This window comes from Neoarius graeffei, chromosome 27 (genome assembly GCF_027579695.1).
Source record: "Neoarius graeffei isolate fNeoGra1 chromosome 27, fNeoGra1.pri, whole genome shotgun sequence".
In the NCBI taxonomy this organism is placed as follows: Eukaryota; Metazoa; Chordata; class Actinopteri; order Siluriformes; family Ariidae; genus Neoarius; species Neoarius graeffei.
The window spans coordinates 46,830,729-46,974,907 of record NC_083595.1 but is presented as its reverse complement, the minus strand read 5'-3'; the positions used below and the strand labels follow the sequence as shown (position 1 = coordinate 46,974,907).

At 42.1% G+C, this 144,179-nt stretch overlaps 1 protein-coding gene across 5 annotated transcripts; it reads right to left on the bottom strand.

The window, feature by feature from the left end:
• Positions 1-44,058: 44,058 nt before the first annotated feature.
• Positions 44,059-142,162, bottom strand: chd9 (chromodomain helicase DNA binding protein 9). 5 transcript variants are annotated; one of them, XM_060911410.1, is made up of 38 exons: positions 141,550-142,162; positions 134,431-134,843; positions 107,965-108,073; positions 99,371-99,517; positions 94,662-94,730; positions 94,456-94,511; positions 93,969-94,086; positions 90,261-90,347; positions 86,620-86,757; positions 86,316-86,437; positions 77,871-78,114; positions 76,735-76,911; positions 76,497-76,640; positions 76,161-76,416; positions 74,007-74,217; positions 72,334-72,529; positions 71,796-71,969; positions 69,985-70,170; positions 68,680-68,790; positions 66,893-67,089; positions 64,960-65,159; positions 64,709-64,868; positions 63,152-63,241; positions 61,715-61,818; positions 61,503-61,620; positions 61,310-61,367; positions 61,166-61,214; positions 59,443-59,695; positions 59,086-59,291; positions 50,967-51,833; positions 50,639-50,802; positions 50,298-50,531; positions 49,817-49,994; positions 49,595-49,734; positions 49,194-49,406; positions 48,268-48,405; positions 48,048-48,152; positions 44,059-47,791 (listed from the first exon to the last, which is right to left on the bottom strand). In XM_060911410.1, exons 1-38 carry the CDS (start codon positions 141,577-141,579, stop codon positions 46,997-46,999), a joined length of 7,257 nt encoding a protein of 2,418 aa, XP_060767393.1. In that variant the 5' UTR covers positions 141,580-142,162; the 3' UTR covers positions 44,059-46,996. The 5 variants fall into 5 exon arrangements, with proteins under 5 accessions (XP_060767393.1, XP_060767394.1, XP_060767396.1 ...); XM_060911411.1 differs by having other exon boundaries at positions 49,817-49,991; XM_060911413.1 differs by having other exon boundaries at positions 50,352-50,531.
• Between the last annotated feature and the right edge of the window lie 2,017 nt (positions 142,163-144,179).

Below are 144,179 nucleotides of genomic sequence, written 5' to 3'. Positions count from 1 at the left end.
CTACAGGGTGTCTGAAGAGTCAGGAACCAATTACAACATATGCTCTACATGTTCACCCATACGCCACATGCATGTTCTCAGCTGCTGTATCCCGTTTTCATGGATTTTGCTCAACATATTCGGATCGAAATATCTGCTCAACAAGTTCCCATGGGTTCCTGACTTATCTGACATCCTCAATTTTTCATGAAAAACACATCTTAATTTAGGCAGGCGTTGCAGTACTGAGGCAATAAATCAGAGATCAGAGTTAACAAAGGTCATATTTAGTTTTAGCTTTATTTATAACTTGAGTCGAGTTTCGATCCTGAACCCACAGCAGGTGCAGCTCTGAAATCTTGGACAGGCTGGACATCGTGCTGAGTCTCACAAAAGGTCCTGCACATTTCTGATTCAATACTATGTATTGAAGAATATAAAAGAAGAAAAAGTTAACTGAAGACATCTTTATTTCAAATAAAATTCTAACAAGATAGCAGAATATAGAAATAAGTTTAAAAATCAGTTGCATCTGGTGTGTTTTAGTATTGCTTATGATTATGAAATTATGGAATAACCTAAAAAGAAAAAAACGATTTCCTGGTGTCTTGGAATAGACGCCCGGTGGCATGTGGTTTGTTGTCCAAACGTTCTCAGCCTAATACAGGCCTCAAATGCGACAGTTACTCAGTTAAATGATTAATAATCAAATAAAGATCCACTTCTGCTTTGCAAATTACATGCTGACGCCAGTGACAGATGGTGGTTTTTAAAATAGTGGCAGCACAGCTGTCTGTTACTGAAGTTTTATCTGTTTTATCTTTTAGCCTGGCCTGCAGTCTTTCCTCAGAAGTAAAGGCTCGGTCCCACAATACCAATAACTATAACGATAACTATAAATAAATCGGGGGCGGCACGGTGGTGTAGTGGTTAGCGCTGTCGCCTCACAGCAAGAAGGTCCTGGGTTCGAGCCCCGGGGCCGGCGAGGGCCTTTCTGTGTGGAGTTTGCATGTTCTCCCCGTGTCCGCGTGGGTTTCCTCCGGGTGCTCCGGTTTCCCCCACAGTCCAAAGACATGCAGGTTAGGTTAACTGGTGACTCTAAATTGACCGTAGGTGTGAATGTGAGTGTGAATGGTTGTCTGTGTCTATGTGTCTGCCCTGTGATGACCTGGCGACTTGTCCAGGGTGTACCCCGCCTTTCGCCCGTAGTCAGCTGGGATAGGCTCCAGCTTGCCTGCGACCCTGTAGAAGGATAAAGCGGCTAGAGATAATGAGATGAGATGAGATAAATAAATCGGTCCCCTGCAGTTTATGTGGTCGGTGCTCAGACCAGACCGATAACGATACCTATAGCCCAGGCCTGGGTTTATCCGTATCGCTGAGATTGCTTCTGGAGCCATTTTTCCAGACCTGGACCTGATCCGATAAAACATCCGACCAATCAGGGAATTGTTTACATGTGACGTCATCTGAGCACATCCTATTTTCGTTGGGCATCTTTGCACATCCTTGCTGCATCATGAAATCACGGAATACAGAGTCACAGAAAATAATGAATACAATACAAAACACAGATCTTTTATTCACAGACGTAATTTTCCGTGAAATATCAATAATAAATGAATAAAGTAAACATATAAATGCAGGTAATATATTTTAATTATGAACTTCAGCGGGCGGCACGGTGGTGTAGTGGTTAGCGCTGTCGCCTCACAGCAAGAAGGTCCGGGTTCGAGCCCCGTGGCCGGCGAGGGCCTTTCTGTGCGGAGTTTGCATGTTCTCCCCGTGTCCGCGTGGGTTTCCTCCGGGTGCTCCGGTTTCCCCCACAGTCCAAAGACATGCAGGTTAGGTTAACTGGTGACTCTAAATTGACCGTAGGTGTGAATGTGAGTGTGAATGGTTGTCTGTGTCTATGTGTCAGCCCTGTGATGACCTGGCGACTTGTCCAGGGTGTACCCCGCCTTTCGCCCATAGTCAGCTGGGATAGGCTCCAGCTTGCCTGCAACCCTGTAGAACAGGATAAAGCGGCTACAGATAATGAGATGAGATGAGATCTAATATGCATGCAATAATTATTATTACTGATATTGAGTTTGGTGGCATGGCAATGCAGTCTCTAGTACGCACTGTCACCTCACAGCAAGAAGGTTCTAGGTTCGAATCTGCCGATCAGCTGTGGCCTTTCTATGTAGAGTCTACATGTTTTCCCCGTGGTTATGTGGGTCTCCTCAGGGTGCTTTGGTTTCCTCCCACAGTCCAAAGACATGCAGATTGGGTACACTAAATTGTCCATAGGTGTGAATGTGAGATTGATGTCAATGGACTGGTATTGAGTTTGATTATGTATACACAGACACACACAACCGGCCACTATATTAGGTATACTCATCCACCTGCAGCAGTTTTATGCAGTTCTCCAATCAGCCGATCCCTTGACAGCAGCACAATCCATAAAATCACGCAAATACAAATCAAGAGCTTCAGTTCATGTTCACAATGTTCAAACATCAGAACGGGAAAAATTCTGATCTCAAAGTGTGACTTTCTTTCACTGTGGCATGGGTGGTATTTTGAGCCAGATGGAATGGACTGGTTTGAGTATTTCAGAAACTGCTGATCTTCTGGGGTTTTCACACACAACAGTCTCTGGAGTTTACATAGACAGACTGGTGCAAGAAACAAAAAACATTAAGTTGCGTGAGCGACATTTCTGTGGATGGAAACAAACGCCTTGTTGATAAGACAGGTCAGAGGAAAATGGCCAGATTGGTTCAAACTGTTTCTGCCAGGAAGGATATAGTAACTCATAGCAACTCTTTACAACCATGGTGAGCAAAAAAGCATCTCAGCATGCAACAGCAGAAAACCACATTGGGTTCTGCTCCTGCAGCCAAGAACAGGGATCTTAGCATCAAGAACGAGTTCCTATTAAAGTGGCCAGTCAGTGTATAATCTCATCTCATCTCATTATCTCTAGCCGCTTTATCCTTCTACAGACTCGCAGGCAAGCTGGAGCCTATCCCAGCTGACTACGGGCGAAAGGCGGGGTACACCCTGGACAAGTCGCCAGGTCATCACAGGGCTGACACATAGACACAGACAACCATTCACACTCACATTCACACCTACGGTCAATTTAGAGTCACCAGTTAACCTAACCTGCATGTCTTTGGACTGTGGGGGAAACCGGAGCACCCGGAGGAAACCCACGCAGACACGGGGAGAACATGCAAACTCCACACAGAAAGGCCCTTGCCGGCCCCGGGGCTCGAACCCAGGACCTTCTTGCTGTGAGGCGACAGCGCTAACCACTACACCACCGTGCCGCCCCTCAGTGTATAATATTGGTGTTAAAGTATTTTCCACTTGCTCACATGACCAGACGTGAGTTTGATATAGTACAGATATGGCCGAGATGAAACTGATAAATAAGTAAGCTGGATTTTGTATCGGCTGAATAAGGAAATAAAGGCTCAAGCAGCAGATATGGGGGGAGGGCGAGGGGGTAAATACTACGCTGTTGTGAATTAGGAGTGTGAATAAATTCCATTTGGTGTTCATGGTGCTTCTGGTGCATGGTGCATGAAATTGTATGAAAACGCACCGAGACAACATCCTGTGTTAATCTAATAGCATGCACAAGACACAATTAACCACATTCAGATTTCCAATCATGTGTTTTTTTAATATATAAATGTGAAAAATGTGATCTCTATCATAGTCTGATGTATAGGTGCCAATATTAATGCCATCACTTCGAGGATATTATCACAAATTTGCAAGATATGACACTGTTTTCACAAAGTGCTTCTTATCCAGAATGGCCTCTGGTGCTTCTCTAAAGCTTTTGGCGACAGCAGACCATTTAATGGGTTTTTGAGCTGTCAATCCACAGGGGTCAACACTTGACTCAAGCTAGCAGCTATTTCAGCGTACAGCTTCTCTCTTTCTCTCTCTCTCTCTCTCTCTTTGATGTAGTGTTAGACAGGAATAATGCCTTTTCGTATGAACGTGTGTGCGAGAGGCAGATGTTGCGCGTTTCTCCTGCAGCTATCAGCCTGTAGGGAAATCTGAGAAACTACACACTATAAAATTAAAGTGCTACTATTTCCGAGAGAGAAGGGATTGATAAAAGATGGAGAAAAGCACCATTTTGTCTCTCGGTTTTAGTACTTCACATCTGGACTCATTTTCATAAACACTGGGAATGTACTTATAATGGATCAGCATTGCTGCCGTTCCTACTCTGGTGCACTGTTTTGTTGAAATGGTATGAACTCAAACAGTAAAACAGCGAGATGTTTTTTGGTTGATGATGTTAAATGAGTTGAAATATGCATTAATGCTAGTAAGCAGCAGATGTCTAGACACTTACGGCTCGCGTTAAAGGCAGTGAAGGTACAGCAAGGAATAAGAACGATTGCCTGATACGATAAAACTCATCGAAGAAAACAAAAACACTACATAAAACAAAATGGACACAAATACTGTAACACGTTCACCATCATGTGCACCAGGAAATAGATTGACTGTACATTTTACTGATGCTTAATTATTATGAACTCAGATCAAATCCAACTCCGTTCTCTTAATTTGCTTAAAATAATAATAAAACTGCTACGAATTTCGTATGATCATCCTGTATTTATACGCCATTTCACTTTGTCACGGCTCCTGCGATCATGTATTAAAACAACATGTTTTAAAGCTTAACCTGAATTAAAAAAATAAACTGTCCTGTCAAAAGCACACAGGCAGAATAAAGCTTCTTTAGCTCTCTAATTAGCCTTTTATGCCTTTGTATTAGCATAATAATGATATGTAATTATGTGTGCAGGCTGTGAGAGCAGTGCGTTGCCTGTTCAATCGCTTCAGCTCGGTATGCGTTTGCACTGCTTTAATACATCTAATACTAGAAAAACAAAATAGATTAAACTCTACCTGGTAAATGATTACCATTTATGCAAATATGTGCTCTTTTAAAACTACTGTTACTTGTGTTGACATAACTGACAAGCTTTACTCTTCTAAATAGGATTAATTTATATCTAATTAATACCACGGTAATCCTCCCTACCATTATGGATCATAATCACAGTGAAGAAATAAGAGTCTATTGAAATACAGTGCTTTACATAAGTATTCACCCTCCCTGTCAATTTGACTTTCCCACAATGTGTAGTGTTACAATCTGGAACTGAAATTAATTTAACTGGAATTTTAGACAATCTAGCATACTGGTGGTGTTTATCCTCAGGACACTGGGACAGACAGTAACCTGAGCTCTGGACGGAACCAGGGATTCAGGAACTACGAGACGCCACCATTCTTCCATCATTTTGTTATATTTTTCCATAATTCCAGAACAACTGACGTAAGAGTTAAAGTCCATGTTCTTTTACCTACAGTACATACATGTCAACCTTTGGTCAATCAGACCTGTATAACCAACCTCCAAAATCCGTATTTCCCTTATAAAATCCGTATAAGATGCAAATTAAAATAATTTACCTAAAATTTGAATGATAATTAACAATGATATATCCAAGTTACTTTTTATTCAATATTAATAACAATAAACCTTCAGAATGAATACAAAGCGCCAATGTTCGACAAAAACACAAAGTGTCACTCTAATGTTCTGAATTGTACTCCATGACAGCTTTTTTAGCAGTCTGCACCAATACCTCACGAGGCTGCATGTCACAGCAAGTGTCTGTGTTGATCTTGCCGGAGTGCCCATTCAGAATCTTTTCAGTCGCTAGTGAAAGTCGCTCAGGTGGAAATACGCGTTTCAAACAAAATGTTACTTCCCGGTTGGCGGGTGTGGCGTGTACAAGGTGTGGGTGGAGCACAGAAGACGGCAGGACAGAGATCAGGATGACAACTGGGTTTTATTGCCAAACTTTTCAGTCTAACACACAGAATTCAGTCTAAGGCTACGTTTACATTACGTCGAATCAGCGGATCATCAGATTAACGTTCTTAAAACGATTCGCGTTGACACTAAAACCGTTAGCCGTGCACACAGCAACACCAATACGCGGATACGCTCGGCTCCGCAGGCATCCTGCGCTCCAAATCACTCCGCCCTGAACAGCGAGTGCCCTCTGGAGGGTGCGCACTCCGGCCCTGCGCAGCTCACAGAGCGCGCGAGTGAAGTGAACAAGCCACGATTCGGGACTGAGCCGCTGTGTGTGAGATCCCAGCGCAGATCACTTATTACTTGCAAGTGGAAGGATGGCAAGCCTAAAGACAATCATAACTACACAATGGGCAGTATTTGCATCAGTATTTGCAGTATTTTCATACTTTTATACTCTTTAATGAAAGGTGATACAAGGCGGAAGTCCGCGCCGTTTTTCAGCAGTCGCGTCACATGACCAACGCCAGCGAATCAGGAAGGTGGATGTCACAGTGACGTTGTCCAATGAGACGCCAGCTAGAGCTCAGCACAGCGTATTCGCGTATTCTCAATGTTTACACAGCACCGGAGCTGATACGATCTGGATTGAATACGTGGACGCTGGCGGATTCCCGTTTCCCCGCTTTTTCAGGGGGGTTAATGTAAACGGACAGTGCGTCCGCGAAGAAAACGAGACAGATACGGTCTAGTGTAAACGTAGCCTAAGAGGCTGACGCGCACACACAGACTGTCGTCTCCTCTGGATCATCACTCCCCTCTGCTCTCACTTTCCCTCCTTAAATAGTGCGCGGTTTACTGGGGAGAACACACACAAAACATAGGTTAATCACACTCAGGTGAAGCGATTCTGCCACGTACCTTCCCTGACTCCGCCCTCCTGTCATAGACCGGCGCTTGACCACGCCCCCGCTGCCACATACCCCCACCGCCCGACTCAGGCCGGGCGCCCGTCCGGCCCGCAGCCGACTCCCCCCCCCCTTGACGGGAGAGGAAGTCCGCCACGACCATCTGCGCCCCCGGCCTGTGGACCACCTTGAAGTTGAAAGGTTGGAGCGCTAGATACCAACGGGTGATCCGCGCGTTGGCATCCTTCATGCGGTGGAGCCACTGGAGGGGCACGTGGTCCGAACAGAGGGTGAAAGAGCGCCCCAGCAGGTAGTAACGGAGGGCGAGGACCGCCCACTTGATCACCAGACACTCTTTCTCGATGGTGCTGTAGCGCCCCTCGCGCACCGACAGCTTTCGGCTGATGTATAGTACTGGGCGATCCTCTCCCCCCACCTGCTGGGACAAAACGGCCCCCAGCCCTCTGTCCGACGCATCCGTCTGTAACAAAAAAGGGAGAGAGAAGTCAGGGGAGTGCAAAAGTGGCCCCCCACACAGTGCAGCCTTTACCTCAGAGAAAGCCCGCTGGCACTGCTCCGTCCACTGGACCGGATCTGGCGCCCCCTTTTTAGTGAGGTCAGTCAGCGGGCTGGTGACGTCCGAATAATTAGGTATAAACCTACGATAATAGCCAGCCAGCCCCAGGAACTGTCTCACCCCCTTTTTGGTCTTGGGCCTCGGGCAGGCCGCAATCGCTGCTGTCTTATTAATTTGGGGACGCACCTGCCCGTTACCCAAGTGGAAGCCCAGATACCGTACTTCCACCCGCCCAATCGCACACTTCTTCGGGTTGGCGGTGAGCCCCGCCCGCCTCAGCGACCTAAGGACGGCCCTCAGGTGTTGCAGGTGCCGCTGCCAGTCATTACTATAAATGATGATATCATCCAAGTAAGCGGCCGCATAGGTGGCGTGGGGCCGGAGGACCCGGTCCATCAGCCGCTGAAACGTAGCGGGCGCCCCAAACAGCCCAAACGGAAGTGTGACGAACTGGTGTAAGCCGAACGGTGTGGAAGAGGCCGTTTTTTCCCGGGATAATGGAGTCAAGGGGATCTGCCAATATCCCTTCGTCAAATCCAGTGTCGAGTAAAAGCGAGCCGTGCCTAGTCGATCGAGCAGCTCATCAATACGAGGCATTGGGTACGCGTCGAATTTAGACACCGCATTGACTTTTCTATAGTCCACACAGAACCGGACCGAGCCATCGGCCTTGGGAACCAAGACCACCGGGCTGCTCCAGTCACTGTGGGACTCCTCGACGATGCCCATTTCGAGCATGGCCTGAAGTTCTTCCCGAACCACCTTTTTTTTGTGTTCGGGTAATCTATAAGGACGGCTACGCACTACCACCCCCGGGGGCGTCTCTATGTGGTGTTCTATGAGGTTGGTGCGACCGGGCAGGGGCGAGAACACATCCGAAAACTCGGCCTGCAACTGGGCGACCTCCGTGAGTTGGGTCGGGGAGAGGTGGTCTCCACAGGGGACCGGAGAGGTGCGAGATGCCAATGACCCTTTTTGAACCTCCGGCCCCAGCTCCGCCTTCTCCGGAACTACCGACACCAACGCCACGGGGACCTCCTCATTCCAGAGCTTCAGCAGATTGAGGTGGTAGATCTGTAGCGCCCCCTCCCTGTCCGTTCGCCTAACCTCATAGTCGACGTCCCCGACTCGCCGTGTGACCTCAAAGGGCCCTTGCCACTTGGCGATTAATTTGGAGCTCGACGTGGGCAACAGGACGAGTACCTTATCTCCCGGAGTGAACTCTCTAAGGCGCGTGCCCTTGTTGTACAGGCGGGTTTGGCGTTCCTGGGCCTGCCGCAAATTCTCCTGAGTTAAGTGGGTGAGTGTGTGGAGTTTTGCGCGCAGATCCATAACGTATTGAATTTCATTTTTGCTTTGCGAAGGTCCCTCCTCCCAATTTTCCCGCAGTACATCTAAGATGCCGCGCGGCTTACGCCCATACAATAATTCAAACGGGGAGAACCCCGTGGAGGCTTGGGGGACCTCTCGCACTGCAAACAACAAGGGTTCGAGCCACTTATCCCAGTTACGTGCGTCCTCACTTACGAATTTTTTGATAATATTCTTGAGGGTGCGGTTGAACCGTTCGACTAAACCGTCCGTATGTGGGTGATACACGCTGGTGCGGATCGGCTTAATACCCAGTAGCCCATACAGTTCGGCCAGTGTTCGTGACATAAACGAGGTGCCTTGGTCCGTCAGAATCTCTTTCGGGATTCCGACCCGGGAGATGACGTGGAAGAGGGCCTCTGCAATACTACGTGCGGAGATATTGCGAAGAGGCACCGCTTCCGGGTATCACGTTGCATAGTCCACCTGAACCAATATAAAGCGGTACCCTCGTGTTGACCGATCTAATGGCCCGACGAGATCCATCCCAATTCTTTCATACGGGGTCTCGATTAATGGTAGGGGGCGCAAGGGCGCTTTTGGAATGGCCGCTGGATTTACTAACTGGCATTCGCGGCACGCCGCACACCACTTACGGACGTCGCCGCGAATCCCCGGCCAATAGAATCGGGCCATTATCCGGGCGAGTGTTTTATCCTGCCCGAGGTGTCCTGCCATGGGATTAAAGTGGGCCGCCTGGAATACCAATTCCCGGCGGCTCTTTGGAATTAACAACTGGGTGACACGCTCCTTCGTCTGAGTGTCCTGCGTCACTCGGTATAACCTATCCTTTAAAATGGAAAAATAGGGGAAGGTCGGGGTGGCATTCGGCTGGAGCGTTTGACCATCGATTACTCTCACTTGGTCAAACGCGTGTCGCAGAGTTTCGTCTCGCGATTGTTCCAGTGGGAAATCCGCGAGGGATTCCCCAATAGAAAGAGGAGGGGCCGGGGGCTCCTCACTCTGTCCCGGAGATGATGTAGACGGCTCTGCGACCGCAGCTCCAGCCAAAACGACACCGGGCCCCCCCCCCGTTAACTGGCAGGACCCACTCTTTACTAGGTGTGCCATCAACCCCCGAAATCCCAGCCAATCAGTCCCCAAGATCAAAGAGTGGGTAAGGCGAGGATTAACCGCCGCCTTCACTATAGATTTTTCCCCTCTGAAATATATGTGGACCGACACCAACAGGTAGCAGTGAACATCCCCGTGCACACACACAACACCTTCACCCCTTGTGCTCCCCCCAATGCCTCGTCTTGCACCAGGCTTTGGCGGATCGAGGTCTGGTTGCACCCTGAATCCACCAACACCTGATATGTCGCCCCTTGTACACTTACCGGTATGCGATACGCTCCGGCCTGATCGAGGGCAGCCTCTGGCGCGTCGGGGATCCGCACCACCGTCCCCACCTCCATCGCGGCACACTGTTGCTGCAGGTGGCCCGGTTCCCCGCAGCGCCAGCAAACCGGCCCGGGCCTCCCCTCTGCAGCTGTGGATTGAGGGTCACTCACCTGAGGGGGGGGGAGAGACAGACGCAGAAGGGAGAAACGGGAGGGCACCACGGGTGCGGCGGGCCGGCTGGGGTGGAGCCGGCCCCTGCCTCCGAGGTGGGGGAATGGGGCGAGGACGGGACACAGGAGGAGGGGGGAGAGAGAGAGAAGAGGGAGAGAGAGAAGAGGAGAGAGAAGATGACGTCCTCCGTTGTCCTGCTGCCGGGACAGCCGCCAGATGATCCTCCGCCAGTCCTACGGCCTGATCCAGCGACACCGGGTGGTGGCACTGGACCCACTCCGCGGTTCCGGCGGGTAGGCGGGCGATGAACTGTTCCAGCGCCACCTGGTCGATGATCCCCTCGGCGTCGCGATCTTCGGCCCTCAGCCACCGCCAGCAGGCGTCCCGGAGCTGCTGGCCGAACGCGAACGGGCTGCCGACTTCCTCCATTCGTAGCGCGCGGAAGCGCTGGCGCTGCTGCTCCGGTGTGCGCCCCACGCGCTGGAGGACAGCCCGGCGAAGATCGGCGTAGGCCAGCCGGTGGTCGGCGGGGAGCTGTAGTGCGGCTAACTGCGCCTCTCCCGTCAGGAGGGGGAGGAGGCGCGCCGCGCGCTGCTCCATCGGCCACCCCGAGGCTTCGGCGACCTGTTCGAATAACGCGATGAACGCCTCGGGGTCGTCCTGCGGGCCCATCTTAGTCAAGGTGATGGGAGATGGGCCCGCGGCCGGGGCGCTGGTGGATCCCGCCGACGCGAGGAGGCGCCGGAACGCCTCTCGGTCTTCCTGTTGAGCTAGCACCAGGGCTTCGAAGCGGCGCTCCTGCTCCTTCCGGAGCGTGACGAGTGCCTGGTGCTGGCTCTGCTGAGCCGTGGCGAGGGCGTGGACCAAGTCCGCGAACGGGGAGGATTCCATGGGGCTGCAGGACAGGTGCTCCACCTTTCCCGGGTTTCAGCACCACTGTGGCGTGTACAAGGTGTGGGTGGAGCACAGAAGACGGCAGGACAGAGATCAGGATGACAACTGGGTTTTATTGCCAAACTTTTCAGTCTAACACACAGAATTCAGTCTAAGAGGCTGACGCGCACACACAGACTGTCATCTCCTCTGGATCATCACTCCCCTCTGCTCTCACTTTCCCTCCTTAAATAGGGCACGGTTTACTGGGGAGAACACACACAAAACATAGGTTAATCACACTCAGGTGAAGCGATTCTGCCACTTACCTTCCCTGACTCCGCCCTCCTGTCACAGACCGGCGCTTGACCACGCCCCCGCTGCCACAGCGGGATTCTCACAATGCAGTGTGCGCATGATCAAAAGTGGAACGAAGTCTCGCTACCACAAGATAACGCGCGATTTCATAAGACTCTTTACTGGCTGTTTGTGCTGTCTGTGGTGTACAGTACGTTTGTAAATGAATGTTATGCGCTCTTTTATCGTCGTGGGAATTGATTATAGCTGAAAATAAATATTGAAGTTTTTTAAAGAATCCGTATAACTTTACTACGTTTATTGAATCAAATCCGTATAAAATACGGACATTCCGTATAGGTTGACATGTATGACAGTATCAACTATCTCAGACTTTTCTTCCACTTAAGATTTTTAATTTTCACTCAAGTCTAGAAATCTAAACTGTAATTGCTGTGATCACACACTGAGTCCTTTATGTACACTCACTGGCCACTATATTAGGAACACCCATCCACCTGCAGCGGTTTGATGCAGTTCTCTAATCCAGGGGTTCCCAAACTTTTCCATGCCAAGGCCCCCCAAACAGCATTAGCTTCTGGCCGGGGAGCCCCTTTGCAAACCCACAGACAATGCTACAAAATATGTAAAGAAACATCAACTTTTAGAATGTTTTCTCTTACTTTTATTCAATAGTCAATAATTGTTACATTTGTTTAGCGTAAGAATATTATTAACTAACATGTTTTCAACACAAATATTTTCGCACTGAACAATAAACTGTATAACCTCCTGTAGTACCTGATTCAACTCGTTATCCATCCTTTTTGCGACCAGTGCCTCGCGATGGAGCATGCAGTGTGTGGCCACTACATGCGGGGCCTTCTGCTTAATGAGAGCGGTCACTCCACTGATCTTCCCGGTCATTGCCGCGGCTCTGTCCGAACACACCCCCACACAACGGGTCCAGTCCAATCCGTTAGACTCGATGTAATCGTCCAAAACTTGAAAAATGTCTTTCCCAGTAGTTCTTCTTTCAAGTGCTTTACAAAATAGTATTTCCTCCACAAATCTTTCCTGTGAAATAAATCTGATGTACACAAGCAGTTGGGCCTCATTAGATAAATTTGTGCTCTCATCCAGCTGAAGTGCGAAGTATTCGCTGGCTCGCACCTGCTCCAACAGCTGAGCAGATACGTCTTGAGCCATGTCACCAATCCGTCGGCTCACGGTGTTATCAGAGAGTGGGACAGCATCGTTTTTTTTGGCAGCATCCTCACCAAGCAATTCTCGGACAATATCTTTGGTGGCTGGTAAAATCAAATCTTTTCCAATTGAGTGAGGTTTTTTAGCACGAGCAATGTGGTACGAGGCTAAAAATGATGCCTTCAGGGCCCGCTCGGGGACAGTAGCTTGCTGGGTGAATGCAGCAGATTGCCTGACCAAATGCTCTTCTTTGCGTCTGAAGAAATCTACTGTTTTTTCGGCATCTGTCGGATGTTTTTGTACCAAGTGACGCTGAAGTTTCCAAGGTTTTAAGCACTCGTTTGACAGGGTCTCCAGACAGAGGACACATTTCGGGCAATCATGGCCATTTTTCTGTATGGCTGTAAAGCCATACTTAATGTATGCTGCCTCATATTTTCAGATTTTAGTTGGCTAGGACTTCTTAGTTTTTTTCGCAGCAGTGTCCTCCACAGCAGGGCGTGTTGGTTTGTTCCTTCGGTCTCTTCATCAAAAAACCTGTCCATTTTGCGCTAGCAATACGCTAGCTTGAGGAGCAAAGCAGCTTGATAAATGGCGCAAACCGCAACGTCACAGGCAATCGGAGAGATGAGCATGGCAAACAACGTTTCGATATGATGTATTATTATTAATAATTATATTTTATAATAATGATTAAAAAACTAATTACAATATATTTAATAATAATTATTTTAGGGGCGGCACGGTGGTGTAGTGGTTAGCGCTGTTGCCTCACAGCAAGAAGGTCTGGGTTCGTGTGTGTGGGTTTCCTCGGTGTGGGTTTCCTCGGGTGCTCCGGTTTCCACCACAGTCCAAAGACATGCAGGTTAGGTTAACTGGTGACTCTAAATTGACCATAGGTGTGAATGTGAGTGTGAATGGTTGTCTGTGTCTATGTGTCAGCCCTGTGATGACCTGGCGACTTGTCCAGGGTGTACCCCGCCTTTCGCCCGTAGTCAGCTGGGATAGGCTCCAGCTCGCCTGCGACCCTGTAGAACAGGATAAAGCGGCTAGAGATAATGAGATGAGATGAATAATTATTTTTAAAAAGTATATATTTTTTCTGCAATTCTTTTATCATCCCTCCAACTTTCTGAGGCCCCCCTAGCGCCCCCTGGTGGCCCCCCAGGGGACCGCAGCCCCCACTTTGAAAACCACTGCTCTAATCAGCCGTTCCCTTGACAGCAGTACAATGCGTCAGATCATGCAGATACAAATCAAGAGCTTCAGTTAATCTTCACAATGTTCAAACATCAGAATGGGAAAAATTGTGATCTCAAAGTCTGACTTTCTTTCACCGTGGCATGGGTGTTGGTTTGAGCCAGATGGACTGGTTTGAGTATTTCAGAAACTGCTGATCTCCTGGGGTTTTCACACATAACAGTCTCTAGAGTTTACACAGAATGGTGCGAAAAACAACAAGAAGACAGAGTCAGCTATATCCCCCCCCCAACTATATACCAAGTTTCAACATATTATTTGTCACATTTTTCAAGTTCTGCTGCAGGAAATCAACCCTACCTCTTTACACTGACCTCAGCAGCCCATGGCATAAACCCACCAGACCTTTGGTCCAGGTGAGCTAAAAATTTACATTTCTCACATTTCTTAGTATCAAAAGGCACATATACATTACTTAATCAACACATATACCAACTTTCAAGGCCATACCACTCATAGTTTTCAAGTCCTGCTCCGGAAACAAGAACCTACCCCAAGACTAACATGAGAGACTAAGTCTGAAATTGTTTCCATGGAAACATGAAAAATTAAAATTTCTCAAATTTCTTAGTGTGAAAAGGCACATCTACATCACCTTGTTACAATATATACCAAGTTTCAAATCCATATCATGAATAGTTTTGAATATACTGTATGCTCCGTAAACGAAGAAATTCTGGCAAACCGTCCGGCGCCTCAGGAGGGGGAAGCAGTACTCTGCCAACACTGTTTACAGTGCGGGTGGGGAGCTGTTGACCTCGACTGGGGACATTGTCGGGCGGTGGAAGGAATACTTTGAGGATCTCCTCAATCCCACCGCCATGTCTTCCACTGAGGAGACTGAGGCTGATGACTCAGAGGTGGACTCGTCCATTACCCAAGCCGAAGTCACTGAGGTGGTTTGCAAGCTCCTCGGTGGCAAGGCACCGGGGGTGGATGAGATCCGCCCTGAGTATCTCAAGTCTCTGGATGTTGTGGGGCTGTCTTGGTTGACACGCCTCTGCAACATCGCGTGGCGGTCGGGGACAGTGCCTCTGGAGTGGCAGACTGGGGTGGTGGTCCCTCTTTTTAAGAAAGGGGACCGGAGAGTGTGCTCCAATTATAGGGGAATCACACTTCTCAGCCTCCCAGGGAAAGTTTACTCCAGGGTACTGGAGAGGAGAATTCGACCGATAGTCGAACCTCGGATCCAGGAGGAACAATGCGGTTTTCGTCCTGGTCGCGGAACACTGGACCAGCTCTATACCCTTCATAGGGTGCTCGAGGGTTCATGGGAGTTTGCCCAACCAGTCCACATGTGCTTTGTGGATCTGGAGAAGGCATTCGACCGTGTCCCCCGTGGTATTCTGTGGGGGGTGCTTCGGGAGTATGGGGTTCGGGGCTCTTTGCTAAGGGCTGTCCGGTCCCTGTACGAACGGAGCAGGAGTCTGGTTCGCATTGCCGGCAGTAAGTCAGACCTGTTCCCAGTGCATGTTGGACTCCGTCAGGGCTGCCCTTTGTCACCGGTTCTGTTCATAATTTTTATGGACAGAATTTCTAGGCGCAGCCAGGGGCCGGAAGGAATCCTGTTTGGGAACCACAGGATTTCATCTCTGCTTTTTGCGGATGATGTTGTCCTGTTGGCTTCTTCAAACCAGGACCTTCAGCATGCACTGGGGCGGTTTGCAGTCGAGTGTGAAGCGGCTGGGATGAGAATCAGCACCTCCAAGTCCGAGGCCATGGTTCTCGACCGGAAAAGGGTGGCTTGCCCTCTCCAGGTTGGTGGAGAAGTCCTGCCTCAAGTGGAGGAGTTTAAGTATCTCGGGATCTTGTTCACGAGTGAGGGAAGGATGGAGCGTGAGATCGACAGGCGGATCGGTGCAGCCTCCGCAGTGATGCGGTCGCTTTACCGGTCCGTCGTGGTGAAGAAGGAGCTGAGCCAAAAGGCGAAGCTCTCAATTTACCGGTCGATCTACGTTCCGACTCTCACCTATGGTCATGAGCTTTGGGTAATGACAGAAAGAACAAGATCGCGGATACAAGCGGCTGAAATGAGTTTCCTTCGCAGGGTGGCTGGGCGCTCCCTTAGAGATAGGGTGAGAAGCACAGTCACTCGGGAGGAGCTCGGAGTAGAGCCGCTGCTCCTCCACATCGAGAGGAACCAGCTGAGGTGGCTCGGGCATCTTTTTCGGATGCCTCCTGGACGCCTCCCTGGGGAGGTGTTCCAGGCATGTCCCCCCGGGAGGAGGCCCCGGGGAAGACCCAGGACACGCTGGAGGGACTATGTCTCTCGGCTGGCCTGGGAACGCCTCGGTGTTCTTCCCGAGGAGCTGGCCGAGGTGTCTGGGGAAAGGGAAGTTTGGGCTTCCATGCTTAGACTGCTGCCTCCGCGACCCGGTCCTGGATAAGCGGAAGAAGACGAGACGAGACGAGACGAGGCTCCGTAAACGAACACTGCTCTTAAGAACCAAGTCAAAATCTATTTTTTATGTAAAAATTTGGGGCGGCATGGTGGTGTAGTGGTTAGCGCTGTCGCCTCACAGCAAGAAGGTCCTGGGTTCGAGCCCCGTGGCTGGCGAGGGCCTTTCTGTGTGGAGTTTGCATGTTGTCCGCGTGGGTTTCCTCCGGGTGCACCGGTTTCCCCCACAGTCCAAAGACATGCAGGTTAGGTTAACTGGTGACTCTAAATTGACCGTAGGTGTGAATGTGAGTGTGAATGGTTGTCTGTGTCTATGTGTCAGCCCTGTGATGACCTGGCGACTTGTCCAGGGTGTACCCCGCCTTTCGCCCGTAGTCAGCTGGGATAGGCTCCAGCTTGCCTGCGACCCTGTAGAAGGATAAAGCGGCTAGAGATAATGAGATGAGATGAGACTTTTAAAAAAAAATCCACAATAGCAAAAGGCATCAGTTCACATGTTGCTTGATATGTATACAAAGTTTCATGAAGATATCTTCAGTAGTTTTAAAGATATGGCCCGGAAACAAAAACGTGACCAGACAGATGGATGGAACCCGTTTCTAAATGGGTATGTTTCCAAAAAACATTGAGTGAGTGAGTGAGTGAGTGAGTGACAGTTCTGTGGGTGGAAACAAATGCCTTGTTGAAAAGAGAGGTCAGAGGAAAATGGATAGATTGGTTCGAGTGTTTTTGCCAGGAAGGAAATAGTAACTCAAAGCAACTCTTTACAACCGTGGTGAGCAGAAAAGCATCTCAGCATGCAACAGCAGAACAACACATTGGGTTCCACTCCTGCAGCCAAGAACAGGGATCTTAGAATCAAGAACAAGTTCCTCTTAAAGTGGCCAGTCAGTGTATTTATTTGTAAAGTTCTATATTTCGTATGTGATTATGTGTTTGTAAATGCACTTGTATAAATGCACGTATGTCGAAAAACAAAATGGAAGAAAAACATTTGTTTAAAATACAGCACAGCACTACACACTGAAATATGCATCACATTTAACTTGATAGTTTGCATCAAAACAGCTAGCTACTAGCATGGAAGCTGATTTGAGCTATAATTCAAGCTAACGTTTGAGTGATTTCTTTAGTTTCTTGGTTCTTTAGCGAAAGATGGTTAATTTGCCATCAGTAACCATATATGTGTGATTTGAGAGTGCCTTGTTAATTAATGAGTTTGTCCTTTTGTCAAATTTCACACCACACAGGAAGGACATTTACAATCGAGTCAACGCCTGTAGTTATAGTAGAACATTTTCTGAATGTTACGGTTGTGGGAACTTTTGGTTCAAATAACATTTAATCTGAAGTATTCTGGGAATGTTTTGATAACGTTTTGAAACATTCCTACAACTTTATTGCAACGTTGCCGTGTACAAGTAGTCGCTTAGGACCTCTGAGCTGGCATGTAGTAATAATACATCCATAAGGAACAGAGAGCTTGATATGGTTGAGGGGCGAGTAGGAGGCTGTGTAAGGCTTCTAAAGTTTCAAGAACAGCCGTGGATACGGGAAACCTAACACTAAGATTTTCACAATATTAGTTTTTGCCTAACAGGGAAATTTGCATGAGCAGCACTATACTGTACACTGTAACTCCACCACTACGAACCCTTTTACTATGAACTTTCGCATATAATGAAATATATCCCCTGCCTTTAGTGACAATGAGTCGGAGTCCATGGACGGTGTAGTGGTTAGCACTGTCGCCTCACAGCAAGAAGGTCCGGGTTCGAGCCCTGTGGCCGGCGAGGGCCTTTCTGTGCGGAGTTTGCATGTTCTCCCCGTGTCCGCGTGGGTTTCCTCCGGGTGCTCCGGTTTCCCCCACAGTCCAAAGACATGCAGGTTAGGTTAACTGGTGACTCTAAATTGAGCGTAGGTGTGAATGTGAGTGTGAATGGTTGTCTGTGTCTATGTGTCAGCCCTGTGATGACCTGGCGACTTGTCCAGGGTGTACCCCGCCTTTCGCCCGTAGTCAGCTGGGATAGGCTCCAGCTTGCCTGCGACCCTGTAGAACAGGATAAAGCAGCTACAGATAATGAGATGAGATGAGATGAGTCGGAGTCTTCAAAAAATAATCACTGATCCATGCGTTCCTCTTCCCACCAGAGACAAACAATAAGTAATCAAGTCTGCAGTCAAGTTAACAATTTGTTTTAACGCTATAAAACAAAGGCTTAACGAGCCTCACTTAGGTGTCGATCACTAACAATTATCGACTTCAAAAAATCCCTTAAAGGACTTTATTTTATGAGTTAAAAACAGTTTTACTCGAGTCCTTACTCCGTAAACATTGTTGTCATGGCTACTCGTAAATGTAAGATACTCTCCATCGAAGACAAACTTCATATCCTGGAGCGTCTAAAGTGTGGTGAGAAAGCAACGGATTTGTCTAAAGAATACAGTATCCTGAAAATTTCAATTTCAACTTTTAATGTAAAAGAGAAAAGAGCTCTGAGACTTTGTCCATAACTGCAATCAGCATGATGGGCTGAAAAGAAAGAAGACATAGCAAGCAAATGACAGAGAGTGTGACTTATTTCCTTTACTTCATAAATATGTAAGCAGGACTTTCCCCAGAAAAAAATATCAGAGCGGTGCTACTGATATGGAGCCCAGCCTGTAAGGGCTGGCCTGGCCCGGAGGGCCCCGAAGGCTGCTGGGGGGTCCGGGGGCATGCTCTCCTGGAAAATTTTGAAATTAAAGACTTCAAATGGTGCATCCTGTTGGCATCTAGGGCTGATTTAGGCACAATTCAACATGATTAAATTTGCTGTTTTTTACCTTGTCAAATATGCAAAGGGAAAAATTTATGGGGCAAAATTAGATTTGAAATGAAAGCACTTCATAGCACGCCTCTTCATTTTCCAATTCCAGGATGCCAGGAACAGAATCGAGGTCAAATCATGAAACAGCACCATCTAGTGACCAGCACCTAGAACGTGGTTTTATGTATGGTTGTGAATGGCAGTCAGTGCACGCAATAAAACCCTTTTTCACTTCTGGGTTGAGTACCAGGAAAGTCTAGACCTATATATTACATTATCTTCCTGTTTCTAGAGTTATTACTCATTTTCAGAGGGGAATAGGAGATATTTAGGTGCAGAAAGTACTCTGCATTGTTCAATTTATGGTACTGATTTTTTTTGTATACGTGTGTGTGTGGGCGCAAGTGACAGCGCGGCGCTGATGTCGCACAGCGCAGCGGAGCACCGCATCTCCACGCTTCGGGGAAAGCCCTGGTAAGTGAATTAAGCATAAATATTAATTAAACACAGTTGGTCTTGTTTTATGTGTGACGCCCTGGCTCAACCGTGCCGTCCGGCGTTACGCCACTGCCTCCCACACTCTATGCTCCCACAGTAATACTAACTGCAGGCTGTGTTTTGATTTTGCTGTGTTCTTTGCATAGCCTGCAGGCGGAGTTGGAGCCTGCAGTCTGGGCGTAACCAGGAGGCGGAGTCCAGGGTATTTAGCTGGGGTTCTGTCACCTGGGAGGTGGCTCTCTCATTTCCAGCCCTGGCCTGACAGCGAGAGGCTGGTAGCTTGCTCTTCCAGCGGGTGTGGCTGGCGGCCTGCTTGTTGTGTCTTTACTTGCTTGGTTCACTATAGTTTGTAAATGTTGTAAAATAAATGCGCACATGTGTATATATACCACTAACAGCGTATGTCTCCTTATATGTGGTGGCTACCTTGAGCCAGGTGGCCCTCACATATGTAAGAGTGAGTGTTTGGTCTGACAAGTGCGTCCATTTCAGTATTATGAACTTTTCAGTATCATGGACTATTTGGATATCCCACAAGGAGCTTGTTATAGCGGTGTTGCAGTGTAATTTAGCTTTGTATACATTTGTTAGAACCTGCTGATTAAGTTACCAAACAGTTTGATAACCTTCTCGATAAGCTAGACTGATCACAAAAAAATCATTATTTTTTTCACCAAATTTTTTTTTCATAAAAATCAGGAAAACAACGTGATCGTTAATGATCATTGGACTCATCTGCTATTTCACATTGGGCTTTATTCAACCAGTCTGTAAAATTCTACGCTTTATTCAACCAGTCTGTAAAATTCTACCTAATCAGCACACAGTGAATATAAAAACAAAAAGAAAATCAGATCACACAACAGGGCGGCACGGTGGTGTAGTGGTTAGCGCTTTCGCCTCACAGCAAGAAGGTCCTGGGTTCAAGCCCCGTGGCCGGCGAGGGCCTTTCTGTGTGGAGTTTGCATGTTCTCCCCGTGTCTGCGTGGGTTTCCTCCGGGTGCTCCGGTTTCCCCCACAGTCCAAAGACATGCAGGTTAGGTTAACTGGTGACTCTAAATTGACCGTAGGTGTGAATGTGAGTGTGAATGGTTGTCTGTGTCTATGTGTCAGCCCTGTGATGACCTGGCGACTTGTCCAGGGTGTACCCCGCCTTTCACCCGTAGTCAGCTGGGATAGGCTCCAGCTTGCCTGCGACCCTGTAGAAGGATAAAGCGGCTAGAGATAATGAGATGAGATGAGATCACACAACAACACAGACACGCATCAAGGTCAGTGCTGATGTCATGACTAATCCCCGGTCATTTTGTTTGAAATGAGAAAACAACTGAGGCTGCAAACAAAGAAAGCACAGATACAAATACGTGTAAATATGCAGATCTTCCTTTCAAAGTGTTTTATCCAGTCACTAATGTACTAGAGCACTTTAGGAGTATATTACACCTGCTAAACAGAGCACAAACTGATGATGGAGTGATCTGCAGATAAAAAGAGACAGAGAGAGAGAGAGCAACAAAATGCCAGGTTTTGCTCTGGGCCTGATTTTTATGGTTGTCATGGCTCAGCTCTTCAGTAGTTCTAGTTGATAACAAGCTGTCATCCTATACTAGCATCATTTCCCAGCATGCCTTACGCACCTCATTACAGCTGTACCAGCTTTCCTTCATGGCACATCGAGACCAATAAGCTTAATGATACTGTAGCCCTGGACTACGCTAATCCAGCTAATAGCAGGTCAGGTTTCATTAGCTTGAGGCTGGGATGTGAGGATGTGTTCAACCTGCTGCTATTTAAAGCTCTTTCTTTCATCGTTACTTGAGGTTTTTTTTTAAGAGAGGGCAGTAAATTATCAGCATAATAGAGCAGAGGAAAATTCAAACCTGACTTGATATCCTTCATAATCTGATTGCGTGTGTTCTTTCATCTCAGTATAATAGAATGAACAGAGATATTTATGATTGGCCTCTAATGGATTTTTTTCCCCTGCTTGCTCTTTATGAGATGAGAAAAACGTCCTCGTTGCACATCCTCTCATGTCAGTGTCGCCGCTTGCATGTCAAAACAGGCTCTTCATACAGTGCAGATCTCTGGCCCGGGAGATATTTTAGCGTAATTGCAGCTAATGTACTGGCCGAGCACTTGATTCCTTTTAGAAGAGACCATTAATGTTGTTCCCCTCCATCAGGAGAGTAAATACGGAAAAGCTTTAATGACTGTACAAAGTGTTCTTTCTGCATGTCTGTGATAGCAGCACAGAGCTACAGTTAACTCTGGTGAGCACGCACACACACACACACACACACACATTCATTAATTTATTTAAAATTGGCCATGCTCTGTTAGGGCAAATTGTAAATTAACCTAATCTCGTCTATTAATATTAAATACTGAAGTTAAAAAAAAATGGTGGCACAAGGGCAAATACAGACGCAATTTAACATCACATCACACACACCTTTCCTACCCATATATATATATATATACACACACACACACAGAGCGGTGCTTCATAATTTTCTATATTTCTGCATAAATATGACCTAAAACATCATCAGATTTTCACACAAGTCCTAAAAGTAGATAAAGAGAACCCAGTTAAACAAATGAGACAAAAATATTATACTTGGTCATTTATTTATTGAGGAAAATGATCCAATATTACATATCTGTGAGTGGCAAAAGTAAGTGTGTTTTCAGTATCTGGTGTGACCCCCTTGTGCAGCAATAACTGCAACTAAACGTTTGTGGTAACTGTTGATCAGTCCTGCACACCGGCTTGGAGGAATTTTAGCCCGTTCCTCCGTACAGAACAGCTTCAACTCTGGGATGTTGGTGGGTTTCCTCACATGAACTGCTCGCTTCAGGTCCTTCCACAACATTTCGATTGGATTAAGGTCAGGACTTTGACTTGGCCATTCCAAAACATTAACTTTATTCTTCTTTAACCATTCTTTGGTAGAACGACTTGTGTGCTTAGGGTTGTTGTCTTGCTGCATGACCCACCTTCTCTTGAGATTCAGTTCATGGACAGATGTCCTGACATTTTCCTTTAGAATTCGCTGGTATAATTCAGAATTCATTGTTCCATCAATGATGGCAAGCCGTCCTGGCCCAAATACAGCAAAACAGGCCCAAACCATGATACTACCACCACCATGTTTCACAGATGGGATAAGGTTCTTATGCTGGAATGCAGTGTTTTCCTTTCTCCAAACATAACGCTTCTCATTTAAACCAAAAAGTTCTATTTTGATCTCATCCGTCCACAAAACATTTTTCCAATAGCCTTCTGGCTTGTCCACCTGATCTTTAGCAAACTGCAGATGAGCAGCAATGTTCTTTTTGGAGAGCAGTGGCTTTCTCCTTGCAACCCTGCCATGCACACCATTGTTGTTCAGTGTTCTCCTGATGATGGACTCATGAACATTAACATTATCCAATGTGAAAAAGGCCTTCATTTGCTTAGAAGTTACCCTGGGGTCCTTTGTGACCTCGCTGACTATTACACGCTTTGCTCTTGGAGTGATCTTTGTTGGTCGGCCACTCCTGGGGAGGGTAACAATGGTCTTGAATTTCCTCCATTTGTACACAATCTGTCTGACTGTGGATTGGTGGAGTCCAAACTCTTTAGAGATGGTTTTGTAACCTTTTCCAGCCTGATGAGCATCAACAACGCTTTTTCTGAGCTCCTCAGGAATCTCCTTTGTTCGTGCCATGATACACTTCCACAAACATGTGTTGTGAAGATCAGACTTTGATAGATCCCTGTTCTTTAAATAAAACAGGGTGCCCACTCACACCTGATTGTCATCCCATTGATTGAAAACACCTGACTCTAATTTCACCTTCAAATTAACTGCTAATCCTAGAGGTTCACATACTTTTGCCACTCACATATATGTAATATTGGATCATTTTCCTCAATAAATAAATGACCAAGTATAATATTTTTGTCTCATTTGTTTAACTGGGTTCTCTTTAGCTACTTTTAGGACTTGTGTGAAAATCTGATCATGTTTTAGGTCATATTTATGCAGAAATGTAGAAAATTATAAAGGGTTCACAAACTTTCAAGCACCACTGTATGTGATGTGTATATATATATTTTTTTATTTATGTTAATTAGAATGCTTCAGTTTTGTTTAAAAAAAAAAATCCTCATGGGGACCTCACAGTAACCTCCTAACACACACACACACACCATTTTATAATTTTATCATTCTTCTCCAGTCTCTGCTGCAGGACAAACTGTAATTTAACCTGTTCCTGTCTGGAGTGTTTTGTTTTGTTTTTCCTCACATGAATAATTAAATCCCAGATTATTACAGATAAAACAACAAACATGTTGGCACAAGAGCAAATACAGATGTGACCATCATGACACACACACACACACACACACACACACAGCCTTTTTCATAACATCTCTTATCAAAATGTGGTATTTTGCCCAATCCACATTTACAAAAGGCAGAGATGATATATATTTTTTTCTAAGGTCAGACTAACACGATGTCTTGAATGAATGACATTTAGAATACGTTTCGCCATTTTTCTCCATTTGCTCTGAAAAGACTTCTGCCAGGCTGCTCTCGGGCAAAACAAATCTGCGAGATGAATAGCTGCACCTGCTCTCTTTTGCTCCACCAGCTTTCACATGATTACACAGCAGCTGCCAGAGAAACCGCATTCACTCACACTCACCTTGAGATGCACACACACGCACTCACTCTCTCTCACACACACAGAAAGACATAGAGAGACATACACAAGATTAGCACACATCATGCGTGTACACAATACACAGACAAGGTGAGAAAGAACACAGGACAAGCGCATGGTATGCCGTGTTTTATTCACTTACACATGTAGATTATAGACACATTGATGGTCATGTGGGCACACACACACGCAGAGTTAATAATGTGGGTTATGTAAGAACCACATATGTTTCTCAAGGCTCAACACAGCACAGAAGGCGTTGATTAATCTTCTATCACAGCAGATTTATAATAATAAGCTCAATATTTTTATTACTGTTTCTATAGTAACATATATGTCACATGGAATTGTATCGTGGACACAGCCTTTAATCTTATACTGATCGTTAAAAATGATATTGTTGCGATTTAATATAATCATTGATGTGGTGAAGTTTTCTTTAAGGAGACGTTTATTTCACGTTTATAGAAGGAGTCTCTGGTGTCAGTGGTTTGTAACAAGTTTTCTGCCACTGGAAAGTTTTCAGGACAGACAAGTTTATACTGTCTGGTTTCTTAGTAACAGAGAGAGAGCTGGTGAGGGAATGACTGTTTTCTCATAAGTGATAACAGGATGTTTTCATTAAATGCAACTATAAACAGATAAAAAAGTATGCAATGTCCTTCTTTACGAAATAAAAAATTGTAATCATTGGCAAACTGGTGTGATGTAGGAGGAATAAAACACTTTAGGATGTCTACATTAACAGCTACTCTAACAAGAGTTTTATTCCTTACATAATTACACACGGGCGGCACGGTGGTGTAGTGGTTAACGCTGTCGCGTCACAGCAAGAAGGTTCGGGTTCGAGCCACACCTCCGGGTGCTCCGGTTTCCCCCACGGTCCAAAGACATGCAGGTTAGGTTAACTGGTGACTCTAAATTGACCGTAGGTGTGAATGTGAATGGTTGTCTGTGTCTATGTGTCAGCCCTGCGATGACCTTGTCCAGGGTGTACCCCGCCTTTCGCCCGTAGTCAGCTGGGATAGGCTCCAGCTTGCCTGCGACCCTGTAGAACAGGATAAAGCGGCTAGAGATAATGAGATAATTACACACATCACACCTTGCCTTCTTTAATGACATGCGGGGGAAGACACCTGGTGACACACACATTTATCTCATCTCATCTCATTACCTGTAGCCGCTTTATCCTGTTCTACAGGGTCGCAGGCGAGCTGGAGCCTATCCCAGCTGACTACGGGCGAAAGGCGGGGTACACCCTGGACAAGTCGCCAGGTCATCACAGGGCTGACACATAGACACAGACAACCATTCACACTCACATTCACACCTACGGTCAATTTAGAGTCACCAGTTAACCTAACCTGCATGTCTTTGGACTGTGGGGGAAACCAGAGCACCCGGAGGAAACCCACACGAACATGGGGAGAACATGCAAACTCCACACAGAAAGGCCCTCGCCGGCCCCGGGGCTCGAACCCAGGACCTTCTTGCTGTGAGGCGACAGCGCTAACCACTACACCACCGTGCCGCCACATATTTATCATGTATTATAAAGTATCATGTATTACAACCCCAATTCCTAAAAAGGTTGGGATACTGTGGAAAACGTAAATAAAAACAGAATGCGATGATGCACAAATCATGGAAACCCTATATTTCACTGAAAATAGTACAAAGACAATATATGAAATGTTGAAACTGAGAATTTTTTTTTAATACATGCTCATTTTGAATTTGACGCCAACAAAACATTTTTTAAAAAGTTGGGACAGGGGCGTATTTACCACTGTGTTGCATCACCTCTACTTTTAACAACACTCTGTAAACGTTTGGGAACTGAGGAGACCAATTGCTGTAGTTTTGAAAGAGAAATGTTGTCCTTTTCTTGCCTGATATACAATTTCAGTTTTGCTCAACAGTTCGGGGTCTCCTTTGTCATATTTTGCGTTTCATAATGCACCAAATGTTTTCAATGGGAGACAGGTCTGGACTGCAGGCAGGCCAGTTTAGCATCTGGACTCTTTTACTACATCTGGTTTGGCATTGTGTTGCTGAAATAATCAAGGTCTTCCCTGTTAAAGATGTCATCTGGATGGCAGCATATTGCTCTGAAACGTGTATATATCATTCAGCATTAATGATGCCTTCCCAGATCTACAAGCTACCTACCCATGTCACGTGCACTAATGCCCCCTCATACCATCACAGATGCCGGCTTTTGAACTGTGCACTGATAACAAGCCGGATGGTCCCTCTCCTCTTTAGCCTGGAGGACGTGATGTCCATGATTTTTAAAAAGAATTTCTACTTTTGATTTGTCAGACCTCGGGACAGTTTTCCACTTCGCCTCAGTCCATTGTAAAAGAGCTCGGGCCCAGAGAAGGTGGCGGTGTTTCTGGATATTGTTTATATCTGGTTTTAACTTGCATTTGTGGATGCTCTAATTAACTGCTTTCACAGACGATGGTTTTCTGAAGTGTTCCTGAGCCCATACAGTGATTTCCACAACAGACACATCTGCTTTTAATGCAGTGTCACCTGAGGACCTGAAGATCACAGGTATCTAATGTCAGTTTTCAGCCTTGTCTCTTGCATACAGAGATTTCTCCAGATTCTCTGAATCTTTTAATGATATTATGTACCACAGATGATGTGATCCCCAAAGTCTTTTCAATTTTAGACTGAAGAATGTTATTCTTAAATTGTTGCACTGTTTGCCCATGCTGTCTTTCACAAAGCAGTGAACCCTTCCCCGTTTTTACTTCTCAGAGCCTCCGCCTCTCTGGGATGCTCTTTTTATATCCAATTATGTTACTGACCTGTTATCAAGGAAACTAATTGCCCCGTTCCAACTTTTTTTGAAACATGTTGCTGGCACTAAATTCAAAGTGAACATTGTGATGTATTATTCAAAAAAACAATAGATTTTCTTAGCTTTATAACATCTGATGGGTTGTTTTTATACTACTTTCAATGAAATATAAGGTCCCCATTATATTTGCAAATCATCGCATTCTGTTTTTTTTTTTTTTTTACATTTTACACAGCATCCCAACTCTTTTGGAGTTGGGTTTGTACTTTAGTACAGTAAAGTATCACAAGTACCTTTAGTAAGGTTTTCCTTTAAAGTAAGATGCTTGTCTTTTACAGACTAAATTTCAAAACAGATTAATTCTATAATCTACATATATCTATTTTTTTCTTTGGAATTCATAAAATAACTTTGTTGTTTTGGCATCAGATAGCTTCATGCATTTGAGTAAAAATATAAAGTACAACTGCTGATGCCAAAGAAAAACAGCTAAAAAAAACTTCCTGAATGATCTCATGTATTTATTTGTAAATCTGTATACTTCATGTGTGATTGGTGATTCAACCTCACTTGTTTTTGTTGTAAAACACTACACTTGTACATTCACAAAGAATGCAAAGGTTTTTTGGATATATTTTTTTTAAATAAACCGACATTATTAATCAAGATCCATCACAACAAATATCTATCTATCTATCTATCTATCTATCTATCTATCTATCTATACGGCATTTTTAACGAGGTAGTTTGGATCAAGACTGCTAGCTATTAGCATGGGAATTCATTCGAGTTCTAATGCTAGCTAATATTTGAGAGATTGGCTTTAGTTCTTTGGTTTTGGGGGGGGGTTTGGCAAAAGAAGGTGAGGAATTTGCTATTTTAATGTTAGTAACTAAAAGCGTATGATTTGAGAGAAGATACGTTTACCTTTTGGGATTCCATCTTGTATCCCTTTCATACTTTGAGGAAAATTGAGTTTTGTCATTTAAGATGGGTCAAGAATATGAAACTGTACTTCAGCTTTTACCACAATGCACATTTATGAGTTTGTTGTGTACTTAGAGAGAGAGAGAGAGAGAGAGAGAGAGAGAGAGAGAGAATAAAATAAAAATCTGTGTAAAAAAGTTAATATACAGCTTGATGGTGATTAGGGTCATGGCTGTAATTATCGAGCAGGACAAAGAAAACTAAACTGTGCCTTCCATCAGATATAATTTTACACTCAGCCCCTGAAGAAGTGCCTCAGGGGAATAAGATGATGAAAAACCCTCTTCTTCTCTAAAGAAAGCACCTCTAATAGTTTCCAGACTATCTCTGGCTCTGCTTAAAATCCTCTCTTCTTGCCCTGTGAAGCAGATCTAACCAGCAGTGGACCGAAGCTCATCACACAGAGCCAGACTTCACTTCCACACCGTCATATCAGGCTGCTACAACCCCATCCTCCAGGACATCTATTAAAGCTGATGTCACTCAGCACCGTTGAAGGAGATGTCAGTCAGCGGCCTCGCTGCGATTCCATCCCATCAGAAAGCCATCCATTCTGTAGCCATTAATGCATCAGTCTCATTCCAGCTAAACACAAGTGCGGAGATAATGAGCCTTTTGTGCCTGCATATTAATTAACTGATAATGAGATAATAAAGCATGCGCGTCTGCAGCAGGTGTGTGTTCTGATCAATCACCAGAGAAAGTGTACGTTCATTCCTAATGAAATTAAAAAGCTATTTATCACCTTTTTTTGGTGAAAAATGATTCACATTTATCTTATCAAACACAGCTAGCTTCCATTTGTATAACTTTTTTCAAGTAATTTCCCACTTTTGTGTGTGTGTGAGAGAGAGAGAGAAAGAGAGAGAGAGAGATGGAGCTGTGCAGAATTGGTTGTTTCATTCAAACTTGATCCTGTCTCTGCTAATAAACCTAAACCATGAAATTCAACCAGATTTATTGCTCTGAAGAGGGAAGTTAGTTTGTGGGACGATGGCGAAGCAATGTTGCCCCCTGCTGGTGGCTTGGTTAGTAAAACAAGATCTTTGGAGACACCTAGTGGACACCAGAAGTAGTGCAAGCTTTTATTATTATTTATAAATTATGACCATTTAATCAAAACCTTGTTTCATCAAAATTCATGTCAGTGATTCATAATGTATGAAATGATTTCCAAGCAGTGACCTGACAATAAAAATATGCTGATAATATTGTTTCATTCTTACAGAATTAATAACAGCTGAATTCTTGTGTTCAGTGAAAAAAAAAAAAAAAAGCCTGAATTTTACATCTCTTTCTTTGACAAGTCAGTTCTTTATTTTGGCTAATGGAGATGCTCGGTCTAGAACATCAAGAAATTTCATTTATTACAAGATATTTACGGTCACATTTTGTTTTTTGTTTTTTTTAAAGCTTCTTTGCTATTAAAAATCACATCATAAAACTGTCCAAACTGTGCTGGGATACTAATAATGAAAGAGTGAAAATGATATCAGTTCAAAAGTTTGCATCTCCCATCCTAAATATTTTTCCTAATCATGTATACCTAAGCATTTCCCTTTAAAACTTCCTTCTACATCTTTCGTATCCTTTTCTGAGGTTTTAAATTCTCTCAAGGGTAACATTCAGTCACCACATACAGACATCAAACACTGCCTTCTTCACATCAAGTGTGGAGAACGAAAGCGTCGAAACAAAACCTCTTTTCAAGATATATTTGTTGATTTATCAGGATACACTTTCTACCAGGTCATTTTTAACTTCTTCAAATTCTCGCACTCTCTAAAACAGAGGTATGTTTCAATTGTGTTCATTCCAATATTGTAGGGCGTGGGGGGTTTGCAAACTTTTGGACTGGACTGTATCTATGGGTTTTGGTGATCAGAGTGGATCAGGATCTTCTGCAGGTTGTGGAGAACATTATGGAGTCTGCAAGAAACAAAAATATATCATCAGCTATATAAAAGCAAAAAAGTCAAAAACAATATAGCCAAATTCAACTGAACAAAAAATAATAATCTTGCATGTTGATCTGGATCAATTTTCACATCCTGTTAGCTTGAAAGCATTCGCAATGTTTCCTGCATGCTGGTGGTAAATTAACACTAGTTAATTATTCATTCATTCACATTTTCAGTATGTTTTTTTTTTTTTAATCCTAAATCAGGGACATGGTGGAAACCAGAAAACCTGAAGGAAATCCACATGGACACAGAGAACACGTGACACTCCCCACACACAAAAATCCTGAGCTTGCACCATTACATGCAATTAGCAGACACTCTTATCCAGAGCAACGTACAACAGGACCCTGACACACCCCACCCAGGGAGCAGGTGAGGGTTAGGTGCCTTGCTCAAGGGCACTTCATCCATTCCTGCTGGTCCAGGAAATTGAACCAGCAACCTTTTGATCCCAAAGCTGCTTAGGCTTCCCCCATGCTGCTCATGGGGGCACCATTGTGATGCTCAATGTGAAATAATCTTATGTTAAAGGTTCAATTACAAATTGTTTATTAATACACAGTTCACTAATGATAGATAGATAGATAGATAGATAGATAGATAGATAGATAGATAGATAGATAGATAGATAGATAGATATCTTTATGTAATGCACAAGTAGAGTACATCAAAAGTGGTTGGGTGTCCTTTGCCGGTGCACATAAAGATAAATAAAAGATCGATACCAAGACATTAATAATAATAATGGGCGGCACGGTGGTGTAGTGGTTAGCGCTGTCGCCTCACAGCAAGAAGGTCCGGGTTCGAGCCCCGTGTCTGGCGAGGGCCTTTCTGTGCAGAGTTTGCATGTTCTCCCCGTGTCCGCGTGGGTTTCCTCCGGGTGCTCCGGTTTCCCCCACAGTCCAAAGACATGCAGGTTAGGTTAACTGGTGACTCTAAATTGAGCGTAGGTGTGAATGTGAGTGTGAATGGTTGTCTGTGTCTATGTGTCAGCCCTGTGATGACCTGGCGACTTGTCCAGGGTGTACCCCGCCTTTCGCCCGTAGTCAGCTGGGATAGGCTCCAACTTGCCTGCAGAACAGGATAAAGCGGCTACAGATAATGAGATGAGATGAGAATAATAATAATAATAATAATCCAATTAATAATAATTTAATAAAAATTTTATTTAAAATAAAAATTAAACATTGAGAATCTTTGTTAATATATTAGTAAGAATTAAATATGTTAAGTCATTTCAATATTTGACAAATATTTGATAATTTGGCACGGCCTACAATTTTAAGATTAAAAAAAAAAAGAGATACATGTCAAGTCGTTTTGTTCATCCTTCAACTCTATCAGTTATTTTTATAAAACATAACCTTGATGGCCAGATGTTGTGACTGTGCATCAGTGGAAACTTGCATCTTACAGAATTTTTCACACTGTGATCTCCTCTAACCCCTTCAACTCTCAAGGTATTATTCACTGTCTGATTTATCTTCAAGCTTATTACTCAGTAACTTATGAATTATTCAGTAACCCCACTGTTAGAACGAAGGCTTTTTACCAAGGCGTTCTTTTGACAGTTAATGGGTTTCAGTTTCCTGAAAACAGTCAACTTGGAGTCTCTTCTGATCAGGAGACACAGTTTTACCAGATGGACAACCAAAGAACCGTAGAGTGTTCAGACTGTACAGTAATAAGAAAGCTATGCACACTCTTAGAAAATATTCATATACCCGTTTTTTGACTAGCAGGGAGTGGGTTCTTGAACCGGCTCCACTCAGGATTCTTTGAACCTTGGTGCCAATGAGCGAACTGGCCCACATTTTCACCAGTTTTGAATGGCACTGTTGTAATCAATGATGTGTCATGAACGGAGGGCGTGGCACAATTCGCATCAGGAGCAAGATGCTGGTATGCATTGATTACCTGCGAGATTTTGTTCTGTTACTGCAGATATTTATTTTCGGTCCATTTTTTCTGAAGACGTATCCTTTTCCGTTGCGTTCTCCATTGCTGCAGTCTGCTTCCATCCATCCATCCATCATCTGTAGCTGCTTATCCTGTTCTACAGGGTCGCAGGCAAGCTGGATCCTATCCCAACTGACTATGGGTGAGAGGCGGGGTACACCCTGGACAAGTCGCCAGGTCATCGCAGGGCTGACACAGACACAACCATTCACACCTACGGTCAATTTAGAGTCACCAATTATCCTAACCTGCATGTCTTTGGACTGTGGGGGAAACCAGAGCACCCGGAGGAAACCCATGCGGACACAGAAAGGCCCTCGCTGGCCGCTGGGCTTGAACCCAGGACCTTCTTGCTGTGAGGCGACAGCGCTAACCACTACACCACCATGCCGCCGCACTCTGCTTCCTCTCCAAACTAATGACACACCCACTAATGTCATCATGGTTTGCACTGGAAAAAACAGCTATATTTTGGCTCCAGCTGGGAAGTAACTTTCCAGGTTCCTAACCAATTTATTTTTGCTCGGAACGGTTCAAAATATGGTGCACGAATCAGAACAGAACCCATTCCCTGTTGGTTGAACAAGGGGCGTTAGGGTTTCTCAGAGGGTTCTTTGTATGGTTATGGATTCTTAGCTTCCTTAAAAAAAAGGTCTACATTCTAAGGTTAGAATCTGGGTTCTCCCAGAACAACCACCAAAGAACCCTTGAGGTTTTTTGTTTTTTTTAATTCGACTGTACAGTGAAACTAACAGGTTCTAAACAAGTGTTCCTCAAAGACTCTTTAGCATGGCTTATCCTTGGAACACCTTCCAATATTGCAAAACCTTTTTTTTTTTTTTAACACTTTCTTAAATAAGATCATAGTTACAAGACTGGGGGAAATGTGACTTGCTGGCGTTCTCTGGGATTTCTGTATGGATTGTATTCTGTCCCATTTGTAAAGATTGCTTTGGATAACAGTAAGGATGCAGTGATACCAATAGTGGTATCGGGTATCAACCCAATCCTGCTCTCATATACATGTACTCACAAAACATGCCAGGATAAGGCTACTGTAGTGGTAGTGTTTCTGTAGTAATGAACAGACGACGTGAAATGAAAGCGATCTGGACATATTTCAGACCAGACTGCAAAATATCAACAGGAGGAATTACAACAGCATCTTACAGTACAAATAACCTGATTAAAAATAATATTAAAAAATAATCTTAAACATAAAACTTATAATGAGGAGTTTGTCGTGAGGGGCACATCAGCAAACAACGCTGGCGAGACGAGAAAAAAATAGATGAGTGAAAGCAGCTCTTACCACATAAATTGTTCATGACGATCCAGCTGATATTGGTTCATGACAAGGTGGAATTCTGACGCAGTTAATACAATAAAGCTGTACTGAAGTGGAACAAAAACCACTTTAACCTTCTCGATCCATGGTAACTAATGTAGCTAGTCAATGCACTTCATTTAAAATCAACTAGCCAACATTATAAAGAACAGCCCTAGTTGCCTAATGTTCATGCTGAGCATGTGGTGATTCTTGTGGTTGCCATTTAAAGTGATGAAACATAAACGGAGCTAAATAAAATGTTTAACGACGTCTCTGATTAATACCGAAAGCCAATTTACTTCAGACATGCTGTGTAATGGCATCATTTAATTAGCTCTCAAACTAGGTTTATGCCATTAATTATTAAACTTTAAACATTTCTTTCTCTCTCTTAAAACAAACAAACAAACAAAAACCCCACAAAAATGTAAATTCACCTCCTCGTAACTTATCACTGAAGAAGGATTTGACGAAACAAATTAAAATCAAACCGTGCTGTTGCTCTTTCTCCTGTAGAAATGCAGTCGAGATGCGTCCGGTATCAATTTAGACGAGTACTCTCCGGCCACTTTCTTAGGAACACCCATACATCCGCCTGCTCTTTTATGCCGTTCTCTAATCAGCCAATCCACGATGTATAAAATCATGCAGATACAAATCAAAAGCTTCAGTTAATGTTCACAATGTTCAAACATCAGAACGGGAAAAATTGTCATCTCAGAGTGTGACTTTGCGGCATGGGTGTTGGTTTGAGCCAGATGAGTATGGGGTTTGAGTATTTCAGAAACTGCTCCTGATCTGAAAAAATGGTGTGAAAAACAAAAAACATTGAGTGGAGTGAGAGACAGTTCTGTGGGTAGAAACAAATGCCTCGTTGATAAGAGAGGTCAGAGGAAAATGGTTCCTCTGGAAACCATTTTCCAGAAGAACCATCTGAAAATGGAAAATGGATTGGTTCAAGCTTTTTTTTTTGCCAGGAAGGATATATGTAGTAACTCATAGCAACTCTTTTCAACCGTGGTGAGCAGAAAAGCATCTCAGCATGCAACAGAAAACCACATTGGGTTCCAGTCCTGCAGCCAAGAATAGGAATCTTAGACTCAAGAAAAAGTTCCTATTAAAATGTATATACAAAAAGTGCTATCGACGCAGCCCTCGGTAAGACAGATAAATTAATAAAACAATCAACTTGCAGCTCTCAAGTTTGACATTCCATGAGCCATATTTTTCATATTCTGTTAAGATTGTGACTGTATGAGAACCAGTAACATCAGCATAAACTCCATCTGTATTCTGTAAATGATAGCTGAAGAAACGACAATGAAGAACTTTACCTTATAAAAGTAGTGTGCGCAGGATAAACATCATCGTAATCATCAGCTGTCGTCTTTGCTTGTGTCTTCCTTCTCGTCCCCTGCATTCGATTTTGCATCTGCGTTCTCTGGTTCCTTGGAGTCGACTGCCTCAAGAAGATCCTCAATAGTTTCTGTGACCTTTATGACTTCAAGGCCTTTACTCGCGCTACACCCCATGGTGCACTCTGAGAAAAGCTTGTGCGGTCCTGAACAGGGTTGAACGGTGATGAACGGTGGACAAGTCAACAAATCTGGGTGCGTCAGTGCCAGTAAAACGTCTTCAAATTCTTTCAGTCTGATGATGTCTGAAGGTAGGTGGTTTCTGGAGTCCAAGTACTGGACATTATGAGGAAAGTAATGTTACTTCAGCATTGTTTTGGAAAGAGGAGAGACGATTTCTATGACTACAAAATGGTGTTGTGATCTGGTAGTTTGGTCTTTCTGGTTTCCGGTTACGTGGTTTTGTTGACTTGGATTACTGCCACTTTGTCATTCGCTCGCCAAGCAACGCAGGTTGAGATTTACCCATGTCACGCATAGTGACTGTAAAAGTTTGGCTGTCAATCACTCTACGTTTATAGCAACAAAGAGGTAAAATGAGTTTAAAATTCAGTTGCCTTAAGACAGAATCTTAAGATTTAAAAGAGTCAACCTTGTAAATAGGTTATCGTGCATCTTTTGGAACGTTGGGTTGTGCTGTAGCCTTTTTCCTCACAGGGATTAATCTCTAAGGTGTCGAAGTCAAAACACATTATACACACATTGCTCTTGCCCAATATGATAAACATTAAAAAAAAGAAAGTCCCTACAGACATGAATTCCTATGAGGAAAACTGGAAAGTTGGATATCAGAGACTAAAATCACTAAATTCCCTTTCAGTACAGGCTGTCGGAGTTATATAAACATCTCAGAATAATAGATGATGCATTTACCGGCTCCAACAACACTACCAGTATCTATTACATGTGTGGCTACTGTAAAAATGTCTGTACGACCAAAAACACGCATTCACAATTATTCAAAATCAACTCCCAACTAGCTAGTTTACAAAACTGGTTTTATACAAAGCAGTAAAATTACTGTGGAGGGAAAAAAAAACAAGACTGTCAATGATGGCGTAGGTCACTCCGGCCCCGTCTAGCCCAGAAGGAACGATCCAAAGTGGGCCACCTTGTGCAATAAATGTTGTAAGCTATCTACACTATACAGAAGCTATATATAGAAGCGATATCCACCCTAGGAATACCGACCTATTTGCCAGAATCAATCCAAAATGGTGAGGAATTGACCGAGAAGAAGCGATTTTTGTTGAACTGCTTAAGAAATTAAGGCTTAATTAATCCATAATGTCATTAATAATTGTAATTAAGCAAATCTGGGTAGAAGTTCTATGCACCCTTGGTACCCCTACCTTCATGCCAGAAAGAATCAAAATCGGTCAAGAACTGAGGGAGAAGAAGCGATTTGTGTGGAAACTGCTCGTTAGGGATTGATTAATTGCTCCATATCTTCATTATTAATTGCAATTATGCAAATTTGGGTAGAAGCTATATGCACCCCAGGCAGATCTACCTTCTTGCCAAAAAGAATAAAAATCGGTGAAGATTTGAGAGAGAAGCAGCGATTTTCGTAAAATGTGGACGACGGATGACGGACGGACAACACATGATGGCATAAACTCATCACCTGTCAGCCAGATGAGCTAATAAAATAAGGAAGGAATAACATGACCGACTGTGTGGTTATACTAAAATAATCCATGCTGGGGTGGTGTGATACTGACATGAAGTGAAATTTGCCAGTGATTATACATACACTTTCGCAAAATGTTAACGAACACCACGTCATACATTTTAATGGTTTATAGTGATACTTAAAAGGTGACGTATTATACCCCTTTTCCACAAGTTGACCCAGTTCCCTGAGGTCTTATTGAAATATCTGTGATCTGCTTTGGACAAAACACCACAAGGATAAAACACCACAGCTCCCTTCTCAACCCGTCTAAACTGCCCTGTTCAAAATGGCTGATTTGAGGAACGGCCTGTTCCTTTAAATGATAATGAGCCAATGCTCACCCCTCACCAAATCAGGTCACGCTTTTTTCATGAACGTTCATTCGCAAAGGCAGTTCTCAAACCATCAGATAAGGGGGCGGGATCATTCTAATGAGTTCCTTGTGACATAGAAAGGGGAGTCAAATCTGAACAGCTTGTTGAAGCGAGTGTTTTTTTGAAATGGGCAGAACAAAGGAAACTGATTGGGTCGGTCGACTCGAGATACCTAAATGTACAGTTGTGTTCAAAATAATAGCAGTGTGTTTAAAAACGTGAGTAAAGCTCAAAATCCTTATAATAGATTTTATTTCCATGCATTAGGAACAATGCACATTATATTCTACATCAAAACATGAAGAAAAATGTATCAATATTTTAATTACTTTACAGAAAATAAAGAAAAATGAACATTGGGCTGTTCAAAAAAATAGCAGTGTCTGCATTTTTCATTACAAACTCCAAATATTTACTGTATAAACTGAAAAAATCTTAAGGATTTAGTATTCCTGTGAATCACTAAACTAATATTTAGTTGTATAACCACGGTTTCTGAGAACTTCTGGCACCTGTGAACAGGTATTCCAGCCCAGGATGATTTGACAACATTCCACAATTCCTCTGCATTTCTTGGTTTTGCCTCAGAAACAGCATTTTTGATGTCACCCCACAAGTTTTCTATCGGATTAAGGTCCGGGGATTGGGCTGGCCACTCCAGAACTTTCATTTTGTTGGTCTTGAACCCTGATGCTGCTCGCTTACTGGTGTGTTTGGGGTCGTTGTCTTGTTGAAACACCCATTTCAAGGGCATTTCCTCTTCAGCATAAGGCAACATGACGACCTCAAGTATTTTGATATATGCAAACTGATCCATGATCCCTGGTATGCAATAAATGGGCCCAACACCACAGTAAGAGAAACATCCCCATATCATGATGCTTGCACCACCATGCTTCACTGTCTTCAGAGTGTACTGTGGCTTGAATTCAGTGTTTGGGGGTCGTCTGAAAAACTGTCTGCGGCTCTTGGACCCAAAAAGAACAATTTTACTTTCATCAGTCCACAAAATGTTTTTCCATTTCTCTTTAGGCCAGTTGATGTGTTCTTTGGCAAATTGTATCCTCTTCAGCACGCCTTTTTTTTTTTAACAGTGGAACTTTGCGGGAGCTTCTTGCCGATAGGTTAGCTTCACACAGGCATCTTCTAATTGTCACAGTACTCACAGGTAACTTCAGACCGTCTTTGATCACCCTGGAGCTGATCATTGGCCAAGTCTTTGCCATTCTGGCTATTCTTCGATCCATTCGAATGGTAGTCTTCTGTTTTCTTCCACGTCTCTCTGGCTTTGCTGTCCATTTTAAAGCACTGGAGATCATTTTAGCTGAGCAGCCCATCATTTTCTGCACTTCTTTACTGTATACGTTTTACCTCTCCAATCAACATTTTAATCAAAGCACGCTGTTCTTCTGAACAATGTCTGGAACGACCCATGTTTCTCAGGTTCTCAGAGAGAAATGGATGTACAACATGTGCTGGCTTCATCCTTAAATTAGGGCCACCTGACTGACATGTTTTTTCACAGAATGAATGATCTCACTAATTAAACTCCACACTGCTATTATTTTGAACACGTCCCTTTCACTTAATTATTCGATTACACAGACTCGGGAGCATGCATATCATGAATGTTGGGTCTGTTGGTTTTCTATGACTCTACTACACCTACTGGTAAATTATTTCATTCATCTCATTATCTGTAGCCGCTTTATCCTGTTCTACAGGGTCGCAGGCAAGCTGGAGCCTATCCCAGCTGACTACGGGCGAAAGGCGGGGTACACCCTGGACAAGTCGCCAGGTCATCACAGGGCTGACACATAGACACAGACAACCATTCACACTCACATTCACACCTACGGTCAATTTAGAGTCACCAGTTAACCTAACCTGCATGTCTTTGGACTGTGGGGGAAACCGGAGCACCCGGAGGAAACCCACGCGGACACGGGGAGAACATGCAAACTCCGCACAGAAAGGCCCTCGCCGGCCCCGGGGCTCGAACCCAGGACCTTCTTGCTGTGAGGCGACAGCGCTAACCACTACACCACCGTGCCGCCCTGGTAAATTATTTGCCATGTAGTAATATAATTTCCACCAAAAACAGTGATTGATCTGGTTAGTCGTGTTGGACTGCTATTATTTTGAACACAAGTGTATGTATACAAGCACTGAAAAAAAAGAAAGTGTGAGAGCCATAATATGTCCCATTTAATGCTGTAGAACATCAGTGTGAGAGAAGTTAGTTCCTGTTGTCACTTACGTTATAGCAATGATAAACAGTCAGTCCCTGACCAGCCTCTTATTCTTTCCCTCATCACAAACAAACCCCACACAGCTGGTCATTTTATGCAGTAACCAGAAAGCGTAAACTTCTCTGTCCTGAAGATGTTCCTGTGATCAAGCACTGTGACTGGTACAAAGTGCTAAAACTTGAGATTGCTTACATCAATGTTAAGCTCTCTAAAAATAAAAAAATTAAAAATAAATCAGATCACAGATCTGTGCTGGGACGGTTTGCAGCCGAGTGTGAAGTGACTGGGATGAGGATCAGCACCTCCAAGTCCGTGGTCATGGCGCTCAGCTGGAAACGGGTAGAGTGCCTACTCCGGGTCAGGGGGGAGTTGCTACCTAAAGTGGAGGAGTTTAAGTATCTCGGGGTTTTGTTCACAAGTGAGGGTAAGGGGGAGCGAGAGTTGGACAGGTGGATTGGGGCAGCGTCAACAGTGATGCTGATGCTAAACCGGTCTGTGGTGGTAAAGAGAGAGCTGAGCCAAAAGGCAAGGCTCTCAATTTACTGGTCCAACTACATTCCCACTCTCACTTATGGTCACGATCTATGGGTAGTGACCGAAAGAATGAGATCGTGGATACAAGCAGTAGAAATGAGTTTTCTCTGCAGGGTGGCTGGGCTCTCCCTTAGAGACAGGATGAGAAGCTTGGTCATTCGGGAGAGGCTCAGAGTAGAACCGCTACTCCTCCACATCAAAAGGAGTCAGTTGAGGTGGTTCGGGCACCTTGTTAGGATGCCCCCTGGACGCCTTCCAAAGAAGGTTTTCTGGGCATGCCCCACCGGGAGGAGACCCCGAAGCAGACCCAGGACACGCTGGAGAGATTACATCTTTCGGCTGGCCTGGGAACACCTTGGTATTCCCCCGGAAGAGCTGGTGGGGTGGCCGGGGAGAGGGAAGTCTGGGCTGCTCTGCTTAGGCTGCTACCCCTGCGACCTGGATCCAGATGGATGGATAAATCAGATCAGTTATGTTGTTCATTTTAGATCATGTAGAACGTCCACCATACAAGTCCTTGTTTATGAGCTGTTACTATAGAAACATTCATCCATTATCTGTAACCGCTTATCCTGTACAGGGTCGTGGGCAAGCTGGAGCCTATCCCAGCTGACTATGGGCGAGAGACTGGGTACACCCTGGACAAGTTGCCAGATCATCACAGGGCTGACACAGAGAGACAAACAACCATTCACACCTACGGTCAATTTAGAGCCGCCAATTAGCCCAACCTGCATGTCTTTGGACTGTGGGGGAAACTGGAGCACCTGGAGGAAACCCATACAGACACGGGGAGAACATGCAAACTCCACACAGAAAGGCCCTTGCCGGCCACTGGGCTCGAACCCAGAACCTTCTTGCTGTGAGGAGACAGTGCTAACCACTACACCACCGTGCCGCCACTATAGAAGCCATGAAATTAAAATTCAACATGTGGCATAAAATAAAATAATTTAAAATAAGAGTGTCGATGATTCATAATATTTCACATGCATTATTTCACAAATCACTTAGACTTCCTGACTGTGTATGTGACGCACTGAAACATCATCCATATACAGTACGATGGAGCAAACTGACTGCCTGGATACATCAATCAACAACCTGCCATTTTTCAAGCACTTATTATTATAAAAGCAATTATTCCAGTGTTGTATTATTTAATTATCTGTAAAGGTCATTGCCAGGTAATCCATAACCTTAAGAGCCTTGTGAGGTCTCTACTGACGCACTTAAAATGCCACAAAATAAAACTGACATTAACTAAAGCTATTTTTTTTTCATAAAGTGGAAAAATATATTTAAAAAACATGAATAAAATATGAAAAGGTTCTAAATATTTGAGAAAAAAAATTAAAATGGCACCATTTCTATGGACGATCCAGGAGAAGCAAAGAAAAATAAAGTGGAATTGTAGTTTCTATATACTGTAGATATATACAGCTCAGTGTAAAAGTTTGCACACCCTGAGGACAAAAGGAAGACATTGTGTTGAGTTTCACATCAGTCTCATCACCACCACAAACTGATATTTAAATTAAAAAAAAAAGTGGGAAAAAAAATCAAACTTTTGAACTGAGGTCATTTTATCTCCCTCTCCGAGTGGGACAAACACTTGTGCACTGAATTGTATATTGAGGACAAATGCCGAAGGCCGAAAGGTCGAGCTGACAGGAAGAACACCACTTCTGTGACTGAAATACACACAAAACATCTTACAAAGAAGAGCACTGCAGAATCCTAAATAAATTTGCTCCAATGAGGAAAAAAAAGCAGCTTTAGCACAATCAGAAATGCCATGTATGCTAATCCTGCTGTTTTAGGTGTGTGAAAGCTCCACAGGTAAGTACAGCATTTATAATAAATCCACATTTATTTTTTTATCCAAAGCAGCTTATGAATGAAACAGAATGCAATCAAAGCAAGAGTTAGTTTCCACCAACAGACCAAAAACCCCATCCAAATACAGAAAGACGCTCTCACACACACGGGTTATGCTTTGGCTGGTTTTGGCGATTTGTGACATTTCATCCATTTATAAAACTATGAAATCAAATCTATTAAAAACTATAAATACAAAATTACATCATACATATGAATAGCTTTTTAATACTCAAGTCCTGAACAATTATCAATTAAAAAGAAGTGTAAGGGCATTGTGAAAAATATAAATTATAAAAGTAAAATCATAAAATGTAATATGATGTATACTTAAATGTACGGTTAAGATTAATTCTCGTGAGTAAAAACAAAAAAAAACTTGTCCATTAGGATGTGCTACCTGCCCTGAATATCACTGCACAAGTGTGTGTGTGTGTGTGTGTGTGTGTGAGAGAGAGAGAGAGAGATAGATTGTGGTTTATTTTAAAACTAAAATCAGGCACCACGACACATCACTAATCTACATTCTCTATCTGCTCATCTCTGCACAAATTACAACACAATTAACGTAATCAATAGTCACAGTGCGTTACCGTGTAATTGTGTGCACTGTTCCGGGTCTTTCGAATACCGAGTTCTTATTTTACACGCACACACAGGTTTTATGTTAGACTTGTCAAACTAGAAACACTTCACAGACTGTGTTGTGTATTTTGTGTTGTAGGTTGTTGCTCTGAGGCACAATGTTGGGATAACAATTGAACTGACTTGACCACTGCGTCCCTCATGTGGCTGAACAGTGTTACTGCATGTCTAACGGGAAACAAACAAACAAAAGGACACGAAAATAACTGCCATTGTCTAATATTGAAATATCTGTTTTCATTTACATAATTAAGCTAATAATTGCTCTACCAACAAATAATAAGCTTAATCTGGAATAATACCTTGCATTAAACTCTAAAATTATAGCCAAAATTGTTTGCAAGACATGTCTATAACTACTACTAATTATGTAAATACATTTTTTCTAATCCCCAACCTGCAAACAAACAAACAAAAAAAAACCTCATTACACTCAAACATTGTAAACTTTGCAATACTAGTAACATAATTAAGCTAATAATTGCTCTACCAACAAATAATAAAGCAGTCTATAATAATAATAATAATACATTGCATTAAACTCTAAAATTATAGCCAAAATTGTTTGCAAGACATGTCTATAACTACTAATTATTATGTAAATAATTTTTTTTTCTAATCCCCAACCTGCAAACAAAAAACTCGTTACACTCAAACATTGTAAACTTTGCAATACTAGTAGTAATAGCTTTTTCTTTTTTTTTTTTTGGGGGGGGGGGGGGGGGGGGGGGGGGGGAGATAAAATATTTATACAACTAGTCTAAATATTTTTAAACAAACAAACAAACAAACAAACAAACAAACCCTCGTCTTCAATTCCAAGATTGACATTTTGTAATAGAGACTTTTCCCCGTGCCCAACTGCCATTGTCTAATATTGAAATATCTGTTTGCATTTACATAATTAAGCTAATAATTGCTCTACCAACAAATAATAATAAGCTTAATCTGGAATAATACCTTGCATTAAACTCTAAAATTATAGCCAAAATTGTTTGCAAGACATGTCTATAACTACTAATTATGTAAATACATTTTTTTCTAATCCCCAACCTGCAAAAAAAAAAAGTAAACTTTGCAATACTAGTAACATAATTAAGCTAATAATTGCTCTACCAACAAATAAATAATAAAGCAGTCTATAATAATAATACCTTGCATTAAACTCTAAAATTATAGCCAAAATTGTTTGCAAGACATGTCTATAACTACTAATTATTATGTAAATAATTTTTTTTCTAATCCCCAACCTGCAAACAAAAAACTTGTTACACTCAAACATTGTAAACTTTGCAATACTAGTAGTAATAGCTTTTTCTTTTCTTTTTTTTGGGGGGGGGGGAAAAATATTTATACAACTAGTCTAAATATTTTTAAACAAACAAAAACAAACAAAAAAACCCTCATCTTCAATTCCAAGATTTGCTTAGAATTAATTTTATATAATTTTCATAATTTATGATAACTAATGTGATCAACCTAACTCCCACCCTGCAAAATAAACCTTAACAAAACCCAACAGCTTGCCTTAAACTCAGATTATGACTACCATAATTTTAAAGTGATGAAAATTAGGATTTCCCAGGAATGTAATAATATTTGCATTATTAATTTTGCTGGTAAAAATGTTCATATAATTACGCTAATAATAATAATAATAATAATAAAACATGACTATTCCCCGAACCCGAACAAATCAGAAGTCATCCAATTCTATAAAAACCCTGCAGATGTGGCACACTGCCTGTAGCAACGTCTTCAAAGTGAAATAGTGCAGTTAAAGAAACGTTTTGTGTTACGACCCAAGTTGAATATTTTAATTAGATTTCATCTTTCAGCATGAAACTCGAGGAAAACAAAACAAAAAACAACTTAATCCACCTGGGATCATACATAAGAACAAAATGTTAGAAAATAAAAGACAGAGTAACTGACAGACATCATGGATAGTTAGAATACGTTTAATAAAAATAATTAAACCTCAATTTTTTCTCTATAGAGACTTCATAGAAAGTAATTCAATAAATTAGAAATCACTTCTTAAGACATGTAATCTCCACTACATGAAGTGTTTTTGCATCTAACACAAGAGCACAACTTTTGCAAATATTGCAACTGTCCAAAGAACAAAATCCAACAAAACAAGAATGATTTGTAGTAATCGCCTATCAAGAGCATAAAACTACTAAGAAATAAAAACACAGAAAGGCCATTTTCTATTCGTCATTTCAACATCTATGCCTCATAGTTGGGGAAAAAAACAAACAAAAAAACAAACAAAAAAAACCTTTACAGTAGTGTATATGCTTTTTATTCTGCTTGCATGTTGCACATTGGGAAGGAAGTGATACGGTGAGGGTCAGTGGTGCAGGACTGGGGTGGAAAGTAACACCATACACACTGGATGGTAATATCAGATGGATTGACAAGAGACACAAAGAAAAGAAAAACAAAAAGATATACAAATTTTTTAAAATAATAGCCAGCTCTTGGTCTTGGATATATTCACAACTTTTAATTTTTCAAAGTGGGATTTTTTTTTTTTAAGGACGATGTTGAAAACAAAAGTGAAATAAAGGAACGCATTGAAATTTTATTATTATTATTATGTAATTACAACCTGACATAACCAGAGACAGATGATTATGTAAAGTCTGGATGTACAAATAATTTAAAGATTCAATACAGCTAATATTTATTGAAAGGGGATGAGGGGAAAAAAAAAAAGCCTGAAATTGCTATTTTAAGAAGTATGGAAATGTGAATGCTTTTCTACCCTCTTGTCTGAGGAGCAGATTCAGAGGTACAGTGTAAGAGCACTTCTAAAAAAGGGCAGTTAAAAAGTCAGTCAGCACTTGCGGATACACTGATGAGACTCGAAAGTCCGGAAAAAGGATAAAACAGTGATGCCTGGGTTTATTAAACTGTTCAGTTCAAACGTCGTAACTTAAAAACTGAGGTCTCTTCAGGAGTCAAGTGAAAATGTAGTACAACCCTCAAGTTTATTATACTGCTCATTAATATACCATCGTACATAAGTAATTATTCGCAACGAATAAAACTGGCACTGGTAACTCCTTCGTGGAGTTTGATGCTACGAATGTGACGACCTGAAGCCGTTTCCTCACTCAGTCCTGGAGGAAATTCGCACTGCACTTTTAAGTAGCGCACGATTTGTTAATTAATGAGACAAATCTGACGTTCGTGCACCGACCATGACTGGGAATCATGTCTCGGATTAGCGCTGAATAACAACAGAAAGTGGAGATGATCCTTTAAAAACAAACACACACACACACACCTGACCTGATTCTCATTTCTGACATGAACTGCAGTTCAGCATATTTAACACCACCTTACTTTAAATTCTCAAAAACACACACAACTCTAGATTAGAGTTTTCCATGCATGGATGACGAGATGTTTACACACACACACACACACACACCAACATCATTATTATTAGCTTTAAAGACTGCTTTAAATACCTTAACTCGCTTTTTTTTTTCTTTTTTCTTTTTTAAACAATTATACCAATACTTTAAAAGCTCTGGAAGTTCAGACCGAAGGACAAGAATGGAGATTTTATGGAGCCGTTATAAAGGACAGCACAAGCAAGCAGCACATGCCACAATTACCAAGACGATTAATGGATGTACGCGTACACACGCACACAGCATTGTAGGTTTGAGCCCTGTAGCACTACACGAGGCAGCATATACTTGGTTGTTTTTCCATTATTTTTTTTTTTTAAACCCAAAGCCCTTCCAGAAACACTTGATTTCACCAGCGTTATTCCAGTTTATTACGGAATGACATATGGTATGAAAACACACTCGCACACACGACCAGACTTCATTTTCTTCAGGAACGTAGCCTCAGACAATCCTTACACCTACACCTGCCATGTATTAATAATTAGCATTACACCGATACTGATATCATCATGGTCCATTTCAGACTTAACTTGCAAATAAGTATGTATTTGGTTGTATTTTATGGAAAGCGAAAGTTTTTTTTTCCCCCAAAACATGTCAAGTTACCAAAAAGGGTTTGCAGTGAGTACTGAGATACACAAAACAAACAGCATTTCTAATATATTACAAGACAAACACTACTGGTGAAAGGTTGAAATGTGTAAAAAATAAATTTTTTAAAAATAAAAATTCAAGGAAAAATGCAGAAAGCGGCAAGAAGAACGGAGGAAGGATGGAGAGTGGAGTTCGGTGACGGCGGTATCTACAGCTTCAGTGACATTCGTTAGCTGCCTGTGTTATTGCTGAAGTACTGGACTGTCTGAAATTCAGATGTCGTATGATCCTGCAAAAATTATTTACCAAAGAAAACCAAAATAGTCAAGTTCTGTTTCTTCCACACAAAATATATTAATTATACAGCTCGGCATGAGCGATAACGTCCTTGATTTCTTTTCTTTTTTTTAATAAAATTAAATCCCAATATAATTAATACAGTAATGCCAATTTTTTTTTTGATTTCTTGTCTTCTGCAATTGTACATCACTGTGCAATACAATTTCACAAAAAAAAGAAAGAAAAAGAAAGAAAGGGAAAAAAAAATCGAATAAAGTTCCTGGACATGCAAAATGTCTTTTCAAAACAATGGTGTACCTAAACAAACACTGAAATCTCATTTCAGCATCTGTGGAGTCTCGTCATTTCTCCCCCCCTCCCCCCATCTTTTTTACACAACACTTTCATACTCATATTTACACAAAGGAGGAAAAAAAAAAACAGGAAAAAACCCTAAATCATTATGTAAGTGCTCTTATATACGTGTTTGCATGTGTACATTTCTAAGAGATGTAATATAAATATATAATATGTATTTATATTTATTTTTATAATATATATATATATATAAAGGCTCAGTCTTCATCAGTGGAATCAGAATCCTCTGATGACGAAGATGATGAGCTTTCTGCGTCTGAGGAAGAGGACTCAGCCTTCCCCGAGCCCTCTGGACCGCTGAGGTCCTTCTGTTCATCAGGCTCCTCCCCTTCATCCGCTGCGTCCTTCTCCGGTTGGCCTGAGCATTTTTGTGCAGCGTCAGAGGGGGCGGGCTGAGCTGGAGGGGCGGGCTGAGGACTGGTAGATTGTGGCTGATTGGCCACGGGTAAATTAAGGCCTGGGTTGAGAAGCATCCCTGGGTAAAGCATGCTGGAGAGCAGTAAGGGGTTGAGGGCTAACGCTTGGCCTGAGGCTGAAGCACTTGTTGAGCTTGGACTTTCTGTCCTCTCTGTCTGGACCTCCGATGTCTGAGCCGTCGTTTCCCCGCCGCTTTTCTTCCCTGAATCCTCGCCAGAGGCGGCTTCCTGTTTTCCCAGCAGACCGCTCATTCCGAGTAAGTTAGGCAGGCCGGCCATGCCGGAGAGCATCATGGGAAGCATGGCGGCCATGTTGGCAGGGTCAGTCTGGAGGCCCATGAGTCCTGCGGTGAGCTGGAAGCTCTGAAGGCTCTGCAGGGCCTGCAGGCTGTTCAGGTCCAGACCGGAGATGAGCCCGTTGTTTAGAAGAGGGTTGACGCCGAGAGCTGCGCTGGCGTTCGCCGTATTAACCGCTTTGGCCAGAGCATTTTTGGGCCGACGGCCTCGTCTGCTCACCTCCTCCGGTACAATAGGACCCGTGAGGATGCGGTCAAACATGCTCTCCGGGAGGTAGCCCTGGAGACAAAGAAAAAAAAATAAAAATACACTTTTCTACCAAAATGCAGAAAATGAAATTTGCTGAAAAAAGCCATCAAAAAACAATACAGAATAAAATTTCTCACCATCAGTAGAGGAACTAGGTAGACTATAATGACAATTCGAGTCACCTTGACAAACACTAGATAATTATAATTCTTTGCATGAAAGCTGCATACAAAAAGTGTCCCAAAGCTCAGTAGCATAACAGGAAAAACAGTCTACTCATTCTCACCGACTGTTTGACAACATCTGCCCATTCTGGCGGAATTCCATACTCTGGATTTTCCTGGAGGAATCGGCACAAATCCTTCAGAGGAGGAGCAAACGCACCACCAATCTATACACAAAGAAAGCACAGATGCATAAACAGATAAGGGGCGGGGCAGGGGGTGTGATCAGAGGAACCCACACAATTGTGCAGCTGAAAGAGTTACAGAAACACCACGTCTAACCTTGCGAGCATTTCTCCTGTTGATGATTTGGACCCTTTCCTCTCCTGTGAGGCTGTTTACGTCAATCTTGTTAGGATTTCTACAGCGATGCCTCTTCTGCTTCGGTCGTCCGTCCTGAAACTGGACCTTGTTCACCCCCTGCATGCACAAAATAGCCACAAGTTAATATTGTGATGCATGCGCTTTAAATGTTCCTCCTCAACCCATATTCCTACATTTTTCTCCAAAACCTGAGAACATTTAAGACCAAAAAAAAATAAATTGTTACTGTTTCTCAAGTCCGATATCTACACTGCAAAGTAGCTTGCTAATTACGTAATTTTGTTAAAGCTGAAGTAGGTAATCTGTATAAAAATAACTTGTCATATTTGTCTCATGTTCTATTGTCTTAGCAAATAAATATCTCATGCCGTTTGCAAGAATCCATCAAGCCTGAACCAAAACAACCAATCAGGGTCTTAGAGCAGAGAGGGAGAGGAAGGGACCTGGAAGTTGTACTCGTTCAAATTTAAGCTAATTCCACTCTCTTCCAGGCATTTCAATTACATGAAACCTGCGACGGATAACGTCGTAGGCGCCCAAATTAAGGTCAGGAGCCCAAAATATGCTACCAAAAGTATAAAAAAACAAAAAATGTTGATTAAATAAACTTGGCTGCATAAAACCAAATGTCTTGACTTTCTTCTTTAAAAACACTGAAATTAGCATGTATTTCTCGTAATTGACACGAAATCCGCACCATTCCCATGTTGCTCCGGGTTTGTCGAACTAGCCGTAAGCCTCGCGCAGAGCACAAATTCTCCATCGATTTTTGAAAAGGTCACTTAACCTTATACAATCCTCTCTGTAGCTGAAATCTTCTAATATGCAGTATTTAATTCTAACAAAAATATGAGTTTACCCCATAAGCATATTCTGCTCCTTACCGGGATGAAGGCTCCGACGTCTGCCACGAAGCCTGGGTGTTCCTTCAGCCACTGATCTAGATCCTTCCTTCTGGGAGCGTCATCCCCAGCAAGCCGTGTTCCGTCTTTTAGGTTTATGACGGGGACTCTGCTCTCGGTGTCCACAGGCCCAGCGACCTGAGAAGCACCAGGGGTCGAGGCTGGGGTCGCGGCCCCGCTCCAACCTGGAGGAACCTGTACATGGAGGAAATATATGAGCATCCACATCTGGAGACAATCATTTCTAGTGATCAATTTATAGAAGGTAAAAATTATGGCATGATCCTAGCTACCCCATTTCACTTGTTCGACCAAACCAGTTTGAATGTATATGGTACAGATGTGCACATGGTGTTGTCTGGGAATACTGTTGGTCCTCATACCTGATCAGGCATCACAGTAGGTCTGTTCTTGTTCATGAAGAGATGATCCATCCCTTCTACGTTCTTCCTTCTTCCTCTCTTCTTCTTCATCACTGGCTGACCATCAACCATTCCATTCACTCGCATCTGTCCACTCAGGCCTGCACAGGAAGAAAGCAAGCATGATGTAATAACTCATTTTATTATGCCATTCCATGAGTGCGCGTTGTCGTGCTGAGTTACCGTGTGGATAACTGTTCTGCGTTTTGGTGTAGTCAGTCAGGCTGCTATCGGACGCACTCTGCAGTTCCTGTAGCCTCGCCAGATACTGCTGCTGGGCCAGAGGTCCCTCCTCGGCGTCTAGAGGACGCTTCAATGGCAAACCCTGCTTCTGGAAGGTCAGTTTCAGACTGCCTTCCTGCTAAAGATCAAGAAGAGTTAGAAGTCAGTTTTAATGTCAAAAAAAAATTTTTTTTTAATTTATCAGCAGGCCAAGCTCAAACTGCAAACAGAAAAGAAAAAGAAATAAAAATTATGATTCTGAAAATCAAATACAGGGTGAAATCAGAAGGTGCAGCTTAAACTTGCTTTGCAATAGGCACAGAAAATAAATGAATTAATAAATAAATAAAAAGCAGAAGCATGCCTAGCGCTGCAACAGCCACTGCGGCTTGGCATTTTTTTTGGGGGGGGGGAGGAGCTGGGAGAACTTAAAAGAACATACGTCATTTATTTTGACTGAGAACTCCTTTTCTCTGTCTGCATCATGCTTCTTCACCTTTGAACCCTGAGGAGAGGCTGCGGGGTCATCTGCCAAGGTGGCTGCGCTGTCCATGAGCTTAGTGGTGTAAAACGAGGACACTGCAGCACTTCCCTCGTACGCACGCCGAGACCCGGGCCACTTGCCCTTCAATACCGCCTGGCAAATACTGTCCAGTCGGTTTATCATAACACGGTCCTGTAAAGTGAAATTAAAAAATGTGACTGACCAACTGGTTCCGATTCTTATAGTGCTGTTATAAGATAGCCCATAAAAACGGCTCTTTGTAGTGTCTGTGTGCTTACCTTCGGCCAATAGGAAGCAGCGAGCATGTAGCCTCCACCGTGGAACGGGTGGGAGATGTTTGTGATGCCGTTGGTCACGTGACTGTCCTGCATGTCGTCGTGAGTAGTGCTATGAGATGCTATACTGTCCTCGTCAAAACCTTTAACACCAGGCACCACTGCAGCTACACACACATTCATTATAAACACGTGACAAAATGGCAAAAGAATATAAAACACGCATAAAAAGAAGATAAACAGCAGTTTAAAAAAAAGTGCTTCATTTATTGGATTAATCACGACGACGGTACTGTTTGAAAAACGCCACTTCATAGTCTGATAAACTAACCGTTCTTTGGAACCTCTTCACCATCACTCTCTTCAGAAGATGACGACGACGATGACGAAGACGAGGAGCCAGAAGAGCAGGAAGACGACGAAGACGAGGAACTGGACCCTGACCGTGATGAAGACGAAGATGATGATGAGGATCTTGATGACGAGCTGGATGAGGAGCTAGAGGAAGATGCGTCTGAATCGGTGTCTGACCCGGACCTCCTCCTTGCTTCTTTCCGACTTCTTTTGCTTAGTTTTTTCTGCTTTCGGCTCTCGGGGTTGGGCGCGAGCGGCTTCGTTCGGGCGGCCTCCATCTGTCTCTCGTTCCCTGTTTCCTTCTCTTCTTTCAACCCCTCTACTGCAGGCGTCGGAGGCCTGACAGAAGGCCAGCTCTGTGTCCCTGCCTCCTCCTCTCCTTCTAAAAGCAGCTCCTCCTTGGGGGTCACCTCCCGAGGGGTGGAGTTAGTGAGTGGTGAAGGCGGCGCGCCAGGAGTCTGGCTCGGTACTAACGGAGTTGGCGTGCGCGTCTGTCCAAGCAGGAGCACCTGATTTTGGGCTTGGCTTTGTGCCGGCGCACCCTTGTTTTGGCTGTAGTTCCTCTGGGCTGTCATGAAGCTGAGCTCAGGGTCTCGGAGAATGTGGTAGTCTGTCCGGCTCACTCCGTGCTTGGCTGCACCAATTAGCAAGTCGCGGTCATGAGTGCCTGGCTCCCACCACACAGGCAGATCTGAGCCAGGCTGGCACAGTCGCAGGCGCTCAAAGAGCTGAGGGTGGCGCAGAACCTGTTCCCGAACCTGCCGGAGCAGCTCCACTCGGTACAGTGTACGTGAGGCACGCTCTTCTGTGATCGGCTGGATGGACAGAGACGGATCCACAACGTCTGAAAGGACAGAACAGCAGAAAGAGAAATAAGGAAGGAAGAACAAATAATACGTTTACATATAGTTTATTATAAACATTTTGAACAGCATTTTGCACTCTGTTGTTGTCTACGGATCGCCGAGGAGTCTGTGTTCTGCAGGCGGCAGCCACAACATTCCCCCAAGCTACACGGTCTTGTGCTGCTTGATGCATCTCACTTACGCCGCTTTTCCACTACCAACGCGGCTGAGTTGGGCTGAGCCGTGCCGAGTGGGGCTGCTGGAGTTGCATTTCGACTACAACCGCGCTGAACCGTGCTGGCTGGAAGTGGGTGGACACATTGGGTGGAGTTAGCGAAAGTGGGTGGACGTCACGTGATGTCGTTAGGCGGCGCAAACAGTGACATCAGTGACCTTTTAAGCGGTAGTCTCACGACCCGGATAGTAAACAATAAACATGGAGGACATGGAGTCGTTAGTGTTGCTGGTCTTGGTGCTGTGGCTTGTTGTCACCGACAACGCCAACAGATACTGGCAAGAGCGTATAGATGAGGCGAGGCGCATAAGGCTTCAGAAATTCTCGTAATTCTTCTTCTTCCGGGTTTACGGTGTTTACAGATCCCAGCGTGCTCGCGGGGCGTGTGTGGGCATGTGAGGACACTCCTCCTCACCAATCAGTGCACAGGGGAGTGTCTGCTCATGCCCCCAGCCTCACTCGGCTCGGTTTGGCTTGCTTCAGCCCCACTCCAAAACCGTGCGAGTTTTGGGTGCTGAGTAAGGCTGAAGCGAGCCGAGTCGTGCTGCTCTAAGGTAGTCGAAACGCGAGCCGTGTCGGGCTGAAGTGAGCTGAAAAAGGGTAGTGGAAAAGGGCCAAAAGTGTCAAGAGTCAGGGTGCACAATCTTTCCAATATACTCTGGGTAAAGCATTCTCTTCCCACCTCTTGATTGACGACCATGTTCTGGGGGGTCCAACTCAGTGTTTTCCCCAGAAAAAAATTAAAGCCCTAAATTCTGGCGTGATAATACACAGACGACAATCGAGTGCCAATGGTGTGAAAGCAAGCGCCAAAGGCGCGAAGTGAAACTAGGGGGGTCCGGGGGCATGCTCCCCCGGAAAATTTTTTGAAAATAGATGCTCTCAGGTGCATTTTCAGGGTCTCAGAGGTTTTAGATACATGATTATAGGATAGATTTTACCAGTGTTTCAATGATTTCTGACCTAAATAGTATTAATGTAAACACATTTGAAATTTCACCTTAAAAGTTCAACATGCAAGTTAAACTGTTTTGTTACAGATTACTGAGGTCTATGATGGATTGAAAATCTACGGGGATCCCTTAATTATCTATGATCAAGTAGTGTTATAACAAAAATGTGCATGAAAATATGAACAGTGGTTTGCTCCATCTTATGCAATCCAATGAAGAGAATCAATCATCATGACCTCTTGTTGATCCCAAAGGGATCTGAACCTAAGAACTGCCACTGTAAAATAAGTTGCTGTATTACTATAACTGCAATGATTTAGAATGTTTCTGATGCAATTACCGTAATGTATGTAGAACTAAGATGCACTGAAAAGAAAAGTAAGGCAGCTGCATATTATAAAGTTTAAATTTTAGCACTTTATTAAATGGACTAGATTAAGATTAAAACATATTTAAAGGAAAAGAAAACTTAATTTCTACAGTTTAAGTTTGCAGAAAGATTATGTACATAAACACATTTCATGAAGGGAATTTGTTTATAAGTGTCAAATGTAGCATAATTGCGAATAATAACGATAAGCATATTTGGCAGTGCGATGTCGCTGTGAGCCTTTAATGAAAGAATAATCCGGAGCTGCCTTTTGTTAAATGGATCCCAGTGACATCACACTGCCAAAAATGCTTATGATTATTATTTGAAAATGATGCTATATTTGACACATTTGGACAACTTCACTTCGTGAGAGTGTTTATAAGTACATAATCTTTCTGCAAACCCAAACTAATGAATTAAGTTTTCTACTCCTTTAAAGGAACAGTCCACCGTATTTCCATAATGAAATATGCTCTTATCTGAATTGAGACGAGCTGCTCCGTACCTGTCCGAGCTTCGCGCGACCTCCCAGTCAGTCAGACGCAGTCAGACGCGCTGTCACTCCTGTTAGCAATGTAGCTAGGCTCAGTATGGCCAACGGTATTTTTTGGGGCTGTAGTTAGATGCGACCAAACTCTTCCGCGTTTTTCCTGTTTACATAGGTTTATATGACCAGTGACATGAAACAAGTTCAGTTACACAAATTGAAACGTAGCGATTTTCTATGCTATGGAAAGTCGGCACTATAATGACAGGCGTACTAACACCTTCTGCGCGCTTCGGCAGCGCATTGATATCTGAGCTCCATATCAATGCGCTGCCGAAGCGCGCAGAAGGTGTTAGTACGCCTGTCATTATAGTGCCGACTTTCCATAGCATAGAAAATCGCCACGTTTCAATTTGTGTAACTGAACTTGTTTCATATCACTGGTCATATAAACCTATGTAAACAGGAAAAACGCGGAAGAGTTTGGTCGCATCTAACTACAGCCCCAAAAAATACCGTTGGCCATACTGAGCCTAGCTACATTGCTAACAGGAGTGACAGCGCGTCTGACTGACTGGGAGGTCGCGCAAAGCTCGGAGAGGTACGGAGCAGCTCGTCTCAATTCAGATAAGAGCATATTTCATTATGGAAATACGGTGGACTGTTCCTTTAACCTTGCTATTTGGGCTTATTAGAACCTGATTAGAATAAAAACTAAGCATCATCTTTGATAAGATGTACTTTTTGAGAAAAAGTATGTCCACATATGTGGATTCTTGTTCTGAATTTCTAAAAAGTGCTGTCCACGTATGTGACCGCTAGGCCCTAGGAGGTTAAAGCAGATTAATTCTCCTTGGCTTTTGCTTGTCCCAATGTTGGGCAACCCTCTCATAGTCCATCTCGCTGTCATCCATGCTGATGTGGATTAATTTGTCCAGCGAGTCTTCTCCTAGCTTATTAAAATCAGTCGGCTTTGTCCGTCTGGTGGGGGACAACATCGGCAGCCAATGAGATCGCTTAAATTGAATCGGAAAATTCCGGGATTTCTGACGTTTTCTTTTGATGTTTTTATTGGACGGTTTGAATACATGATCTTGACATAGCCAACAGATTAGTTTGTTTGCATCATACCACGCGGACATATTACTTTGACAGAATCAACACAAACATTGGGGAAAAAAAAGACCGCTTGTTTAACACAAATATCAATCAATATGTAAATGGATCTGTTATTTGCTCTCCTATGTATCTAGTTACTTGTGGGTAGGAAATTTAACGTATCGGTATAAATCTAAGCGTATCGGATTTTAACTAAAGCGACTAAGTGTATCGGCAGGCAGAGCAATCGTATCGGGCCCGATACGCTAAAACGCTTTGGGGAAAACCATGCAACTGTCATCAAATCCTCCTTGAACCGGCAAAGTTGGAGGCCTAACCAACAAAGTTGTCTTTCTTTCCCTGCTAGGTACAGTTGTCGCTCATGCACCCTCGCATACAGGTCTTCCTTACTCACGTGGTCTTGCCGTTTGATATTCAACATGATTTGGAAGCACCGTCTTTGAAAGACATTTAGGCTTTCATACAAGTTTGATGTCAGGACCCACGTCTCGCATCCACAGAGTAACATCTTGACACTTTAAACAATTAGACCTTAAACTTGATGTCAGCTACAGACTTCCACAACCTTTAGAGGGCCCAGAAAGGCACCCCAGGCTTTGCTTTTTCACCTCTTTAGATCAGCCAGACTGCTTGATGGATACGAACCAAGGTATCTGAAATCAACAAAGCGCAGTTCCACACCACTGACTTGGAGTTTTGGGTTACGGTGGATATTTTTTGCCAAATACCTCAGTTTTACTTGTACTGATGACTAGGCTAACCTGCTTAGCAGAGATGGCTAGCGAATCTATTTGTTCCTGTGCATCCTTTATGAGGTATCCCTACCTTTAGACATTCATTGACTGGTTATTTAGGCCTATATGTGCACTTTCAAAAGTGTATAATTACTAACCATGTCTGCAGTTTGTCAGTCCTCCTGTATTAGATGTGTTTGTGAGATCCCACTCACTTTCGCTCCCAAAGGAATTTAGACCAATCTTGACCAATCCCACCCACTCACAGACACTCTTGACCAATCCCACCCACTCCTGCAGTGATTATATTTTCCAAATGAACTTTGATGATTCAATTTCCTTACATTACAGCACGTTAAACCTTGGGGTTCTCTTTGACTCCACCCTTACGTTTAAACCCCATTTTAAACTCATTACTAAGAATGCATTCTTTCACCTCCGCAATATTGCACGTCTCCGCCCTCTTCTCTTTGAAACTGATGCCACAATGTTGGTCAATGCGTTTATCTTTTCTCGTCTTGACTATTGCAATTCTCTCTTTTATGGTCTCCCTGCCACATTGCTCAATCGCCTGCAGTACATCCAAAACTCAGCAGCTAGAGTCCTCACACTCACCAAGCGCACCGCTCACATCACTCCTGTTTTACAGCAACTGCCAGTTATCTCGGATTAAATACAAAATCTTGCTTCTAACCTATCAAGCTCTTCATGGTCTCGGCCCTTCCTATCTCTGTGAGCTAATTCATTTGTACTGTCCCTCCGGCTCCCGCGGATCTTTTGTCTCTGGACTTTTGACTGTCCCACGTTTTAAACTGGCATCTATGGGTGGCAGATCATTCAGTGTTGCTGCTCCTCAACTTTGGAATTCATTACCACAATCGCTTCGTGACTCTTCCACTCTCTCTTCCTTCAAAGCGAACCTGAAAACTTTCCTCTTACCTGACAGTACTCTTCCTAGTGTGGGTTTGTTTTTTTTTTTGGTGTGTGTGTAACTCCTGTGTAAAGCGTCCTTGGGTTTGTGAAAGGCGCTATATAAATTGAAATTATTATGAAGCAAATTAGTAATTTAATTATCTTGACCTTCACCAAGATAAAATCATTACTGAATGATAGAGCTGGGCGATAAATCGATTTTATCGATTAATTTGAATTTACAGTTAAGGACGATGTGTTTTTATGAAAATTGGTTTTCTCTCAGTTTTAACCTCCGCCACCGACGCTCCCCTCTGCGCATGTGAGGGATGGATCGGGCACCGACACTATCGCCCTCCTCCTGCGCGCTTGCCATAGAGACACACAAACATGGCAGCGATTGAGGGAAAGCCGCGACTTGTGCCCAAGAAAGGAGTAGCTTCCTCCATGATCTGGAATTGATTCGGTTTTGCGGCGTCAGACGCAGACCAAACAAGTCCTCGTTGTAAGGTGCGTTTGAAAACAGTTGCTTCCAAAGGAAGTAGCACGATGAATTTATTCCAACACCTTAAACAGAAGCCTGCAGCGGAGCGGGAGAAGTGCTGCTCCCAGCGGAATGAAAACAGCCACAGCACGAGCGCACCATCCAAAGTAAAGCAAGCAACCAACCGTCCCTGACACATTTTCGAACTGTGTGCCTTATGATCAGAATGGGGCACGGTGGAAGGCAATCACAGATGCTATCGTGATGGTTACTGCAAAAGACATGGTGCCTATACATACGGTGGAAAAGTCGGGATTTTTTCCCTATTTTGTCAGTTTTATCGAACAGGACATACATGTTATTTACCAGCTGGGAGGTCCGTATCGTGAAATATCGTGACCGAGGTCTTGAAAGAATACTGACCAAGTCAGTACAAGGCCGAGGTCACGGTATTTCACTATACAAACCAACCTTAAGCTGGTAAATAATATATTTATTTTTTTCTTTACCAAATTCTAACAGAAAACGAGAGCGCCCGAAAGGGAAAACCGAGCCGAGACACCATTTTGAATCCTCATTCACGGCTGTAATGCAAATTGCTTCCTCCTCGGTATACAAGTGCACTTCCATGGCAGGAAAAAAAACTACATTTTGCCGCCTATGTAGTCCCCTATTTATACAAAATTGAGACATTCAGGATTCAGCCATGTTTTTGCTCGGCGTTAGCAACAGTTAAAGGTTTTTCGCTTTCTCCTGAAATGTTTTCTTTTATTTCTTCTTCCTCAGGGTAGTAAAACTCACTTTCGCTGTGAAGACTGTCATTATCGCTATCCATGCTGTAAAATTAATGCTATTCTCCTGAGAAATGCTGGCAAAAATTTATAAGATTTTTGATAATCTTATAAACAAATCTTATTTAAAAAAAAAAGATAAAATGTTGACAAAAAATTCTACTATGTTTGTTGCTGTGAACGAGCGAGTTGCCAGAGGTCCGTAACCGGGGTCCGTACCGTAGGATACGGACCCGCTCGCCATCCAATCAGAGCGCAGGATTTGATGGAAACCACACCGCGAAAAAAATTTTTTTTTTTTTTTGAGGGGGCATTTATTTAGTTATTTATTTTTAAGTTTGAAGGTGCATTGCGTCAGTGCCAGTTTGAAACTATGTTGGAGAAAGCTTTCTAAAAGTTACTGTATGTTCTCACTGTTTACACTGGCATGGTCTGCCATCTCATCTACAAGCTTGTTTTTTGGTTTCTGGTTGCACTTTAACCCCAAAGGGGAAATTTAAGTGAAGAAAAACTGAAGGTAAAACTTGTTTTGAACCATTTCTTTGTCATCTGTAGTTTGATTTTTAGTGGGGAGGGGGGAAAAAAAAATCGATTAAAACTGAACATCGGATTTTTTGTGAAAAAAATCGAAGATTTTTTTTTAGGCCATCTCGCCCAGCTCTACTGAATGAACACGATAAATTCATCCCACAGAATTCCAGTCTTGATGCACACCACCACCTTGATCCTGCCTATTAATGGGAAAAGGACAACTGATGACCAAGTATTACTTGTGTAGTTGACAAATCGCGGCAACAGTTTCATGTAAACTTTGCTGGAGTTTTTAAAAACACTGTATATATGAATATATATATGTAGGTGTACATTCAGAGATTATTTATATAATTTGTGCCAACTGCTTCTAGACCTAAATCAGTGTCTGTTTTGGACCACATCATAACTTCTGGCTGGAGATTTTTGGGTGATTCACTGCTGTGCTGAGAATGCACCACCACCCAGATCATATCTGAGCAGCATTGTCCATATGGTACTTCATTAAATGATTTAGACAGGGGCTGACTAATTTTGCATAGCAACAGACGGGCAATAATAAATATATCATCTTATGAACTGGAAACTGTGTATACATGTGGGCCAGACAGATGTGCGTGTTTCAGACTCACCGCCCTCCCTTGGTGGTAGGCGACACACCCGCCTGCACATGGCAGTGAAAGCACAGAGGTATTTGTGGAGACTCTCGTCTGTCTTCTTGTGCAGGCGAGCCATGGCTCTGAATTTGGTCCAGTCGAAGCGGCCCAGTTCGGGATCAAAGACGACGCCGAACGTAGACACCACACGGTAGAAATCTGCCTCTTCTCTCCTGGTCCACCTGTGCAGAAGGAAGAAACAAAGTGCATCAGCAAAAATTGAGTACATCAAACTAGAATATATTCAAATTATTCAGTTTATTTATTTATTTATTTTAAACAGAGTTTTAAAACGCTATTTTGTCGAGTTTGGAAGCATGTAGGGTCTCTCACCTTTGTTGCCGTTCAATCTTGGCAGCCATTTTGGGGTTGATCGCATCAGGAAGCATGGTGGGCAGAGGGCAAAGGTCAGGGGCCATGGTCTGCTGTGTCTGGTGGATCTGCATGATCTGTCTGCTCTTGGTGAAGCGCTGTGATGCAGTGATCAGGCGCCGTAGCCGAGCCGTTAAGGCGGACGAAGACGGCCAGTACGCTCCCGTGACGACTCCCAGAGAACTGCCTCCACCGTCGAGCACAGAGCCGCCCTCTACACACACGGTTAAATATCCTGAATTGAGAAAAGCTCTTGTGATAGTGTTTTAAATGCACAAAATTCTCGTGGTTTTGGACTCGTGTATATTCCTAGACACAATTATTAATCTCCAAAAATCCTACTGGGGTCAAAATAGTTTCTCTAAATCTCTTCTATAAATCAAGTTTTCCAGGATGCACAGAAACCCTGACGGTGTGTTAAAAGGCAGCGGTAGCTTAGTGGTGTACATTCTGCACTCGTGACTCAGAAACTGACGCTACGTTCACACTGCAAGGCTTAATGCTGAATTCCGATTTTTTTGTGAAATCCGATTTTTTTGTGAGGTCGTTCACATTAACAAATATATGCGACTTGTATGTGATCCTCAGTATGAACGAAAAGCGACCTAAAAGTGTTCCGCATGCGCATTGCAGGATACGACGACGTCACACGCAGTGAGCATGGCCAGTGTTTACGGAAGTAAAACCGCCCGGTTGCGGTATGACTCATCCAATCTAGCTTGAATAGCTGCATCCCCCCAAATGGAAATCAGCTCCCTAACCTCTGCGTCCTTCCATTGAGAAGATTCAGAACCTTCACAGCCCGAAGCGTCCCTCGCATTGATGTCATGCACAGGGACGCTGATACGTTTTTTGAACTGGGAGGGACAAAAAACGGGGGGGGGGGGGGGGGGGGGGGGGGACAAAGCTGCCAGCAAACCAACCCCAACCCCGATATGCCTGTCAAACTACTTGTTAGTAACCATAGCAACCAAGCTCGAGCTCGCAACCTGTGCAGTCTGCGCAGCTCAACCAACCGAATATCAGTCTTTGTTTTGTTTTATGTGAGTTGTTGCAACTATGTATACACTGCCGTGCACCTCAATAAACCGAATGGTAATTAGTCTTTTGATTTTTCCGTGAGGTTTGCCTTATGCAAAGAAAGACAGCATAGACGTTTTTTCCTCCCCATAAGTGGGGGGGGACCGAGTGAGGTGAATTTAAATCTGGGTGGGACGAGTCCCACCCTCTATCTGCGCCCGTGATTATGCGCCATGTTGTTGTAACTTTTTTTGAGAGACCCGCTGCCTACTTCAGCGCAGAATAGTGACGTTTGTGGCTTGTTGATGACGTGTAAGTCGGATGAATGCGACCTGGCGGTTCAGACTGAAGTCGCATATGAAATGAGCGGATAGGAATCGGAATTAGGACCACATATCCAAACGGCCTGGGTCGGATTTGAAAAAAATCGGATCTGTGTCGTTCATATTGTCAATAAAAGATCGGATACAGGTCACATATGGGCGAAAAGATCGGATTTGAGTCACTTTAGCCTGCAGTGTGAACGTAGCCTGAGAGTCCAAATACCAAGATGGCCAGAGCACCACTGGTTTGAGAAACACGGTTCTACCGATTGTGTTTTCAAAGTACAACGTAGCAACAAGCAGAAATATGGTGCTGAACTGTAGCACAGACTTTCACGTACCTCCTCCTGTATCCGTTATGACCAGATCACCAGGAGAGGAAGCATCATCCTACAGGAGAAATGCATTATTATTACCATGTAGTTATCCTTCATATCTTTAGCCTGCTGATTACTAGATGTGTGTATTTTCCGCAACTGCCTTACCTCCATATCATCTTTAAGCAGAGTGGGTGCAGGCTTGTATTCTGGATCGTCACCATCCCTGCAGACCCAAAAAAAAAAAAGTCAGATCCTCATTAAATAACAAAGAACTTTTTCCATTATCTTGACCTGAATGGTGTTGTATTGTGTGCATGTATACCCTATGTATGTGTGCGTGCGCACGCATGTGTCTTACCCATCCATAAAGTCGTTTGCTCTCTGTTCGGCAGCAATGGCCTTATCGTCTGGCCGGCCAACTCGCTCTAGGAAGCACAGAGCAGGATCTGCACGAATAGTGTTGTACTTCTCATAACCTGCAAAATTTAGTCAAGGTTAACCTCTCTTACAAAATCAGGAACATACTGTGTGTGTGTGTGTGTGTGTGTGTGTGTGTGCGCGCATCCTCACCATGCTTGTAGACTCCTATCAGCAGACACTTGTCTGCCAGCATGTCCCACCACATAACAGGCAGCTCTGAATGATCTGGCTCAGGAACCCAGATCTGTATTTCACTATAAGAGTAAAGCAAAACAGATGGTTAGGGGCTAAAACTTAAGAGACTTCAGCTAATCTGATGTTCAAATAGCTGCTTGGTCACGTTGGCTGTTGTTACAACAGCGATATAAACCCGCCCGAAAGGTTAGAGAAGCAGCTTTGGGACGAAATGGTCACTGGTTTGATTCCCTGGACCAGCAGGAATGGATGGCTGAAGTGCCCTTGAGCGAGGCACCTAACCCCCAAAGTGCTTCCCAGGCTACTCTGGGTATCTTGTACATCGCTCTGGATAAGAGCATCTGCTAAATGCCATTAAATGTAATGCAACGCTGCAGAATGGAGCTGGCTAAGCTACAGGTTACAGACTTTAAGTCACAGAATGTCCACAAAGACATTCACATGGTATAATAATCTGATTCCCCCCCCAATCAACAACTGAGTTATTAATAAATAAATAAATAAATAAATAAATGGGTGTTTTTCTTTAACCACCAGGACAATTTCTTCACAGAACATAATTTCTGACCTCTTAAAGTGCGTATCACGGGTAAATTCAGGAGCAAGATCAATGCAATTCTCCTATTTTATATTAAACTTTGGTCAAATATCTGTAACATTCTGTATTCTCTACAATTTTTTTTTACCTTGCGCAATACCAGAAAAATTCAGTTGAAATCGAGCCGTTTGAGGCGAATTGGTCCGCCTCGGAAAAACCTTGGCATTTGGATTTCCTGGGAAACATTGATTTTCGTGGCGTCGCGTGCGGGACGCCTCCTTCTGAATCCTACGTCAGCGCTGGTTTGTTTATGAGAAAACGACCTGGTGGTTTTCTGCAAATTTCTTCAACGTTATCGCGTAATTATTAAAATGGTTAACAGATGTATCGTAGGAGGGTGTAGCAACACCAATCATGATGGGATTAGTACTCATCGTTTTCCAAAAGACCGGATAATGAGAACGAAATGGGAGCGCTTGGTCTACACAGGCTGTGCACTGAAACCGTGCAAAGCTCTCGCAGCCTGCTGGCGCTTCCGCAGGTAACGTCACGAATCTGGCTCCAGACTCCCTTGGGATTTTTCCAGACGCGTTTTGTTATTTTATTTTTTTCTGCTGTAGACAGATGGCCTTGTGCAAAATTACCCTTCTGGATGAGTGTGTAAAGGGACATTCATAAAAAAAAAAAAAAAAAAAAAAAAAAAAGAAAATCAAAAATCACAACAGATTGTGTATATGAAAAACAAACAAACAAAACCTCGTGCTTATAGTTTATGTGACATTAAAAGCCTTAACAAAAACTAAGCAAAAGAACTTGCATGTTTTGCATAAACGAGGTGAAAGGTCAAGACTCACCCTGCTTCAACGCCATCCAGCACTTTCTGACACTGAGAACCAATGAGCTCCTGTTTCAGGTAGTACAGCATTCTGACTCTCAACAACACCCTACACAGAGAAGAGAAACGACAAAAGACAGACAGACAGACAGACAGACATGGGGGAAGTGAAGAAAATGAGACACGTCATCAATTTGCCCCTTTCTCTCGCTCTCTCGCACACAAAAGAAAAAGATAATGGACTAAACAAACAACAAAGTCCAATATTATCTGACCATGAAGACCCCCTCCAAATATATGAAACAGATGCCTCTTTACAGAAAAGTAACCACCATACAAGTCTCTGTGCAAGTCGTGTACGATATAAACATGTTAAAATATTAATACAAACCTCTAATTTACCTTGCTACTAGGACTACTGTCATCCACTCAGCTTCCTGTTACTGGTCAAATGGTGTTGACTCATTTTCTATACCAGCAGTTAGTAAGAAACTACTTTAAGAGAAAATGAATCAACACCGTTTGACCAATCGGAATCGATCATACACCATACTCTAATGACTATGAAGCAGAGTCCTGCCTGAATATCAACTGTTTACAAACTTTTAAACACCTATACACAAGTACTGACAAATGTATTCACACACGTACACAAAAACAGCAGAGTCTGACATTAGTGGCATTCCAGCCCTGAGGGAAAACACAGACGTAGGCAGAGCTGGTGTGTGTGTGTCCGGAAATAAACAATAGAGAGCTTTCTACACGTTAACATTCCACAGCCAATGAAGAAAGAGGAGGAAAAAAAAAATCTGTCTCTCTGACGCACACTTTTTTTGTCAACCCTGAAAGCCAGATGGCATCAGAAGCAAAAGCAAAACTATACACTGAAGTTTCGTATCTCATAAAAGATAAACAATGCTTTATTTTAACTGGCGCTATTAAAGGGCGAGTTATTAAAATCATTTAAGCCGTCTGTATTCATGTTTGTAAAGCTACATTTAAACTGTACTTGCACGAAATAAAATTAATTCAAAAGCACATACGAGGTTAGTTTAAGGCACACGCCGTGATGTTCACAAACAAATGCATATAAAATCTATGATTTGTCGTCATACACTTTTTTTTCCTTCAAAAAAAACATACCTCATGACATGCAAAGTTTTAAAAGATTTGCTTGATTATACAAAGTGCTAGTCTTGCCATCATGGTGGCTGCCATGTTTAGATCACTTGGTCCGAAATTCTGCCTTAAACCTTGAAATCTTCACAATATTACATTATTGTCCAGACGTCCACGAGTTATTTATTTTTTCTGTACTGTTATCTTGAGATCAAGACACTTCAGTCACTAGGTGGCAGTATAAAGCTCTAAAACCACATTTCAACTCTCAAACAAAACAGTCTCTGAGTGGATCTGTAATAATCCCCCCCCAAAAAAACACCTGCAGGTTAGGACACAGTTTTCTGACGTGTATATGAACATGAATGCTCTTTATATTCCATAAAATACCCAACGACTGGAATTGTCCAACCCTGTAAAAATCATACACGCTTGCTCAAACTAAAAACACACATACTTGTTGCAGTGATGCTTAAGATGCTTCTTGTATCCGTCATCAGACAGCATGTGCTCCGGGTTGTGCTTCCTGAGCCACTCGGCTTTCTGAATGTCAAAGCCGCTGGACTGGGTCTTCATCTTCTTTCCCTTCCTGCCTCGAGGAACCGGCGTGGAGAGTCCTGAAGAAGTGGAAAATAAAGCATCATGGTGAATCATTACTTGATTTTACTCCATCAGCAATGCTGAGATTCCAGTGTAGAGTTTCGGTACCCAAGTGGTTCTGGAGTTCTTTGGTTCTGCCGTCCTCGGTCGGAGCGATCAGATCCCACATGAAGCTCTTGATCTTGTCATCTCCTCTGTAGTGCACTAAGCAGTAGGCGAGCAGCGCTCTACAGATCCACTCCACGTCTCTCTCGCTCAGCTGCTTCTTAAAGCGGCCGTGCTGCAGGATGTCCCTCCAGCGGCCCCACCTGAACACAGAGCAACACTTGCCACTTTAGGAAGGTTTCGTGCTCAACCTTACCAGCTACAGCATTAAATATTCTCATATACATGTTTTTTTCCCCCCCCCACAGTGCGGTTTTCATCAAATCCTGCGCTCCAATTGGCTGGCGAGCAGGTCCGTATCCTACGGTACGGACCACAGTTACGGACCTCTGGCGACTCGCTCATTCACAACATACATAGTAGCATTTTTTGTCAGCATTTACCTTTTTTCCCCCTAAGATTTATTGATAAGATTATCAAAAATCTTATAAATTTTTGTCAGCATTTCTCAGGAGAATAGCATTAATTTTACAGCATGGATGGTGATAACGACAGTCTTCACAGCGAAAGCAAGTTTTACTACCCTGAGGAAGACGAAATAAAAGAAAACATTTCAGGAGAAAGCTAAAAACCTGTAACTGTTGCCAACGCCGAGCAAAAACATGGCTGAATCCTGAATGACTCAATTTTGTATAAATAGGGGACTACATAGGTGGCAAAATGTAGGGGTTTTTTCCTGCCATGGAAGTGCACTTATATACCGAGGAGGAAGCCATTTGCATTACAGCCGTGAATGAGGATTCAAAATGGCGGCTCTCCTCGGCTCGGTTTTCCCTTTCGGGCGCTCTCGTTTTCTGTTAGAATTTGGTAAAGAAAAAAATAAATATATTATTTACCAGCTTAAGGTCGGTCCGTATGGTGAAATACCGTGACCGAGGTCTTGAATACTGACCTCAGCCCAGAGGGCCTCGCTCAGTACTTTCAAGAGCTCGGTCACAGTATTTCACCGTATGGACCTCCCAGCTGGTAAATCACACACACTCACTGCCCGTCATTCAACAGGTCTTCTAAAAACCTAGCCTGGGCCCACCCATCCTAAGTGTGACGCAATACGAGGGCCTGCTGCGAGCTTAGTCTGGCAAGGCAAGCTATCTCCAGCTCTTCCAAGCTCCCGAAAAATCAGGAGCCAATCAACTTTGAGCATCTCCAACGGCCCTGGGTAGAGGCGTGTTCAAGGCAGTGACGTAGTAGAACTGCGACCGGAAGCCATAGATTGTTTACAGAATCTATGCCGGAAGCGCTTCATTCACTAGAAACATTACGAACATGGAGCAGCGGCAAGCCTTTGACACAGCGGTAGATGCTGTATTGAAAGCATTCAACGGGAAGTTCTCATTGAAAACGGAGCAAAGAGCAGCCCTGGAGGTATTTATCTTCTTCCTGTTACTCAAGCAGTTTCCGTCGCGTCACATACGTCAGAGGAAAGAGTGATGTGATTGGTTTAAGCTTCGTCACAGCCTTTTCTGGCTTCGACCAGTAGCAAACTGAGGCATTTCAGGGAGGCGGGTCAACCACGCCTTTGGGAAACGGTTGGGCTTAATATCTTTGCCAGACCAAATGCTCGCAGAGCTTTGAAGTCGCGTTAGCCAGACTACTAAAAACCAGCTCAATTATAAAGCTCAAAAGTGTCAATGTTTACGCATACCGCTTTAAGACATGACTTTCTGTACTTACATTTCTAATAAAAATACAATAATAATTCCACTAATATTTACTCAGTCATTACGTAAATGCCTTTACGTTTCCTAATAACTATTTTCATAAAGGAGTGTGTTTAATACACGCAAGACATCCACACAACTACTTCTCTTTTCACTCATTCCTGAGTTTTATACCTTCGGAAAGAGACAAATGATAAATGAACAGCAGCACTCACCCATACACTAACAGGTTCTTCTCGACCCTGAAGCACTCGGTGCGCCCGTAGCTGTTGAGGCGGTCATGTGGCCGCCGCAGTTTTGGCTTATCGTCTCCGCTGCTCTCACCTTCTGACAGTTCAGCCAGTTCGTCTTTCGTGGCACTGAACGGCCGAGTCTGTTTCCTTACCCTCGGCGTGTCGATCACGAGGCTGTTCTGTTGGACAGGGAGGAGATAGAAATGAAAAAAGTGAGGTAAAATTTAGAGACGGTACTGCTGTATTACGTGGCATCATTTATTCAGAGAAACTGAACATTGTGCATCTCTGACAAAACAATTCTGTTGTCACTGTGGCTGCTTCATCCGACACAGAAAAGCTGTAAAAACTGTTCGTTTTCGATTAGCTTCAGTATTATTACTTAATACATGAACTTTACATCTTATGCACTGAAGTGTTCAGTTTAAATTCAGAAAAATATCCTGTATAGTCTCAAATTTATTTCTTTTCTTTAAAAATCAGATTGTGATACAACAAATAAGATCAAGCCAGTTTATATAATTTTTTCCCCCTCGTTTCTTTTTTTAATCTATTATCAGGTAATTTTATTTATTTCAGGCATTTAGAAAGAAATGATCGTCTACCAAATTGACGATTTTAAATGAGGAAATGTGTCGAGAAAGGGGATTTGTAATTGTAAAACAGGATGAATAAATAAAAATTTTATTTGAAACATCTAAGCTACAACAGACTAGCCTGGGAAATCCCATGCTGCTTTGCACAATCGTTCCGATCTGAAAAGACGGCATGGAAACTATGGTCTAAAGGCTCGCCTGAGTTAGGGAGCCAATCAGAGAGTGGGGAGGGGTGGAAAGAAGGTGACGCGTACTACTCGACAAACGGAAGCTTGTAGTTTATTTGGGACTGTTTACGGATCACATTTAACATGGCGGCGAGCGATACGAACCAAACTTTCGATCAAGCTTTGTCTTGCACAAACGGCAGTAATCGTTCGGTGCCATTGTTTTCCTATTTTTGTTTTGCCTTCTCTTTCTCTTTCCTTCTCTTCTTCGCTCTAACTACGTCACCGGGTACAACTGCCATGATTGGCCATGGGCTACGTATACGCCAAATGATAGACATTCGCAACGTCCAATAAACGGCCGTTGACAATCGTAAACCACACCTCCCCTACGAGAAATTCAATAGGCGGATTCCAGACCATATTTCACTTGTGATATGCTCTGGTGTTAACCAGACTACCAACAGACTTTATTCTATCCGCATTCACTGGATATGAGCAACGGTATGCTTTGATTGGCTACTAGGAGATCAGCTCATACCATGAGTAGAGAAAAACAAAATGGCGGAACATTTTGCTGAACCAACCGAGGACGAAATAAAAACTCTACTCGAACCCCCCACCACCACCAAAAAAGGCAACAAAATATGGAATAAAAAATATGATGGTAAGAACGTCTTTTTTTTTTTTTCCTTCAAGAATTATTATAGCATTTCACAGTCTGCGACTGTCAATTTGGTTTGTTTACATTCTAAGCAGAAATCTTTTTGGACATTCTGTATAAAAAAAAGCTTTTATTTATTGAATTTGCAAAAAAATAAAAATGCTCCATTTCGCAAAATCCAGTGAATGTGGCTAGAATAAAACAGTTTGTGCCTACGTCCCTCGTTGGCTATCAGCTCATCTACGACTTGATTTGGTGGAATAATTGTGAAACATCCAGCCACTTAATATAAATGTATATTTTTTTTTACCAAGCCCTCCATTTCCCCCAGTTTCCACTCACTCTGCCATTGATTGTGTCCAGATCGATCTCTGCCTTCTTTGCCCATTTATCCCAGAAATTGGGATCGTCCAGAGAAATGTCTGTACGATTCCCAGATGCTACAAAACTGGCCTAGGATGGAAGAGAGAAGCATTTTACATTAGGTATGACAAATTAAAACAAAAACAGTGTTTTGTTTTTCTAAAAAGGCTTACAGAAGATTCTCATCTACAATAGAACAACATTATACAAGATGTTACAGGCGTGAGAAGTTTCTCACTGAATCAGAAATGAGAGTCAGCAACAAGACGGTCACTGTCACTTCTCAAATTAAATCAGGAGCACACACTTCATTTGATTTTTTTCTGAGAAAGAAAACGCAATACTTGTACTCATTGGCTCATACTTCCCGGGTTCATCATTTTTCATGGTTAATATCATCTCCGTGAACTCGGCAAAAGAAAAACTGAAAGCAAATCGCTTTTATTATCTTCCCTCAGATCCTTCCTCTGGCTTAAACAAGTGGCCCGGGTTTCCTAAGTGAACTGAAGTGGGTTGTTTCATGTTCATTCAAAAGAAAACTCCATTTCATTAGTGTTTAAAATGGGTTCATTAGAAACTACTGTGCGGTGGTTTAAAAAGAAACAACTGCTCAACTATAAACGCATAATTATCTTTTCCCCCCATACACGCATCATAACAATAAATATTCATCTCATTAAACAGCTTAAATTTAGTAAATCTCAAGCCCATATTACAAAAACCTAACGACACTCGTGTTTAAAATCACGATTAAATAATACACCATGGTATTTATCATTAGATCACATACATGGAATGTGTTCGAGAGCTAATATTCATGTACATATTCAGTAGGTGTTTCCTTCCTGTCCGTCTTATTATTAGGGTGAGAAACTTGCACCTTCCACCCACCAAATGTCCACGTATCTCACCATCAGCAGGTGGATTTAATGTACTGGCTCTGATTAATAGACTAATAACTTAAAAAAATATATATCAACTCAGGAAAGGATAATAATTACAGAGTAAATTAAAACTCAAAGGCAGATTCTGGGCATCGACCATCTACTGTGGCTCAAAACATAACTTCCCTGCTATGACGACAGTTTTATTGTCTTACTAGGATTACACGTTTTATTTGCAGCAGCTACTCTTTAGATTTATTTGGATTCCAGGAAGAGAAAACCTAGGACACAACATCGGGCTTTACAGACTCTCCATGCATTTAAAACAAATTAAAGGCAAGAAAAATGAAAAAAAAAAAAAAAATGTACACGTGAACACAACCGAAAAAAAAGCGCCAACCTTGGCAAAAGTGGAACCCCGTCCCTCTGACTCAATGGTGATGGTTTTGGTTCTGCGTTGGAGGATCTGATCGATATCTTCCTCACAGAACTTGGCACCCTCGTCTTCCTCGTCCATGAGCGCACCGTATGCGCCGCGCCTCAACAGGTCCTCGATCTCCTTCTTCGAAAGCTGCTGTTGGATCGTCTTGAGATAAGAAAGAAAAACGGAGTCAGAAAATGTGCGTACAAGCCTGAACGTGATATAATAGAGATAAAAGTGGAGCAAAGAAAAAAAAATCCTGAACTTTTGAAAGTTAAACTAAAGGGGTGTTCACACGGCAACTTTTACTCCGGTGTAGCACCGGGGCTGCCCTGGTAGAGCGTTCACACGGTACAAAGTTACACCGGTGTAGCCCCTGAAAGCTGCTTAAACCGGTGCAAATCTAACCCTGCTCGGGAGGTGGTTTAAGAAATTTACTCCGGAGTAAATGCTAGTTTGCGGGGCAGCACCGATATAAAATGGGACGTCTGAACGCTACAGGGGTAGACTCGCTACGCGTGAGGAGAGTTGATTACATACGGGCATTGCATAATTTGCATCCTGGTATTTTGCGCTTCCAAAATGGCGAATATCAACAACAACAGAACTGCGTGTCTTCCAGTGTTGCCAGATTGTCAGTTTTAAGTGCATTTTGGTGGATTTGAACATATTTTGGGCTGGAAAAAGTCAGCAATATCTGGCAACACTGGTGTCTTCATCCACGTTGTTTTCCCGGCGCTTGATGATGCCATGACAACCGGGAAAAGGAAGTACATTTTCACGCATGCGCATATTTCATTTCCGCATTATTACTATCGGAAATGATAGTAATAATGATAGGAAATGATAATAATAAAAGGAAATGATATCAAAACTTTATTACTATCAAAGGAAATTATAAAGTTTTTGCTACTATTGCACGGTCGCAGAAACTGCCGTGTGACCGCAAGTGGGGCTGCACCGGTGCTAACACGCTTCTCTCTAGTAAGCAGGGTTGTGACGTGTGAACGCTCCACAAAATTTACACCGGTGTAAGATATATCGCAACAAAATACATCGGTGCAGCATCGATGCAAATATGTGCCGTGTGAACAGGGCTTAAGATTGGGGGTCGGGGGCAACGTCCCCTGAAAAAATTTTATCATCATAACACGCAAAACCCTGCATTCTAGTGCATTTTAGTACTTATTTTCAGATAACTTTTAAGCCTTTTTCTTTCATGTACATTAATGATTGTGTTAAAAATATCACATTTAATTCCCTACATAGTCCGATAAAAAGTCACCATTTGCATCTTTCTCCTCCAGCCACGACCGATTTGAACTTGTTCTTTACCTTTCCTTCTATGATACGGATATCTGCCGACCTGTCAACTTGTTTGTACATTATTATTACTGAATCAGTAAACACATTTCAATAGAGAAGGCTCTTCAATCGTCTCGCTCAATAGAAACGTACACAAAAGAAAAGACCGCGTTTTCTAACGCACGATATTGCGATAAAATTTCGCTCACATGACATGAGGTATGTATATAAGCATATAAAGTCTCGTACACACCAGCAAGCATTGCGAGACTACAAAAATGGCGGCGCCCTGTCGCCGAACGTAAACAAGCCGCGTGATTGCAAAATCGAATTTCTATGAAACGAAACGCGAAAAATCCGAAAAATGCATTCTCTCCATTCAGAAAACCAGAGATTTTCAAGAGTTTTGTCAAATATCCGGATTTCTGGGTAAACCCGGAAGACTTTCGTCTATAACATAAGAACTGAAGAGGTTGACTGCTTACCCCTCCTCCGCCAAGGGAGTTGTCCCGCCCACTCATACTCTGCAGCACAGCTTTGTCCAATCCCAGTTTGAGACTGGCCCTGTCAAACATCTCCCGCTCGTAGGAGTTGCGTGTAATGAGCCGGTACACCTTCACCGCCTTGTTCTGGCCGATTCTATGGCACCGAGCCTGGGCCTAATTTTAAAAAACAAAACAATAATAAATAAATAAATATAAAATGCACAAAACAGACATGCAAGTGTAATAAAATAGTGAAGGGAATAAATGAACCACTGTGGTGGAATAGCAACACTATACCACTTGTAGACTTTAAGAAACAAATCCTCAATTTAGGTCACTATGCTGGTTCAGGTTTCAAATAAAATCCTGTTTAATAATACTTTAAAAGTTAATTTTTACATCTCTCTGTGGATAATAGTTACCTCGAGTGGTTAGGTTAACTAGCTGGCACTAATGACTACCTTGTTACTAAGTTTACTAAATTAACTCTGTCTGCATGTGTGCGTGCATCTCTCTCTCTCTCTCGGTGTATATGTACCTGCAGGTCATTTTGAGGGTTCCAGTCGGAGTCAAAGATGATGCAGGTATCAGCAGCAGTGAGGTTAATGCCCAGGCCTCCTGCTCTCGTGCATAACAGGAAGACGAAGCGGTCCGAGTCAGGCTTACTGAAACGGTCTATTGCAGCCTGGCGAAGGTTTCCGCGCACACGCCCGTCTATCCGCTCATAGAGGTATCTAAAACACACACACACACAAAATTAGATTTAAAAACATGTTCAAAGGAGAATCTCCGTCCAAGCACTTACCTCAAACGTTACATGAAAATTAAACAGGAGTTTTTGATTTTCACCTGCCATGTTTGCTCTATACAAATTAGCCTGCAGTGTTTTAAAAACTGTGGATCAAATTACCAACTGAGAAACTAATGCGTGTTATTTATTTACATACAAGGAAGGAAAATTGCGTAAAAAAAAATTAATTCAAGCTCAAGATGTCAAAGTCCAAGACAAGTGTCAAGCATGAATAAGCACATCATGAAAACTGGGTCTTAAAGCCAATTTTTTTTTTTTTTGTCGTCCCACCGTCCAGGAAACTACACGATATGGCCAAAGGTTCGTGGACACCTGACCATCATCCCTCAAAGTTGGAAACACACAATAGTATAGGACGTCTGTGTACGCTATTGCCCCAAGAGACCCAAACCTGTTCCAGCATGACAATGCCGCTGTGCACAAAGCAAGCTCCAGGAAGACATGATGTGATGAAGGTTAGAGTCGAAGAGTCTCAACCCCACTGGGATGAATACATCGATACCCGACCTCTGCAATGCTCTTGTTACTGTATGATCACGAATCCCCACAGTCACGCTCTAAGATCTAGTGGAAAGCCCTCCCAGAAAAGTAGAGCTTATTAGAACAGTAAAAGGGGCTACTATTTGGACTGGGATGTTCAGCAAGCACAGTGTTATGCCCAGGTGTCTAAATAACTCGTGGCGTGATCAGGTAAGCTGTTATACTGCTGATGGAGCTCTTTTAGTTATTAAGTCTGTTGGACTGGTGGCTTGAATTGAATTAATCAGTAACACAGAAACAAGCAAGGTTATAAAATGATGTTGACCTGGACTTGATGTGTTCTGTCAGAGGAAAAGTCCAGGAATAAAAAGCTCAGACAAGATGTAAAAATAATAAGACTGATTTGAATAGGGTGGTTCATAAAACAAACAGGATTTCATTTCACGACTAAAACTTGAGCAACAATTTTGAGAGCTAAATAATTGGGGAAAGAAAATTAACAGGACATGATCTCTTATTTTAATCATGCTTGAATCTAGACAAAATTATGTCCTTGGAGAAGCACAAGCAAAGAAGAAAACAAAACAAAAACCTCCGTTCTCTTATTCGGCCGTTTCATCGCCCCCAGCTTTCTCTCTTCCTCCCTCTGACCTACTTCAGGCTGTTCAGTGCTCCAGGCATTTTCCATGACTGATGTGAGCTCTCTTGGGTGTCTGTACCCTCCAAATGAACCACAGCTACACCTGCCAATCGAGACTCTAGGCACAGGCGCGCACGCACACACACCCCATCTCTTCCACAAAACAAGTCTTCTCTCAATATAACCTAGATTTCAGGTGCCTGCACTTCTAAGCAAATCCACCAGGAGGAGCTTTACACTTTTCTCATCACGGAGATGTGTAAATAACCGATCTACACACCGTCTCTGAATGAGGTAGTCTTCGAGGATGTCGAGGCAGCGCACCATCTGAGAGAAGATGAGCACTTTGTGGCCGCCGGCCTTCATTTTAGGAAGCAGCTTGTCGATGAGGACGAGTTTGCCGGCGGACTGCACCATGGCCTGCAGGTGGAAGTCCAGGGCCGAGGGGCTGCATACCTCGCGAAAATCCTCCAGGATCTTCTCCTCCGCGCCTAGCAGGGAAGACAGTCACACAGTCGTTTTAAATGACGTGTAGACGCACGGTGCGTGTTCACAGGTTAATGGCTTTCAAAAAATTTGGAAAAAATACAATGTAAAATCACAAGCAGAATCAACAAACACTCATATACTAGTGTGGACAGTTGCTTATCAAAACAGTTACACCAAAGAAACTGCTACACCTTTTCGGCTAACGTGAACTGGATAGTCAATTAACAGTACGTCTAGTCAGTGTGTGTGTTAGTTAATAAACATACTGATGGACAAATGTATGTAATAAACCCCACCACACACTGTGTCTTGGGAGATTTCAAAAACAGTCTTTGTATTATGCTGGAATTAAAGGTGGGGTATGAGATTTTGGAATAACGGTTCCCGCAAGCCATATTTTGAAAAGAAACAAGCCCGCCCTTACCATGCTCCCACCCCCCGCGTCTCGTTAAGTTAGAGTGTAGAGAGCTTGGAAAAATAGCTCAAACTTTCTCATTTAAACTGTGTTTTCAGCCCCAATTTTCACTCCACACACACAATTTTCTCAAAAGTAGTAGCCACACTTGTCCTCATTCACACAATGTGTCTACCTACACGATAGGATTTACAGTTTTTGAATGAGAAGCCTGAAAGTGAGGAGAGGGCAGGCGCGCTGCCCCATAGACTCCCATTATAAGCTTGCCAGAAAAGTCACTCATTTTTAACTCGCTCTAGTGACCTCGTTTTTTACACTACAGACAAAAAAATTACATCAGTGTGTTCAGGAGAGCCTTGTGGCGCTCACTGTGAAAGAATTTTGTGAATATCTCCTTCCGTTTTCGTGTAAATCCCCGTTGTTCGGAGGAACCTTTTTCTATGCATTTCTGTCTCTCCCTGCTGTCTCTCTCTCTCTCTCTCTCTCTCTCACACACACACACACACACACACACACACACACACACACACACACAGAAGGGCCGGGCTGCTCGCGGGCTTCAGTCTGATTGACGTGTCAGTATCCAATCATTTTGAGGTGGTACCTCGATATGATTGGATGGCGTTTTTCCTTTATTTTACACTGTAGACTGGATTAAAATATTTCGTTTTTGGGTCAAACCTTCTATTGTACTGCTTGCAACATGGGTGTGAGGAGCTTTTCGAGCAATATGGTAAAAAATACTCCTGAAAAAAATCTCATACCCCACCTTTAAACTTTCCACCTGACCTCCTCTAAGGAGAAAGAAATAATGGAAAGCAAACAAGAAAGAAAGACAAGAAAAAGAAAACGCAAGAATGAAATCAAGAAAAGCAGTCATAAAAGAAGGAAACCCAGGCAACGACGACGACGAAACCGAAAGCAAGAAAGAAATCAAGCGAGAAAAAAAGTGTAATAATTTACATACAGTAAAGACGAAACCTTTGTGGGTTAGTGTGCGATTTTAATAACTTTGAAGTACACCAACGTTCAGAAACGTTATTTCCTGTAGAATGGATGATTTTGATTATACAGTTTGAGGTTTTTGATCAGAGGCATTATCAGTACTTAACATTACCGAGTCAAAACAAAAAAAGTATGTGGACACCTGGCCATCACACTCGTCTGTGACTGTTGAACATGGACTCTCGTGGAAGGCTTTCCACTAGATTTGCGTGTCGTGTGTTCAATTCAGCCACGAGAGCATTTAGAGAGGTCAGATATTGATATTGGGTGAGGAGGCCTGGGGCGCAGTCAGGGTTCCAGTTCATCCCAAAGGGGTTGAGGTCAGGGCTCTGTGCAGGAGACTTGAGTGACGGGAGAATGTAATGATCCGGTTTGCAAAGACCAAGACATTTTATCCATCTGTGGGCTTCCATATATGAAGAAGAACCACATATGGGTGTGATGGACAAGTTTCCACAAACTTTTGGCCATATAGTGCATGTACGAGCTGGCAGGATAATTATCGGCATCGTTACTACGACTTACCTTTGATGAGGTAGGGGTGGTTGCAGCATTTCCTCAGCTCCATCATGGTGTTGACCAGATTGGGGACGTTGGCTTGGCCGGCTCCTTTGGCCAGGAAGGAGAAATTCTTCTCTAAAATGGCACGGTAGTATTTCTTCTGGATGTTGGTGAGCTCCACCTCAATAATGGTCTCTTCCTTTGGAGCCAGCTTCTTCTCAACGTCCTCCTTCAAGCGGCGAAGCATCATAGGCTTCAGTATGGCCTGCAGCTTCTGGACCTACACACACAAAATGATAACCTGTAGCATCGAACTGAACTAATTATTCCAATACTTAAGCACACACTCCCACCACACACCTGTTCCTCAGTCTTGAGGTCTCCAAACTCCTGCATGAAGGTACTCTCAGAGGGGAACCGTGTGGGCTCTAAGAAATGCAGCAGACTGAACAGCTCCTCCACTGTGTTCTGCAGCGGTGTGCCAGTCAACAACACTTTATGCTCCTAAAAGGTCAAAATGCAGCACATCAGCAATGGAAAAAGGAAAAAAATAAAAGCTCAAAATGTCAAAACCGTGTCTGCGTTTTCATTTCCGTACCAGGCGCATAAGTTTGAAGCCCTCCAGCAACTTGCAGTTCTTGTTTTTCAGGCGATGAGCTTCGTCGATGATCACGCAGCGCCAGTCGATGGCGTTGAGCTCCGGACAGCCTCCTAAAATCATCTCGAACGTGGTGATAACCGCCTGAAACCGGTATGTGCCCCTCACCACACGACCCTGACGGAGAGAGAGGAAAACACAAAGACAGAGAGAGATAAGAGACCTAAGTGACATAAGGAGAAGGAGACAGAGAGAGATAGGCAGCGAGAGACATAACAGACAAAAAGAGAAAGGTTTACAGAAGGAGAGAAAAAGAGACAGCATGAAAGAGACACAGAGAGAAATAAAGAAACCGTGATGTAAAGAGAGAGAGTCAGACAGACATGGACAGGAATAAACGTGCATTGACCGTCTAATTAATGCGAATAAACCGGACTTCGGCCATCTCTCTATCGGACCCGAGGACAGATATAATATACTCTAAATAACACGTAAAGACTGACCACTTGCTCAGGATTTATACACAACCTTAAAATCAAACGCAAACTAGTGGAAATGTGGTGCAAGGCCATGGTGAAGGAGCAACAGAAACGCTACTCTGCTGTACGCGTGTTACACCGGAAAGGACAAAGAATTTCTACATTTTCATCTGAGTGGCCTGAAATTTCACTGTTGCGCCTACTGGAAATGTTCTATGGAGGAAAAACAGCTTTGTGTAGTGATGCTTTTGCCATTTCTTCTACCTATGCATGAAAACGAAACTGCACAAAGGCACGTGAAATCAGGAAAATTAAATGCCATTGATTCTTTAAGACGTGTGTCCATTTAGCCTCCGACTGACCAGGTGAGATTGTGCGTATAAACCTCAAGCTACAACGAGCTGACTAAACCCCTCTGTGCATCACTTAAATGAAAAGAAGTCATAGTTCTCACTCTCTAACACACACACACACACACACACACACACACACACACACAGAGAATGCACATTAACACAGCCAACATTCCTGAGCGTACAATCTTCCTGTCAGTGTCACTGCTTTATGACTCACGCATGCACATTTGTACGATGAGCAAGTGTGAAAGTGTGTGTGTGTGTGAGAGAGAGAGAGGGAGATGTGCACGCGCGTGCCAACCTGAGCATCTCGGAAGTACATCTCGTATTGCTGCAACATCTGGCGGCTGAGTGCACTGCCGTGATAGACGATGACGTTGAGGTGGGTCCATGTGCGGAACTCGCGCTCCCAGTTAGCGATCGTGGAGAGAGGTGCGATGATCAGGAACGGCCCTTTGATCCCTGTCGAGTGGATCTCGTCCAGGAACGTGATCGACTGGATGGTTTTCCCCAAACCCATCTCGTCAGCCAAGATACAGTTACGTCTGAGACAGAGAGGAAGCATAAATAATTTAAATCAACATACAGATTCTTTCGAGGTTTCAGATGACAAAGGTGCCCGTCATGTACTCTTTATAAATACTTTTTTATATTGAAAAGTAAGTAAGGGAAAACAAAATAAGGTCCAAAATTAAACAAACAAACAAAAAAAAGGTCTTAAATTAAATAAAATAATCATCCGTCACAAAAAGATGTTCGAGTCGGTCCCTTTTTTTTTTTTTTAATTTCACTTCATTTGGAGGCGATTTATTTATTATTTAATTATGTTATATTTTCTTAAAATCAGCCTGAACATTATGCACGAAAAGAACAAGTAAGGAATAAAACACTGCAGGACGTTCACTTACAGGAAAATAAAATCAATGATGAGTCCTCCAATGAGTCAGTGTTACCACCCAGAAGTTGATTATTTTCCTATTACAGCATGTCCTTAAATGTTTCGGTGCAGTAATTTACTAATGATGGCTGACAATTTTGTTGAACATCCACAAAAACCAAGTTACCTGCTTACTCTAACAGCTCGGGACAGTCGTGACGTCTCTTTCTCTCCCTCGTTCTGTTCACAAAGGCCACCAAGCTCTTTGACATTAAGGTGGAGAAATCCTGTGTTTGTTTTCCGAAAAAGCGAAACAAATTCGGTGCAGGAACATAAACACCCTCTGCGGTTTTGCTAAAATGAACAATGGGTGTGAAATCACACTGTGTTCTTGTTCGTCTCTGCTTCATGCCTGTATGAAATAAGACTGGGTGTGTGCATGTCTGTGCTGTTGTGTGCATGTCTGTGCTGTTGTGTGTGTGGCGCTGGCATGTGGGCTCAGACATGCCGTCAGCTGCACACTCCACTGGATCCTCTTCCGCACTACTTAACAATCTGGCACCCAGCTCCATGTCTATCCCTCTCTCTCTCCGTGTGTGTGTGTCTCTACCTCTGCTTGCCCTGACATGTGCGCGCACACACCATCTTGCTACTAGATTGTTTAATAACTAGAACACCTCAGCAAAATCTGCAGTGAAATAAAACTATAAAACATCTCACGCTTATTATGAGAAAAAAAAAAAACCCTACTTTTATCCACTTCCTGCTTTCCTGCAGAGCTTCAGGTAGAAAACAATAATTTAACAGCTTTGAATGTAAGCCAAGGAAAGAAAATAATGGGTATAACAGAAAAACATTGTGTGTGAGAGAGAGAGAGAGAAACCTGTAGATGTGGTCTGAGAATATTATAGTTATTCAGACCATGACTCTACTTTCAAAACCCTGGAAAATTGGCAGGAACCTTTACCCGTTTATCCGAAGATACACTCACGATCTCCTTGCTCATTTTAATTCCTTTATTTTACAAATTAATACTACGCATAGCAATTGAACTATGAAGATAAATTTGGCATGCTACAATTCTGGAATACTGCACAGAGACAATTTCAAACACTTAAAATTAGTGCCAGTGTAGTCCCTTTTTTTTTTTTTAAACTATCCTGACACTAGCATTTGCACTTGCGTAGGAAGAGAGGAGGTTATTATTATAACAGGGGACTAAATCTGGAACGGGGAGTTCAAAAAGCACATGGGTGGGTGGGATAGTGAACAAACTTTTGGCCACAAAGTGGACAATAAAAATGTTCAATTAGTACAATAACTCTTCGGTTATAAAGCTGTAGTAAGAAAAAAAAAAAAAAAAAAAAAATTCATAATGCCCACCATTTGGGATTGTGGTTTGGGAACCCCTGCCATACAGACTCAAGTACGTAACTATAAAATATCTACCGTTAGACACCTGATACATTAAGACTAAGGAAACAAACAGGACCGGAGATAAGAAATAGGATTAAAACCAAATCATATTGATGTCCCATCACAAGTTCTACATGAATTAGCAATTATAAAGATTTGAAGGAAGCAGCTTTTACACATTTATCACATCCGGGACGGGTTTTGAGATGGTTCAGGTTTCTTCAGAATAAATACTATTGCTTTTAGCAAATTTTTTTTAAATTGGGTACAAAATTTTAAAATCCCCAAGCAGTTTGGAGGAAGAAGACAATGAAGAAAATCCAAGATATCTCCCAAAAAAAAATAAAAGGGCATCTCAGAAGTAGGGATGTTAACCGATGACCGTTTGACCGGTGGTTGACCGAATCAACGTCAACCGGTTAATTTTTTTTTGGTTGTCGGTTAAAAAAAAAAAAATCAATCGTTTTGAAGCTGCCGATTTTGGAGCGGAGGACTTGGAATTCTGTGTTGAAACGCTTGGGGCGTGCCATGCGGTGTAAGGACGACAGCTGACGAATCAGAAACACCCATTCAGTCATGTCCCGCCCTCCTGCCCCAGTTAAAGACAGCTGACAAATCAGAAACACCCATTCAGTCATGTCCTGCCCTCCCGCCCCAGTTAAAGACAGCTGACAAATCAGAAACACCCATTCAGTCATGTCCTGCCCTCCTGCCCCAGTTGAACACAGCTGCCACTCGGCGAAAGAAAAAAGTGTAGACGCAGGCTTTTTAGCTTACAAATTACTATTGTTTTTTTTTTTTTTAATTATTATTAGAAGGCACATGGAGTTTAGTCCTGCCTTGGCCAGTGCATTCTGAAAGTATGTTTCGGTCTGTAGCCAACAATGCATGTTATTGCAGATCATATCTCTCCACGCAAACTAAAGGCGCAGATGCTGACTTTTTCACGGCTGAATCGTGCAGATCCGATTGCTTTCCTTTAAGCATATAGAATTTACTCTGATGAAATTATTCAGACACTCCAACGCCCCCCCCCAAAAAAAAAATCGGACCTTTGCACGATTCAGCCGTGAAAAAGGTGGCATCCGCTAAAAGGCGCGCCGTTTGCATCCCTGTTTAAACTCATAGGTTAACCGACTTTAACCGGCTAACAGGCTCAGTGGTTTAGTTTTCGCCATCCCTACTCAGAAGATAACTTATCACGATACTGATAACCTATCGTCATATCGCCCAGCCCTTTAGCACACGACCATGCTGGATATGATCCACAAACGCACGTCACTCCACAATTTCTAAAACATTTCATCTGCCACCTCGTGCAAATCAATCGACAAGTGTGTGTTGGCCTCTGACAATCCTGATAACTTTCCAGTGACTCGAATGTTGATTCTGGAATCACTGCAGAATCAACCAATCAGCTTACACTTGATGTAAGATGTATTGCCAGGACCTTGCAAGTTTTTGTTTTTTTGTGCGCGTCTCTAATCAGGCTGTGTTTAAATTTTATGCCAAGCACGCAACGAAAAACCTGTATAACAAGCCTGCTCTTAACCTGTAAAAATTGTGAGCATGTTTTAAATAAACCGTCTTGTCAGAAAGATTTGAATGAATGAATGAATGAATGAATTTATTTATTTCGAACATGTATAAAAATGTATGTAACTATTTATACATACAAAAGAAAGAAAATGAAAAAAGTGACAAAAAAAGAATAAATAAAATAATATAAAGAGCTATTACATTACAATACACCGCACATTGTTCGAAAAAGGAGTGGGAAGAAGTACAATACTTTTTTTAATTTCCCACCCCTTTTTAACTACCCCGAAATCCAAACTACATTAATACACTTATAAAAATATATACCACATATACACTTCATGATTATCCATATAAATATATAATTACAAAAATAAATATATACTACATACCATATCCATATACATATATATACATATACACATAACTATCTATATAAATATATAATTACAAAAAAAAAAAATATCTACTACATACTTATCCCTGTAAATATGAAGATATCTATCCCCATAAATAAATATATACCATATACTAAGCTAGTTCTAATATAACAATCAACCCTATTCTATTTATCCCTCATCATCCTCCATTAACATATTTCCTCTGCAATATACTTGTTTAAAAATATTTTTTTGTACCTTTTTTTAAACAGAATTATATTTGCACTTTGTTTTATTTCTGTCTCCAGTCTGTTCCATAAAGTCACCCCACAGCTCGATACGCACATGCTTTTCATATTTGTTCGAACCTTTGGTTTTTTAAAATTTAGGTCTCCCCTTAGATTATATCCCCCCTCTCTCTCACTAAACATTCCTTGTATATTTTTTGGCAATAGATTATTTCTTGCTTTGTACATTATTTGTGCTGTTCTGAATTTGACCAGATCCATAAATTTCAACATGTGTGATTTTATGAATAGTGGGTTTGTGTGATCTCTGTATCCTGTTTTGTTTATTGTCCTTATTGCTCTTTTCTGTATTGTACATATCGGCTGCAGAGTGGTTTTGTAGGTGTTTCCCCAGACTTCGACACAATAAGTCAGATATGGCAAAAATAATGAGTAATATATAGTATGCAAAGATTTACAATCAAGAATATATTTTGTTTTCCACAGAATTGCCGAGCACTTTGCCAGTTTTGCTCGTACGTATCCTACATGAGGTTTCCAGCAGACTTTAGGATCCAAAATCACACCAAGAAATTTAATTTCCTCTACCATTTCTATCTTAGTATTGTCTATTATCAATTCTACATTACAATCTATTTTATGTCTCCCAAACAACATAATCTTTGTTTTGCTTAGATTTAATGATAATTTATTTTTGTCAAACCATAGTTTTAGTTTATTTATTTCAGTTGTGATTATCTCTAAAGTCTGCTGCAAATTCTCACCGGAACAAAAAATATTGGTGTCATCTGCAAACAAAACAAATTTCAATTCTTGCGAAATTGTACATATGTCATTGATGTATATTATGAATAATTTCGGACCTAATATTGACCCCTGTGGTACCCCGCATGTAATGTTCATGAAATCAGATTTATGGTCACCTATCTGCACAAACTGTTGCCTGTTTCTTAGATAGCTCGACAGCCAGCTCCACCCAACTCCCCTAACACCACACTTTTCTAGTTTACTTAATAATATACTATGATCAATAGTATCGAATGCTTTTTTTAGGTCCACAAATACTCCAATTGCTATTTTTTTATTGTCTATACATTTTGTGATTTCCTCTATTAGTTCCATTAGTGCCATCGATGTTGATCTGTCCGTTCTGAATCCATATTGACTGTCTGTAAGGAGGTTGTGTTTTTCAATGAATTTGTCCAGTCTATCTGAAAAAAGTTTTTCGAGTATTTTGGAGAATTGGGGGAGTAAAGAAACAGGCCTGTAGTTTGTGAAATGGTGTCTATCTCCGGTTTTAAACAATGGTATCACTTTTGCAATTTTCATTTTGTCTGGAAATGTACCTGATTGAAAAGATAAATTGCAGATGTGGGTGAGTGGTTTCACAATTCCCTCAATAACTGTCTTTACTGTTGACATGTCTATATCATTCCAGTCTGCAGAAGTTTTGTTTTTACATTTTCTTACAATTTGGATAATTTCTTCCTCATCAGTTGCAGTTAGAAAAATTGTACTTGGATTTCTGTCCCCCATATCTTCTATGTCCCCACATTGTGTTGTTTCGGGTTCCTTTATTTTTGCCGCTAAATCTGGTCCCACATTTACAAAGAATTGATTAAAACCATTCACCACATCCTCCATATTATTTATGGTCTTATCATTTACAGTGTAGTACTCTGGGTAATTTGTAGTTTTGGATCCATTTCTCACAATACCATTCAATACAGTCCATATACCTTTAATATTGTTTTTATTTTTCTCCACTAATTTATTATAATAGTCTTTCTTACATATCCTCATAATATTAGTTAATTTATTTTTATATTTTTTATATTTTTCCTCTGCCTCTATAGTTCGATGCTTTAAGAATTGTCTGTATAATATATTTTTCTTTTTGCAGGCATTTTGTAGCCCCTTGGTGACCCACGGACTATTTGTATATTTATGTATATTACTGTATTTCTTTATAGGACAATTTTTATTATATAGTTCATTGAATATTATTAAAAATTCCTCATATGCTTTATCAACATCTTTTTCTTTATAAACTACATTCCAGTCCTGTATTATTAAGTCATTTTTTAGTGCAATCATGGTTTCTTCAGTTTTCATTCTTATATATTTATAATTTTTATTATCCTTTTTCTTGCTATAATTACAGTAATATACATTAAAAATAGGTAGATGGTCACTGATGTCTGTTAATAGTAGACCGCTCTCTATATTATTTTCCAGGATATTAGTAAATATATTATCTATTAAAGTGGTGCTGTGAGAAGTGATCCTGCTTGGTCTGGTAATAGTTGGGTACAGTCCCATACTTAACATTGAATTAATGAACTCTTCTGTCATTTTATGTTTCTTATGATTTAAGAGGTCGATGTTAAAATCACCACAGATGTACATGACCTTCTGAGTTGATTTTATAAACATACTTTCCATCCAATCTATAAAAACTTCTATGCTTGATCCAGGAGATCTGTATATACAGCTCACCATTATATTTTTCATTTTTTCACAGCATATTTCTATTGTAATACACTCCATCCAATCATCAACAGCTACCGTCATTTTATTATTAATTTTATATTCCAAACTATTATCAACATATATTGCCACTCCCCCTCCTCTTTTGTTCTTTCTATTGATATAATTTAATTCATACCCGTTCAGCTCAAAATCTACTCCCATCTCATCGTTGATCCAAGTTTCTGATATGGCTATTATATTGAATGGAGTATTGAACTGACTGAGATATTCCTTCATTTTATGGAAATTGGCATACAGACTTCTGATATTGAAATGAATAATTGATATCTTATTTCCGTCTCTGATCTTTGCATTGTATTGATATTCAGTGTAATACCGGCAGCTGATATTGATGTTGCTGAAAAGATTATTTTCCGGATCAATATTATTTTCCATATCTTGTATTTTGTGCTCAGTATAATGGAAAGTGTCCAGTTCTTGTGTCCAGTGTCCAGCGTCCAGTCCTTGTGTCATGATTGTAAATTGCTTTATTTGGCTCCCTCAGAATTTGTCCAGTTCCCCAATATCTCGGATGACCAAGATCTTGGCCTCTTCTGGAGATCCCCTCAACTTGATGAAAATCTTGCAGTTTTGTGTCCAAGTGTTTTGGATTTTCCCCTGTTTCCTTAGTAGTCTCGCCTTTTTTGCAATATCTGCATTTTTTTTTGTTAAGTGCTCATTTAAAAACACATCTGAGCCTTTCAGTTTCTTCCCTTGTTTTAACAATTGCATCTTATGCTTTCTGTTGGCAAATCTCATTATTACAGCTGGTTTGCCTGTGTTGCTTCTCCGTGGGAGAGGGTGACATGCTTCGATGTTATTGCTTTTTACCTCAATCCCCTTGGAGTGCAGGAATGCTAACACCTGTTTCTCCACAGAGTTAGCATCCTCCTCGTTCAGTTCCTCTCCGTCTCTTCTCGCCACTGCTCCAGCATATGAGCGGGGTTGAATTTGCAGTCCGGTCACAATGATGTCATTCATCCGGGTGTACTGCTCCAGCTCCTCCACTCGGTTCTCGAGAATGGCGATCCTCTTTGCCTTCTCTGAATTCTGCAGCCTCAGAGCTTTGACCTCTTCTACCAGGTCCAGGATGGTCTTCTGCTGCACCCTGACAGCAGAGATTTCTTCCCCCAGAAAGTCGAGGGATTTTTTAATATCCTCAATCTCCTCGACCGTAGGAGCTTTCTTCGGGGGCATTGCGTTTGTTATTACGCGGCCCGTTCCTGCGCAACCTCTCGGCCCGCTCTCGCGCAGCCTCGCTCCCGCGCAACCTCTCGGCCCGCTCTCGCGCAACCTCTCGGCCCGCTCTCGCGCAACCTCTCGGCCCGCTCTCGCTCAACCTCTCGGCCCGCTCTCGCGCAACCTCTCGGCCCGCTCTCGCGCAACCTCTCGGCCCGCTCTCGCGCAACCTCTCGGCCCGCTCTCGCGCAACCTCTCGGCCCGCTCTCGCTCAGCTTCGCTCCCGCGCAACCTCTCGGCCCGCTCTCGCTCAACCTCTCGGCCCGCTCTCGCTCAACCTCTCGGCCCGCTCTCGCGCAACCTCTCGGCCCGCTCTCGCGCAGCTTTGCTCCCGCGCAACCTCAGAAAGATCATGATTCACCTGCAGAAATGTGTGTGTGTTTTTCTTTTTGGTACGTTTCTGTTAATGTATCTTCCAAGCAGTAGGACAGTGAGACAGTCTCAGATTTCTGCGTCATGATCCAGTCATATCCTGTACACAGTCCCACCCTTTATTAGGAGAAAACATCACTGACCTGTTGTACCAGTTGAAGAGCAGCCAGTTGACGCCCTCCAGCTGGTATTCCCTGAGACTGTTCCCGTTCCGGTACTCCCTCGACTGCTCCAGCTTCTTCCAGTGACTCGCTGGGGGGCGCTCCTGAAGACACAGTAGAGGAGGAGGAGGAGAGAGTGTTGTTACAGCTGCACCAGCTGTGAGAAATGTTACGTATGCACAAAGTCGTGCTGTTTATATATTAGAATACTTGACCTCAATAAGGCAACTGATCAATAATAAACTGAGGGAGAAACAGGAAGTGCGACAGAAAGAGACAGTCTCACCATTCTTCTGGAGTCTGGTCTTGCTGCCTGCAGCTGCTCAAACTCCACAATCTTACTCTGATCCACGTCTTCCTTTAGCTCCCATGTGCTGTCTTCATACGGCAGTGAACACCACTTCACCAGGTAATACACCACTGGCTACAACACACACACACACACACCCTCTCTTATTATATCAGGACTAACATCACCAGCAATTCAGAAATGCTTTTTATCGTCGAATGTAGGCCTGGGTGATAAAACGACAGCAATATACAGGTATACGGCTCTCTAAACAAACACTTCAACAAAAATGTTCGATACAAACGTTTGATTAATGTTTCACTTAAAATTCATTAAATGCAAACTGCCAGAAAAACACATAACGAAGACACAAAGTTCGGTTGTGTGAACAAACCCCGCTCGTGGTCCTCTCTGGCTCATAAACAGCCCATCATATGCCTTGATAATGCAGCGTGCTACAAGTGGCACGCAAATAGCTAATCATTTAATAGGTGTATTGCTCGATTACACCATTGACATGTAACAACAACAACGGTATCAGGAAAGTGAACAAAAATGCAAATTAAAAACTGTTTAAATCAGGGGAACCAGGCAGACAAATCCAAATCAAAAACTTGATCAAAAAGCAGGCATAAACTCAGGCAACCGGTACACAATAATACTCGGGCAAAAATCCAAACTCAAATCCAGGAACTAAAAGTTGAAAAACCAGAACAGCAAACAACGGCTTGGTAAGGTTAAACACACGGACACTTCAACAAACGCCTCGCAGTTAGTGAGCGGAAATAAGAGTCTTTTAAATAGTGTGACTGTGGTTGTGGTGTGCACAATCAGAAGTCAGGTCAAGGTGAACGCAAGCGAGACCGTGATATATATATACACACACACACACACACACACACAGAGTGTACGCTTGGGTATTGTAGTCCAAGGCAGCCATGTTTGTAGGCACGGAGTCCAGACGGTGAGGAACTTGTCAAAATTAATTCAAAATAAAGGGGTTAAATTAAATCTTTCTTCCTGGTAATTATTAAAAGTAGGTCATTTAAAAAATTCTCAATAATTATCGATAGACTGAAATGAATCATTTTATTTTGATACATTTTTCAGCGATATTGCCGAGTCCTCATCGAAGGCTAATAAAACGACTGTTATAAATTCAGACCGATTCCTATTTTTATTTTAATACGTTTCTGGTACACAAACCAAAGTTTGACTTTTCTCCAGTTTTATTGGTAGTTTCTTAGCAAACCTTTAAATCATAAAGCTTCTTGGAAGTATCCTGATACTGCCCATATTACGCACTCACAAGACAGTACCATCTACATACCTCTTTAAAAGGCCCACTGCTCCTCTCCTCCTTCTGCCAGAACGTGCACTTGCTCCACGGTGCCAAACATTTCTGAGACTCTTAATCCTGCTCCTTATGTGATCTAATACCTTACTGGCAGCAAGTGTTTTCCAAATCTCACACGAAATGAACACTGGGCCTCATTTAATCAATCTGTTGGTAAAGACGCGAGTAAATGTTTGCGTAAGCCAAACCAAACCGAAAATTTCCACTGGATCTCAGGGACGCTTGTGGAAACTGGTAATCTCCAACACATGCCCATTACCAGTAAAATTACCAGGTGCGTACATGGCACAGCTGATTCGGAGACGCCCACAAAACAACATAAGCAAAAGCTCACTCGTTAAATTATAACAGCACCTGAGAATTTAAAACCTGGCGCTAAATTACAGATATGGTGAATTAAAATGTGAAAAGAAGGTTCGGCATGAAAATGAGGGGGTGGGGTGGGGGATATATACACATCTCCGTTGGAGCGAGGTGATCATGGACACCAAGAGCATCACACAGGGCAACTTATTGCTCACATAGTGCTGGTTCTAATAAAGACACAAAAAGGTCCTGCAGCAAACAGAACCATCTCCAGAGATGCCTACCCCAAATTTTGAATTTCAGTATTCTTGAAAACATTTTTCAGTATTTTGGAATGACTTTCAGTAACATTAATTTATGTGCATTTCCATTATAAAGAGGTGTATATACCAATATGTTTAACATTTAAATTATTAAAAAGTACTGTTTTGTGTGAATTGAATAAACAAAACACGAGCAGCCATCTCAACTGAATTTACACTCAACAAATTTCTACAGCATACAATAAATCACGTTTTTATAAATACAATAGTGTTCCTTGTTTGCAGACATTACAGTTGACTACCAATCATTGGTATTGAGTGTAACTCCTCAAAAGTATTATATTATATTGCCTGGCAAAATATTCTACCTGTTTACGGATTCTAATAAAATTAAAAAAAAATTTCTTATTTCATGCCAAAGAGAGTCCGACATTGTTATCTTAATGTCCCAATATATAAATACTTCAGCATAATGCTTCAGAAGAGACATTGAATAAAATGACATTTATAATTGTATTTAAAACAGTGGAATGATCAATTTTTTGCCACAATCCCAACACCACTAATCATAAAATTCTGTTTTTGATCATACTACATGTACATTTGCACTTGCAACACTGAAAAGACTTTGAATTAAAGAAGTACAGCCAGTGTTTGATATTTCAGTGAATAAAAATCAGACATGTAAAAAGAAACCGAATAAGTTTAACTCACATTTCATGGCACTAATTGGCAAGTTCAACTCCAAGCACAGGTCAACCATCACCGCTTCAGCACGTGTCACGTTCCGTGTCTTTTCATCCACAGGTTTCGTAAAAAACTGCTGGATACCCCCAGATTTACTTTCCGCCTGACTCGCCATTTCAGCATACTCCATATGTTTTTTTTTTTTGTAGCTGACATGCCGCGTGCAGTCATCGCGACCACCACGAGTGATGTTAATGTCAGTTCTACACAGTTTGCAGTGCGTATCCATTGCCCTTTTGACTGGGTGTAATGCACGGCCATTCTACCGTATCGAAAATAGCGCGAGCAAATGTGCGGAATCTGCGCATGTCACACACAGCATGTGTGGTTGTCGTAAAAATAAATAGCCTAGCCGTGAATTGCGCATGGATTGAAAAAGTCACTTGGACATTTAAAAACAACTCACTGGAATTTTTTAAGACTTTATAATAATTCCGTACAGAATAACATTGTTTGCCGTAACATCGTATTTACGTAACTTTTCTGTACAAAATATGGCCAATCCGTACTAGTAGGCATCTCTCGCTCGCACACAAAATCAGAGCCACTGCAGCACGTTCTCCTTTTATACACCATTTCATGTCAATGAAATTAATTTAAAGTTTGCTTGTTTTTTGTTTTTTTTTTAAAATATTTTCATATTCCTTTACTTATTGCCATTAATATGAAATGACTGGGTTTGGGTTTCACAAAACCTCCATTATGTAATTAAAACCCGTAAGCAATTGAAGCTGATCAATCAAGGTTTACATTAGCTAGTCTTATTATGCATAAATTTGCATACACAAACAGGATAGAAAAGTTTTCCAGATCTTACAGGATTTTCATGAATACCAAATTTGTGTAAATTCTCCAATTAAATATTTACAAATAAACTCGCTCGCATCCAGCTCGGTAAATATGGTCCAAAGTGTGAAAGCATGCTGTGCAGCACAACAGAGTGGCAGAGTCACTAAAAATGTTACCTCTCCAGTGTCCTTGTCCTCGCAGTACGAGACCTCAAGGACTCTGTCCACTTCTACGTAATCAGGATTAAATGGATCCTCCTCCATCTATAACACACATTACAGGATGTCTGAAACACTAAACACACTAACGCGCACCATGACCACCATCACCGCTGCTCCGGAAGATTTACCTTCCTGTAGAGTTTATTCCTTACCTGTAGCCAGCCAATCAGGAGCCGTGTCTGAAATACTCCCCTACTCACTGTTCTACGTGTTGTAAAATCACAAACTATTCTAAAAGACAAAATGAGTCAGTGTTGCCTCCAAGATACTTTTTAAAAGTGCACATCAAGGGTAAATTCAGGAGCAAGATCAATGTAATTCTCCTGTTTTATATTAAACTTGCATCAAATATCGGTCACATTTTGTGCAATTTTTTTTACCTTGCGCAATACCAGAAAAATTCAGTTGAAATCGAGCCGTTTGAGGCGAATTGGTCCGCCTCTGAAAAAACTTTGCATTTGGATTTCCCGGGAAACATTGATTTTCGTGACGTCGCGTGCAGGACGCCTCCTTCTGAATCCTACGTCAGCGCTGGTTTGTTTATAAGAAAACGACCTGGTGGTTTTCTGCAAATTTCTTCAACGTTATCGTGTAATTATTAAAATGGTTAACAGATGTATCGTAGGAGGGTGTAGCAACACCAATCATGATGGGATTAGTACTCATCGTTTTCCAAAAGACCGGACAATGAGAGAGAAATGGGAGCGCTTGGTCTACACAGGCTGTGCACTGAAACCGTACAAAGCTCTCGCAGCCTGCTGGCGCTTCCACAGGTAACGTCACGAATCTGGCTCCAGACTCCCTTGGGATTTTTCCAGATGCGTTTTGTTATTTTATTTTTTTTCTGCTCTAGACAGATGGCCTTGTGCAAAATTACCCTTCTGGATGAGTGTGTAAAGGGACATACTTTCATTAAAAAAACAAACAAACATGAAATTGGTCCAGAATATGCACTTTAAAGTGCCATTCCACCATTGGATGTATTCTTTGGCATAAAATACAATATATTTTGACAACATATATAAATGGTATCACTAGATAGATAAATCTTTTAGCCTCAAAATGATATATCAAACATAATTTTTTGACAACGACAAGTATATTAATTTTGCGACCAAAGTCACCTACCCTTTTAATTTCCGCGCGTGATGTCATCAGCAGGTTCCCCTTCTTGTGTACCACATGACGTGGCACATATCAGCAATGGCGGATAGAACGCGATAAAAATAATACCAATAAATCTAGCTAATACCAATAAATCTAGCTAACTGAAAGATTAACTCAATTTTTCGCAATTTTTTTGGCCCCCATATACGAGGAGAAATGACTCTCTCACTTTGGGGGTTTCCTGGTCTAAAAATAGACCGACACGTGGTACACAAGAAGGGGAACCTGCCGATGACATCACGTTTTACTACCGCGCGGAAATTAAAAGGGTAGGTGACTTTGGTTGCAAAATTAATATACTTGTTGTTGTCAAAAAATGATGTTTGATATATCATTTTGAAGCTCAAAGATTTCTCTGTCTAGTCATGTTGTCATAAAATATATTGTATTTTATGCCAAAGAATACATCCAATGGTGGAATGGCACTTTAAGGCGCAGGGAAAGGAAGGGCGGGGCGCAAACCCACACCACAGGCACTGGAACCATGCGGAAAAAGCGCCTGCTCAAAAAGAGGAGAGGTTGCGGGTGCTAGGACCATGCAGAAACATCCCCTGAGCAAGCTGCTCTCCTCTGGTGCATTCAAAAACGATTCAAACAACAGTTAGCAATGTCAGAACCCCTAAGCGGCAAAAGATGGAGGACACGAGGCATTTATTTAAAAAAAAAAAAAAAGTGACTGACAAGTGAAGTCTTCAAACACACTTGATATTAAATTAACTAATATATTCTATTGTAAGATAAACTGCTGTAAAATTCAGAAAATTTAATTGTTGTAAAATAATTGTTCTGTTGTGAAAAAAAAAAGGGGTCTATTGTAAAAATTGCTCTAAAATGAATGTCAAGACTTAAATATGACTCCGTTAGCTGTTTGTTCAGGTCCAAATGCTCTGTAATAGAAACCTGTAAACTCAGGGGAAACACTGTAACCTGTGCAATTTTTTATTTTTTTAGATTTTACGCCATTTTTTCACGGTTTGGTCACTCTCTCATTCTCACCCACCCAGAACAGTGCTAAACGCGTTCCTGAGCTCAGAGACAGCGTATAGACCCCTTTCACTGACGTCACCCGAAAGCGGAAGTAAACAGACCCTGCGCCATTTTGGAAGACCAACAAACTCGTGATTAGGGGGAAATAACGGCAGCGGTATGTGAACCCACGAGAATAAAGTGGAGTGGCAAACGACTTAAACAAATAAAACAGCTCAGATTTGTTTATGATTTATTGGCCCAACAGTAGACTTGAAAGAAACCTGTGTGAGACTTGGCAAAAAACTGTGGATATAATGGATAAGTCTGTGCATGATCTGTGGACACTTTGAGGTAAGCAAACGCAAGAAATTCAGATTTAAAACATGCTAAATTGGCCCCAAGTTGATAACTGTATGAGGAGCAAGCCTCCCAGACTTCTACAATTTAATAATAATTTAGGATGGTTTGGGGCTTGCTCGCTGCTGCCAGGTTGGTTGTTGAGTAGCCTGACTGGTTTTTTTTTCTTGCGTGTGGTATCATTGTTGACGCGAGGTTGTTTTTTGAACATGCCAATGCGGACACGATTTCCCCTGATGAGTTATGACTTCAGACGCGATGCGTGTGTGGAGGTGTGGAGTCCGCGTGATATGTGCGTAAGATAGGCTTCTCATGTGTTTGGAGATCCGCGCTCCGAGACAAGCACAAGCGCCCCCCCCCCCCAAGGGAAAAAAAGGGACCCCCCCGAAAATATCGGCATAGTTCGAACACTGAGTGTAGGCACTGGGTGTAAACAACAAATAGTTTACAATGTCTGGGTAGCAAACAGATGGCAGAATTGATGTCCGGTCCTCCTTATGTTTCCATTCTGCCTTGCCGTGAGTCTTATCATATGGGTCAAACCCATCAATCACAGCCAGTTTCTCCACATACCGTGCCCTTTCTGCAGCTGGTAATGTACTCACATAACCAGAATTATCAGCCATCGTGTCACTTTACTCTCGCTCGTACTTTGTTTTATATTGTGAGTGCATGTACTTGGTCTTCCAATATGGCGCCTAACAAAATCTCGCGGCGCGGTGACGTCATGTGAAAGGGGTCTATACTCTCAACATCAGGATTCAAACTCGCATAATCTCGAAACGAACGCTTTTCTCGGGATCCTCGACACAATTACTCGACCTGCACCAAAGCTGTGGATAATAAAGTAAATCAACCGTACCAACTACAACCTGAATCCACGTCTTCACAAAACAATTAACCTGGCCCTGCTTCGAAGGGACGCTGCCACAGTGACTGGTGTTCTATACGTGATCCTGGTGCTTTGTTGAATTTATATTATGCACTTTATAGTGAGCTACAAGTTTATTAACCAATTAGCAGGAATAGATTTGATGCTCGGGGCTAAACTCTGCAGCAAAGTAAACTTCCAGAAGCAAGGATGGTGACCACTGTTACAACCATACACCACCAAAAAAAAAAAAATTTAAAAATCAGTAAACCAAGTGAAAAGGAAGCAAACCCACGTACATCGGCAAAGAAGTGCGCTCTCTGGGCCTGTTTAATCTTGAAGCGCTTGATTTTCTGCTGGATCCTCTTGTCCTTCTCCAACTGCTGCTCTGTAGCCCACTCACAATGCAGATAAGAGCTACACACACACACACACAATAATTCGCATTTTTATGCGTAAACACACCAACTCACAGTCAACAGCTTTCTGATCCTGCCTTATGTATTACCCAGGCTCGTGTAAGCAGATTACACATTATTAACATTAAACAGTGATGAATCTAATTTGCCTTAATTAGGAAAGAGCTCGTCAGAGCCGAGGAGATCCAAAACAGTAACTAGCAATTTAGATACGTGTGCATGCTTGGTGAGTTTCTACAGAATCGCTGCTCGGATCATTCTTGACTTAATAACAGAGCCAGGAACGGCTTTTGTGTTTAAGGACTTCAAAAAGCAAAAGAAAACAAAAAAGTACTCATCATGGAAAGAAAATAAAAAATAAACTTACTAGTTTTTGTATTTTACAAAAAACTCCTCCACTTCAACTACAACCCCCGGAGACACCTGTTGTACAAAGAACACACAAATGATTGAATTAAACAAAAATCCGTCTTTACGCAACAGTTTTTAAACACTATATGGAAACTAAAAACACCAACACAACACATGCAAATTTTTTTACAAGCTAAATAAATGCTCCATATTTGACGCTACCTCCTTCTTATCTATGCGAGAGGCCATGATTTTATCCACCACAGCTCCATCCTCCTCACTGGGGTTCTCCTAAGAAAAAACAGGGAGAAGAGAAAAAAAAAAACAAAACAAAAAACCCCACACACACAACTTCATACAACAGTCATGACTTAAACAGCAACAAGAACAAAAAAAAAAAACTTCACATTTTCACTGTCAGTTACAGAAATGCCGTGTTATGGACCTAGAAGTGGACGATGTGGTCACAAAAATACCGCAACACCTCCTGACCAATCAAAACGAAGCAACAGTGTTGTGGAATAAGTAAGAAATAAAACACTTGGGGGTGTGCTGTGATAGGAAAATCATCAATAAGGCTATAGCTGTGATGTGCCCCGACACAAAGTGCTTACTTTTACCACGTTAAAACGTTGATAATTTTCCTGTAAGATGCATCAAGAAGCACCTTTTTATCCAATGTTAACGCCATTTTTTTCTGTAATTAAATATAAATATAAAATCCTTAAATAAATACCAAACGTAAAAAAATCACTCTTATTGGTTCCTAAATTTTTGGCCACCCATATGATTTGAACAACTGACTGTAGAAAACCTGGACAGTGTATCATGTCTAAAAAGTGAAGCCGCCACCACAGGGCTAGCGCCCCTGCTGGCTGGATGCAGTATAATTTTAGCCCCGCCCATACCCATATGTTTCAATCACAAAACAGCCTTTTTCCCGCCTCCACGTTCCATTTCTCATCAAAACTGTCTTTCCATCTACAGTGCCTAATTCAAGCAGTTAGTTTTCCCAAAGCTGATATCTACACACGTTATTCTACTATATTGTAAGAAGGCGTGGCTATAGAGGATTTCGGCCTACGTCATTGTTTCCATAGCGACAATATCTATGCCGCCATTTTGACGGTCACAAATATGGCGACTACCGGTAGCGATACACTGTTGATCATGACGAAGTCTCATTGTCGAGTATTTTATCCGGCCTAGATGACGCGAGTAAGAAGCGATATCACCAGAAAATCAATGATGCTGGTGTACGTGATCCGTACACGTTACCAGGCTATCTTTTTCTGGCTTTGCAGCGCTGGTGATCTTCCTGACCTGCAGTCAGGCGTGTGGGAAATACCAGGGGAAAAAACATAAAAGAAAAAGGAGCGAGATGCAGAAAACACCTTCACTATCCAGCGACGTAGGGCATTTACAGGGCGAGCAGAGGGAGAGGTATTTGCAAAAATTGAGGTTAGCAGGCTTAGAGAACGACGTTTACCTGCTTCCACCAGGATTGTTCACTGACGTACGGAAGTACACCAAGCCCTCGTCTTTACCTGACTTCGGCCCACATGATCTGTATACCTATGTCGTTAAAAACCAGGCTGGGTAACATGCCTACATCAGCAGGTCGTCCCTGGAGCCGGTGGTCGCCATCTTATTACAGCTAAGGTTTGTTCACATTTTCATTTACTTTCGGTCCTCAGGATAAACAAAATGTTATTAAATGTCATTGAAATAACTTCTTAGTCTGTTGAGACATGGCCCGCTATAAATTTGCTGTTACCAGGCAATGACCAAGAACTGTATTATTAGGGTCGGTGTCTGTGTTGTAGCAGTGTACTAGCAGCTAGCTGTTAGCACTAGCTAATGTCAACAACATAGTAGCTGGTATGTTACTGTAGCAATGTTTACGTTCAGTCATTTGGATGACTGTTAAAACCTTTCAGTCTCAAGATTTTCCTTTACTGTATTTACTAGTTTACTGAGCTAGCGCGCTCGCTCCCAGCCTGCCCGAGCTAGCGCGCTCGCTCCGTAAACTAGTAAATACAGTAAAGGAAAAACTTGAGACTGAAAGGTTTTAACAGTCATCCAAATGACTGAACGTAAACATTGCTACAGTAACATACCAGCTACTATGTTGTTGACATTAGCTAGCTTGACCTTCAAAATGGCGGACACTGGGGCGTCACGTCGAAATCCTCTATAGTTAGGAATGACGTGATTGACAGCCATGGCTGAACGAGACCGGCTGCATCGTGCCCTGTCTGTTTATTAAATACACCTAGTTATATGAACTTTTCAGGACGTGTTACAATACAAACTTAGTGGGGCTGTTAAGCTCTTATTATCAGAAGAATTGTGCACAAAATGAAAAAAGCATGAAACTTTCAGAGTTTGTTCTTGAAGGCCTACGCTTTAATTTGAGACGTGGAGGCATTCTCAGTTTGACCTCTGGGGTCAGCTAGAGGTCATTGACCTCCATGATGGCGCATTTCTATGCATGAAATTAGAAAAGGCTGTATTTTAACACCTAAATGTGACGTAAATATAAAATAAATGTGTTTTTCCATGTTACTGGGCATGAAAAAATCATATATAATACTGATATTCCTCTTAGGGGTAACCTCAGGGGTCAGGTAGAGGTCATTGACCTTTGAAATTTGAAGTTTCTGTGCATGAAATTCTAGACGGGTGTATCTTGGGATCTAAATGTGATAGAAATGTGAAATTAATGTGTATTTCCTTGTTTCTGACCATGAGAAACCCATTTTTAATACTGGTATTACTCTTACAGGTCATCTCTGGGGTCAGCTAGAGGTCACTGACCTCCAGCATAATGCATATCTATGCACGAAATTAGAAACGGGTGTATCTTAGGTTCTAAATGTGATAGAAATGTAAACTAAATGTGTATTTCCATGTTTCTGGCCATGATAAACTAATTTCTAATACTGATATCATTTTTATAAGTCACCTCTGAGGTCAGCTAGAGGTCACCGACCTCCACGATAATGCATTTCTAGGCATGAAATTAGAAACAATCTATCTTTGGATTAAAATGTGAAATACTGTAAATGTAAAGTAAATATATGATTCCATGTTTCTGGACATGACACAACTCATTTCTGATAAGTAAAACATCTCCAGTGGTCACAAACTATGTCAGAAGCTGAACACAGTTGCCCCATTTCCATTGATAATTTCAAAGTGAGTAATGTTTTGGAGCATTTGCTCTCATTTGCACTAGAGTTGAAGAATACAGTATATTGTAGTTTAATTTTCAGTCATTTTAATGTTGGACATTGATAGGGCAATTCTAAATTCACAGGAATAACTATATGTCAGTCTAGCAGAGGTAGAGATTCAACGGAATTTTCATGTTCATGTTTTGTGTGTAGCCCATTATTTTCCCGCGGTTCAGAGTGGGGCAAGGGGTGTGGTTTTCCAGTGTTCTGTTTTCAGTGTTTCTGTTTTCCAGTGTTCTGTAGTTACAATTTGTAGGCCAACATTGTAATCCCCAAAGGTCAAGGCCCTTAGAATAAATGTAGATACTATAGTGATTTTAAAATGTTCTTTATGGAACCTGTTCAACTGTTTACACTGCATTTAGAGTTTTGATTGTAGTTCAAGTTTTTGATTAGTTAAAGTTTATAATTTCTGACAAGTTGAAGTATATTTCTGTCATGTTCATATTCATATGGAATTGTTTCTTACAATCCAAAACGCATGAGATTTTTATATAGATTTATCAAAATGTGGGATGTTTCCCAACCTTGCCTGTTCTCCATGATGCTGACCTCTCAGAATGATATCAGTATCAAAAATGGGTTTCTCACGTACAGAATCATAGAAATACAAATTTAGTTTACATTTCTATCACATTTAGAACCTGAGGTACACCCGTTTCTAATTTTATGCATAGAAATGCATTATGCTGGAGGTCAGTGACCTCTAGCTGACCCCAGAGATGACCTGTAAGAGTAATATCAGTATCAAAAATGGGTTTCTCATGGTCAGAAACAAGGACATACACATTAACTTCACATTTCTATCACATTTAGATCCTAAGATACACCCGTCTAGAATTTCATGCATAGAAACTTCAAATTTCAAAGGTCAATGACCTCTACCTGACCCCTGAAGTTACACCTAAGAGGAATATCAGTATTATATGTGATTTTTTCATGTCCAGGCACATGGAAAAACACATTTATTTTACATTTACATCACATTTAGATGTTAAGATACAGCCTTTTCTAATTTCATGCATAGAAATGTGATATCATGGAGGTCAATGACCTCTAGCTGACCCCAGAGGTCAAACTGAGAATGCCTCCACGTCTCAAATTAAAGCTTATGCCTTCAAGAACAAACCCTGAAAGTTTCATGCTTTTTTCATTTTGTGCACAATTGTTATGCTTAACAGGCCCACTAACTGTTATCCATTTCTATTAAAAATGTTTAAAACTTTGATAGGTTTAACAGGAAATGGCAAGTTTAATCACGCCAGCTACATAGCCACGTTGATAACAATATGATTTCAGTATTAATGACATCCAGCCGGCCATTTGTTCATCAGTGAACGTATACACTACCAATAACACCAGGATGGATTTTATAAGTAGGTGAGTCGGTTTACATTGCAATGAGAGCTTATTCGTAGATGTATTCGTATTAATGAAATATCTCCAGCTAAAACTATTTAAACTCTATAGATAGATGTGTTTAAAAGAGAAACGCGCCGGTATTCATTTGATAATTTCAAAACACTGTACAGTGGAAGAAAGGGGCGGGGCCTACCACACAAGACATATAGCACGTTCCTTGGTTTCTGATGCAGGATTTCTCAGATGCTATTCATGAAATGGTCACCAAGATATACCAGAAGCACACTTCATCAGAAGTGTGTCGTGTGTGTGCACAATGCGTATTCTCACCACAAACAGTTGTACTGCAGGCTCTTTAGGAGCGTTCGCATTGATCTTCTTAGCTTTGGTGATGACCTTCATTTCCTCGTCAGACAGCCGAGCCTCCTGTTCCTCAGCATACCTCTTCCTCTTTATCTGTCTGTTTGACCGACGCTTCTATAAAAAAAAAAAAAATAAGGAAAAAATATTTATTTTTTTCGCGGTCCGGTTTCCATCAAATCCTGCGCTCCGATTGGCTGGCGAGCAGGTCCATATCCTACAATACAGACCCCAGTTACGGACCTCTGGCGACTTGCTCTTTCACAACAACAAACATAGTAGCATTGTCAACGTTTATTTTCGCATTTCTCAGTATAACAGCATTAATAGCGATAACTACAGTGTTCACAGTGAAAGCGAGTTTTACTACCCTGATGAAGACAAAATAAAAGAAAACATTTCAGTAGAAAGCTGAAAACCCGTAACTGTTGCTAACGCTGAGCAAAAACATGGTTGAATCCTGAATGACTCAATTTTGTATAAATAGGGGACTACATAGGCGGCAAAATGTAGTCCCCCCCCCGCCATGGAAGTGCACTTGTATACCAAAGAGGAAGCCATTTGCGTTACAGCCGTGAATGAGGATTCAAAATGGCGCCTCGGCCTTGGCTTCATTTTCCCTTTCGGGCGCTCTCATTTTCTGTTAGAATTTGATAAAGAAAAAAAATAAGTATTATTTACCAGCTTAAGGTCGGTCCGTATGGTGAAATACCGTGACCTCAGCCTTGAATACTGACCTCGGCCCAGAGAGCCTCGCTCAGTACTTTCAAGACCTCGATCACGGTATTTCACCATACGGACCTCCCAGCTGGTAAATGACTTTTTTTGCGGTCCGGTTTCCATCAAATCCTGCGCTCTGATTGGCTGGTGAGCGGGTCCGTATCCTATGATACGGACCCCGGTTACGGACCCCTGGCAACTCGCTCATTCACAACAACAAACATAATATCAATTTTTGTCAACATTTATTTTCGCATTTCTCAGGAGAATAGCATTAATTTTACAGCACGGATAGCGGTAACGGCAGTCTTCACAGCAAAAGCGAGTTTTACTTCCCTGAGGAAGAAGAAATAAAAGAAAACATTTCAGGAGAAAGCTAAAAACCTGTAACTAGGGGTCGACCGATAATCGGCCTGGCCGATATATCGGGCCGATATTCTGCATTTTTAGGGTTATCGGCATCGGCCATAATTTCCACAGATATGCCGATAACATGCCTTTTTGCAGCCATTTCATTCCTAACGCGACTGTCACTGCACGTCCTTTCCTGCATTCGCCTCTGAGTTCAAGAACACGGTCCCGCCCACCACAACATCTGATTTGTTTGGCACAAGATATATAGCCAATCGACACGTGTAGCTAAACGCTGTGAACTGTTTCAAGGCGGCCGTACGGGCACTCGGGCAGAAGCGGCACAAGGGATACAGCCAATCAACACGCATAGCTAAACGCTGTGAACTGCTTCAAGGTGGCCGTACGGGCACTCGGGCAGAAGCAGATCCCACTTCAAGGTAAGTAAGGTATTAGGCAGAGACCCGTCCACCCGTAAATTTGACGGGCGATTGCCGATTTCAACGGGCAAGTATACACACAGACGGATACTGAAACGGACGATAATGCCGAAAATTTTCGCACATGAATACTCCCACGTCATCCGATAAATCCAGTTATGTTCCGCCCACACACGGACTGGCCATCGGGAGTAGCAGGAGTTTTCCCGGTGGGCTGGTGGTTCAGCGTGGGCCGGCGGAGAAAAAAAAAAAAAAAAACAGTTGCGCGCTGGCCTTTAATATGATAAGCAATGTTAACAGTTTCTTTAACAAACTGTTAACATTGCTTATTACAGTTGCGCGCTGGCCTTTAATATGATAAGCAATGTTAACAGTTTGTTAAAGAAACTGTTAACATTGCTTATCATATTAAAGGCCAGCGCGCAACTGTTTTTTTTTTTTTTCTCCGCTGGCCCACGCTGAACCACCGGCCCACTGGGAAAACTCCCGCTACTCCCGATGGCCAGTCCGTGTGTGGTTCCGCCATCATTTACAAATCGTAAGAAACACAGTTTAATACGAAAAATACTGAAAACTTGAAATGAAAAATCAGAATATTTCATCGTTTCCGCCATTTTGGCCCGCACTGAATCTTGTAACATGCGGACTGAATAAATCGCGAATTCTGATTGGTCGAAAATTGCCAAACACCCTGCGTTGTAGTTTCCTCTTTCTTGGCGGGAGAACCGCATTTTTTTTTTGCTGACTCACTCTTCTGGATCAAGATGAATCCCAACAAACGCCCCAAATTGAATGTGACAAAAACTGATTCGTTTTTCCACAAAAAGACAGAAAAGGTATGTGTGATACATTGATTAACAAGGGGGTTTCATTGGGGTATGGTAAAATAGAATACTGTTGGTTTTTTTTTTATTAAATACTGTAACTAGATCAAAAGATTATATACAATTCATTGTTGTTTATTTTCTTTTCACTTTTGTTACCAAATCAAACACCATACATACATCTGATACATTCAGGAGTGAAACTGAAAAAAATACAAAGTAAAAATATGCAATATTTCTGATCAAAAATTACACGCCATTTCACCCTGAAAATGTCCTAGAATGCAGGAAATGAAGTCTAAATTTCAAAAATTTTCTGGGGGGGCATGCCCCCAGACCCCCCTAGAGGGACTTCGGGCCTGCAGCGCTCGTCTTCGCACCTGCGGCGCTTATCAGGATTATATAAAATATTATTTTTGACTGGTAAATTTCTTTTTCTGCCTAATACCCTAAAGGTAAGGACACGCTGCTTTTGCTGCAATAAGTCACAAACACACAAGTTGCAAAAGCACAACATTATATGTTTACATTCTTCATCTACTACTCGTTAAAATTGTCCATTTGCATCTGTGTAGCCAGGCAAACTTGGCTTACGGAAGAAAGCACTTGAATTAGCCTACTACAACCAACTAGTCTCGCTGAAACTACATGTAATGCTTCCTTCACTACAATATAATCCTCCTAAATTGGGAATATCAGGCTTGGGCATTAAAAGCATGAGAATGCAGATGGTTACTTGTTAAGTTGTTACATAATAGGGAGTGATAGCCTACTTTATGTTTGATTTTACTTTTCAAAAAATGCTGCAGGCAGCTCCCTACACTTGATTTGTTATTTAAAAACTACTTCAAGTTGGTAAGTCTTACTTAGTTCTTAGTGTAAAAGAATCCAGAGTGTATTTTCATTTATTTTCCATTGAAAATGGTGAGCTGTAATATAGTAGGGAGTGATTTATTTTTTTATGGGTGAATATTTTATTATTTTATTTCTCATTTTATTCTAACTAATGTTTGACTTTATTGTACAAATGCTGCTGGCATCTCCCTGCACAAAATTTCATGTTCAATTTTACAATTAAACATACATTTCATGGATATGAAGGTCTGTGTCAGTGTGTGCCATGTTTAATTTCATGTGAATTATAATGTTTACATTTATCGGTTGCACATATCGGTTATCGGCATCCCAATTCCATAATAATCGGCCCTGAAAAAAAAAAAAAAAACATATATCGGTCGATCCCTACCTGTAACTATTGCTAACGCCGAGCAAAAACATGGCTGAATCCTGAATGACTCCTATTTGTATAAATAGGGGACTACATAGGCGGCAAAATGTAGTTTTTTTTTTTCCTGCCATGGAAGTGCACTTGTATACCGAGGAGGAAGCCATTTGCATTACAGCCGTGAATGAGGATTCAAAATGGCGGCTCGCCTCAGCTCGGTTTTCCCTTTCAGGTGCTCTTGTTTTCTGTTAGAATTTGGTAAAGAAAAAAATATATTATTTACCAGCTTAAGGTCAGTCCGTATGGTGAAATACCGTGACCTCGGCCTTGAATACTGACCTCGGCCCAGAGGGCCTCGCTCAGTACTTTCAAGACCTCGGTCACAGTATTTCACCATACGGACCTCCCAGCTGGTAAATAACATGTATATATGTAGCCATACACAATCATCAGCACAATATTTATCATGTGACACCGTGAGTATTCCATTAACGAAGAATAACAGCGTATACATCTTGATCACTGTATTCAATTAAATCTTCAATCCATCTCCACGAAGTTTGGGATGGGTGATGATAGTATCAGGAATCGGAGATTAGATTCCAGCTATCGCGATGTCCATCAAGTTGGGTGATTTAAATGTTGACTGGAAAGGTGGTTTTCTTTAAGCTTTCAGCTTTAATAAAGTGTTCGGATTCGTAGTACACGTTTCCTTTTCACCTTTCTTTGTATCTTATACAAACCGTAATAACCTGCTGTCAAAGAAAATGCTGATGCATCTTATCTTCACTTGCTTGTGCTGTGGAACAGATAAAGCCGGTAACGTCTTCGCTCGCAGAGCATGAACAGAGGTTTAAATTACTATACAAGACTTCAATAAACATCTCCGCTGCTGTTGGAGTTTATATACGAGTAGTTGATCATTTTATAATGAGCTTAGTTACACGATTATCTCGTTAGGTTTAATTACAGTCCCGACTTCAGTTTGGCAGAATTCTGGACCTTGTTAACAAGTATTTAATTCAAATAAATAATTAAAAAAAAAAAACAAATACTAATGCTTACAAATAGCACTTGCAGCCGAAATCATAACCAGCGTCTGAGACTTTTACCTCAGCAACGAAGACGCATGTACATGACACCACACTCTGGACACACCAGAGTGTGTGTCGTGCAATATCTCACAAAATATCAGGCCATCCTGCGGCTGGGAAGTTATTTAATTTGAGACGATTCCTGAGCAAATAACGTGCATGAAATCACTCGCTTCGTGCAGTCAAGCAGACAGAGGAAGTCCGTGTGCACATGTGCAAGTTTTCCTCCTTCTTCATCTTTTGGGTTTTTACAGCAGCTGGCAATCACAGTGTTGCATTCCTGCCATCTACAGGTTTACCTTTGACCGTGCACTGACAGTTCCATCATTCTGTCACTAATATTTATTAGTCTGGTCCTGCGTTTCCTTTCCTTCGTATATAAAGTCTTTTCTTCTCGCTTTCTGTTACTGTAGTCGGTCTTTCACGTTTCATTCGCACACTCACATCCTCCATTTTTCTCTCCTGTTTCAAATTTGTATCCCACAACACCCTGCACGAACAGGGAAAGCCCACCACGTGATGCATGATGTAGTATCTTGAATTGGGTCATGGTGAAGCAGGAATTTAGGGCCACGTGGAGATAAATTAATTAATTGTTCCATTAAAAAAAAAAAAAAAATTGGAAGTCTGTGATTCGAATTCAGTAGCTTTCAGTCCACTCAACAAAAATAATTTAGGTGTCAGGGAAAAGTCTTTTTATGACCTACGCTTGAAAAATCTGAAAGGCAGTCCACTTTTATTACGCAGCACGCCATTTAAAACTCCACGTGACACGCCACACTTCATCCATTTTTAAATTAGTAGTTTGTAATTGCATAAATCACAGTATGTGTTCACAGCCCCGTCCTTCATGAGGCAAATCTGGGTTGGAAACTTGTGTCCTGATCCTTACTTTAACGAAGTAAAAGCTGAAAATGGGATTTTAAACATTTGGATGCGGATTTGTGCGTCTTCAACTGGGGTAAAATTATGATGGAAAAATTGAAGACAACCTACAACCCTGCCAGCTCATGTCCTTGCACAGATGCCTGATTCATCTGCAATCAGTTGCACAATATGTAGATGCTTTTTTTTTTTAGTAATTTCTTTTCAAAGATCTGTCAATAGTTTGGACACACCCAATTCAGGGATTTTATTATTATTTTTTTAAAAATCAAAAGCCACTTCATGTCTTAAAGTAAATGAGGCCATCCTTAAAAAAAAAAATCCGTTTCCTGTCCACCGGGTGAGCAAAAAAATTCAGTAGGGAGGGAGGGATTTTTTTTTTTTATTATATGGATGGATAAATCACAATGCTGTGTTTGCTTTTTCTTTCAGTCCTTTTTTATTACAAAAGCAGACACATTTAATAAAATATGACAGTTTAATCAACTGAAACTTGTACAAAAACTAAGTTAGCATTTTAAATGCTGACTGCAACATTTGCAAAACTTTTACAAAGGTACTTAATGTCTGACACACAGACTTTTTGTAGTTCTAAATCGACCGTTAGGCCTAGTTCGGATGAAATTACACTATTAAAATGATCACTGAATGATTTGTTTTTCTGAATCTTTACTATTTTGTTGTTCGCTAGAATACCATTTTGCGATTTCACACTTAAGCAAATGTTTGAAAACTCCGGATCTCCTTCCTTCATGGTGGCGGTCATTTTTTTGTGCCGCACGGCGCATGCGCAGAGCTGATTCGATTCTATATTCTGCGTGGAATGCAGGGCTTTCCACAAGCGCCGGCCATACAGCCGACTACATAATTAAGTCCAGCAGGCTACTTTAATGACTATTATTTTTGTAGTCCACAGGCTCTAAATATTAATTTTCGATTTTAATAAAATTAAATGTTTATCTAATGGACTGACAATAATGTCAAACTGAACCGCACTCATTTAAGTTGTGATTCGCGCTGTTTGTACCGATAATAACCACAAATTCCCCGCAGACTTCGTTGGTCAAGGGAGAGTCACTCATCCGCGGCCCCGACATGCGGTGCGCGCGTGCACTCAGCGGAGGCAGTAGTGTGTCGGGGCCGTCGGAGGCGACATCGGAGGGAACAGAAGCAGAGATGACGCTTATTTTGTCTCTGGTAAACCAGTCTTCTCTTGTTCAATTACGTGCTGGCATCAAAAGACACCGTTGGTTGTAAATGAAACCAAACTGAGTGGTTGGAGTGTATTTTCATACACAAATGGAGAAATGTTCGCTGAGTGTGTAATTGTGTAGCCCCACTGCAGACCGTTGTCGTTGTTAATTCATAGCATGCTCAGCTGCGTGAATGTGTCATGCACCGAAAATAAGAGATTTACAAGCCAGGAACGCCTCATCATGCAATACGCAAGAAAAGAAAGATGATTTACTGCCATTTTACTTTGTATTTGAGTAAAGTGAATAAATAAATAGTCTGTGGAAAATACATTTAATCCTGGGAACTGCGTGCACAGGAGTTTATTTTGTGTTTACTCCCTCCCCAGCTGGCTACTTATTTGTCATGGCTGGCTAGTATGAGCCTTAGTGGAAAGCCCTGGGAATGCGGAAATGTCAAGTTTGATTTTAGATTTACGAACCCGAAAAAAATGTCGAAAAACCGGCGTTAAAAAAAAAATTCAACCGCACAAACGGCACTCACCCGGCCGTTGGACCGGAAACAGAACATTTTTTAATAATGGCCTGATGGATGTTGTTACTCTTTACTTAGTTGAGCGGTTGACATCATATAGATTTACGACAGTTGTGGTGTTGAATAGGGCCTATTTACTGTATTTTTTATTATTTACTGTTTGATCTCAAACGCATTAAGGCAGCAAGAAACTCGCCCACTAATTAACTTTTGACGAGGCACAGCTGTTAATTGAAAAGCATTCCAGGTGACTCCCTCATGAAGCTGGTTAAGACAATGCCCACAGTGTCAAGCGTCATCAAGGTAAATGCTGGACACTATGAAGAATCACAGTTTTTTTTTTTCCCCTGAACCCTTTTTTGTTTACTACATAATTCCATATGCGTCATTTCATAATTTATGTCTTCAGTACTGTTCTACAATGTAGAAATTACAAGATACAGAAAAAACAATGAATGAGTAGGGGTGTACAAACTTTTGACTAGTACTGTGTGCATTTCTATAAATTTGTCTTGCGTTTCGCCTCACAGTCCCCCGACTCGCTCGTGAAAATGAGTGCCACCATTGGCCTCAACATTCGAGTCGCCGTGTCCATCACTGGTTCAAATATTTGACGAAAAGCCGGAAAACACGAAAATGTTCCAATTTATATAGAAAGTGTTCAAATTTTAATTTCTTGAAGAAGTGTTATATTGGTAATCCATTATTTTTTTATGATGGAGGAATGTAAAACTCAGGATGTGTAAGAAAATGATTTTTAATCATCGTGGAACACTGTATATTCACTAGGATGATCTGATTTAGATTTAATCATTTAAATTAGATTTTAAATTGTGGAAGCACTTGAGAACAGTGTGTACGTGGCCAATCAGTGCGTGCAGCAGAAGAGGCCTCTCTAATAAACTAGTACAGTGTGCCTTAGTGCCCTAAATATATCTGTGGCCTAAATGTTAGAGCGAGCGCTAATAGAGAGAGAGAGAATCTCTTAATATGACCAACTAAAGCACCTCCACGCTGTCGCTAGCAGGCCTCAGTGTTTTCCAGAGCACGGCCACCGCTTTATCTACAGCAGGCTAACTGAGTCATCAGCAGCACACTGCCTTAATTAACACTCAGGGCTTTAACATGGATAATTAGATCTGGAGTGAGTGAGAGCATGTGCGCGAGAGAGAGAGGACGGGAGGGAGATGTATTAGCTGTAACCCTATGCAGCCTGAAGCTTGCCTTGCACCAATTCCTCAACCCTCCCTCCCTCTCTCTCACACACACACGTATACACACACACGAAGCTGCTCACCGAGTCGTCATCTTTAGAGGGTCGTCGAGGCGGTGGTTCGTCATCAGAGAGTTCGTCTGAAGATTCCGTCTTGCGTTTCTTCTTCTTCCCGATCTTTATCACTATTTTCCTAAAGAGGTAAAAACGAAAAATTTCAACACTTTCATCATGAGAATCATTTTACTTTGACTGAAATGCTGTGCACCTGAGTACCACAATGGAAGACACTTCTATATCAGAAACTCTAACTTGGATTCTCCGAACAAAACATCCAAGAGCAAACATTTGCGCTTTAAATCCCCCCCCAAGCAGAAACTAACAGCACGACCTGCTGATTTATAGTTTATCTACAAAACAGAATTCCATGTTTATTTTTATCACAGCTTCCCGACTTCGCCTAAATATTATGGCTTCTGAGTCGGCATTCATAAAGCGATCGTCTTTATTTGAAACCTTAAAGGTGCGTGTCACCGCTGACATGCTTTAGCTAATGTAAACGTGAAGGTGTTTAACAACTTAACTCTTTACCCCTTAATGACGACATACGATGACCCTGTGTATATCCCATAATAACGACATATGATGCCTTGTCTAAAACCTTGTCTTTAGACTTTTTTTCTTGTAAATATGTTCTCAGGGTGAACAGTATATACATATACAAGGGTGGCTGTAGCAACTGCTTTAAGGGGTAAAGAGTTAAGAAAAAAAAAACAGTATGTTTGTCACGTCGTCTTTTAGTTTAAAGTGCCATTCCACCATTGGATGTATTCTTTGGCATAAAATACAATATATTTTGACAACATATATAAATGGTATGACTAGATAGATAAATCTTTTAGCTTCAAAATGATATATCAAACATAATATTTTGACAACGACAAGTATATTAATTTTGCGACCAAAGTCACCTACCCTTTTAATTTCCGCGCGTGATGTCATCGGCAGGTTCCCCTTCCTGTGATGTGTGACATGGCACATATCAGCAATGGCGGATAGAACGCGATAAAAATACCAATAAATCTAGCTAATACCAATAAATCTAGCTAACTGAAAGATTAACTCAATTTTTCGCAATTTTTTTGGCCCCCATATACGAGGAGAAATGACTCTCTCACTTTGGGGGTTTCCTGGTCTAAAAATAGACCGACACGTGGTACGCAAGAAGGGGAACCTGCCCATGACATCACGTTCCACTACCGCGCGGAAATTAAAAGGGTAGGTGACTTTGGTCGCAAAATTAATATACTTGTCGTTGTCAAAAAATTAATGTTTGATATATCATTTTGAAGCTAAAAGATTTCTCTGTCTAGTCATGTCATAAAATATATTGTATTTTATGCCAAAGAATACATCCAATGGTGGAATGGCACTTTAAACAGACTCGAACTCTTGAGAAGTTTGTTAGAAGAATTGGTGGGAAATCAGAAAACTGCTCCCACTTGGGAGGGGGAAGAAAAAAAAAAAAAAAAAAAAAGAGACCAACGACTTCTGCTTAGCTTTTAATAATTAAAAAAATAAAATAATAATAATAAATAAATTCTCTGTTACCTTTTGCACTTTTTTTCTCTCCTGACTTGGCTTAATTTTCAGATTAAAAAAAAAAAAAAACAAACATATTTCTACTTTTCTGATTATTACTACTACAACCCAAGACACTAAAATAGAACCTGGAAAAATGAAGTAAATGCACAAATAAATATATTAAATATGATGGATAAATATTACCAAAAACAAATGAACTAAAAATATATTTTAAATGCCAAGATTCCCAAAATCGCAAAACAGGAAGCCAAAAAAAAAAAAAAAAATCTGTAGTCTGTTACAAATTATTTTCAAACCTCTAACCACTTCAACGCAAATCATCCTGACTTTATTGTATTAATTCCATTAGCACCTTTATTTCCACTTCATTCTGCTTTTAACGAGCAACACCAGTCCGTCCCTCATTTGTGCTGCACTTGTAAAGGTTTAACAGCACAAATGGTTAAGAAAATGCCAGATAAGAGACTTATCTTCTCAACCACATCACTGTACTACTTGAGGGAGGAAGGAAGCAGTTGTAAGCAGAACTAGCATAAAGCGAGCGTAAGAAAATTTCTCAGAAGGATTATGTCTGTACTTAATTTTCAGCATTTTATAAAATCAATTAATCATCGTACGATGATTTTATCAGTCAGACCAACAGAAGCTCGACCCAACCTGATTTACATATACAAGAGAACGAGAGAGAAAAACCTTGTTGAACAAACATTCTTTTTTCCCCTTTCATCATAGCATTTGTTGCATCGCAGCAACATAAACTTCCTGTCCATTTGTCACGTGTGTTAATTCCCCATGAGAGTGAAGCACCTGGCTGCCTTCACACCCCCACTTTATGCTCTTACAGCACAAACGCACGGCTGATAAATGTAGCCATTTGCGAAGTCGCACTGTAAATTATTCCTACTGCCATGCTTCACAAATGGAAATCCCAGCACCGATATAGAACACAAAATGAGACTGGAGAAAAAAAAAAAAAATCTTGACCTGAACTATAATAATGCATTAATAATGAACACCTTGTGGCGTCTGTGAGGAGGAACGCGATAGCGAGAGGCCTGGTCTGGTACCACTACAGCACAAGCTGAACAAAAGCAGATCAGAGCTCAAGCACTGCCCGAGGTTTAATCCTGACATGTGTGCGTTTGTTTCTTTCTTCATCCACTCCAACTTCCACATGGCGATTTATCCTGCTCTCGCTCCATGCCAGAGGGAGAACAATATGTTCTTTCTGGAGAGCTTAGAAACTAGTACGGTTATAGAGAAGTACTCGTGTACTTATAGCCACTGGCTGAGCAACATGAGCATTTAATGCAAGGAGATGAAACGGTAGCATGGAGCGGATTTCACGTCCAAGCATTATTTTTATTTCTTTTTTTAATTCGCAATGATCTGGCGGACAAGCAGGTTCAACAACCCGATGACGACAAAACTCCTCCTGAATGAAACTAATACAGTTATTTATTTTGTAATAAATTAGCCGAGTTTAAATGTATGCATTTCACGGTGGTGCGGTTCACAATGTTTATCACTAAATTGCAGCTGAGAGAATTTAAGACAGAAATTATTTACACGCGATGTAAGCAGAGGATGCTGCAGCTCACAGAACTGACAAACATTTATGTTTGCAGCATTTTACAGACGCCCGCGTCCAGGGCGAGACTCACAGGTGCTTCACGTTCTCTGTGAAAATACATCATCACGCTAGCACGCAAGGTCAGGAACCAAGAACACAAATCAGTCGAAAACCATGAACTGGTCAAATCTGCTCTTAAGTGGTTTGTCAGGTGACTTAAAAAAAAAAATTATCCAGAGAGGATAAAGACTACAGCTAGACCATCATCCTCTTGTTGAGAATTCATCTAGTTGTTCGTTTCTTTCAGTTTGTGTTGTCTAGCTAATTGGCTGGCTATACATTTGCGAAGCGGGGGCGTGGCTGGGCACCAGTTTGTGAACGGAAGGCGAGGCCAGGGAAGGTGAGTGTCAAAGCGTTCACACCTGTGTCTTATTAATGGTGCGCGCGTGCGTGCGTCTTGCAGCGAAATCTGAGGGTTTATATGGTGGGAGGAAGAGCATGCGCATGTGTCAGCAGAGCTTTAAAGCTCATAGGCAACGGCTTTAATTTTATGCACATTTGAAACTTTATATGTTTAAAAAAAACCTCTAATTTTCTTCTGGTCCCAAGAAGTATTGTTAAGTAATAATTAAAATAAGTTAGTGCGGCTCGCGGCGAATTTCTGTTCAGCTATTTCCGTGACCATTCGGCGTGGGACGTCATTTAAGCCAAACAAACCGCTTGAGTTGAGTCCACTTCCGTTTACTTACATTGCCGTTCGGCTTGAGTGCAGACATGCGTTGAGGAATTTCCAAAGAACCCCCCCCCCATGCCTTATTGCTGTGCAGTGAACTGTAACAACGGGACCGGTTCAGGAAGAAGTTTTTACCTTTTACCAAGAGAAGAGGCGGAGCGAGAGGGTTGGCCTTTTCCGAGAGAGGAGAAGAGGCAGAGCGAGAGGGTTGGTCTTTTCCAAGAGAGGAGAAAAGGCGGAGCGAGAGGGTTGGCCTTTTCTGAAAAAGGAGAAGAGGCGGCAAGAGCGGGTTGTGTGCATGAAGCCAGAGGGTTGTTTTTTCCGGAAGAGGAGACGAAGCGGAGAGCGCGGATTGTGCGCGTGAAGCCAGAGGGTTGTTTTTTCCGGAAGATGAAACGAAGCGGAGAGCGCGGATTGTGCGCGTGAAGCCAGAGGGTTGTTTTTTTCCGGAAGAGGAGACGAGGCAGAGAGCGCGGATTGTGCGCGTGAAGCCAGAGGGTTGTTTTTTTCTGGAAGAGGAGACGAGGCAGAGCGAGTGGGTTGTGTGCGTGAAGCCAAAGGGTTGCTTTTTTCCAGAAGAGGAGGAGAGACTGGATTGTGCGCGTGAAACAAAATCAAGCAGTTAAAGAAGAAACGGAAAAGCAGCAACGCTCAAGCAAAAAGGAGAAGATTGGAGGTAAACATTTTTACTTTTGCTTGCAATTGACAAGTCAAGAATCCTGAGGGATCCTGTACAATCAATGTGGAAACGAGACAAAGGCATATTTCCTCACTTAGAGTCGGCTATAAATAGTATAATGCCGCGGATGGCAGGCTAATGTGGCCTACTGGCGCGCTGTCAAGTAATCGTTACCTATATCCACTAGGGAGGGCGGTTTAATCATTCTTTAAAAGGGCTCTTATTTAGTATTACGACGAAAGTAGGAATTTATCATAATTACCAGGATAAATCGTTTGGGCGCGAGTCTTGTTGAGGTCCGGGGTCACCGCGATCAGAGTCAGCCGAGTCGCTGTCCGATTCCGAGGCTGTGCGGTCAAACCAGTGAGCCACATTCACCGACTGCTTCGCAACGGCCATAGGTTCATACATGTACGGTTTCACCTCTCGATATTCAATTTGGAGAGTTCCTACTTCAAAATCGCTCTCGCTTTCAGACATTTTACACAAACTCTCATGACCAAAGTCTGTACATGTGTGCTCGGTTCACAAGTAAACACAGAACTGCTCCCAGTCTGTTTGCCTTAAATGACGTCACGGCGACAGTCCCCTGGCGGTGAAAGTGCGCATAAGTGAGATGTAAACAAACCTTCGGAAATTGGGCAAAACAGTATATTTTAACGATTTTATTCAATTTTAAGGTGCAAATTAGACACTAGGAAGATTGAATGCGCTTTTTGGGCCGTTCTTCTAGACAATAAAGTTGATATTCTACGTTTCACCTCCGACCGTTAAGCTGAAAAGCATAAATAAAATAAGCGCCTTGCAATTAACCCGCCTGTCAGAGTGCTTCAGCGTTCCACCCCACTGCAGGGACTGTTATTCCTTACATAATAATGTAAAACATCACCCTAATGTGTTTTATTCCTCTTATACCACAGCAATTTGCCAACAATTATAAGGTTTATTATAAACAACATGGCATCATTTTTAATGTTGAATGTTGTCGAGCATCTTTCAAAATCCTGAAGGAATCTCAGTCCTTCACCAGTGTCTCATTTTTCTCTCGGAAATAATAGAGGAGGGGGAGAAACAAGTCCTCGGTCCTGAAAACTCTCTCATGGTGGAAAACTCACCTTTACAAAGCTCTAACACTGAACAGTTCTTCCATCAATTTTAAATAAAAACATACAAAGTTGTCATCCCAGAGCTGCCATTACAGAAAACTAACCAACACCATCTGATGAACCAGATTCAAGAATTTAGCAGCACTGCTGACGGTAAAGACACAGGACGGTGGATAAACACGTACCCAAGTCGGACTGACGGTGTATTCGACACCGTGGACGATGCAGCACTTTGAAGTCAAACCCCTTGTCTTTTGTTAGTCAAATCATGCGTCTCGCCACACGGTTCTCTTTCTTCACTTAGCTGCGACTCTTCTTTCCCATCCGCTCTTTGAGAGTCTCTCCACCTGAAACATCTGCGGAATACTGTGTGTTCGGGTCGTGACTCACACAGCAGGTCATCTGCTGTGAACTCGCGCGCATACACAGACACACTTGTAGGATGACATTCCACATCACTAATCTCCGGGACCATGTGACTCGCAGGCTGCCTGGCAACTGAAAGACAGCGTCAAGCACAGAGGAAGCGTTGGTGGCAGTGGTGACATCACTTCCTGAGAGCGACAGGACTTATGCCAACAGCAGCCCTGACAAGCAGGCCAGTCAACAAGAGACGAAAAGACTGGAGATGGAAGAATCTGGTGTGGCATTTAAAACAATTTTTAAACCTAAACCCTGGAGAGGGGGTTAATTCCAGGAAATGATAAAACAAGCACACAAATTGGTCTTCAAAACAGACCACAAAAACTCCAACCCAGAGAGGAGTTGTACAGTCTGATGGCGTGAGGGACAAAGGAGTTTTTGAGTCTGTTCATCCTGCACTTGGGAAGGAGCATTCTGTCACTGAACAGACTCCTCTGGTTGCTGATGACGGTGTGCAGAGGGTGACTGGCATCGTCCATGATGTTCAGTAGTTTGTCCATAGACCTCTTCTCTGCCACCGTCACCAGAGAGTCCAGCTTCATGCCGACCACAGAGTCGGCCCGCCTGATCAGTTTGTCCAGCCTGGATGTGTCCTTCTTGGATGTGCTGCCCCCCCCAGCACACCACGGTGTAAAACAGGACACTGGCGACCACAGACTGATGGAACATCCACAGGAGTTTCCTGCAGATGTTAAAGGACCGCAGCCTCCTCAGGAAGTACAGCCTGCTCTGTCCCTTCCTGTACAGGTGGTTGATGTTGCAAGTCCAGTCCAGCTTGCTGTCCAGCCACAGCCCGAGGTACCTGTAGGAATCCACAGCCTCCACCTCGACTCCCTTGATCAGAACTGGTCATGACCTTGGTCTGGACCTCCCAAAGTCAATGACCAGCTCCTTGGTCTTCGAGGTGTTGAGCTGCAGATGGTTCCTATTGCACCACACAGCAAAGTCCCTCACCAGGCTCCTGTACTCCCTCCTCTCTGTCGTCCCTGATACACCCCACGATGGCTGTCTCATCGGCGAACTTCTTAATATTGTGCAAATTATCATTATAGAAACCCCCCCACACACACACACACACAATAATTAGAGAGAAGGAACCACCAGATCAGCTCTCAGTAAAGAAATAAAGGAAATAATTAATCAGGATAAAAAAAAATAATAAATAAATAAATCTCCACCCACCACCACAAATACACCTTCATAATTATGTAAATACATCTGAAATACAGAAATTACATACATGTTATTTACCAGCTGGGAGGTCCGTATGGTGAAATACCGTGACCGAGGTCTTGAAAGTACTGACCGAGGCCCTCTGGGCCGAGGTCACGGTATTTCACAATACGGATCGATCTTCAGCTGGTAAATAATATATTTATTTTTTTCTTTACCAAATTCTCACAGAAAACGAGAGCGCCCGAAAGGGAAAACTGAGCCGAGGCGCCATTTTGAATCCTCATTCACGGCTGTAATGCAAATGGCTTCCTCCTCGGTATACAAAGTGCACTTCCATGGCAGGAAAAAAAACTACATTTTGCCGCCTATGTAGTCCCCTATTTATACAAAATTGAGACTTTCAGGATTCATCCATGTTTTTGCTCGGTGTTAGCAACAGTTACAGGTTTTTAGCTTTCTCCTGAAAGGTTTTCTTTTATTTCTTCTTCCTCAGGGTAGTAAAACTCGCTTTCACTGTGAACACTGTCCTTATCCATGATGTAAAATTAATGCTATTCTCCTGAGAAATGCTGGCAAAAATTTACAAGATTTTTGATAATCTTGTAAATAAAACTTATATTATAAAAAAAAAAAAAAGATAAATGTTGACAAAAAAAATGCTACCATGTTTGTTGTTGTGAACGAGCGAGTCTCCAGAGATTCATAACCGGTGTCCGTATCGTGGGATACAGACCCGCTTGCCAGCCAATCAGAGCGCAGGATTTGATGGAACCCGGACCACGAAAAAATAATCAACTTAATAAAGTGCAAATATAAATTGAGACACCTGAAAACAAAATCAATAATGTATTATAATAAAAATGTGTCATTTTAGCAACTTTTTTCATATTTTGTTAGATCAGGGGGAAAAAATGCCTCTAAGGAAGTTAAAAATTACAAATGAACCAGCATTAATATCACAGTGCAGCCATTTTGTACATAAAACAACAGAAGAACTTTATAACTTTAAATATTGAACTTTTGTGACAGACCCCCATCTACCAGCTGTTAAACACTTATGAGTTTCTTCACTAATTACACAGACAGGATGGCAGGGTTGGAGTCTGAACTTTAATTAGTCTCGTTAACTAACGAAGGAGAATATAACGCTCATCTATTCAGAGACATTTAGCGAACACACTGTTTCATCTCATCTCATTATCTGTAGCCGCTTTATCCTTCTACAGGGTCGCAGGCAAGCTGGAGCCTATCCCAGCTGACCACGGGTGAAAGGCGGGGTACACCCTGGACAAGTCGCCAGGTCATCACAGGGCTGACACATAGACACAGACAACCATTCACACTCACATTCACACCTACGGTCAATTTAGAGTCACCAGTTAACTTAACCTGCATGTCTTTGGACTGTGGAGGAAACCGGAGCACCCGGAGGAAACCCACGCGGACACGGGGAGAACATGCAAACTCCACACAGAAAGGCCCTCGCCGGCCACGGGGCTCGAACCCGGACCTTCTTGCTGTGAGGCGACAGCGCTAACCACTACACCACCGTGCCGCCCGAACACACTCTAAAAAAAAAAAAAAAAAAGCCCACCAACCCCCCTGCCCAAGATCTGGTGTTTTTTTCTCCCATCTCCCCCCACACCATCAAGCTCTTGCTCATCTCCAGCAACCGAGCATCAACACTAAAACGTGCTTCCTCAGAGACATGTGACGCTAACCAACCGCATATTTTCAAACTGATGCCCCGGGTGGTGCAACCCACTCTGAGAAAAGCGCTATCCGCCCTCTTCCACATACATGAGCTTATAGGCACACGGGATTTGCTAGTATTGCCATGATTGACAGGCAAGACAGCAGTACAGAGGGCTAGAGAGAGCGAGTGTGTGCAAGCCCCACTCTTCCCAACCAATTTCTCTCGACACATCTGGCTGTGACGCCATCACAACTCAAACTCATGATCTCCCAGACACTTCTTCACTCTGTTGTGTCTGACCTGATTTCTAACACTAACGCACATTATTCTCCAAGCAGCAAGCATCGCAGGTCTCTAAGAGTCTGGAAATCATCTAAACTCAATAACTATGCCCAAAAGTATGTGGACACCTGATTAACACCGTGCTCTTCTTGAACATCTCGTTCCAGATGTAGTCTCTTACCATTCTAACAACAAACACTCTTCTCGAAGGCTTTCCACTAGATTTTGGGATGTGGCTGGAGAGATTTGAGTTCATTCAGCAACAAGAGCATCAGTGAGATCAGGGACTGGCGTTAGGGGAGGAGATATGAAGTGCAGTCTGTGTTCCAGCTCATCCTAAAAGGTGTTCACTCCCTGGACAAACCATTTCTTCATGGAGCTCACAGGATTCTCACAGATTAATGCGTACTACGCATTTTTCTTTAAAAAGCCCAAGAGCTGGCTTTTTCATATTAGTCTGAATTTTTCTCCCAAATCCCACACGTTGGGAAGCTCTCGCTTATGATACACCAGCTATTGTCATGCTGGAAGAGGTCTGGGCCTTTTGGTTCCAGTGAATGGGAACCGTAATGCGACAGCACACAAAGACATTCGATACCAGTTGTGAAATTTATAGCAACAGTTTGGGGAAGAAGCACATGTAGGAGTGATGATCAGGTGAACACACAGGACAGTACCGTACACACCACACCACACTACACGCTGTCGCTCCACCCTTCCTCACTCAGTGGAGCTTTAAAATCCTCTCCAACAAAAAGATGGGCGCCCTTTCTCCTGGACTTCTCTTCTCTTCCACAAAGCAACGAATCCTAAACGCCGCACTAACACTCACTGCAATATTGAACTCCACCCAACGCTGCATACGGCCGCGTTTAATGTATGCATTTTCCCCCCTCAGTATGCCGAGTACACAATATGAACTGCACGACTCAGCAACTACGTCCTCAAAGATTTCACAGAAACGCCCAATGAGTTTAAAGTCAAGACCAGAGTTTTGCCGCAGCAACTCGATCTCGGATCTTGTTTACAGATCTAACATTAAACGCAATACACAAAAGGAGAAACGGGCACATGTGCATCGGTTACCGCGTCTGCAGGTTCAGTAACGCTTATGACGTTTAACCACAAAAGGTCCACATTCCACACAAGATCCTTTTCCTCACATGGTGGTGGAAATGAGCTTAAAAAAAAAAAAAATCATCTCTAGGTACACAGACATTAAAATACTCACACAAACCTCTCTGATTAGAGCGTCCTTAAGCAGGTCACATTCACACACTTATAGGATTATTTCTCATCTATTCTTTGTTTGCAATAGACGTCACTTTCGGTAGTGATCCTCCTCGTTAAGTATTCAGATTTCCAGATGACGAGCATATTTGTTGACAGTCACTTTGTAGTAGTTTCTTGTGTTTCACCTCCTTATATGCCGGACTGCTGCTCTGTACTTGGACACGCAAACCGATCGAATTGAGAAAAAGACAAAAAAGGTATTATAGGATGGCGAAAATTGCTGCGCACACGGGTGAAAGAGGAGGGGGAAAAAAAAAAACTGAAAAATGGTTTGCAAACCTTTCACTGTGTTTGAAAGGAATCGAGAGGCCACATGCTCGTGTTTGCAGCGATCATTTTGTTAAAGTGCGCATCACGGGTAAATTCAGGAGCAAGATCAATGTAATTCTCCTGTTTTATATTAAACTTTGGTCAAATATCGGTCACATTTTGTGCAATTTTTTTTACCTCGTGCAATACCAGAAAAATTCAGTTGAAATGAAGCCATTTGAGGCGAACTGGTCCGCCTCTGAAAAATTTGGCATTTGGATTTCCCGGCAAACGTTGATTTTCATGACGTTGTGTGCAGGACGCCTCCTTCTGAATCCTACATCAGCACTGGTTTGTTTATGAGAAAACAACCTGGCGGTTTTCTGCAAATTTCTTCAACGTTATCGCGTAATTATTAAAACGGTTAACAGATGTATCGTAGGAGGGTGTAGCAACACCAATCATGATGGGATTAGTACTCATCGTTTTCCAAAAGACCGGACAATGACAGAGAAATGGGAGCGCTTGGTCTACACAGGCTGTGCACTGAAACCGTGCAAAGCTCTCGCAGCCTGCTGGCGCTTCCGCAGGTAACGTCATGAACCTGGCTCCAGACTCCCTTGGGATTTTTCCAGACGTGTTTTATTTTATTTTTTTCTGCTGCAGACAGATGGCCTTGTGCAAAATTACCCTGCTGGATGAGTGTGTAAAGGGACATACTTTCATAAATTAAAAAAAAAAAAAAATTGGTCCAGAATATGCACTTTAAAAGGTACGTACAGCATGATACTTTATGTATCCAAAATAAACACTCCTAACGTTAAATGTGTTTTCTTACGTTTTGGATGCAAAACAAACCGCTGATGAAACTAGTTTGTAGGTCGGCCTTGAATGAAACTCAATTGTTTATGTATTTTTTTAGGTTGTCCAATGAGGTCAATTCATAAATCTGAGCTACATTTGAAATGTCATGAAATAAAATGTAAGCCATCATTGGAAAAATGCCTACAGCAGCTCCAACTTGAATCACATACTAAATACACTTTAGCTTACGTTACTCACCCTTGCAAAAGTAAGACGATTATTGTCCTTTAGAAGTCTTATTCCAACGTCGTGAACCCAGCCACAAATGAAAAAAAAAAAAAGTTATTGGCCTCAAGACTTTTGAAATCTTTTGTTTGATTCATGTAAAATGATGTTTGGACTACCGGATAATTGGAAATGTCCGGAAAGTTGCTGAAAAAGCTTGAAAAGTCCGTCTTTTTTAAGCTGTAGGGGCCCAATCCATGACAAATATTTTTTTTATTTTCCTTGATATCCCGATTTTGCTTTTGGTTCTTGTCCGTTAACATGGTGAGACGTAGAATATTTTCCAAAAGATGACGACGGACGTGTACTTGGCTTGGACGCCATCTTTGATTCCTGCCGGTCACTTGGAAACCAGAAATGAACCAGGAGGTAAAAAGTCACGATTGCAAATAAAGAATAGCCCTATCTGCACAAGAGCACATGAGGTTCTGAGGTAATTTCCTGTTAAAGATGCTCCTCTGTGGTTTTATTTCCATCCGGCTTGGCCGCGTCAGTGTTTTTCATCTGTCCTCCACTTAACAAGAGTGCTCAGCACAATATCCCCCACTGGCAACTATATCTAGGCTATAAGTACTTAAAGTGCTGATGACACATTTTTGACATCTTTGGCGATGTTTTATAACATAAAAAGTAATTCCCGATGATCCATATATTAATTCACGAAGGTGCCTATTTTACAAGTTATGATAAAAAACGCGGCTATTTGGGCAAATTTGACGGGGCTGCAGCACCCAGGAGACGAAAGAGGAGGAGGGGCTATATGACGTTAGCGAAAGAACCTTCCTCCTCACTTACCAGTTTGTTGTTGATGCGACAGGTGTTCAGTTTATCATTATTAGTATTTTTATTAGACATACATACATACATACACACACATATATATATATATGTTATTATGCCTTCGCGTTGTGTTGCCGGCTTTTCTCCAAAACCCACAAGGATGGGGTAAGTTTATTCAAGTTTCCCAGAGATCCCGAGCTGCATGCGAAGTGGGTGAAGCAAGTCAGGCGCACTCGTGACAAGTGGGAGCCCTCACCAACATCCGTCCTGTGCTCTGAACACTTCGATTTGGATTGTTTTGACACCCTTCCCAGCTTAAAGGAATCTCTGGGGTGTTCAGTTCAGCACAAACGTGTGTTACTACCATCAGCAGTGCCTACACAGTGTTGCCAGATTGGGAGGTTTCCCGCCCAGTTGGGCGGTTTCAAGTGCATTTTGGTGGGTTTTGAACATATTTTGGGCTGGAAAACATCAGCAGTATCTGTTGCCAGATACTGCTGACGTTTTCCAGCCCAAAATATGTTCAAAACCCACCAAAATGCACTTGAAACCGCCCAACTGGGCGGGAAACCTCCCAATCTGGCAACACTGCCAGTATTCCGGAGGGGGTCTACTAGTAGCTATGCCGGATCCAAAGACAGTCCTCCTGTCAGAACATGTGTTGTGAAACGACATAAGATAAAGGTACGTAGAGCTATAGATTCTACATGATAATCATAAATGTAATCACAAAGTCGGCGTGATATCAGTCATGTATTTGCTTGTGAAAGCTTGTGGCTTTCATGTAACTGCCGCCTAGCAACGAGAGGCAAAGGGTAAAGAGGGTAGGCTATCATAGATTCTATTCGGAAGAGATCAACACAATTCTAGACTCCCAGAAGAGGAAGAGCTAGCACTAGAGAGTTCACCGGCGTTTTCATGAGCCATTTCCATTGAGTAGAACCAGAGTAGAACAGCCAGTGAACCGCAGCGTGTTCTTCCGCTGACGTCACATGGCCACGAACCACGGACCCAGTTTTCTTGCGCTGTGCAATTAAAAGTTGGATATTTGCGTAACAACAGCTTCTTTTCACGTAATCATAACAGAAATCTAACATGTTTGCCATGTTGTATAGTTTATTTAAGAAATTGCATAGAGTCATGTTCGTGTCATCAGCCCTTTAATACACCCTCATGAAATTGTCAAAGTACAAGTTTGGTAATCAAGGGCCATAACTCCGGTAAAATGGGACCGAATTGAATGAAATTGCAATATGCATATTACTGACATATAACAAAGAATCCTGCCAAGTTTCATGAAATTCCTCCAAAAGTTGACAGAGGAGTTGATTTCAGACGGTGAGCACCCACCCTTCCCGGGATGAACAGACAGACGTCGCCATGACATAATTCCCCTTCGGGCTTTTCAGTCAGCGGGAGATTTAAAAAAAAATTTTTTTTTTTGCCAAATTACATGAAATTCCTCCAAAAATTGAGAGAGGAGTTGATTTCAGAAAGCAAGCACACCTTGATGAAACTGCCAAAGTACAAGTTTGTTAATAATCAAAGGCATAACTCTGGTAAAATTTTCCCAAATTAAACCAAATTTCAATATGCGTATAACTGTCATATAACAAAGCCTCTTACCAAGTTTGCTGAAATTCCTCCACGAATTGTGAGAGGAGTTGATTTCAGAAGGAAAACACATTTATGAAACTGTCAAATTTAGTTAATTAAGGGCTGCAAGTCTGGTAAAACGTGACCGAATTTAACGAAATTACAATATGCATAGTACCGGGATATAACAACTCAAGTTTGGTGAAATTCCTCCAAAAATTGTGGGAGGAGTTGATTTCAGAAGGTGAGTACCCTTTCCTGAGATGGCCGGACATCGCCACGACATAATCCCCCTTTGGGCCTTTCAGCCAGCGGGGGATGAAAAAATTTAAACGGAAGGATGATCTATTGTCTCCCCCCGGAGGGACGACACGACACATTTGACTGCTGAGGCTCACGCACCCTGACATCTTCACTCCGTCTGAACATCTGATCCGTCTCACTCACCGACTCGGGGAAGGATTAAGCTCAGTGTGACGGACAGTTAGACTGGCGTGTGCTGTAGAGAAGCAGGTCAGTGGATCTCTGCACTTTGAGTTCATCAGTTCATATATAAACGGGCATGATGCAAGAAGTCAAAAATAAAACAAGGCTTTTTTTTCCCCTGAATGAAAACTATTCTTTGTTGTACAGTTCTTCTTTTAGACAACAGATATGAAACAAACAGCAATTGTTTTAAAATACACATCAAATTAATCTTTAAAAGAGAGTCTCAGTGTTTTATGAAAAGCGTTTTACCCAGTGCTTCTCTTCTCCGAATCATGACCTAGGTTTCGGTTTCATTTAAAAAATAAATAAATAAGTCTAACACCACGACTCATCGCATTACACAAGTAATGCGTTCTCAGAAGGAAAAAAAAAAAAAACCTTGTTTGGTGTTTATCTTCATAAGACTATCTACACTCACAATCCAACAGGAAACGGAGCTAGCTGAAACAGGAAGTGCTGGTGTTTGGGCTGGGGATGCTGACAGTCATTCTGACCCATCCTTGGCTCCTGCTTTATAACCAAAAACACACTGCGATTCCTATCAGCTTTTTATGGTGACACCAGTAACGGCAGACTGCGTGCTCTGATGCCACACATACAGCTGTGGGTTGAGAGGTTGATAATACTTTCTTTGACTGCGCAAGGTCTCGCTTGAAAAGTGGAAGCCATGCTGGAATAACACCAGCCGTGAGAAAACGATCTATAAAAGCTGCTCGATTTTCTCCACAGATGTTGTTTCGAGAAAAATCTTCAATAGGAGTTTAAAATGTAGAACCGAGCAACTACGAGGTGTTTCATGAACTTGGGGGGGGGGGGGGGGGATATTGCAGAAAGGTTGAGACAGACAGGTACAGTTCCTATAATGCACTGAGAATGAGGTCAGGGAGTCACTTTCCCTGCACTACGCGATGAATCAATCCGTAATTTCCCTCAGGGAAATGATTTCACCGACATGTGGCGTCATGCATTTTCACCAGCCTGAGATTATTATTATTCTCCTAGTGTTGCTAAATTTGCATCAAATGGTATCCAATCCCACAACCCAAGATGCTACGTCGGTTCACCTTCCTTGTTTCCATGGTTACAGTGACGTCTTTGATTAGTCGGTTTCACTCGGTGATCGTTTTTCCTAAGAGATGGCTGACACCAGCAAAAAAACAAACAAAAAGGTGGATCGGATTTCAGAGGAGGAAAGAGAATGAACTTGGTCCGATTCTGTAATGAACAGAAAAAGTCTCGAACTGGATTGGACAACAAACACTTACAGATAAAAGAAAGGTATTGACATTTTCTCCTGTTAGGATTAATTTTGATTATAATATTTTATACAAATACGGAGACGAGTGTTTTACTGGGAAATACGCCACTCGTATTTTTAATACAAGCTCCAGCCGGGACATGGAGAACCAAAACCGTGACAAATCTCTGTCAGTCGTGAGGAACTCGAGGAATTATTTTGATAAATTTGGGGACTTTGTTTGTGAATGTGTCAATATAATAAAAAAATAAATAAATTTAAAAATATCCATACATTGGCTTTAAGATAGGAAGTTTATCTTCTCGTGTTGAAAAGCATTTTTCATACAAAACATCTCGGATCTGAGTAACATGTAAATAATACTGGCTGGCTTTTTTTCATGGTTTATCAGATATATTCCATTCAGCTAGCATGATATTGAATGAGTCGAAGACGAGTAGCTGAATGGAATACATCTGATATACCATGAAAAAAAGACAGCCAATATTCTTATTATTATTATACTGTACATACACACTTCATATTAGCATTCTCAAAGGCCAAATGTTAGCTTATCCGCGACTCGGTGCTGTTAGCGCAGCAGTCCAGTAACCTTCCAGCCGGTATAGTGTTAGCGAAGGCTAAGTTACTTTTAAAATCAAACATCGACAACCACATCCAAAGGAGCGACCTGGCAGCCAAAATTTTCTTAAAATCTTCCGTTTTTAACGAAGCAAACCTGGCGGCCATGTTTGTTTACAAATTGGCTCAGTCTCTCGCTAGCACGGAAGTTTTATGTCTCCAACATATCTCTTTTCCAGTTTTTCAATGTCCGTTGACATGTTTTTCTCTTGCAAATATGCGTGAAGAATATCTAATGAAGTTCTGGTAGCCTTTCAGCGCATCTTCAGTTTCCAGTTTATTTATTTAGTGATTAATCCTAGCAGTAGCACTGGTTTAGCCTTGTCTTCTCTCTCTCTGGGCAGGCAAAGAAATGATTCTATGCATGCGCAGCAGAAAAGTCTCCTCACTGGATATTCACATAAGCTCTGACGTGTTGTCTTGACAACGTGCGATATTGTAACAATATTGCACACTCATTCTCCATTGGAGAGAGTGGTGTAATACATGGAGGATAAGCGATATATTGCATGGGAAGGGAATAGAATGCATGATTTTATTCCATGGAAAAAAAAAAAAAAAAGTGTCCTGTACGTATAATATTTCCTGATATTTCACTCCAGTGATGTCACTCCCAGTGTTGACTAGACACGTGTTGTCAAAACGCCAAACCGGTTCAACATTAAAATTCTCTTGATTCACTTGCGTTTTTTTGTGGATGTGGCCATATAATATAAAGAACATTACACGGTGGCACAAAGATATGAAGTTTATCTTCTTGTGTTGAAAAATTTAATTTGTTTATTTCGCTCACTTGTGATATATACATTCACAAACCAAAGATAAACTTCCTCTCTTCACACCACCGTGTAATATCTCTATTTTTTTTCACGGCCTGGTTTCCATCAAATCCTGCGCTCTGATTGGCTGGCGAGCGGGTCCGTATCCTACGATACGGACCCTGGTTACGGACCTCTGGCGACTCGCTCATTCACAACAAACATCGTAGCAATGTGTGTCAACATTTATTTTTGCATTTCTCAGGAGAATAGCATTAATTTTAAAGCATGGATAGCGATAACGACAGTCTTCACAGCGAAAGCAAGTTTAAGGCCGAATCCCATTTCACCCCTTGGACCAACCCCTTGGCCCTTCCCCTCCATTTTGCGCGTTCACGTGAAGGGGTAGGGGTATCCCAATCCCAGTTAACGCAGAGGGGTAGGGGAAGGGGTAGGGCTTCTGTACCCCTCCAAACGGAGATTTTCCTGGAGCTGACTCCGAACGAAGGGGTTTGAGTGATTTCCCACAATGCCATGCGGATTTCAGCGAGATTTCATGCAGATTTCAGAAAGATGGCGGTTCCCGCGGCGAAAGATTGTCATAAATGTATTTTCTCCATTATTTACGTGTTTTAAGTTGTTATCCAGAGGAAACACGCCGCTTGATTTGCTTTCGAGCTGAGAATGAGCAGCGATTTCTGAAATCCAAGCTGCTGCTAAAAAGCTTTGGGAGTGAGTATTGTTTTCGGTTGCTTGACTGCGTACGTTTTGTTCTGTTATTCTCGCTTTTATTGTTTACATGAGTGTTCTGACACCTCATTCTGTCGAATGTGGTGCACGAAGCGCCAAAGATATCCCATTCAGTGGTGTTAGTTAACAAATCACACCCTGCCAGCAGAGATTTCTGGTTCTGGCTCTGACTGTAGCGGCTGGTCGCAGCCAATGACGCATTTGGTCGCGTTTTGCTAACGTAAACGCAGACGGAGGTACGCGATGACGTATGCGATCGTTGAAGGGCTATCCCAATACGTAGGGGTTGAATTTCAAGCCCTATCCCTTGTAGCTCAGTTTCAAGGGGAAGGGCCAAGGGGAAGGGGTAGGGGTAGAAATTAGAATTGGGATTGGGCCTTACTACCCTGAGGAAGAAGAAATAAAAGAAAACATTTCAGGAGAAAGCTAAAAACCTGTAACTGTTGTTAACACCGAACAAAAACATGGCTGAATCCTGAATGACTCAATTTTGTATAGGCGGCAAAATGTAGTTTTTTTCCTGCCATGGAAGTGCACTTGTATACCGAGGGGGAAGCCATTTGCATTACAGCCGTAAATGAGGATTCAAAATGGCGCCTCGGCTCGGTTTTCCCTTTCAGGCGCTCTCGTTTTCTGTTAGAATTTGGTAAAGAAAAAAATGTATATTATTTACCAGCTTAAGGTCGGTCCAAATGGTGAAATACTGCGACCTCGGCCTTGAATACTGACCTCGGTCATGGTATTTCACTATACGGACCGACCTTAAGCTGGTAAATAACACACACACACACACACACTTCACTACGTTTGCAACATGATGCATGTACGAAAGCTCCGGTTTTGTTTAAGTCCTGTTTTTAACCATGCAATTAGTACTTCAGTTTAAAAAAAAAAAAAAAACCTCCCTAAAAAAAGTGTAGTATAGTTTTTAAAGAAAAAGAAAATCTGGATCTCGATACGGTTTCAGGATCAGTATCAGAAACAAACAAAAAAAAAACCACAAAAAAAAAAAAAAGTGTTAATGTGCCATGTCTGATATTTTTATTTAAATAATCTTGAAATCTGACTAAACTGTAACCAAGCCAAGCTGAAATTAAAATATAAAGAGAATTTTTTTTTAACTTCCTGAACCTCACTGTTTAGCCCAGCTGCACAAGTGTCTTTATATTAAAAAAAAAAAAAAAAAAAAAAACATATAACACTTCTGAGTTTTCCTCTGGAAATAGCACCTCATATGTTTTATTCCAAGCAGATCACAAACTTTAGTATTCAAGAAAAATCTAGAAGTGACAAACCCTTAACCAATGTCCAAATCATCAATCGTACAACAGTGCTACTGTTGCAAGAGGAAATTGGATTACAACACTCTGCTCGTTATGCTTTAAAACAGCAGGTTCTCTCTCCCACACACACAGCTATAACCTCTCCTCTTATACATTTCCTTCATATTTCACTTTATTTAATTGAATCGTCTCCATGTCCATATAAAATCACGGGCAGAACAAGCTTTGACGTTTTCTTACACCGGGGTCTGAGGGAGTAAATTAAAAACACATCACCTCTATCCAAAAATAAAAACCCCGTCTTGTGCAAGCAGAACATGCATCCTGCTCGGCTTCTGTGCAGCTTGCAGCTGAAGTATTTGGGTCAGTCACACAGCTAATTTGTTTACCATAGCTGGCAAGTCTGTGCAGAAATTTCACACTCGCTGCTTTTTTCCTGGGTGAGCTGGAATGCTGAATATGTTCATACTTGGCCTTGTGATCTCGTGCAGGATGCAGCACCCTCTCAGATATGAGAGCAGTCGGTTTTATAGACCGCTCTCAGCACTGGAAAAGCTTTATTTAAATCCAGCTGATTACGACATTCTTATGATAGAACGGTGGACAAAACAAAACTGGCTGGCTGAGACGAGCAAAGCACATACAGTATCCGGGATGTTTGGTTTTAATTCATAGGTTTAATACCGGGGGGGGGATGATTTGCTCCTTATTGCCTTTCGGAAAACAAGTCGCTTTCTCGATGCTGCAACAACTGCTCAAGCTGCTCGTTACATATCCCAGCCCCAGGATGAACCACATACGTCAACTGCAAAGCAACCTGGCAGATGCTAGAACTGTTTTTACTAGTCAGACTAATTAGCATGCAGAAGATCTTTCCAGAATCAGGAACACACAATTGTGGAAACAGAAACCTGCTAGAACTCACCTTGCATTTAAACATCACCGAGAGATACCACGAATTAATATTTCTCACGTGCACCTTAGGCTACATCCACACGACAACGGCAACGAGATGTTATTTTAAAAAAATATCGCGTCCAAATGGGCAACGATCAGTAAAATATCAGGTACATATGGCAACGCAACGCTTGCTGAAAACGATGCAATACACATGCCACACCTCTAGGGGCGCTGTAAGATGGTCCCTTCGGAGACACCAGAACAACAGAAGTAGTAAGGACACATGCGCATAAACTATTATGCGCGAGACTTCATATTAGCCACAAAGTCAAAAAAATCTGTTTGTAAAATTACTATATAAATGACCAAATACAATGAAAAGTATTTTTCCAGTCTCACCTGTGAAAGGTAATCCCATGTGATCTCGTTTGGATGGTAAACCTGTTGGTACAGTTAAACGCAGCACATGAATGAGGCATCTTTATTCTCCGCTTTGACCTATCCAATATGGCGGCAAGGATGACGTATGATTCTACGCGGAAGGCGGCGTCTTTAATGGTCCGGAATAAATTGAATGCTACACGTTGATGGATTAATTTGTTCTTCTACGCCCTTTTTGAGGAATGTATTGTAGGACTTAAACCAACATCTGAAGAGGTGAGATCGCTCCTTTTTTTCCCTATTTTTGCTGGCAGGATTGACTCTGCCCTAAGGGCTATTCTCTCTCTCTCTCTCACTTTGCACCATTACACAATAAATATTCACAGTGAAAATATTTTGTAAGCGCGTTTCATGAACCAAGTTATAGGATTTGTTGACAACTCGCATCGAGTTCGTTACACTTCTACCCGGCGTGAAGCACTCACAGTCATGTGGTTGTGACGTCATCGTAAACAAATCCGTTCTACTCATCCAGACGACTTCGCAACGGCAACGTTGCCAGATCTTTCCACTCTGGAACCCGTTCTCAAAAGACTGCGTTTTGGGGCACCCAAAACGCCGGTGCCGTGTGGACGCCAAGCCGAAACGATAAACAATTGTATCGGAGTCACCTGAATCGGTTGCCGTGTGGACAGGGCCTTAGTATCATAATTTCTTAACATGTATTAATGAGTTAAAGCTAGACTGCCTTTCAGATTTGTCAAGTGTCAGTCATAAAAAGAATTTTCCTCGACACCCAAATATTTTTGTTTAGTGGACCAAAAGCTACTGAATTCAAATCACAGACTTCAAATTTTATTAGTTTTTTAAAAATAGAACAATTAATGAATTTATCTCCACGTGGCCCTAAATTCTCGGCTATTTTTTCCTGCTTCACCATGACCCAATACAAGATACTATGTCATGCATAACGTGGTGGGCTTTCCCCGTTCGCTCAAGGCATTGTGGGATACAGATTTGAAACAGGAGAGAAAAATGGAGGACGCGAGTGTGCGAATGAAACGTGAAAGACCGACTACAGTAACAAAGTGAGAAGAAAAGACGTTATGTTATATACGAAGGAAAGGAAACACAGGACCAAACTAATAAATATTAGCGCTCAGCGAGCACCTCGGTGTGATCAGCTGTTCGTTTAGCGACAGAATGATGAAACAGTCAGTGCACGCTCAAAGGTAAACCCGTGCATGCGCGCGCACACTGTCTGCTGGACTGCGCGAAACGAGCGATTTCATGCACATTATTTGTTTGAGAATCCGCTCAAATTAAATAACTTCCCAGCCACAGAATGGCCTGATATTTTTTGAAATATTCCAGAAATCATCATACATTACAATGACCAAATTTTGGGGGGAATTAAATTTCACCAATTTTATGAAATCGAAAGGCCGTCTAGCTCTACAGCAATATTCGACACCCCGACAAGCTCCGTTAAAACCGTTCGCCATCATCATCATGATCTGCGTCTCAAATCAGAAATTCTGACTTTACATTCAAAAGTATTTACTAATCCAGAAGACTGGTCCACACGCACTTTAAAAAAAAAAAAAACACCCAGACCTCTGAAGACTACGTGGGAGGCTTTGAAAACAGGAAAACCAGCTAGCATTCTATTATAAAAAATTGTTCCAATTATTGTTCTAAAATAAATGTAAAGACTTAAATACGAGTCCTTTAACTGTTTGTTCAGGTTCAAATGCTCTGGAGGGGTCCTGCAGGTGGGTGACCATCTTCATCCAGCAAACCCCTCCCTCCCTAACCAGTAAACTTCGGGGAAACACTGGAGGGGGCATTACCCGTTGTCGCGACCCCTAACGGGAACAGCCGAAAAACGATGAGCTATTAGCTCAGCTGATGTTAACAGTTTGATCACATCCAAATTATTAAATCAAAGAAAGTCGTTACTGTGGCAAATTAACACCTTTAAAAACCTTCTGCCTTGAGACCATGACAAACAGTTTTCCTCTCTTACTTCCTTCTGTCTCGCAGCCTGTGAGATCCCGAACAGAAACTAGCAGAGAAGCTGCATTCACTGTATAAATGCGACTTTAATAAAATCACAAAGAGCCTCCAAACGACAAAGGATGAGTGCTCAACTTTTCAGCACAAGCTTTCAGAGCAGTGATGATACAAACTAATCCATTTGTGTCAAGCTCGACTCTTCTACTCATGCTCCTGAACAGCTAATGCTCATTACACAGGAGGTGAAAAAAATGGGGCAAAAAGCCCATCCTTTTGCAGCACAAATCCCTCAAAGATCGTTAACTGTAAAATGAGAATAATGGTAGTAATTAGAGGCTGGCACGTGCGTTCGCTGTTTCTCCTAAGAGGTGCATCTTGGACCAGAGCACGAGTCGGTGAATGATGTCAGCGCTTTAGTGCTGATCTAGGATCAGATATTGTCCTTCCTGTAAATGACCGTAAAGAAGCTAAAAGGTAAAACTGATCCTCAATCAGCACTGCTACTCAGAGATGCTTTCTCATGCAGGCACTGGTACAGCACGCCGGTCGACACGCCGATTTCCTCCAACAACCTGTTTCTCTCATCCTTTACTCTCATCCAGCCACACATGGACTCCAGCTCGAATTTAAATAGCTATATCTTACATGCACGCAATACTATGGACACGGCGAAAGGTCTGGGGCTGATCGGCCAGGTCTAACTTGAAAATCTGTGAAAAATTCAACATAAATAAGAAAGTCATCAGGAGATGACACATCCCCCCTCGGCTCCCACATGAAATCTCGCTCCAAATTTTCCAAAGTTGAATTGGTTGCCATGGAAATAGAGAGAGAGAAAAAAATATACAGGCACAGCTCTTCAAGTCACTTAACATAAACGTGAGGTTTTGTGAAAAAATCCCCAGGAGTTTTTTAGTTATGCTTCAGAAATTAAAATGTTTACAGATGGACAGACAGACCGATAGCTATTTCCTTCCGCGTTATATGCCGGCAGGATTTTTTTTAAAAAAAAAAATTAATTAAAAAGGATAGGAAAGAGAAAGGTAAATCAAAGGACAATGGAAAGAGAAAAGAGTGAGGATATAAGAAAAGGAAATTTAACAAAGAGAGAGGAAAAAAAAGGCGATGCTTTAAGGAATAACCCCCCTTTCCTTTTAACTCCATGAACTATTACAGCTCATCAGTTTCAAATATTACATGAGCCAGCACTGCTCACTTTTTAAAGGACATGCCCGGTTTACGTCGATGTGAATAATATCAGACATGACCAACACCAGTTTTGATCGTCGTTCAAAGAAAGACCACGATTTACAATTTACTCTCGACCGCTCGGTTGTCTCCTTAGACCCGACGAACTGCCTGATTATCAATTATATTTCAGGTGCATGACCAGCTGACAGAAATTAAACCTGATGAATGCACAGCGTGAACCTTTGGACAGGCTTATGGTTTAAAAATGCTAAAATCTAACGAGGAAAAAAATAATAATAAATCGCTCCAATGACAAACGTGAAAACTCCAAGTCTACATTCAAAGGCTCAAGGGCAAAAAATGAAATTAAACCAATGAATGAAAGAAAATGATCTCATTCACCAGCTAAAAATTCATATTTCCCCTCTCTCTCGTTTTTGCTCTCTCTTTTCCAATAGCTACCAGGCAGACTGTAAATAGACCTGCACTTTACTCCTACCATCTTGGCAAACAATAGAATGTCTCTTAATCAGCCTGCTGAACGACTATAAGCTAACTGGGGGGGGGGGGGGGGGGGGGGGGGGGGGGGGGGGGCTTTTTTAGTTATGTATATGTTTATACATATACATAACTAAAAAAGGCCTGTCCACATGGCAACGGATTCAGGTGACTCCGATACAATTGTTTATCGTTTAGGCCTGGCGTCCACACGGCACCGGCGTTTTGGGTGCCTAAAACGCAATCTTTTTGAGAACGGGTTCCAGAGTGGAAAGATCTGGCAACGTTGCCGTTGTGAAGTCGTCTGGATGAGTAGAACGGATTTGTTTACGATGACGTCACAACCACATGACTGTGAGTGCTTCACGCCGGGTAGAAGTGTAACGAACTCGATGCGAGTTGTCAACAAATCCTATAACTTGGTTCATGAAACGCGCTTACAAAATATTTTCACTGTGAATATTTATTGTGTAATGGTGCAAAGTGAGAGAGAGAGAGAGAGAGAGAGAGAGAGAGAGAGAGAGAGAGAGAGAGAGAGTTAGAACAGAGTCAATCCCGCCAGCAAAAATAGGGAAAAAAGGAGCAATCTCACCTCTTCAGATGTTGGTTTTAGTCCTACAATACATTCCTCAAAAAGGGCGTAGAAGAGCAAATTAATCCATCAACGTGTAGCATTCAATTTATTCCGGACCATTAAAGACGCCGCCTTCCGCGTAGAATCATACGTCATCCTCGCCGCCATATTGGATAGGTCAAAGCGGAGAATAAAGATTCATGTGCTGCGTTTAACTGTACCAACAGGTTTACCGTCCAAACGAGATCACATGGGATTACCTTCCACAGGTGAGACTGTTAAAATACTTTTCATTGTATTTGGTCATTATAATGTAATTTTACGAACAGATTTTCCTGACTTTGTGGCTAATATGAAGTCTCGCGCATAATAGTTTATGCGCATGCGTCCTTACTACTTCTATTGTTCTGGTGTCTCCGAAGGAACCGTCTTACAGCGCCCCTAGAGGTGTGGCATGTGTATTGCATCGTTTTCAGCAAGCGTTGCGTTGCCATATGGACCTGATATTTTACTGATCGTTGGCCGTTTGGACGCGATATATTTTTAAATAACATCTCGTTGCCATTGTCGTGTGGATGTAGCCTTAATCTCTGATTTGATCCCAGACGGCCTTCACATCCCATCAATTACCCATGCAAAACCTAAATGGCTGTGTACGAGTTTCCTGTCATTCAGCGGATTTGGAGAGCAAAACAGTATACATAGATGAAAAGGGAAGAAAATTCAACCTCCAAAACAACCAGCCAGAAATGTCAGTCACTTGATATAAACAAGAGACATCATGCAAACTTCAGTCATGCAGAGTTCCTGTAATCCCTGAACCGTGGCGAGGTCTCACTCTTGGGTGCAGTTCCATCAGGACTCATGCTTGCTTAGAAACAAAGCAACCGCTTAAGAGATCGTGGTCTTGGACGAGTTCGAACTAGAACCTGATATTGGTTTGATCGCATGGCGAGAAAGCAGCGATTCAAATCTGAGCCAAGGTGACTTGCAGGAAGTGAACCAACTCACCTACAGGAAATGAATCGACAGCACTGGTGTGTTTTGGGTCGCAGCATATTTTTTTTGTTTGTTTTTTCCCTCCAAAACTCTAACCCTACAGAGTTCTACAGATTTAGTCCAAGGAACAAAAAGACACGAAAAAAATCATGAACACAACAGGAAATGAGTCGTATCATTGAACGACATAAATTTGTTAATCATTTCTCCATGTTCGCCATGCTTTGATGATTTTTATGATATTTCTGAGCACTTGGCAAAGCTTTTTTTTTTTCTCTCTCCAAGCTCGGCATATTTCATTAGTAGATCAAAAGACTTTTGAGGACATGTTTTCAGCCCTGCACACCCACTGGTGAATTCTTTCGCCTGCTTTTTGGTTCATTTGATAATCTGCAGCATGAAACTCAACCAAACAGCACATGAATCTAAAGTATCTTGACAAACAGACTAAAAGGTGCGAAAGCAGACTGAGAAACGCCTCGAAACAAAAGGAACTGATAATAGATACCACAGATAAGAGTTAAAAACATGAAAAGCAGCAGCTCTTACTTAATCAGACTCTTCTGCTTTTCTCTGGGAGACTTGATGATGCGGGCGCTCTTGCAGCCCTTCTTCACTCTGGATTTCGAGGATCCCGCTTTGTGCTTGTGCAGCTCGGAGGAGCTGGGGAAACTCTCGGGGCTCATGACGCGTGGGATGTTCTTCTCGCCCCGCTCGCGCGCCCTGGCGATGGCCTCCGAGATGATGCGGTTGGCCTTCTGCTGTTTGTCTTCCAGTGACGATGCCTCCATCTGCTGTGGCCGCTTGGAGACGCGCTTCTCCGAGGACGACGAGTGTGAGGACGAAGACGAGGAAGACGAAGAGGAGGATGAAGAGGAGGAGGAAGAAGAGGAGGAGCTGCTCTTCATCGGCGGGCTGAGCAGCCGGGCCTGGTTGCTTGAACCATTAGTGTTTTTCGGAGGCTTCAGGAGAAAGAAAGAAAGAGGAAAGGAGACTGAGTGAATGCGCTTTTACAAGCATCCTAAAAACACAGCACACTGTTGATCTTCATTTAAATGCATGTTACATGTCATATTTATACGCTGACGATTACTGTGTGCCATAAATGATAACAGCAAAAACATATGAGATCATGTGGAGTATGTATATATATATATATATATATATATATATATATATATATATATATATATATACACACACACACACTATATATGGCAAGAGAACAAAATTGTGTCCTGCATCGTTTACTGCAGGAAGAAGAGAGAAGGGAAGGGAAGGAAAGGGGGGAAAGGACAGGAAATGGAAAGGAAGGAAATAGGAAGAGAAGAGAATGAAAGAGAAGAACAGAATGAAATAGGAAGAAAAAAAAAAGAAGAGAATGGAGAAGAGGGCAGGGGACAGTACGAAAGGTAACCAAAAAGAAGATTGAAAGGAACTATCATACAAATGTTATAATATTTTAATGTCTAACTTGAAAGGAAAAGGAGAAAAAGAAATATTTAAAACCAAACAAAGCATTGGCGTCATAATGGCTGCTTCCAATTTAAAACAAGATCAACTGTGAGCTACTGCTCACTTACGTATCCCCTCCCCGCTCTCGCTTATATCAGAATGCAAGCGATCGAAGGAATAGGACGCTTATTATGAATGTTGACTTCAACAAATAATGAACCCTGAAATGAGTAAGTAAAGAGCAGTGTCTCTCCCCAGGGATTTCAAATCGCATCCTGGTAAACTATCATTCTGAAATAGCATTTTGCTTCTTTAAAATAGCGTCAAAATCCACGCTATATGTTTCATAAATACATTCAGTCGGTAAACAGGAAGTCGATGTGCGACAGACCTGAAAAACAGGATAAAACCCCCAAGATGAAGTTTGGTACCAAGTGGCTATGATTTGTGGTTGCTGAGAAAAAGGGTGTTTTGGACAGACGGAAATACGGAGATCCGGACGGACAGAGGTAAACCAGTATCCCCTCCGGTCCAGAACAGGGGTATAAAGAGACATTACAAGATAAACAATATGACTGAAATGCATACTGCGGTGTAATTTATGACAGCATTAAATCGTCATACCACCCAGCCTTAACAGCGCACCATACAGAGAAATCTGTCATTTTCCCACCTGCAGATAACAGCCCTGAAGGAACACAGTGTCCCCTTCACTAATCAAATTCAGCATAAGCCTGCTATAGTGTACGTGAGCTGGGTTTATACACAAACACACCTGGTTTCCTGTAAGGGAATTTGATACAGGTAGGCTAACCATGATGTACAGCAGTGCAGAAAGGACGGTCCCAATCAGGTGCGCTTCATACGTCATACTGCGAAATTAATTCCTGTAATATGTTTATTATCGTTCTGTGCAGTCGGAGCAACAGGCTCGTTACGTCACTCGAACACACACAGCCCGAGGATAAATCTACACTCCACAGGATTCAGATTTTAGACTTCCTGGCTATTCTAACTTGGACTGTAAAACTCCAGGGTGCAACACCATCCCACAACGGAGGACTTTAATTCCAAGACCTCACTCGTTTTGGGCAGCGGTGTGCTGTGGAGCTTGGAGATGCCACACACACACACACACACACACACCCCCCACTTGAAAACAAGGGAAATCCTCCATGTTTCCCTCCCCTCAGACTCTCTAGGTTAAGTAATACAGCTCGTTCTCTCTGGAACACACACCGAGCCTGTACATGGTGCTGAACGGGAATAACGTGTACACACACGCGCTCACTACTCTTTTTCTCAGGCTGACGTTTTCAAAAAATGATAACTAAAAATACTTATTATAGGTTTACAGTACCACTGTGTTAAGCGACCATTTAAAAAACACAAGCCAGGGACGAGAATTACCGTAAAAGGTCAAGTCTCACAATAAATAACAAACCGAAGGACACAAAATGACCACGTCGACAAAATGTTATTTTCTTGGAATTACTTTTCCACTTTTCCATTAAATTGCCAGGATTTATTCCACTGTTTTTATAAACTATAAGAGAATGTACCTGCAAGAAAAGGGGGAAAAAAGAAAAAAAAAAAACTAGCAAAGCAATTTTCAATGCAGCGACGCCAAAATTACACAGCTGTTTCATTAGCTCTGGTCAACAATGCAATGTTTCTTTGTGAGCGTTTACAAGAGGAGCGGATTAAACACAGCCAAAGTCCCGTCCGGGCGAGATTACACATCCATGAGGTCCTGGAGCAATTTCTGCTCTTAAAGATGCTCCTTGGTTGTTTTATTTCTGTCCAGATGGGGTGTGTGGTTTTTTTTTCCCCCTCCGTCCTCCTTGGACAAAATTACAGTTCAAATTATGCATTTTTTTTTAAAACCAAACTCCCTGCTCATCTGATCATTTTAGTCCAGCTACACGCTCGCGATTTTTCTATGCAACTGATACCTCACATTAGGCAGAAAAATAAAATAAAAAAATAAATACGCTGGCTGCTGCTGCTACTTGGCCCCTCTACCAGATATTAAACACTTCCCCAGGCATGAAACATAAAATGGATGCATCGTGTGTATGCTCTGATTTTTTAATTTATTTTTTTAATAGTAATGTTGAACCTTAGTTCACCCCAGAGAGAACTAAGCGTCTCTTCTCCACTACAGCACCTCTTCGACCACCCGGATGCTATATTGCGAACGGAGCATAATCATAAGACGTGATGTAAACATCCTGGTTCGTAGAATATACAACCCGTTAGAACCTCACTGCTCCTTCTGAGGTCATTTTATAGTTGTCTGGATGCAAGCGTCGAAAATTTAGCACAGATGTCATGCTGATAAATGAACGCAATCCAAATAGGTCTTAAGGAGAAGGAAAAAAGTAGGATACGGCAGTAAGAAAGATTTAATGGGAATAATTTTGGGGGTGTTTTGCAAGGTTTTTTTGGGTGTCCGAGGCAAACAAAATGGACAAGAACCTCAAGAGGAGGAAAAAATAATTTGCAATAGACTGAAACGTTTTTTTAATCTATCTTCTGAAAAAGTTAACGGTGTGGTTACCGTCTGATCATACACCGTGACTAACCGAGAAACCATAACACTAATGCACACGCAAGCACATGAACTAGATTTTCCAATATTTCATATATTATATCTAACAAATAAAGCAGTACTTAAAAGACAACCTATCAAAAATATATGCATATAGTTTCAATCAAATTTACAGAAATACATTTAACCAGGTTATAAAAAAAAAGTGAAACCACAGGCAAAACAATAATTGGTTATTACCGTCAGCGTAACTGAACCTTCACATCATAAAACTCCTGAAATACAAGATGCCTTTTATTGTTACTGTACAAGTACAGCGAATTGTCATTTGGAACAAGCCAGCAGGCGCTCAATTAAATCAAAGTATTTATAAAAGTACTTCAATTAAAAAAAAGCAATACAAACAAATATACATAGTAAAATCATTGCGATAAACCAGAATTATTGAGGTAATACGTACAACTGAAGGTGGTGATGGGATTTATCACGATATTGATTTCCTTTAATTATATCAAACATTTTCAGAAAGTGAAACAAAATCCTGGTTTGAATTTGCTCTACCCTGTTCACTTGACACCTACGACTTTATGATGCTCATGAGAATTTAACAGCAGTTGAATCAAGTGCAAACACAACCCTCCCCGAGAGGTGACATGGTGTGGTGTGGCCGTCCGCCGTTCGTTACGAGATCTAGAGAAATTATCAGGAGAGCTCGGGTGTGAACAAAAGCAGATACGTTTCCAGGACATCTTTTGAAGTGACGAGTCATTAAAGTGCATATTCTGGACCAATTTAGGTTTTTTTTATATGAAAGTACGTTTCATCATAACTAGTTTCAAACTAGTTTCATCAGCGATTTGTTTTGCATCCAAAATGAAAGAAAACACATTTAACATTAGGAGTGTTTATTTTGGATACATAAAGTATCATGCTGTACGTACTTTTTAAATATTCTGGACCAATTTCGTTTTTTTCTTTTTATGAGTGATTCCACGCTTATGGGTACTGAAATGGGGACATGAACTTATTTTTAAAAATTCACCTAAAACCATTTCTTTTTTATGATGAATGATATGTTAAAAGATAACTTTAATTTTCTGAGATGTAATAAAAACATATTTATATGCCAAAGTCAGAACGTAACAGAAGTGTTGTGGACATATATATTCTCAATTTTAACAATGTAGAATTACTTTTTGAAACATAGGAAGGTGATGTTTTAGCAAATATAATTAATAAACATGTGTAGTAGAATAAACATACACATTCTTTCAATAAGATTAACATGGTCTATAGCTAGATTGTAATTAATTTGTAACAGACGCGAGATGGACAATCGTAACAGATGTAACAGACATCATTTTGGAACTCATAGGCTTGACTTTGGCATATAAATATGTTTTTATTACATCTCAGAAAATTAAAGTTATCTTTTAACATATCATTCATTAAAGATTACATGTTTTGTGACCTGATGGTAAAAAAAGAAATGGTTTTAGGTGAATTTTTAAAAATAAGTTCATGTCCCCATTTCAGTACCCATAAGCGTGGAATCACTCTTATATGAAAGTATGTCCCTTTACACACTCATCCAGAAGGGTAATTTTGCACAAGGCCATCTGTCTACAGCAGAAAAAAATAAAATAAAACGCGTCTGGAAAAATCCCAAGGGAGTCTGGAGCCAGATTCGTGACGTTACCTGCAGAAGCGCCAGCAGGCTGCGCGAGCTTTGCACGGTTTAAGTGCACAGCCTGTGTAGACCAAGCACTCCCATTTCTCTCTCTTTTGGAAAATGATGAGTACTAATCCCATCAAGATTGATGTTGATACACCCTCCTACGATACATCTGTTACCAATTTTAATAATTACACGATAACGTTAAAGAAATTTGCATAAAACCACCAGGTCGTTTTCTCGTAAACAAACCAGCGCCGATGTAGGATTCAGAAGGAGGCGTCCTGCACGCAACGTCACGAAAATCAATGTTTCCCGGGAAATCCAAATGCCAAGTTTTTTCAGAGGCGGACCAATTCGCCTCAAATGGCTTGATTTAAACTGAATTTTTCTGGTATTGCGCAAGGTAAAAAAAAATTGCACAAAATGCGAGAGACATTTGACCAAAGTTTAATATAAAACAGGAGAATTGCATTGATCTTGCTCCTGAATTTACCCGTGATATGCACTTTAAGGAGGAAATGGGAGCGATACAAAAAAAAAAAAAAAAAAATGTTGAGGATGAAATAAGACAGTCTTGAATGATTGAATTGAAATGTGAATTAAATAAATATCTACGGATTGGTTGCAGAGTGGGGGGGGGTGTTTAACGATACAAGAGTACACGACGCTCATAGTGTCTATAGCAATGAAAATGCTTTAATTGTGCTTTTTCACATTCAACATTTGTTCAGAGGACCTTGTTTCAGGGGTGAGACGCGAGGGCGAAAAACGGGAAAAGAAAAGCAAGATAAAACAGACAGCACGTCAGCCATTCCGGCATGAATAATACAGTCAGCAGCGTGCCTCAGCCTGCTACACGATCATAATGTGAATTATACATGACTGCCTTTATTTCATTACACACACACAGATCCAGAGCTTTGAGAAAAAAAAAGGGGGGGGGGGAGAGAGAGAGAGAGAGAGAGACCAGGGGAGCACCTATAAACCCCCACCACACACACACCCATCTGATCTGAGGCCTGATTCATGTTTTTATTCCTGCATCTTTAAATAAAGGGAATAATCTAGAAGCAAAGAAACAATAAGAGGGGGAGGCGGCGGAGGAGAGGAAATAAACACTAATTCATGTAGAGGATAAACATGGCCTGCATAACGCAAGTCACGTGACACTCACTCTCTCTCTCACACAGTCATTAATCCGTTTTAGGGAAAATTTGTGCAGGAAACAAAGGATAAAATGGGATATGAAATAACAGAAGAAGGAGGGAGGACTGGAGGAGGGAGGAAGTGAACTGGAAAATAAAAAAGGGAATAGGATAGCTAGATAAAATAGATAGAATGCACCAAAGTGGGAGCACTGCAGCTGTGTAATACATCTATAAATAACTGAAATTACAGGCTGCCAGCACTGCAGTGATTTCAACCTCTCTCTCTCTTTCTTTCTCTCCTCCTCCTCCTAGTGCGGCCTATGAAGGAGGAAAAAAAAAAACCTTTATAACGCTTTATAAAAAACACAAGACTCCCCCCCCCGATGAATGATACACTGCTCTTTCCACACTCCATTAGCACATTAGCTAACAGCCCGCAGATACACACAAAGAAAGAAAAGACAGAAAGAGAAAGAGAGACTGGGTCAGAAAGGCGAGGGGAGAAGAACCGAAGAAGAAGTGATACGAAGAAAAGAAAGGGGGTGGGGAAGCTAAACTTACCCCGTGTAACCTAGCCTGCCACCCCGAGGCCTGACTAAACGCTAACGCGCTAATGCTAGTGCTAGCAATAATGCTACATTGACGAGGCGCCATGCTAACCCACATGCAGGCGCGAAGCGGAACAGGTTAGCTCAAGATGGCGGCCATCGAGTGAGTGAGTGAGCGAGCGAGCGAGCGAGTCAGTCTGCAGCGCGAGCCGACCGCTCTCTTTTCCCTCATCTTTTCCTCAGTCGCCGCTTTGTAAACAAGCAAACAAACAAACACACACTCACCCGTCCTCTCGGTCTCTTCACAGCCGACATCTTGTTGTCTTTCCCGGTATTTTTCCCCTTCCTCTGTCTTCCAACCGCCTCACGCACACGCGCGCGCGCACACACACACACCAAAAAAAAAAAAAAAAAGTCTTGTCCTTCCGCCGGGTTTTTTGTCTCTCCGCTACACGCACGCGCTCACTCCCCCTCTCTCTCTCTCTTTCTTTCCCTCCCCCAGTAGGTCTCTCTCTCTCTCCACCGGCCTTCGTGCGTTCACACTTCTTCTTCACAACCGCGGAAAAAACGACAGGAATAACAGCAGCACCACTGCACTCCTCCTCCACCGCTCGTGCATTCTGCCGCGTGCGGCTCCTTCTCTCCTTCACTTTTCTTCTTCTCCTTCTTCACATCTCGGATAAGAACCCAAACCCCCCAACCCCACCTCCACACAAAGCACCGGAGTATTATTATTATTATTACTACTACTATTATTCTTTCTTTCTTTTTTCTCTTTTAAACGCACGTCCTTCTTTTCTTCTTTCCTCTCCTCTTCCTCCTTTTCTGTCGTTCCGGTGCTCTGCGGCGCGCGCGGAAAACGGAGCAAAGCGAAAAAAGGCGACGCATCAAACTGCATCAGCGCGAATATTAGAGATGTTAAAAATACCGTCTCTCTCTGAGAGCGCGCGGGCCAGCAGAGGGGGCTCGCAGCGCCGTGATGAGATCAACGGCCACTAATTTAACCCTAAACCCACCGGAATCGGGCTTTTGTTTTGCCCCCCCCCCCCCGGAGTGCATGCGTTTAATGCAAAAGGAGATCATGACTAAATATTACTCCTCCATCCATCTGGTGCTGCTCACATTTGTTTGCCTGACCGGATGTGTGGCGGCCTGGGAAAATATGCAGTGCGTTTTCAGTACACACAAAACACTGGCCTGTGAGAAACACCAGGTTGCTTGGAGGGGAGGGCGATAGAATATCGATATCACGATACACGATATATCACACTCTCAGAAATATATATATTTACCAGCTGGGAGGTCTGTATCGTGAAATACCATGACCGAGGTCTTGAAAATACTGACCGAGGAGGGGAGGGTGATATGGCGATAGAATATCGATATCACGATAAATTGTCACGATACATGATATATCACACTCTCAGAAAATATACATTATTTACCAGCTGGGAGGTCTGTATCGTGAAATACCGTGACCGAGGTCTTGAAAATACTGACCGAGGAGGGGAGGGTGATATGGCGATAGAATATCGGTATCACGATAAATTGTCACGATACATGATATATCACACTCTCAGAAAATATACATTATTTACCAGCTGGGAGGTCTGTATCGTGAAATACTGTGACCGAGGTCTTGAAAATGCTGACTGAGGAGGGGAGGGTGATATGGCGATACAATATCGATATCACGATAAACTGTCATGATACACGATATATCACACTCTCAGAAATGTGTATTTATTTATTTATTTACCAGCTGGGAGGTCTGTATCATGAAATACCATGACCAAGGTCTTGAAAATACTGACCGAGGAGGGGAGGGTGATATGGCGATGTAATATCAATATCACAATAAACTGTCACGATACATGATATTATCACACTCTCAGAAATGCGTATATATATATATATATATATATATATATATATATTTACCAACTGGGAGGTCTGTATCGTGAAATACCGTGACCAAGGTCTTGAAAATACTGACTGAGGAGGGGAGGGTGATATGGTGATATAATATCGATATCACAATAAACTGTCACGATACATGATATATCACACTCTCAGAAATATATATTTACCAGCTGGGAGGTCTGTATCGTGAAATACCATGACCGAGGTCTTGAAAATACTGACCGAGGAGGGGAGGGTGATATGGCAATATAATATCGATATCACAATAAACTGTCACGATGCACGATATATCACACTCTCAGAAATATATATTTACCAGCTGGAAGGTCTGTATCGTGAAATACCATGACCGAGGTCTTGAAAATACTGACTGAGGGGGGAGGGTGATATGGCGATATAATATCGATATCATGATAAACTGTCATGATACACAATATTATCACACTCTCAGAAAATATATATACAGAGATATACATATTATTTACCAGCTTAAGGTCGGTCTGTATCGTGAAATACCGTGACCGGGGTCTTGAAAATACTTTCAAGACCCCGGTCACGGTATTTCACGATACGGACCGACCTTAAGCTGGTAAATAATATCTTTTTTTTTTTCTTTACCAAATTCTAACAGAAAATGAGAGCGCCTGAAAGGGAAACCATATTTAGAACAAACCTGCTACAAGCTCATCAAAAACCTGTTTGATAACCAATGTCAGCTCGGAATTTTCCAAAAATAAAACTCACTTTCACTGTGAACACTCATTATCGCGATCCATGCTGTAAAACTAATGCTGTTATACTGAGAAATACGAAAATAAATCTTGATAAAAAATTGCATCTATGTTTGTTGTTGTTGTTATGAACGAGCGAGTCACCAAAGGTCCGTATCGTAGGATTCCGGACCGTTCATGAGCCAATCAGAGTGCACGATTTGATGGACACTGGACCGCGAAAAAAATGAAATACATTATTATACATCCAGGACACTTTTT

Bases quoted from the DNA above. Each gene is read 5' to 3' on its own strand.
- chd9 (XM_060911410.1), bottom strand. From the start codon at position 141,579: ATGTCGGCTGTGAAGAGACCGAGAGGACGG. The intron at 61,621-61,714 runs GTGAGGATGCGC...TAAATTTTGCAG, and splicing joins GATAGGAGTCTACAAGCATG to GTTATGAGAAGTACAACACT. The intron at 61,368-61,502 runs GTAAGACACATG...TTGGGTCTGCAG, and splicing joins GCAAACGACTTTATGGATGG to GGATGGTGACGATCCAGAAT.